Genomic DNA, 131,302 nt, shown 5'->3' with positions numbered 1-131,302 from the left:
AACAGATTCTCTTAATATGTGGGTTTGTACTCGTATGAGGCACCTTTTCCTCGGTTTCATCATTGGTATAGTCACGCTCCTAAGGAGAATGTTACTTTGCTTTCAAAGTATGGCAACTGGTAATAATGACAATTCTTGGACGTTTACAGGACAATAGTTTCTGGTCAGCGCTCTTATTTAGGCTTAAATTGGCCACCCACCTCAAGCGTTTAAGTTCCCAAATACAACCATATCACTCTCAGTTTATTCCCCGACCAAAGCTCAACCTCCATCGCCAATAACATGCTCTCAGTATGCGGAAGACCGGGTCTCCTTAACCTTCCTCCCGAAATTTGGTTGCTCATTGGAGTACAACTCCTTGGTGATCCTGCCAGTCTCAAGAACTTCGCGGAATTAAACCGACATGCGTTCATTCTTATCAATACAATCCTCTATGAAGAAGTTTCTCATCCTGATGCCTTGAATACTCTAGCATTGTCCAAGGACAATCGCGGGCAGATCGCCAAAGCTCCCCACCCTGCGGCGTTCGTAAAACACCTTGAACTTGACTTCGGACTTCCGGAACGTAATGATTGGACGAAATCATTGCTCTTCGAAGAGGCTTTCCGGCAAGCATTTTCGAATATTATCGAACATGCCCGAATGGGCAGAGATAGAAAGACCCCAGCATTAACGACTCTGGCGATCAATTGCTCTGCTACCTTTTTGCAACTCTTCAAAGACATTGACTTTACTCCATTCTCATTCGAGATGATTTCCATCAAGTGCTTGCCTCCACCCGATTCGAAAGAATGTGTTGACGAATGGTGTGGCATTCTGGTAAGTATTCTGATTGACTGTGCCTTGTAAGCACTTGAGCGTTAACTTATCACTCAGGAAAAAATGCTCAAACCCTGCCTTCAACACCTAGTCTTCTTTGTCGGCGACGACGCCACTGGAGAAACCCGTGTGTATTGCTGAGTTTCAAACATATGTATTGAACGAACTCATTATGGTCCAGCACTTTCCGCACACCACAGTTCAACGATTCTTCATCAAATACACTATTCTGCCTTCAACTTACAGGTGCTGGACTTCGCGGTACCCGGGCCCCCAGACGATGAGGCCGACGAAGTTATCGTCTCTACTCTGAATAAGACATTAAGCGAAATTTACTTCCCCAAGCTCTCTTCATTCACAATCAGAATCCATTGGGGCCTCCTCGATGCAGTCGAAGATCTTGATATTGCTCCTTTCCTCCGGCGGCACTCCCTGCTCGTTTATCTTCATTGTGACATGTCCACCGTCGACAGTGGCTACAGTTTGATCAAAGGACCGTTGAGCTCAGACGATCTCCCCAAGCTTGCTGGCTATAGAGGACTTTTGAACGACTATTTGACGCTGTGTGCGGACATGCGAGCTGGTAGATTTTATACCCTTCATTTCAATCACGGCGAATTTCTACAAACAGACATCGAAGAACGACTTATCGAGTGCTTGGAAAATCGAGGCGAAAATCTCGAGGCTCTGGAGTTCGATGGCAGGAGCCGGATGAAGCGTGATCGGTCTTCTAGGTGGCTGGATTTCGCGCTTCCCATCATCACTTACGAGCGTATCTTCAAGGCATGCACAAACCTCATCATGCTGGCATGCAATGTCAACACCGAATCTTTAGAGGTATACATCAGTCTGTGATGCGCTTTCCTTGAAACTACTGATAGATAGCTTTACTTTCAGGCGGGATTTATCAAGCTAATTGGCAGATACCTTCCAAAACTCGAGGCGTTGACTCTGACCTTTGTGGATACACGAGAGGTTTGTAATTATGATGAGATAGAACGAGTGGTGAGGGAACAAATCTGCCATGATCTGCTACTCCACTCAGCAATACCCGCTTATCTGACTGTGAATTGCTTCTACCATTCATCCCGCTCGTCTGTCTTGAAAATGTATGTTCAGGCAACATTCGAAAATGGTGTGTTTGATTTCAGTCGGATAATATATATGTAGATTTCAATAGATTTATTGCAGATTTGTTCTTAGTTTCGGTTACGGGACGTTCTGTATTGCTTTTCCCGGCAGTAACGTCTCACGTCCACCCCTCAGTAATGGAAAATGTGTGTGTACGAGGAGAGGGATCATAATCAAGGATAGATAGTATTTACCCATTCCTTCACGAGTTATTTATTCATGAGTCTTCGAGATATGTATACTGTCTGAATCTACGGTAGAGAAGAGAAGGGAAATCGGAACAGCCGGGTCTGTCTAAGTACATAGCACTGGGCATTCTGGAGCATTGAAGGGAGTTTAGCAAGCCGGGTACCACCATCAGAAATTCGAAACAGGGATTCAAAATGATGGGCGGCATTTGGAAGCTCGGAGCTGGGTCAGAAACTGTCAGGTCTCGTATCATCGATTGATGCGATATATATGCGACGCGCGGGGTTAGAAAAACACATATATAAGAGGAGAGAGATGCCAATGATATTCAGGAATCCTCAGCTTCGCCGGTCGAAGACACCCCTCCCCTCGTCCACGGTTCCTTCACGTTTTATCCGCCTCGAATCTCGCTTGCAATCATGTTCAAAGTGTTATTTGTCTCATCGTTCCTCGCTTTCTTTTTGATTTGCGTCAGCGTACGATCTGCGCCCATTCCTGGCCACTTGCGGAACACTTTCAGGTCCATTCAGGCTCGTGAAGTCTTTACTGGTGGAAAGTTAGCAAAAATTTTCACTCTTGAGTATGCCAATGCTTAACCTTTTCTTTCACACTCAAGTGCGACGTACTTTTTGCAAAACGGAGTTGCGGGGGCATGTGGAACGGTAACGCCATTGATCCCCTCCTGTGGGAATAGGCATTTACATCTTCATAGGTACACTCGGATTCGGATTTCATCGCAGCAATGGACCAAACTCGTTATGGTGATTCCGGCGACGTATCTCCGCTCTGTGGAAAGTATGTCAAGATCACGAACATCTTAAACCAGAAGGTTCATTCCAATCTGTCTAACTTGCCCGATTCCACAAGCTCACGCACTGTAACCTGATTTTCTGTAGACTGTGACAGTGCAAGTTGCTGATGACTGCCCTACATGCAATAATGAGAACTCTATCGACCTGTCCCAAGGTGCTTTCACTCAGATCGCGACCATTGATGAAGGTGAAGTACCTAGTATGTTGTCGTCTTGTGCCTATTGTCAAAATTATAGCTCACCGGTTGCTCCCTTTTCAGTCACCTGGGAATACGTTGACAGCGATGGCAGTAGCAGCACTGATAACAGTAGCTCGGGCGATGACACGGACAATGGCTCGGACTCGGATAATGGCTCGGACGATGGCTCAAACTCGGACTCGGGTTCTGGTTCGAATGATGACTGGTCATCAGATTGAATTCTTACAGTACCAGTGAAACCTTCTCTCGACCGGGGATAGAAATCCGAGGGCGCTGCGCGCCAATGGTGAAGTTACCTGACACGAAAGATAGATAGATAGATACGTGGCTCCGTCTCGGATGGGTCCTCCAAGGAAACAGCCGGGCCTATCCATCTCTCTGCAGCGAGTGCTCATCCCTGCATGGGATGGTAGACTACAGTGAGAATGGAGGGAGTATTGTACATTATCCATGTCATCACTATCATATCAGTCTCCAATACATCATCCAAGATATGATCAAACCCAGTGTTGAGGAAGTGAGACCAGTTGAACAGGATAAGTTTGACATAATATGAGGCCGTAATTGCGCATTCAGTATAATAGAAAGCGAAGATGTTGCGATGGGGAAGGACATCTGGAAGTCGACTAAAGTGCATAACCATTTTCCAGCGCTTACCAGGAGGGCACAACTGCGTGACACCAGGTTTCGAAAGTTCCGGGCCCGGTGTCCCCAAGAGATGAGAACGATGTCGTCCGCATGTGCCAGATGAGGGAAGTGGCTTTATTGGAGTAAAATTTGTAATTACTGCCGTGCTACTGATACAGAAACAAGGATCTTCATCACGTATGAAATTTTTAACGAAAATCAGGCAAGATGAAAACAAATAGATTGGGGACTCTAATTTGGGGGAAGAGGCCACAATACGCCAGAATCTTCCATATCGATACCATCCCGTTCATCTTCCGAACCCTCTTTAGCGGATTTCATAGTCATGTCTCGCCATCGTGGGACCTTGACCCGTAACAGATGCTCGATATCATCCAAGTCTGTACATGCATTCAACGCGACACGTAGTTTCTTGAACCAAGGCCGGCGTGTACTGAACAAACATATTCCTCAAACGTCGTAAGTAGAATTACAGAGAAAGATTTACCATTGGAAATCTATGAAATGGCGGATATGGGTTTGAATAGTTTTCAAAGTTGCTACTCCCGGGTATAGACGGCAGATATCCAAGTATTCGAGAGAGATATCCACAGGATCAGGAAGAGCATCATTCGAAAATAGGCTACACAATAGTTGTTTTATAATTAAACCAGGCCAACCTTCACGCGGTCACAAGTGCTCACCAAGGATTACCCAAAAGTGTTTCTCCAACCATCAAACCGTCAGCGCCAGTGTAATCGAGGTTCTTTGCGAGATCATCAAATACCCGAACGTTACCGTTGCTGACAACGGGAATGGTGAGCCTCTCGGATTCCTTTAGTTTCTTGACCTCGGACAGGTCTGCAGCTCCTTGTCTACGGCGGCGTGATGATACCGTACGCGCATGCAGTGTGATCCAAGAAGATCCTGATGCCTGAAGTCGTTCCGCAAACTCGACAGTTTTAGTGGATGGTTGGCAAAGTCTGATCTTTGTCGAAACGGGAACCATGAACGACTGAGCCATGCAAGATACTGTATTCGACAGCTTAAAAAACAGTGATATATGAAAACAACTTGGAAACGACTTACCGATATTCTCAACGATGGGCCAGTCTTTTTGTCCTAACAAGTATGCTCCGAAATGCTCATCTCTGGCTACTTCTTGAGGACAGCCCAAGTTCAGATCTACTTCCTTTCATGAAATGTTACGGCGGACGAAAACAAGAGAATGATAGAAGCGCACCGATTGCATCGCAAAGGTCTTGAATCTTCCTGCCTGCTTCGACGATCTCCTCTGCATTATTACCACAGAGTTGTACCACTGTAGAGACTGACTCTTCGACGCGATATTGCAAGTCCCTGCGATGGGATTCGAGATATTCTTGGTCGTGGATTAGTCGTTCTGGTGATAGCATTTGTGTGTAAACAGTTGTTGCACCGTATCGGGCAGCGATACGGCGAAATGGAAAGTCTGATTGATTGACCATAGGAGCTGCAATGAATGAAAGATCTGGAGACATGACAGTGCTGTGCTGATTTGGGGTCAGAGCTAGCCTCCCAGATGCAACATCTATGGATTCTATGCTTCTATTCACGCTATCTAGTATGTCGGTGCAGTCTGAGTAAATGGGCGCTATCTGGGCACCGCAGCACGTGCAGCGGCTCCTACATACTTCGTTTCACTGCAATTGTCGTGTACTCAATACTTGCTCAATACACTCAATACATCGGTGACCGAAAACATGCGCCCATTGAAGTTGAAGACTCCAATGAAGAGGCGGTTCGCTGACAGTCCATCGACCGATCTGGTAACTCCGGAAATTCTGTTGAATTACAAAACCGCGCTCCATCAACCAGCTGGTCTTCAAATCCTTCGACAACCCGGAATACGAATCCATTGCTCGACAGTTGGAGAATAATGGCCGACCTCTACACGACAGAAGACAGCACAAAGAACAACACCATCCTCCATCGACGAGACAACCTCATTGCGTATATCGTCGAGACTCCTTCTAGAATTTTACATCACGAACGAAGCACAATTTACAAGGGACCTTACCGGGAACCCATCGGCTTCATAGAATTTCATGAATTTCATGATGATATCGTCGAAATCAGAGGTAGAAGCTTTCTCCCGCATCGAGCGCACGAGACAAGCCACTTTAGGTCAGTCAGACCACACCCCGCACACTCACCTCTGAGTCTCTGAATGCTTATGACCGTGTTCTCGAAAAGTGATTCCAAAGAGTTCATTGCCTCAGATGGGCTGGCGTACAAGTGGAAACACCATAGTCATGGAGTGTGGGAGGTACGCTTCTCGATGCTTAGTGTTTATTCAATGACACGTCTTACGCCGTTACAGCTACTTACACAAGATGGATCGCATACTCTCGTTGCTCGATACGACCGGAAAGCCATTTCTATCTACCCACAGGCGTTGCACATAGCAGACGAAGTGATCGTGACACTGTTCTACATGCGCCAATATAAAAAGAAAGAAGATGATGAGGCAATAGTCAACAACGGAATTATTGCAGGACTCAATAGTTGATGATTCACACATTTACAACATGTTACATACCAGCTTTAGCTTCAGAGCCTCCTTCATCTTGCAATTAATTCTGTCGATCCATTCGTGCTCGACTGAAAACGATGCTCTACAACTTCAAGCGTAACACCGGAAGCTTTATGTAAATTGTTCCCTTTCGATTTGAGTCTCTCCTAGCATTATCCACCACCCCCCTCTTATACCCTTCTTCCCTCCCTCTTAACTCTAGTCATTCCGACATGCCCCAGAAATGATTCAGATGACCAGTCACAGGAGTGCTGCACGCAATGCTGAATAAATATCAAAAGTCTGTCTCAAGGTAGAATACCTTGTTTCCTGTTCGCCGCAGGAGAGTAAAGGCCTATACTGGGAAGGTTTCCAGGAACACCGACAATGTTCAGATGTTGTCGAGAGTACGTATCTATCTATGTAACCACCTCTGACCACATTTCTTTAACTTGCTATACTGTTTTATCCATAGAACGAACAACTTAGTCCGCAGGAGACCATCTATCTGGAGCTACCAAGATCATGTACATAGACCTGTGCACAATGGAATGACATAAACAGGATTAACCGACACCGAATAGCACCGAATCTGGTGTACATATGGCCTGCGTCGCTTTGCGACGGGGCACCAAAACAACTTAATGAGCGACAGGTACCGATATCCTATCGATCAGGTTGAATAATTACCCATACTTCCTGAAATGCTCAGAGATATAAGTACTACACAGGTATTCTTGACTCCACTCCGTTGTTTTTCGTTGTTTTCTGTTGCTCAAATCATGACCGACTTCTACGCGACCGAACACAGCACAAAAGACAATACCATTCTTCATCGATCCGACAACCTCATTGCATATATCATCGAGACTCCTTCCAAGATATTACAGCTCCACCACGAGCGCAGCACGATATTCAAGGGACCTTACCGGGAACCTATTGGCTTCATAGAGTTCCACGGCTTTCATGATAACATCGTGGAGATCAGAGGTAGAAGCTTTCTCCCACAGCGAGCTCGCGAATCGAGCCACTTTAGGTGAGTTAAATCCCATCTCCAAATCTAATCATCTAAATTCTGCAATGTAAGTGAGTCTAAGGAATTCATTGCTTCGGATGGACGGGCGTACAAATGGAAATTCCATAGTCACGAAGTGTGGGAGGTATGCTCTCTAATCCAGCATTGTTCCTGAAAATATGAACCACTGAATTGCGTGCCCTTACACTGTCACAGCTACTCACACAGGATGGAACACATACTCTGGTTGCTCGATATGACAGGAGGAATATATCCATCTACCCACAAGCGTTGCACATAGCGGATGAAGTGATGGTGACACTGTTCTACATGCGCCAGTATAAAAAGAAAAAAGACAATGAGAGGCATAGGGACCATGTCGGGCTCGATTAATTTGCCGAAAACTCTCATTTCGAACCTCTACATAATTTGTTTTCCATCCAGAATCTTGTGAGCCTGCCACCCCTCTCGAAATCCTTGTGACAAGCTTGTGAAAAGAAAACAACGTAGTAGGCGCTAAGTAAGCGCTCGAACAAGCTTTTTAACCCCACGGATGATTATTTGCACCTTGCCTAATTCGAAGATAATACTAAACCATTCCTTAGCCCTGCCACGAAATAGGGACTCAGAGCGTCGTAGAGATCAGGTCGACTCAAAATAAGCATCGCTGATAATAGGCATCGCTGATAGGTATCTTTGAGTGCCGATTAGTACCTGTCTTGTTTATGGAACGAGCTTTTTCAGGTGTATCGGTCCATCCTCTGTCACTTGTCTAAATCTGCATAAACAAGCATAAGCACGTTGCATCGACAGTCAATCAGAAAAGAACGAAGGGTACACCATACCCTGCCGAGTTATTCACTCAATTCATCGCTCGTTACGAGTGGTCATACTCGGTCACAGATTCTAAATAATTGACCTAGCCTCTTTATATCTGTGAACGAGGGCTCTATCAATGGTATCATACATAGTAAATCCCCCAGTCAAACGTTTGCTCTGGGTACCATGCGGTCAATGAGCAATTTATGGTATCCATAATCCTTTGCTATATATACACTAAGCAGGTGAGAATGCGGTTCCGTCTCGAAACTTATGAATAGTAATTGCCTTGAGAATAGGGAAGAACTTATTCCATCAATTGATATGCTCACCTGATATTCACTTGAGGTGGTGGTGCACAACGTCTCAAGGCACAAAAATCCCCTGTTCCCTTCCGATTCTTGCGTACAATGTGGTGCTCTATCATATGGGGCCTGAGAGTCTGTGCATGAAGGTGATATAAGATACCAAGAACATCTCGATATTCCTGGCTCAAATATGCTTTTCAACCGGCGGTATTCGCTTTGGAGTCTGACAACAATACTATCGATCTTTTCAGGTCGTGTCGTTGGACAGAATGTGTCTCAGATATTGAGTATCTTTGAAAGCATCGTCGACTGCGCGACTTGCCTTGTTGCACTGATTCCACTTCAAGCCCTCGCTCATCTAGGAAATGACCCATTTTCGGACACGTTCATCACTGTCTGTGATGTTGCTCAAGTAAAGTCAATCCCTTCTTTTCTCAAATACTATCCCTGACCCCTTTCTACTACAAGCTGGAAGATCCTGATGTCTGTAGTGGACTAATGTCAAGGCTAGGACCAATTATTGCCCATGATCTTCGCAGCATCGACGTTAGTGGACAGACTGCTAATCGTCTCTGTGACGCCCTTTTTGGTTTTTGTGCTTCGAAAACACCTAATCCATTCACGGTGCCCCTCCCCTCTCCGTCTGCAACGGCAGTCACTCCACCGAGCATGCCAACAGTGCGCAAGACACCTTTTCAGGTCGTTCACATAAGTGATGTTCATATTGATAGGGAATACACGGTGCGTTGCAAGCAGCATTACTATCCTTGATTAGAGATCTTAAAAAAATGCAGGTCGGCTCTGAGGCGGATTGCACCAAGGTATCTTGTCTATATTCTTACAGATGCAAATTTCAGCCATTGATCGGGATTTGCAGAACATTTGTTGCAGGGATTTTGCAGACGAGGCGGGGGAGCCGGTCACAGATCCTGCGTTGCCTTTCGGGAACTCGAAGTGCGATTCGCCAGTATCTTTGGCAGACTCGATGCTCGAGGCTGTAAATAGCTTCGATGCTCAATTTGTTATTTTTACTGGAGATGTCGTTGAAGGTAAGTATTTGCTTCTCGCCGCCTTTTTGATTGACTGATCAGTCATACTCCCTACACCTAGGCGCCATTTGGTTGACCACTCAAGAGTAAGTTCCCGCTTCTCTTCTTGCATTCTCTGCTGTTCAGTGTGTATACTCGTTCCAGCGAAGTAACATCCGATCTCATTGACTTCAATGCGGAGATGTTATCAAAAATCACCGCCCCGATATTCCCTGCCATTGGTGTGTAGTATTCTGCTTGCGATTTTCGACGTGTAAAGTAATTCTTGTTTGCAGGAAATCAGTAAGCCGTCTTTCTCATGTTTACACGTGTGCTTAAAGATTGGTTCGAAGCGACTCCACACCAGTGAACTCGTTTCCTCGAAACACTACTGACACCACTCTTGATGTTCAGTGGGTTTTTGATACTCAAAGCGCAGGTTGGGAGGTGAGATGGGCATACCATACTCATGAGATCTTATCGACCGCTGATATCACTGTCCGGAAAGCATTGGATTGGTAACGCGGCTAGTCAACAAGTCGACCACATCTCGGGCAGTTATGCAGCCACTGTGCCCGGTATGAACCTAGTGTATGTGATTTGAAAGTCCAGCAACACATGCTCTCGTGTGGCTGACCTACATTGGTGTAGTATCCTGTCCGTGAACACTCAATACTGGTATAGGCAAAAGTACGCATTGTTCTTCATCAAGAAATGAAAGATACTGAGTATCAGGGTCAAAATTCAGTCTCTGGGTTTATGACAGTGATATTTTCCAGTAGGGATCTTGAGATCAAGATGTGCTATGCTAACATACTTCTTCCAAAGGCCGGACCCTAATGGAATATTCTCTTTCATGGTTGAGCAACTCCAAGCAGCAGAAAATGCTGGTCAGAAGGTTTGGGTCATTGGCCATATACCTCTTGGGAAGGCCGATATTATCGAAGATCAGGTCAGTAGGCATGCAACTGGTTTCCCAGATACCTCATGGATAAATGACAGTCGAACTATTATGACCAAATTTTGCAAAGATACAAAGATATAATTGTAGGACAGTTCTTCGGCCACAGTCACAAAGTGAGTCTAAATCTTGGGAATCTAATCTCGCGAACGTTGCGGTTATCATTCTTTTTAGGATCAGTTCGAAATTGCATACTCGGATTACAGCAACCAAACGGCAGCAAACGCAGTTGGCGTGGGTCTCATAGTACGAACTTATATTCTGTCATTTATCATCGTTCCTGCTAATCCGTTCCTTGATACTACAGTGTCCTGCGCTCACTCCCACCAGTAGGTCTCCCGACTTGATGGGAATTTTGTTTGAATCCACATGAACTTTCAGGCGGAAATCCTGCATTCAAGGTGTATGATGTTGATCCTGATACTCTGGGTATCATGAATATCCGCGTCATCTTTGGTATGTAGATAGATCTTGCAGTCCGTCTGCGTGGAGTGTTTTACTCACATTTCTTGCAGCAAACATGTCGGATCCTTCTTTCCAAACAGATCGTAAATACTTCCCTGTTGCCAATGGATTGAATCCAACTAACTATCACAAGCTACTTGGACGCTCTACTACGATGCACGAGAAACTTACGGCCCTCTCGTCGGGCTCCCAGCCACATCGGAACTCACACCAGCATTCTGGCATAACCTTACTGAGGTATTCGCAGCCAACGATACGGCATTTCAGCTGTTCAACACCTTCCTCAGTCGAGGCGGAGATGTCGTACCCTGTGACGACACCGATAACTGCAAAAACACGACAATCTGTGATCAGAGAGCATTTCGTTCTCAGAATAACTGTGTATGCACAAACTATCTATGTAAATAGATGTGCTGATCAATTTATCGCTATTACAGGATATAGATGAAGGGGTATTTGGCATGATTAGGAAGAGGGATGTTCGAGGTTTACAAAGAGAAGCATCAGATTGTGAGGGTATCGGTATCAGAGAAATCTTTGACGAAATCCGTAATTCGAGAACCTGAACCTCATTCTTGATGTATACAGCCATTCGACGCAGTCCAAAGATCTTCAGCTTTTGGCTGTAAGCTACATCGATCACATACGTCGAAATACTATCCTATTACTACTCCTCGATCGACGACGCCATTCCAGTGATCTGTAGCCAGTCCGTTTCGGCGAAAAGCTTCTTGAGTCCCTTTGATCCTCCTCAAACGATTTCCCTCGTACGATAAGTCTGACCCACCGCCTGTCCCGACCTTAAGATTAGATTGAGGGTCGTTAATCAGCGTATCTTTCGGCCCGATCGAGCTTCTCCCCCCTTTCCAGGTTTAGTTCTTATGGCAACATTGAGCCAATGTAAGGCGCCAGACTTGTACCTCATTCTCTACGTCTCTGTACATCTCCGCCTCTCGATTTTGGGGAAATGCCTCTTGAACCTATCCTGTTGAACGATGGAAACAAGGTAATGATTCCGGAGTTGTAGCCTAAGGCTATAGCCATTTAATTGAAGCTATTACAAGATCCCAGCCATTGCGTATGGCACAGGCTCCAAGATGAAGTACCACGATATTACACAGTACATCGAGCAGGCTATCGAACTGGGGTTCTCGCATATTGATACTGCTGCATGTGTGTATCTCTTCTCGTCCTATCCACCTTCAATATCCTCTTGTCCAAGATTGAATTGCTCATTGCTTTGCTGCATACTCAGTTTATCAAACCGAGAAATACGTTGGGAAAGCTATAAAAGAAAGTGGGCTGGCGCGTTCAGAGCTGTTCATCACGACCAAGTATCCTCGAGATGTGCCGATTCAGAAGAGCGTCAAAGAGAGTTTGGCGAATGTAAGTTTCCTAATACGTTGTACATAAAACAACTGACGTATTCTTCTCGCCCTCCTCGAACCTCAAACTCACTAGCTCGGACTACAATATTTGGACCTATATCTCATTCACCAACCTCTATTCATTCCAGATATTGTCAAAGCATGGAAAGATTTTGAGAAAGTACAACAAGACGGGTTGGCCAAGTACGGTGATGATTTTGTTATCATGCACGATGTTTATCCTGTTGGCTCGTTGCTGTAGGAGCATTGGCATCAGCAATGTTGTCGATGTGCAGCAACTCGAGGACCTTATCAAACACTCCGAAGTGAAGCCTGCAGTGAACCAGGTAGATCCAGTGTACTCTCTACCAGCTCATCCATATCACACTTTCTAGATCGAGTTACATCCATACAATTACTACAAAATGAAACCCGTCATGGATGTATGTGCCAAACATAAAATTGTAGTGGAAGCTTACAGTAGTCTCTCGTACGTTTTCTTTCACCATTCATACACCGTCTTTCCTCTATCTTCATTGTTGTTGCTTATTGCAGACCGATAACTACATACCCTGGCGGGCCCGTTGACGTGCCTCTCAAAGCTGCCGCTCAAAGAATTGGTGCCACACCGACTCAGGTGGTATTTTTGTGGGTCAAAGCGAAGGGTGCGGTTATCGTCACGTACGTTTCTCAAATACTGGTTCCACGTATTTGCTAAATTCTCGTATCTTCGGACGTTCTCAATTTCAGAACCTCTACCACCAAAGCACATATGGAAGAATACCTTGCTGTGTCGGATTTGCGTTAGTTTATATTGTATTCCATTCGTCGACACCCTCTTCTAATCCTCAAAGCAGCTGCTTTGACCAAGGAGGAAGTTGCTGATATCGACGCTGCAGGTGCTAAGGGGCCTCCGTCTGGTATTACAACTAGATTGGCTATAAACACGAAGGAAAAGGCGCTGGGAGCTATGATTGTAATGACATTCTTGGTGTATGGATTGTCTGGATGGGGACGTGTATGTTACTAAATGCCAGTGGTGGTACTATGCGCCTTCACTTAAGCCTGTATTGTATCTATCTAATTAGCTGTGTTATACTCTTCATGCAGGTTCCAAATTTCGGACAAATACATGTACACCCTTTCCCTCATTGTCATTGTTTGCAGCTTGCAGGGAATCGGCAATGGATAGATTCGGTTCGTTCACGGCTGAATGAAGAGACTCATGATTAGGTAATATTCCATTCGTACTATTCACGGCTGAATGCAGGTTGAATGTCTGTCAGAACTCCGGACTCCTTGCTTGCCTTGTTGTCTAACTGCTATATAAGACTCAGGATGGCTTGCAAATCTCAAGAGTTGTTTTTATCAGACAAACTCTACTGCGCATCCTCGTATAATCGATATGGTCTCAAAGATTACAAGTGCGGAACGCGTGAACGTCTTGATCGTGAGTTCATCGTCCCGTCCATTTCGTCGTCTTCCTTCTCAATCATCAATGGGGGTTAAACACAGGTCGGTGCCGGTCCGGTTGGACTTGTTTCTGCGCTCCTCCTCCTTCGCGACGGTCTCTCTGTACGGGTCATCGCGAAGGAAACTAAGCCTAGGACTGGCTGTCGAGGCCCAGGTATTCAAGTGAGTGCTGATCTATCATCTTGCGATGGCTGACTGCTAATCTGACTATGTAACAGCCGCGCACGCTCGAGCTCTATAAATTCCTTGGAGTCCTCGACGATATCCTGGCAGGTTCTGGTCCGCATCAATCCATCCATCAATATACGTCTCCAGATAATGGCGAGCCTCCGGTCATTCTTTGGGATGAATCCAAGAAGAAGGTGGAGGAGAAGGTCGATAAACCTTATGTGAGTAACCAACTTTTCAATTGCTTCCAGTAATCTTATTTCTCCCCTCAAAATTCAACATTAGCTCAGCACCCGTATCATCGCCCAAGTGGATCACGAAGCTATCTTCCGTGCCTGTCTTTTGAGAGACTATGGTTGTCAAGTCGAGTTTGGCACGGAGCTCATTTCGTACGAACAAGGATCCGACACTGTCGAGGCAACTCTTCTCAAAAGTTTAACTCACAAAACCGAAACCGAAACGACCAAATTTGACTGGCTCATAGGTGCAGATGGAGCCCACAGCGTAGTTCGTAAACATTTGGGTTGTTCTTTCTTGGGACAATCAATCAAGAAAGCAGGAGGAATGTTACTGGCTGATATTCATCTGCTGAATGGATGGGGTGACGATGTGAGTGGACGTTCCCTAAGCTCGGAAACTTCAATGGGATACGTAGCTTTGTGTTCTTGACTCTGCGCTCGTGACCCACTGCACAGTTTCGCGTTTCCTTGTTTGTGGTCGGAGGAAATCTTTAAACTGACTTAATAAACAGCATATCAAGGCATGGGGCGCCCTTGCCGAAAAATCACTTCTGATTCGTCCCTATATGTCAGCATTCTCAGCTCAACATTCCACCCCTTCTCAACCCAAAAGCGATACAAGAGTTCAGGTCATGATTGCTAGCCAGGATGTGGAGTACACGACTGAAAATTTCAAATTGAATGGGGTCGTGGGCGATGGAAACACCAAAGGAAGAAGGGATATGTTAGTAGATATGATTCATGAGCTGAGCGGAAGGAAGGACTTGGTATTTGGAGATCTTATTGGGATAGGAGTTTGGCGGTGAGTACTTCTTTTCTTGACATGACTTGGTACCATCCATCCTCTAATTTTCGATGATTGTCTACTGTTAGACCCAATATTCGAATGGTTGACAGTTTCGGAAAAGGGAAAGTGTGGATCGCCGGAGGTTTGCATATCTTCGTTCTACCTCTTCCTCTTGCTGAACTCTCACACAGATGCGGCCCACGTCCACTCTCCCACTGGCGGACAAGGTCTTAACTCCGGTGTTCAAGATGCATTCAACCTTTGTTGGAAGCTTTCCCTTGTTCATAAGGGGAAGTCGACCTCGAACAAACTAATGGCATCATACACAGAAGAGAGAATGAGGGTGGTGAAAGCAATGTTGAATGTCACAACGAGGTTGCTTAGGCAGGCCTTTGGAGTGAACGAGGATAAAACTGTCAACATCGAGGTTAATTCTGCCCAAACCACCATCAGCACCACAACTACCTCCACGAATTCCCCTGACAAGAAACAACCTAGTGGGATCAACAACATCGTTCGCGGCTTCGAGTTGCGTATGTTTGGCATCAACTACCGAGGGAGCTCGATTGTACTTGACGAAGTGGCGCCTCCCGCGGAGGTATTGGACCCATACAAGATGTCCCCAGAGGAACCGGTCAGGGGAGGGGACCGCGCTCCCGAGGCACCTGATTTGAAGATTCTGCATGAAAACTCTTCGGATGGAATAACGAGCTTGTTTGAGATTTTTGATACGACGAAACACACCGCTTTAGTGTTTTTTAAGTCCCCGCTGGCTATTCAAGAGTTCTCTCGAGCATTGGCCAATTACCCAAATGGCACCATGAGGATTGTCGTGATTCATCCGCAGGGATCGACCGAGCGGGTTCTGATCGATGGTAAACAGGAAGGAGATGTTGTGGAAGTCCTGGATACGAAGGGTCATGCGTATGGGTCGTATTTGCGCGGTGTTGACTCTAATGCCGTTGTAGCTTCTGAAGGTGCTGTGAGTCAAGACACCGGGGGGATAGTGATTGTTATCAGACCTGATGGGCACGTAGGCGCCATCGTGAAAGATGTGGCAGGAGTGGACAGGTATCGACGGAAAGTGTTTACATAACAGATCTATTAACATGAAACATCTATGTTTTGGAACTCTTAATATATCCCTGGTAGTATATCGGTTAGTACACGCGCCTGTCATCAGCTTTGTGCGCGCGAAAGCTGGGTTCGACTCCCAGCCAGGGAGTTTTCTCCTGTTCTAAGGGGGGAGTGGAGTATATCTTTTTCTCTTCGAGAGATCTATACAGTCATCTATGGCTCCTTTATACACTCAAATTTTCTTATGCTTCGGAATGACTTATATCACAACTAGAAAGCAATCAGACTACATAGGCACAATGAATTAACTCAATAGATGAACATTCCCCACTAATATGATTTCAGAAAGTGGACTTTTGTGTTGCCAGAACATTATCAGTCCAAAAAGTCGTTATTTCCGCTACCTCTTCAGAGGTTGAAGGGTTTAGTAGACCCAGTTTTTTCAAAATTAGCCATCCCTTGTCATCAGTTTTTAGTCATATCTCTCCTTTTGGTCATTCACTTTTTGAGTTAGTGCGGTACTACTACTGCTGGAGACTACAGGTTGGGCAGATGCATCTACATGCGGCACACCCTACGTGCGCTGCTTTTTCTATCTACAATACAAGTATATTAGCCATCACCAATCAAGGTTTTTTTTTTTTTTGAACTCTTCATTAACTGCAAGTAAGTAAGGCTAGTACTAAGGTGCGGGGAGCTGCAGCGACTACTTAGGCTGCCCCTAGACTCTCCCTTGGCTCCGTTTGTCATTCTCGGTCATGTCAAATCCATCCCTCGCTGCCCCGTTCCGCCGCTCGGTAGTCCGAGATCCACCATTTATTGTTCTTTCTCGCTACACATACCCATTCATTCTAGTCTCTCCTTATTGTCTTTTTCTCTACCCTGCAGGTACTACTTGTATAGCTCCTAGTAGTTAGTCTGGCACTCCGCTCCGATGTGCCGATCCGTAGATATAAATACTGCCTGTACTATACTGTAGTTCCTCAGTTTAATTATCAACTTAGATTATCCTCTTAACATCCTCGACTTGAGACTTCCTCTGTGCTCTTGTCACTCTCTAGTCTTCAGGCTCGTCGCCTCAAAGTACTTCTTACTCTGACCTTAGGACTTATAAGTTCTTTGGTTTGCTCCGACTTGGCTGCTTCTGACTCTTGTCTTCTCTACTCTCGATCTCCGGGGACTAGCGGTGTAACAGCAGTGTTGTTAATAACTTCACTACTGTCCCATTCGACCCTCCGCCCTTAGACACCTTGTGGCCTCTGGCACGGTTACACGGTGTACATGATCTTAACAAGTCATGATTGTATGTCTGTGTGGGATGATGTAGCTATAGGTCATGGGGATGTTGTGATTGGTGTTGTAGTGTAATTATACATGTTCGGCCTTGCAGGCCTCAAGCATAGAGATAGATAGGGAGAAAGAAAGAAGAAAAAGGAAAGGAACATGCTCCACACTTTGCCTGAACTTGAGGGAGAAAGACCATCAGGGTAAACCAAGTCCCCATTGCAGGCATAACTGCGCTGTGGCCTGTATTGGCTCTTACTGGACTTGGGCAGCTGCCAGAGTGCTTCTCCTGCACCCCGAAGCCAAACCCACGCTGTCGAGGAGCGACCTCAATGCACCAATGGTCCCAGGTTTTGTGTGTGCAGGTGGAATGATTGGTTGGTTATTTTTCTGCTGTTTCTAGGTCATCAGAATCTACAACCTCTTCATGCCAGTCTGCTTCAAGGGTGACTTCTGCTCCATCTAGGTTGCAGAAGATGGTGTCAAGTTCCTCCCCAATTCCTAGTGGCACATGAGCAGGTTCTATATTTGTTGTGTGGTGCATGCCTGTTTTAGTGAAGGCTCCACTCTGTTCAAGGAATTTGGTCAGTACTTCAATGGCTTCTTTTGTCCCTAGTATGTCTGGTAAGCATATATCATCTGATACCTTGTGTAGTATGTATTGAAATTCTTCATATCTGCCAAGTTAAAGGGTTCTCTTGTGAGGCCCACCACTTATTGGTCACCATCGGGGTTTTTCCAGCAAGTGCACTGACTATGACTTTCTATGGTTTCCTCCCAATAGGGTCTTCACACTGGTGTACACCCAAACCTGGACTGACAATGCTACTAAGGCCCCATAGAGCTCCCAAATTGGTGCAGGGGGATTCTCACCTGTTGCACTGCTGGACCCTCAGGATTTATCCCAATCAAATGTACAAGGTGTTAACATTTGATGACTCACATACCATCTATGGAACATTGTTCTCTTGTTACAAACCACTATCTCACTATCGTGTTATCAGTCTCACCGCCGTGTTATCAATCCCACCATCGTGTACTATTACTATAGGACTACCAGTAGGATACATCGTATTGTACTTCCTTTCTCTCTCGCTATGTTTAGCTGTAACATGACATCGTCTACCTTGGACTTGTATATAAACCTGTAGTATTCGTCTTGTCGAATAAGCAGTTCTCTCTACTCCTTCATCGTTTGATCTGTGTGATCAACTACAGTGCTGTGTGCACTCTATCTCTTGCTGCCATTGCTGCTGAATATAACGTGATTATATTCCAACAGGTTATGGGCCCTGCCCTAACCTAAATAAACAAGAAATACGGTGCAGACATTGATTTATGTCATTAAGGACTAACCCTCCTCGCAAAGCCGATAACCGTCCAACCAAGCCAACTGCAGCTTGTGCTCATAGGGAGCATATCTTCGATAAAGACGACGTCAAGGATCGGTATCACGATCCCGACGGCAACAAATACAGAGTTTGCAAAGATCAACCTTGTCCGAATAGATACGACAAAATAACAACTGGTTATATCCCCGGCTTTGCTAGACTTATCGACAGAAAGCAAGAAGACCTTATACTTGGACGAGGAGCACCCCCAGAGCAGGTCGCATCATCATCATCCCAGAAACCAGAGGGTATGCCAGAAGCAGCACCAGCTCCAGAACCAGAATATCCTGTATTCCCACCACCACCTAGCCCAGTACTAGACCGACCCTCATCACCAATATCTTCACCACCTCCACCAGATCCAGAAGACCCAGATCCAGGAGCAGAAGTATCAGATCCAGAAAGTGACGACGACGACGACAATATGTCTAAAGTATTCAAAGCCTTTGACAAGGTATCTACGCTTAAAAGTGATGGATCTAACTGGGACACGTGGAAGAATCGAGTGGAGCTAGCCACCCAATCAATTGGATTTTCAGATCACCTCACATCTAATCCAAAAGATAACACTGAAGCATGGGAAGCCAAGAAAGACGACGATGGAAATTTATTAAATGCCATTGTGGGCCGCCTATCAGACCAGATCTATAGGCGATACAAGAATTACGAAAACGTGTTTGATCTATGGAAAAATCTGCTGAGTGATTTTGATTCGAAAAGTGCTCTCACTGAAGCGCACTTACAACAACAGCTTCATTCCATGCACTGCCATGAACCATCAAAGGTTAATGAGCATTTGGATAAATTGTTGGAAATCAGAGACAGTTTGGAGGCGCGGAAAATCACCATTCCCGAGGAAATGTTCAATAACATGATCATTGCTTCCATCCCAAACATATTCAAACCAACAATTAACGCATTGGTAGTGGTTGCAGCAAGGACTTCAGTCCCACTGACCACAAGGGAGCTAGTTTCGACAATACGTGCTGAAGCATCTGGTCATACCCAAGGACAGTCTGGAAAGAAGGAATCTGCAAACTATGCCGGTGGAAATTCCAACCGCGGCAGGGGTGGATTTAACCGAAATCGTGGAAACTTCAGAGGCCAGTCCAGGGGCAGAGGAAATGGTAATAGAGGAGGAGGTCAAAGTCGACCAAACTCGAACAATTCCATGTGCTACAATTGCGGTGGAAAAGGGCATTTCGCTAATAAATGCAGTTCACCGAAGCGACAACAGGCCAACAAAGCCCAAGACAGTTCTCAGAAGAAGGAGAAAACCCAACCGTCTGGAAGCAGCAGTAATAGTTGGAGATCAAAGAATAAAGAAGTGGGATCCTCAGCCACCATTGAGGAAGTACCCGAGTCATCGTGGGCAGCCGTGGAAGTTACCACAACTACGTCACAGGAAATATTTAATTTCTCCGAAATTGCTAGTAGTTACGAGACAGCTTTCGTAGCATCTCACAGCAGCGGAGCAATTCTGTTTGACTCAGGATGCTCATCCCACATGACTTCACTTCAGGACAAACTTCGCAACACGCGGAGTGTCCCTACCCGAATTATCCAGGCAGCTAACGCAGAGACCTTCACATCCAACACTGCCGGAAATCTCCAGATCGATCTTCCAATCAACGAGGATGGAATTTCGAAATCGCTTACACTCCAAAACACTCTCCTATGCCCCAACACACCTAACACACTTGTATCATTGGGTAAACTCGACGATGCAGGATATGTGATGGTAATTAAAGATGGAACTCTTAAAATCATCAATAGACAGGGGGAGACGATTGGAATCGTTCCCAAGACAAATGGTCTCTACCAGATTCCGAGTGCAGAATATGCCTATACCGGTAAGGCAGCCAGGATGGTTTCGCTTTATGAAGCACACTGCATCGCTGGCCACCAGAACTATGCTTATGTCAAACATATGTTCAAATCAAACCAGGTTCATGGGATCAAGTTAGATCCTAAACAGATGGAAGAACCCGAATGCCGAACTTGCATGCTTGCTAAAGCTGCGAGATTTCCAATCTCCAAAATTCGAATATCCCCGAGAGCGGAGAAATTCGGTGATGTATTTCACATGGATGTATGGGGACCAGCTTCTGTGCAGACGCTAAATCATTATGTCTACGCATTGACAGTCATTGACGAAGCCACCAGTTGGTTGGAGGAACCGTTAATGAAGGGCAAAGATGAGGCTTTCGCTCAATACGTAATACTCCAAACTGGTCTCCAAACTCAATATGGCGTAACGGTCAAGAAACTCCACTCTGATCGAGGGGGAGAATTTCTCAGTGGTGAATTCACAGCATACCTGGAACGATTAGGCACTAAACGTAGCCTTACGGTACATGACACTCCGGAACACAACGGCATAGCGGAACGCAGCCACAGGACGCTACTCAATGGAGTACGCAGCCTCATGATATCATCTGGATTACCGAAATGGCTTTGGGGATTCATGATGGGCTACACAGTGTATGTATGGAACAGGACACCAAAGAAGGCAAATGGTATGATTTCTCCATGGGAAAAACGATTTGGCACAATTCCCGACATCTCCAACTTCCACATCTTTGGAAGCACGGTCTATGTTAAACGTGAAAAGGAGCCTGGGAAGCTTGACCCTCAAGCACAGGAAGGACGATGGGTAGGCATTGAGCCAGAGTCCAATGGTTACTTCATCTATTGGCCAGATCGCCACACAGTCTCAACTGAACGTAATGTGCAATTCTCTGATAGGCAGATCCAACCCGTTGAGGGGGAGGATCAGGATTTGGGAAATCTGGAAACATCGATCACCGAGTCGGAACAGCCTATCATACCAGTACCGGAGGAAATTGCCGAACCCATCAACCCAGATATAATCACAGGAAAACGTGTCAGGAAGCCGACCAAGAAAATCCAGGACATCATCAATGGACTTGGAGAGCCAAACCGAGAGCTCAGGCATCTTACAGCATCACTTGGTCAAGTAACAGGTGAAATCATCGCTGACCCCACATCAGTTGCAGAAGCAATGCGACGTCCCGATTGGTCTCAATGGCGGGAAGCCATGAATGAGGAAATCCGGAGATTACAACAGCGCGGAACATATGATATTGTCATTCCACCTGATAATGCCAACATCCTCACATTGAAATGGGTATTCAGGACCAAGCGAGACGAACAAGGAAAAGTCACAGGCCACAGAGCCAGACTAGTGGTACGAGGTTTTAACCAGATACCAGACGTTGACTACTTCCCAGATGAAACGTTCGCATCAGTCACAAAGCTAGCAGCAGCCCGAGCCATTCTCAGCACAGGAGCTGAACAGAACATGTTCATTCACCAGATGGATGTCAAATCGGCATATCTATATGGTAAACTGGACGACAATGAACAAATCTACATGAAGGCACCACCAGGTGTCGACATTGAAGTTAAAGCAGGACAAGTGCTTAAACTCAAGCTCGCCCTCTATGGACTTAAACAAGCTGGTCGCCGTTGGTACATGAGATTCAGGGAGATCATGACATCAGTCGGTCTCACCAGGTCAAATTTCGATCATGCCATATTCTATCGAACTGACCCTTTTTGTATCATATTCATCCACGTCGATGATATGACTATGCTTACCAAGACCATGGCTGTAATGGACACTCTAAAGAAGAAGATCAGGGACCAGATCGAAGTTGTCGATTCTGGAGAGATTCACTGGTTACTGGGGATTGAGATCCGCCGATCTCTACATACACGGTCCATTCATTTATCCCAAAGGGCATATATTGACGCAATCCTATCTCGATATGGATTTGCAGATGTCAAACCCCTTTCCATCCCATTCGATCCACACATACATCTTACCAAGGACCAGATGCCAACTACCGTCGAGGATATCACATACATGCGCGACAAGCCCTACAGAGAAGCTGTTGGCGCCCTACAATACTTATCAGTAGCAACTCGACCCGACATCACTTATGCAGTCGGCATACTGGCAAAGTTTTTGCAGAACCCCGGAATTACTCACTGGAACGCTGTAAAACGTGTTTATGCATATCTCAAATACACCCGAGACCTATGGCTCACATTCGGAGGAACACAAGCAGAAATCGAAGGATACACGGACGCTGACGGAATGTCCCAGGAGGATAGACATGCTATCTCAGGATACGTTTTCATGCTCAACGGAGGAGCAGTGTCATGGTCATCCAAGCGACAAGATACCATCTCATTATCAACCACGGAAGCTGAGTATATTGCTTTGACTCACGCTGCCAAGGAAGCAATTTGGTTTAGGAATCTCTTATCGGAACTATTTGGTCCTATCACAAAACCAATCATTCTCAATGCCGACAACCAATCCGCCATCGCTCTTGCTAAAGATGATCGCTTCCATGCCCGAACCAAACACATTGATATTCGATACCACTTCATCCGATATGTCATTGAAGAAGGAAAGATCCGCCTTGTTTACTGCCCTACAGAGGACATGACTGCAGACATCTTTACAAAGGCGCTTCCATCTCTTAAGGCCAAACACTTCGCTGCGTCCATGGGACTAACAAAGGTTTGAGGGGGAGTGTTAACATTTGATGACTCACATACCATCTATGGAACATTGTTCTCTTGTTACAAACCACTATCTCACTATCGTGTTATCAGTCTCACCGCTGTGTTATCAATCCCACCATCGTGTACTATTACTATAGGACTACCAGTAGGATACATCGTATTGTACTTCCTTTCTCTCTCGCTATGTTTAGCTGTAACATGACATCGTCTACCTTGGACTTGTATATAAACCTGTAGTATTCGTCTTGTCGAATAAGCAGTTCTCTCTACTCCTTCATCGTTTGATCTGTGTGATCAACTACAGTGCTGTGTGCACTCTATCTCTTGCTGCTATTGCTGCTGAATATAACGTGATTATATTCCAACACAAGGGAATCAGCTCAAGCAGAAACTCCACATTACCTATGTTGAGTATGTTCTCAGTTGATAAGGGAAGCAACTAGATATATATCTAAGTACCTGTTGAGTATGTTCTAAGGTACTTTAGTAAAACTAGAAAGAAGGAAAAAATAAGTAATCTCACCTCAGTTGATAAGGGAAGCAACTGAGGGAGTGTAAAATAATGAAAGTTGCACTGACACGCCTAAATTTTGGCTAGACGTCTATGCTGTGAATTGTGACATTTTCACGTATAGATTTGTATCGAGAGGACTGTAATTGAGACCCAGATTGACAGTCAAAGTCAATACTGAATCAGTCTAATAAGTTGAAGGGACCATATACCCATACTACCACAAGTTGGTCAGTTTACCCATCCCCGATACTACCTACGGATAGCAGTCTACCTGTTCGTCAAGCAGGATTATACCAGACTCGGACTACATCCGAAGGATGACCATTCACGTATGACATACCAAGGGTATTCTTATTGGACCTTACACTGGCAGGAGTTTGGAAGAACTTACTCAAGTGACCATGAACCGAGGATTGACTCGAAATGACTTTCTAGAACTCAGGAATTATCAAATACTCCTTCTAGAACGAGATCATGCATTAATCTAAAAGACTGCGATTTAGTCTAATAGACCAATCAAGTTGCATGGTTGAGGAAAATGACTAGAAGAACAATCGAAGTACTGCGAGGCTCCGAAGGCATATCAAATGAATGTCAAAGAGTCCTGACGTAGAAAATATTGAAGAATGCAATTAAATGAATACTATGCGTAACTCCCTTGATTGAGTATAGGCACAATGGGTGTCTATTGAAAGAGAGAAGCAATTAGTTTAATCCAGATGAATCAGATTGATAGGATTAGAATCGAGGAGAGCTGATTTGCCTCCGGACGAGGTGACAAACGATCGAAGTAAGTGTTGAACAGCAATGACAGTTGAGCACCATTCGAGTCATCCTCCAAAACAATTAAATTAAATGAATATTGAAGTACCTACCTATGTTTGGAGGTATACTAGAATCTTGGAACCAATATGGACCAAATAAGGACATGTAGATTCAAATTAAATAGTATCTGACTGAGTGTAGAAGTTTCCTTGCGGTTCCGAACGTTTATTGTATTAAATTAATTGTACTATGCGACTCTATATTCTGTATGTATAAATAGCGATCCGATGTATCTGGAATACAAGTGATTTTGGGACGACGTTGCAGTGCTAATCCGTAAAAAGGAAAGACACACTCCCGCCAGACTAAAACCTCTTCGCTAGCAGCCATTCGGGCCCGGCACTTGTGAGTATAGGAACGTCGTGTTCTGCTCCTTGTGACTGCGAGAAGTCTATCCAGTTGTTGGGTATTCTTCGAACTTAGGATCAGTCGTTGGTCTTAAGGGCAAATCACGCTGTGTGGTTGTGCCAGCACATAGTTCTAGCCCTCTGTAGGGGTCTGTGTGTTTCGGTTTTAATTTACTTTGATTCAAACCCCCAATTCTTGATATACCCAAATCAATACAAACCAAAGCACAAATTGTGCTAAATCTACCTTGATCAAAGGAATATATCGAATCCTTAGAACGATTCAAATTGATTGATCAAAGCTTCGTACTTAGCTCTCAAAGCTTTGCGGAACCTTTGCCAACGCTACCCCTTGCTATTAAATAAATTTGATAGCAGTGAACTCGCATATTGTGTATTAGATTGGTTGGTTGGAGTGCCCATTAGATTCCTTCCTTTCTCTTTCACACAAAAACGAGGCAAGCTCGTTATCTGGAGCCCACCGCGAGGGGTGGTTTTGAAGCTACAATTAGCTTGATAAATTAAATTGAACGTTTGTTTGGATTATATTCGATTATTTGGTAGAAGTGTGTTGATCTTTGTGATACCATTTCTGTGAACTGTCAACATTAGTTCATCAGGAAAACCGCGTACTTCGAAGAATTCGGAGAAAGCAGGAGTATTGACACCGGAAGAATATCGTAAAGCAGGAGTTGTATTTGGGAGATCTACGTTCGGCACATCAGCTCGAACATCCCTATTAAATCCTACGAACGAATCCAGTCGTCCATCCTCTTCTCAAATACCGACAGAAGAATCGCGTGGAAGTTCTGTTTCTAGAGGAACAGGATCATCTATATCTCAAGGAAGACTTACATCTTTGCCAAGGAATTTGAAGAAATCTAGTCTCGATCCGAAAAGGAAGAGAAAAGAAATTAATCCGATTGATATTGAAGAAGATATAATTGAATTGATTGCTCCAGAGTCAATTTCAACATCTTCTACGTCGATTGAATCAACTAGATTGATAGATACGTTAAATCAGACTATCTCTCAAGCAAGTAATACAATTGAACCAGTCAAAATGACTACCAATAATTATGGAATGCCTGCGTTGTCAGCTGAAGCTAAGGCTGAGATTGATAAAGCCAGTGCGAAACTTCCAAGAAAGTATAAGACAGCACCATTATTTGATATAACTGATCCAAGTCAAATGATACCATGGTTCGAAGCTACTGAAAGCATATTTGAACATGGAGGAATTACATCTGACGAGGCTAAAGTGAGATTAGCTTTAGAATGGACGTCTTATAAAACGAGACAAGCATTAAGAGTCTTTGATTCGGTGAAGAAACCGAATTGGGATCAATTTAAAAAGGATCTAAAGAATATGTTTCCGCAATCTGTAGGAGACGAAAGAGGATCTAGATTATTGCTTGAACAATTGGTCCATCAATTTAATCCAATTGATGCAGGTGAACAGGAGAAGATGAGAATCTTCAGACTCCTCTTCGATGCTGAAATGAAAAAGCTGATGGATGAACCGAAAATGATCACAAATAGTGATGCAGTAAGATTGTTCTTGGCACCTATGACTCCTGAAGTAAGGAGAGGCGTGCTAGAAACAGTTGTGAAAGATGTATCAGTTACTTCTATGTCAGATAGACGAAAGGAAGACCCTTTCAAGATTGACGAAGTAATGAATGCGGCTGAGAAGTATATGATTGGGAGTTCATTTGATAACTACTATCAAACACTTTCCATTGCTTCTTCGAGCCCACCAATTAATAACCCTAATTCATTTAGTAGGGGACACATTAATTTACCGTTTGCTGCAGATGTTCCCAAGACAGATAGGAACTATCTTCAAGCATTGAAACCCAAAGTAGAAGACGAATTTAAGGATCTTCTGGGAATTAAATTAGAAAGTTTGATTCCAAGGGAATTGACGGAGGAACAACAGCAAATGGTTGCATTGAATAAAGACCTCATGGAGGCAAACATGAAAGAAATTAGAGCTGTGAAGTCATTACAGTCGCACTTCAAAGAAGGAGCAGACATTATGACACAGTTAACAGCAGTAATGGCACAGATGGCTAAAGAAAATGCTAAAGGAATGATTAATTCAATACCACTGAGTGGTCCCTCGAATCAATCTAATAGATTTGAAAGAAATACGACACCGAGAAGTTCGAATGGAACTCAGTGGGCATGTTTCTTGTGCAAGTCGACAGATCATTTTATGAATGAATGTCCACACTTGCTGGAATTTACGAAAAGAGGTTGGATGATGCCTGAAGGAGGTGACTCGAAGCGTTACAAATTAAGAGACAACGCTAGAATGCCTCGAGACGATCCAAATATACCTCGATACAAGAAAATTGAACAAATGGCGAAAGACTTGGGATGGGATCGTGCTGAATCCTATTTTGCAAACATGGAAGATGACGAAGATGATAAAGTCATGGATCAGCAGATGAATCCTAACGTCAATGTAGCTGTTTGGATGACAAGAATAGAGGAACTATCAGATAGACTTGGGAATTTGGAAGCACACCGAGAAGATGATGTCCGTGTGTTCAACCAAGATAGTTCAAATGGAAAAAAATAAGTACTCCAATGAAGGAGCAGGATTGGTCCATGAGAACTTTAAGATCTAATGCTGTAGCTCCGGAGGAAAGTGAGAAAGCAAAACGAAATCAATTTAATGAAAATACGAAAAGATTAGTATTTGATGGGGTGTATATACTCAAGAAACCAGGTTTAATACCAGGGAAATTGGTTGAAACGACCAATGGAAATCAGAAAACAGTGAGATTTGAGGCTCCAAAGTCCATAGATCGACCTTTGAAGAAGCCTTCAGTCACGATTGAAGATGTTGATGAATCTGATGACGAGGATGCTATTAAATTAATTCCTTCGTCGAGACCAACGAATCAAATGAATAGCAAACATAGACCATATGATCATGTTCAACCTAGGACGTATCGTCCTATTCAAATTAATACACCTACGAAGGTACCAAGAGACCAGACGAATCAAATTGATAGTCATGGATATACTCCAGCCTATAAAATTAGGAATGAAGTCTCGAGACCAGGTGTAGAAGAAGATATAGCAAAGAAGATATTCGATGCTAAAGTTGATTTGAGTACAGAAGAACTAGCAGCTTTATCACCTGCTATCAGAAAGATTATTATGCGCAAGATACGCAATAGGAGAGTCCGTCCAAGGACTAAAACAAATAACTATGTATCAACTTTATCCAAAGATGGAGAAACTGAAATTTTGGACGAACCTTCTAGGGTACAGATGATTGATACATGCATTAGAATTGAAGATCTTTGGCAGGATCAGGCGGATATGTTTGAAGTCCTGACTGAGAGTCGTAATGACATCCCTGTGGGATCTATAGTGCAGAAAGACATTGTGGAAAGTTTTCTACGAGACCTTTCCATTGATGATGAACGAAGGAACATTGCCATAGTCGCTAATCAAAGCGTGGCATATGAAGACCATAGTGATCATCCAGTGGTAGTAGCGAATCAATCAAATGGATTACGTGCTGTTACTCCTGAAATCAATAATAAAGATGAAGAGATTGAAAGTGTTTTGGACCAAGGTTCACAGATTGTTGTGATAGACCGATTGATAGCTATAGGTCTAGGAATTACTTGGGATCCAGAATTCACGATCAGAATGCAAGATGCAAGTGGAAAATTAAACCAAACTCTTGGTTTAGCAAGAAATATTCCATTTAAATTTGGTGAAGTTACGGTGTACTTACAACTACACGTACAGAATAAAGCACCATTTCAAGTGTTATTAGGGAGACCTTTTGACGTCTTGGTGGAAAGTGAAATTAAGACCTTTGGAAACGGAGATTCCGAGATAACAATCAGCGATCCGAACTCACACAAGAGGGTTACTGTAGGAACCTATCCTCGTGGCCAGAAAGGTCGAAACATTCAAATTAATACCTCACGATATAATGAACCAAAGAATGTTACACCTGATAATGAAAAATCGACAGGTGAAAATGATTCAAAGGGAAATTTTCATTCCTCGATGAGTTGAGTAGCGACCAAGGAGAGGATGAATACGCTATAAGCTTCCACTTTGATGAAAAGCAAAACATCGTATTAGATGGATACAAACGATGTGAACAAGAAACGTTCTCTAAGAAAGAGCTTTCTGAAGCATATGTTCTTGCATCTAGAGAACATTTGAAGTCTCAAGATGATCAAGCTGAAGAAATAATTGATTGTTACCTTAATCAAAAGACGATTGGCGATAAACAAGTATTCTGTGTATGGAGAGATGGTGTTTTAGGCGATTTGACGATCAATTGAATACTGACCAATTCAATTTAAATCCTATAAAGTCGTTCTTCCTTCAGAATGGAAGGATCAAGCCTAAACCCGTACGAAAGAAAGTTCAGAAGAGGCGATTTGTTGAACCTATACTACAAAAATTTAGTTTGGGGGAGAATTGCGATAAATCTGCATCCACAGAGGCCACACAGAATCAATGTAATAACGAAAACACCTCTGAAACGGTCAGAGATGATAATTGGAATAAACCTAAAAACTCTCAGAGAACTAGGAAGAGAATGGTTCGATATGAAATACTCAAAAGAGGAACTGAATTGTTCCAAAGATCCCAACCGAGTTTTGAGAAAGTAAGATATGAGTCGAGGCAACGAAAGAAAGGAAAAGCCCAGGACTCGAAGGACAGGAAGGAGAATGTTCAGCCAGACTTAGTGAATGAACCTCCAACAAATAAACTTGAAGAACATATTAAATTGAATCAGCAGGATAGACCTCCTATCAATTTAATAGATGAAACGAATAAACAAGTGGTTAATGAAGCCATAGGAGTCGAGAAACCAATCAACTTGAATACAGAAGAAGTGTTTACGAAGTATAAACCAGTTGACAAGAAGGTTAACCCTATAAAGGCAACGTTACCAGATGAATTTAGAATTGAAAGACACATTCATGGTGATCCGTTATTGGAACTACCTGAATTATCGAAACATCCTAAACCGTTTGTTCCTACGGGAAGATATACGGAAGAGAGGAAAGAGGTTATAGACAAGAACCATCCTGAAGGATTTTTGTGGGAACAAGAAAGAGATCTTATGCACGAAATGATGTGTAAACAGGAAGCAGGTTTTGCTTGGGAACCAAGTGAAGCTGGAACCTTTAAAAATGATTTCTTTCCACCTGTGAAAGTACCTGTAATTCCACATGAACCGTGGGTTGAAAGGAATATACCAATTCCGCCAGGTATCTTCGAGGATGTGTGCAAAATAATTAAAAGTAAAATTGACTCAGGAATATACGAACCATCGAATGCTAGTTATCGTTCGAAATGGTTCTGTGTCATTAAGAAAGATGGCAAGAGTCTACGATTAGTACATAGTTTGGAACCTTTGAATAAGGTTACCATCCAACACTCGGGTGTACCTCCTGCAACTGCAGATCTAGCAAGATCCTTCAGTGGAAGATCTTGTGGAGGAACCTTAGATTTATATGTTGGATATGATGAACGAGAATTAGATCAATTGTCTAGAGACATGATGACGTTTCAAACGCCATATGGACCACATAGGTTAGTAAAACTACCTATGGGGTGGACGAACTCTGTACCTATATTTCACGATGATGTGACATATATTCTACGAGATGAAATACCGCACGTAACAATTCCTTACATTGATGATGTACCTGTAAAAGGACCATCAACTCGATATGAATTACCAGAAGGAGGTTACGAAACCATTCCAGAGAATCCTGGAATTAGACGATTTGTTTGGGAACACTTCCAAAACATGAATAGAGTAATACAACGAATGAAATATGCAGGTGGAACCTTCAGTGGAACCAAAGCATTTCTTTGTTGTGAGGAAACAATTGTCGTAGGACATAGATGTACCTATGAAGGCAGTATGCCAGAAGAACATATTGCTCAAGTAGTCCTAGAATGGCCTTCATGTTGTGATAAGACTGAGGTTCGAGCATTTTTAGGGACTGCAAGTCAATTGAGAATGTTCATTGCGAACTTTGCTAAGAAAGCAGCTCCTTTGACTAAGTTGACAAGTAACGTTCCATTTGAATGGAATGAAAAATATGACAAAGCAATGGACGAATTAAAGGATGGAATCCGAGACTGTCCAGCTTTGCGACCAATTAATTTTGATTGGGATGTTTACTTAGCGGTGGATACCTCTTACAAAGCTGTGGGATGGTATATCTATCAAATTGATCCGACTGAAAAGAAGAAGTTCTTCAATTACTTTGGATCAATGACGTTGAATGAACGTGAAGCACGATTCTCGCAATCTAAGAGAGAATTGTATGGCTTAAAATTAGCATTGGAAGCTAGTTATTATCATGTCTATGGATGTAGACGTTTAACAGTTGAAACTGATGCAAGTTATATTAAAGGCATGTTAGACAATCCTAGTTGTGGTCCTAATGCAACCATAAACCATTGGATTGAGCATGTACGAAACTATCACTTTACATTAATCCATGTAAAAGGTGCAACCCATGGTCCTGATGGATTATCACGAATCACACCTGGTGGATGGCAAACAAAGCATCCAGAAGTAAATCCAGAAGATTATGTTGATGAGGATGGTGGGGAACCAATTAATTTTATTATGGGAAATAAGGAAGCGGAAGAGCCGTATCAATTTGATGACTTCAAAGATCAAATTGACCCTAGAAGTGGTTACTTATACGAAACAGCTCAAGAGGCTGATGATATTGAATTAGATGTACAAGAAGCTCTAGATGAAGAGCGCAGCTACGAGATTCGTAGGAACCACATGTTAGAATCCAAAAACGCAACATGTGAAGTCTTCAGTAGGAATTTGTTCCCTACCTTTGACGAAGAATTTGTACAAAATAATCCGTACCCAGAAGCACATAGATCTTCTGAGGGCAATAGATTAGACGAATTAATTCCTTTGATTGGGAAGTACTTGTCGAACCCATCAGATGAATCCCTGGGTGAAATGTCAAAAGATGAACGGATTAGATTTATTAGATTGATTAAGAAGTTTCAAGTGGACAACCGGGGAAGGTTGTACCATAGGAATACTGATCAACCTGATCAACCACAATTAGTGGTGGAAAAAGAAAAGCGTATGCACATGTTGAATAGTGCACATGATTGTTTAGGACATAAAGGAGTCTTTGCAATGAATGATTTCTTGCAGAAACGATTCTGGTGGCCTGACATATATAAAGATGTGGAATGGTATGTGAGATCATGTAAGGAGTGTCAAAATAGACAGATGAAGCTGTTGAAAGCACCTCCTACTTTGATGCATACACCTTCATTGTTTCAGAAGGTACATGTCGATACAATGATAATGTCGATTCCATCTAATGGATGTAAATACATCATCCATGGAAGGGATTCACTGTCTTCGTGGTCTGAGGCCCGAGCAGTAAAACATGAAAATGCTAGAACTTTAGGAGAATGGTTCTTTGACGATATAATTTGTCGTTGGGGATGTCCTGAAGAAGTGGTGACCGATAATGCAGGTCAAATGAAAAACATGCTAGCTTGGTTAGAAGAGAAGTATGGAATTAAAGGAATAAGAATTTCCGCCTACAACTCTCAAGCTAATGGAAAGATTGAAAGAGCGCATTTGGACATACGCCAGGCTTTAATTAAAGCAACGGGTGGAGATGTATCTAAATGGTTCTACTTTTTGAAAATGATACTATGGGCAGATAGAGTAACACCGAGACGTGGTCTAGGTTGTTCTCCATATTTCCTGGTAACAGGAGCTGAACCATTGCTTCCCTTTGATATAGTGGAATCAACTTGGTTGGTGAATCCACCTAATAGAATCTTAACTAGAGATGAATTAATTGGATATCGTGCTCAAGCTCTGTCGAAACATAACTCATTCATTGAGAAAGTACGACGTAGAGTAGATGCAAATAAAGTTGCAGAGCTACGAAGATTCAAACGAAAATATAGACATACAATTAAAGATTGGGATTTCAAACCAGGTCAATTGGTCCAGGTTAGGAATTCTGGAATTGAAAAGAGTTTGGATAGAAAGATGTATCCAAGATATAGAGGACCTATGGTCGTAATCAGACGAACTAAGGGTGGCTCTTATATCATTGCTGAAATGGATGGAACAGTACTCAAAGAGAAGGTCGGAGCCTTCAGAGTATTGCCGCATTTCACGCGAAATGAATCAATTGAATTGCCAAACAATATTCATGAACTTATTGACTTAACTGCCGAACAATTAGATTTAATGGTAGAAGACGAAGATGAATATTGGATGACACCAGAAAATGATTACATATTCGATGCCATACCGCATCTGAGACTATCAGATACCGACTCTGACGAAGAACTCAGTAAGGAAGAGGATCAATTATTAGATTGAAACTCTGATGATATACTGTTACAAATTAACATCATGAAATGAATGGCTGTCATAAAGTACGCAGCCCCTATCATTTTCCTTTTCTCACCGTCCTGACGCCTTTACTTGTACGATACATCATCCCATCACTGTCAAACCCCCATCGATTACTGATCCACCTGACCCATCTTCTCCTTCTACTGGCTTCCACCACCTTCCTTGTTCCTAAACTGTACAGTATTACATCGTTGTTTCTCGCAGACCAGATTATGTATATATAACCAACCCTCCACAGCCTGGTCCCTTATCTTGACCTCTCTGTCATTATCTGGGACCAGGTATGTGCTTACTTATTATTACCTATGACTACGATACTCAATATATCTCTGTCATTATCTGGGACCAGCCTGCCGCCGTTCTGCTTAGTCGCTCCGCCTTGTTGCCTTGTTCAGTTGCTCCGCCTTGCCGTTCTGCTCAGTCGCTCCGCTTTCCCGCTCCGTTAGTCACTCCGCCTCTGCCGCTTCGTGACATTAGGTCAAGATCCATTACTGCACTGACAGCCTACCGATAAGGTTGTCCTTGCAGGGTCTATAGACACCACGTCTTCCCCAGTTCCGCCCGACTCTGAAACACCTGTTGCCAGTATAGACTGCTCCGCACTCCCGCACGCACTTGACCCCAGAGACCAAGCTCACGCCCATAACAACGACGATACTTGGCGTGATTGCCAGTCCCAACCTTGCCCCAACGCCCTTTCGAACTCAATCCGAGAGCCACTCACTGTGAGCAATATAACCTTCCTGCCGATTCCTCAGCCCCGATTGCCTACTCCCATCATGTCGACTCCTATCCCGCCTGCCCCAAACACCTCTGCGGAGGATCTCATGACTCAGCTCATCAGACAAGTAGCTAACCTTGCTACAGCTATGGAGGAACGCTCATCCTCTAAGTCAAGCATGAACAAACCCGAGGTTTTCAAGGGTAAAGATGGCGCTGAAGCCCGTCGCTTCATGGCTCAGTTCCAGAATTGGGCGTCAGAACAACCGGATCTCGCCAAAAGCCAAGTAAAGCTCATCAAGTCCGCCTTGGGCTTCTTCACAGAAAGTGCCGGAGATTGGGCAACTCCCCATCTGCTACATTTCAATGCGGAAAATCCCCCTTTCGGAGGAAATTGGGAGGCGTTTCTGAAGGAATTTAGCCAACGGTTTGAACCAATGGACCCAGGTATGGAAGCCCGTAGCGAGATCAAGAATCTCAGGCAAAGTAAAGGACAGACAGTTGCGGAATTTGCTCAGAAGTTCAAGGATATCGGAGATCGGACTGAAATGTCTGATATTGACTTGCGGGAACGTTTCTTCACTGCATTACTCCCAGAGATCCGACAACACCTCATCACCGTAAACATTGCCCAAGGAATTGCTCCGACTCTGAAGGAGGCAATCAAACGGGCCATATCAGTGGATGTCTACTTGCACGATCCCACCATGACTGGCCGGAACTCTGGATACCCTCCCACGCATACCGCTCATACTACCCCTACCGACCCCACGCTATGGACATTGATGCAACCCACACCAGTAATGGGAATACTAGGGAGGCATTCCTAGCTCGCATGCGAGGACGATGCTTCGGCTGCGGTGCCCAAGGTCATGTCAAGCAAAACTGCCCACACCGAGAAACCACCTGCCGCTACTGTGGACGCCGAGGACATCTGGAAGCAGTCTGCCAAGACAAATTCATGGGACTCGGACGAGACCGAGGCCGACGCCAGCAACCTCGACGCCAACAGATATCCGCTACGGGACCTGCGCCATTCTCCCTATTCCCAAACGAATCCGTCCAAATCGCGTCCTCGACCCCAACATCTGCTCCTGCACCTGTAGCTGCTACTCCGAGCCCTCCTAACCAGGACTTTTCCAATCAGATTGGTCAAATAAGGGAATTACTTGATCGTGCTAACGCTATGTCCTCCTCGTCCTCTGGCTTTCAACAGGGTTTTTAAAGAGGGTACCCGCTTCGGCTGCACCGAGAGTACCCCGTAATCAGTTTGTTATGTTCGCTACTTCTTCGTATGACTCGCACCCATCATGTACAATATCGTCGATCCGGGAATTAAACTCCACTTCCCCACATTTCCAAATTCATGCGAGACTAAGAGGAAGGAATCATAGTATAACAACTGCAGCCATGGTAGACTGTGGAGCTACCGCCCTGTTTTTAAACCAAGACTTTGCCACCCGGAACCACGTAAGATGTGCACCCCTCCATAAACCAATCGACGTTTTTAATATCGATGGAACACCTAACCGAGCTGGACGGATAACCCATTTTGCACGTCTAGCACTCACAGTGGATAATCAAGAGCGATGGATGGACTTTCTGATCACCAACCTAGGGGGTGAAGACATCATCCTTGGACTCCCCTGGCTACGAAAGGTAAACCCGGAGATTGATTGGGAGAAAGGACAACTCTCAGTAAAGCCTCCTCGAGTAACGATAGAAGAAGTCCCAGACGAGGAGATCTTGTACTCTCATCTAGCCGCCACTCACACAGAAAGCCCGATCCTCGAACTCCCGGAACCGGAATCTCCCGCAGAAAACCCCCACATTGAGGTGCCACCAGAAGCGACCCCTGAACAGAGCGAATCAGTAGCAGTTGAAGAACTACCAATACACCGAATTCGAGCCAATCATAAAACTCGCCGCGCATGGGTAAAAGCAGGAATTCTAGAGGAACAGACGGAGGAAGTCTGGTGCGCCGCAGGATTCACTTACTCCCAGCAGCTAGCAGAGGAAGCCAACCGAGACAAACCCGTTAAAACCTTCGAAGAAATGGTCCCTGAGCAGTATCGTGATTTCAAGAAGGTTTTCTCAGAATCCGCTTCCGAACGATTACCTGCCCACCAACCTTGGGACCATGCAATTGATCTCGTACCTGGAGCACCGGCAACCATGCGTACCAAGATTTATCCCATGTCCCTAAACGAGCAGGAGGAGTTGGATCGTTTCCTAGAAGAAAACCTACGGAAAGGCTATATCGTCCCCTCAAAATCACCAATCTCATCACCGGTCTTCTTCGTAAAGAAGAAGGATGGGAAACTCCGTTTTGTACAAGATTACCGGAAACTGAACGAGTACACTGTGAAGAACCGATACCCTCTCCCATTAGTTGCTGACATCATTAGCCGACTTCAGGGAGCAAGATACTTCACGAAGTTTGATGTCCGCTGGGGTTATAATAACATACGGATTAAGAAGGGGCATGAATGGAAAGGCGCGTTCGCAACAACCCGAGGCTTGTTCGAGCCTAAGGTCATGTTCTTTGGTCTCACAAATTCCCCTGCCACGTTCCAAGCACTTATGAATGCTATATTTGCTGATCTCATTGCAGCCGGCAAGGTGGCAGTCTACCTAGATGACATCCTTATCTTCAGTAACGATCTCGAGGAACACCGACGAATGGTACGGGAAGTATTAACTCGGTTAGAAAAGCACAACCTCTACCTACGACCCGAAAAATGCGAATTTGAACAACAACAGATTGAATACCTCGGACTCATCATCTCAGAAGGGGAGGTGAGAATGGATCCGGTAAAAGTAGCGGCTGTTCGCGACTGGCCAGTCCCTACTAATCTTCGGGAACTACGAGGGTTCTTGGGATTTGCAAACTTCTACCGACGCTTTATCCGGAACTTCGCCAAAATAGCACGACCTTTGAACGACCTGACGAAGAAAGACACCAGCTTTACCTGGACCGACACTCGACAGAACGCATTCGACACCCTTCGAGAAGCCTTCATCTCCGCACCGATCCTTGCTCTATGGACACCAGACAGGCCTACTCGAATTGAGGTAGACGCATCAGGCTTTGCCACGGGAGGTGCCCTTATGCAGAAGCAAGACGACGGCCAATGGCATCCGGTAGCCTTCAGATCGGCATCCATGCAGCCAGCGGAACGGAACTACGAAATCTACGATCGAGAGATGCTTGCTATCATTGAAGCACTGAAGGATTGGAGGAACTTTCTAGAAGGACTCCCTCAACCATTCGACATCATTACGGACCACTCGAACCTCGAATTCTGGCGCACTGCACAAGACCTCACCCGCCGACAAGCCCGATGGGCCCTCTATCTGTCACGGTTTGACTTTCATATGATCCACCGCCCTGGCAGAGTAAACACCCAAGCTGATGCTCTCTCCCGCATGGCAGTTCATCATGTATCGGACAGTGATGATAACCGGCAACAGACAGTCCTTAAACCTGGCCACTTCGTAAAAATTGCAGCTTCAATCCTACAGAACCCCTTAGAGGATCGTATCCGGAAAGCCTCAGAATGGGAAGCACAGGTATTGGAGGGTCTCAAAACAGTCAAAGAGCACGGACTACAGCGCTTGGCCAATGGGATAGCCGAATGGGAAGAGGACAATGGGTTGGTCTACTACCGAGGTCGAGTATACGTACCAGCAAACGACGACCTACGCACTGAGGTACTCCGTCAATGCCATGACCATCCAACTGCAGGACACCCCGGACTACATGGGACACTCGACTTGGTCAGTACTCATTTCTGGTGGCCCACATTGCGCTCTTTTGTGGAAAAATACGTTGAAGGATGCGAGGTTTGTGCCCGTAAGAAGATCCAGCAACACCCACGGGCAGTAACTCAACCATTAGATGTACCATCCGGTCTATGGGAAGAGGTAGGGGTTGACCTGATAACACAGCTACCTAACTCCCAAGGCTACGATGCTGTCTTGGTTTGCACAGACCTGTATGGAAAACAAATTCACGCTATTCCTTGCACCAGCTCCATCACAGCCGAAGGCGTTGCCGATATTTACTACCGAGAGATCTTCCGTCTCCATGGTCTTCCTCTTCACTTTAAATCCGACCGCGGACCCCAGTTTGCAGCTAAACTCATGCGATCCCTTCTCGCTAGGCTAGGAATTAAATCAGATCTAACCTCCGGATACCGTCCTCAGTCCAATGGCCAAACCGAACGAGCAAATCAGGAAGTAGAGAAATACATCCGCCTCTATGTGGGACGACGACAAGATGACTGGGCAGAGCACCTTCCCATGGCGGAGTTCGTGATTAACTCACGGACTCATTCTGCTCTAGGCATGTCCCCGTTCGAGCTAACCTATGGCTATCTTCCCCTGTTCAATATCCCAGTGGGCCAACGCAGCGGTATTCCAGCTGTGGATGACCGTATACGGATTCTCCGAGAAGCGCGACAAGATGCCGGGGCTGCCTTACACCTAGGAAAGAAACAACAGAAGGAGGGATACGAACGCGGGAAGCGGAAAGCTCATCAATTTAAAGTTGGAGACCTAGTCTGGCTCAGTGCAGAGGACATTAACCTTCAGCTTTCCAGTGAAAAGTTAGGAGATCGACAGCTTGGCCCTTATCGCATTCTGGAGAAAATTGGCCCTTTAGACTACCGCCTTGACCTTCCCCTATCCCTAGATCGCCTCCATCCTGTCTTCCATGTTGATAAACTATACCCCTGGAAAGGTAACTCCATAAATGGCGAAATACCAACACCACCAGAGCCGGTATACTTAGAGGATGAAGATGAACCGGAATACGAAGTAGAGGAGATCTTAGACAGCCGGGTTCGATGGAAGAAGTTGGAATATTTGGTTAAGTGGAAAGGTTACGACGCAGGGCACAACTCTTGGGAACCCGCAGCCAACCTCAGTCGAGCACCAAAAATTGTTCGGGCCTTTCATAAAAAACACCCAACAGCGGCAAAGCCTTGACCATCGAGGGCAATGGTCATAAGGAGGGGGGTAATGTCATAAAGTACGCAGCCCCTATCATTTTCCTTTTCTCACCGTCTCGACGCCTTTACTTGTACGATACATCATCCCATCACTGTCAAACCCCCATCGATTACTGATCCACCTGACCCATCTTCTCCTTCTACTGGCTTCCACCACCTTCCTTGTTCCTAAACTGTACAGTATTACATCGTTGTTTCTCGCAGACCGGATTATGTATATATAACCAACCCTCCACAGCCTGGTCCCTTATCTTGACCTCTCTGTCATTATCTGGGACCAGGTATGTGCTTACTTATTATTACCTATGACTACGATACTCAATATATCTCTGTCATTATCTGGGACCAGCCTGCCGCCGTTCTGCTTAGTCGCTCCGCCTTGTTGCCTTGTTCAGTTGCTCCGCCTTGCCGTTCTGCTCAGTCGCTCCGCTTTCCCGCTCCGTTAGTCACTCCGCCTCTGCCGCTTCGTGACAATGGCGATGGTAAGATGATGCATCTACTATACAGCTGTGATGGCGTAAAGACAGTAGGCATGAAATGAATGAATACGAATAGAAGAAACCATGTAAAGACAGTGGGTCAACACGAACAACTGTTTTTATGATATTTATGGGTTTTAAACGAATGCATCTAAATGATGATGTATCAGTTTAAATGAAAATCAATTAGATGGAATACAGACCTAGGCAGAGACGTGTCCTTTGTCTTCCATCATAGGAGTAACACCACGAGTGAATGGAGTAGTGGCTCGTTCGACGGTCTTAAGGACTGGAACAGCATTCTCTGTAGGAGCGACGACGGTGTCCTCAGAACCAGTGGTGGGAATACTCTGAGCAGTAGCGAAACTTGCGTCAGAAGCAGAAGAGTCTGAACCAGAATCTTGGCGACTTTTCAAAATGCTGCAGGCTTCATCCGCAATTACCTTGGCAATACGTGCACGAGTTGCATAAGTCTTGACCAGGTTTGCGTTAAATTCGAATTCAGCTGCCTGAAAGTTGAGTGTAGCAGCAATGAATTTGGTACTTTGCGACTCAAGAGGAGCTGGCGGGGTATCGAGATTAGAAGATACGACTTGAGCAAGAGCATGATTGATATGCTTGCTATGGGTCACTAAATCATGAAATAAGAATCCATTTGAAACGGATTTGAATTAAATTGATTCACCTTTATCTTCAGCGAGGCAGGACATACAGTTAGAAGAAACATGACTGTCTGTGTGGCAATGAACCTTGCTGAGACGAGGAGAAACCTCGTTCACAACAGACTTTTCATCCTTATTGGAACCTTTGTTGGAACCGATGGTGGGATAGGGAGTGCTGCGACGATTCTACGACATGGAATGAGTCGTGGATACAGAACATGATAACATTTTAACTCACCTTGATAAAAGAGAGAGTAGGCTTCTGTTTGAAACTGCGTTCAGTTCCAGACACCAACTCATCCTCGGAGGCTGAGTTCATCTGAACGAAATTGATAAATCAAATTAATTGAGATTAGATCTGAGAATTTACCTCGACATCAGAGTCGAAACGAACAGATCTAGGTTCACGTTTGACGTCACGAGAGGAAGCAAATCTAATAGCTTTCTTCTTGGACTTCCTGATAAAATGAGGATTATCGGCACGAGTAGATGCCTCGTGATCCGAATGAACAGAACGAGCACGATCGAGGAGGCGATTCCTGACGAAAGTGTTCTGAAAAGACTATTAATGTAAATAGTCATGAATGAAATTGGTACATACACGAGCATCATTGGCAAAAGCCATGAACTTAAGATGTTGTTCGAAATGAGAATCACTGACGATGTCAGGAAATAGTTTGTGCCCGAGACACAAAGTATCGATAATGCTCTGACGAGCAGTCAAGTTAGAGACCTGTCTAACGTGACTACGAAGGGTCACAGGCTTTTCCTGAGAATAAACGATTTAAATTGATACGTATCAATTAAATTGAATGAAGAATACATACCAAGAGATCATGAAGATACTCGGTAGACCGACGAAGGACAGAAATTGTTGCCTTGTCGGGATTGTTCGTCTTCTTGCCTTTGTACGAAGCAAGTAGCTGCTGCAAAGCACCCAAGTGGGGCTCAGCAACTCGAGCAATGTCAAGATCCTTCTTGTGATGGATAGGCATGCTAGGATGAACGATAATAGATGTTGATGGAACTTTGTATAGAATGAGAGCTCGACTGAGTTCGACTAATGCAAGTCGACTTGGAACGAATGGCATATTGATAGTCAATTGGCCTGAGCTTTTATACCGAAACAGTGAAATCAAGCTCCTGACCAAATTAGGACAACTGAGGACAGTTGGATTCTTTAGTTTGGGGGAGGAGGATATCGATTTGATTGAAAATTTACAAAATTTCAATTAGACTAATAGTTTTGCAATTAGATTGAATGGTATTACGAACGCAGTGACCCAGAATTGATCAAAGCGATCATACAGAAGGTCAAAATAAGCGGAATGAGTAAAGAAACTGCGCTCAGAACCTGAAAGTGGAGTTGAAAATACCTCCCGACGTTGTTATGATCAATGGCAAACGGAGATCGACTTGAGCACTCAGGACAATGAAGACAGTAAAGTCTTGCGGTCCTGATCTCGCATGAAAATTCATGCCAGGATCCGGAATGGAGTCTTACTTTGAACCCCTATTCAAAGGTGGAACTCAGAATTGGCTCGATAATTCGCAAGCACTCATTCAGATCAAAACATGAATTGAGTAAACAATGTATGGAGAGAAGAGAAAATATATCTACTCATTCAAATTAATAAGAATGAACAAGTGCAGCTCTTCAATCAAAGTAAATGGGACAAACAAAGTATTTGTCTAGAACTTAGTCTCACTCATTCAAATTAAATATGAAAATGAGCATGAAAGCTCGTAAATTGATATATACAGGATAGCAATAGCTATCCACAACAAAGAGTAATAGGTAAATCTACCTACAAGAAATACAAAAAACAAGAATAATACAAGATATAATTAGATTAATTAATCTAATTAGAACAAAATGGTCGCGATTGACCGATGGTCCTGAAAAGGTCCATAATGAGATTTTTGGGTCTGAAGACCTGTAAAAACGACATGACCGCGAGTGGTCAGCTATGATGAGATATTGGGCATGAGAGCCCGTCTGTCCGTGCATGACTAAATGTAAAATAAAAAAAATGAACGCCCCGAAGACCCCAAGATCCAAGCTTTGAAAGCCTGAGCAAACTCAGATCCCCTTTTCAGGAGCTAGAGTCGACTCAGTCAAACTTTCAATCTGGGGAAGGTCCAATTCAGTTTGAATCGGACTTCCCTCAGATAGGCTTGCAAGATCTTCGACCCCTGAAGCCTTCTCAACTACAGTATTTGGAAGGAAGCCTTGAGGGTCAAGGGCCTCCGAAACCTCGACAGCAGCTTCTGGGGGCTGAGAGGTGTCTACCAGATGTCCGTCCACGGTTACTGTTGCAGAGGTAGCGCCAGAATGGATGCTACGGAGTAGATCGATCCATTCGGCGGGCGTTCGGTTGTCAAACTTCAACCCATTCAGATTGAATGGGCTGGACCATTGAAAAAGGGTGGCCAGGAGAGTCCAATCTTCAACGGAAATAGATTCACGTTGAGGCTCGGCAGCCTTAAGGGCCTCGAGGACGACAATTGGATCTTGACCAGCCTGTTGTAGATCCAGGAAAGACCGAAGGAAGGACTGACGAGCCTGATTGAATAAGGCACCTAGCCCGTCCAGCTGCATACGAAGTTCCTGTGTACGTCGGAGGGAGCTCGTCAAGTCTGCATGAATAAAATTAAAAGGAAAGAATTAATAAATAAATCATAAGAAAAACAACTTACTGAGAGTGCTGCTTGTGGTGGCAACATGAAGCGCATTGAGTGCGTTCATAGCCAGGTCCACGTCCAGCGAGCACATACACTTGAGGCTCCGAGAGGAGCATGACTCGCATTTGAGCCCTGGCAAGCGAGAAGCATTCGGATTGAACTCTCCTCGGGACAAGGCAGAAACACAAGCTTGAGCCGGAATTGAAGGCTACAAAACACAATTAAATTGATTAAATGAATATAAAAGAATAAAGATCTTACATCACGAATGGAACGATTAATTTGCAGTAAATCCTGCATCGTAAAGCTGGCCTTTTGGGTAGTCAAAATAACACCTAAATCGAGGAACTCGGGGTTCACATCGAATATAGGGTTTTGACGCTGCAAAGGCGCGCTATTCTATTCAAATTAATACAAATGAATTAGATTAAATAAGATAAGAATAAGTTGGAAACTCACTCGGGCGTGTTCAATCCGTTTGAAAGGAGTAAAGCCTTCCACCGAGTCTCCTGGCAATTTCAGACGACCCTGCTCATTGATGAGCAGGGCGGGACGGAAATTTGATGCTTTGGGAGGGGCGGGGGCGGATTTCGAAGATTTAAGACGTTTTGAGGGTGGAGGTACCACCTCCTCCTCTGTATCGGACTCTTCGACATCCAAGACCTCCATCTGACGTGCTTTTCCTTTTGCGGCCTGACGAAGGCGAGGGGGGAGACGAACACGTTTGATTTGATAAGAGGGTGTCGCCGATTCTTCTGACTCAGGGGACGCCCGGGATTCCTCTACCACTTTGACAGTGGTTTTGGACCGAGCTGTTGCTTTGGGTGTAGGAAGAGGCTTCTCCACCTTCTTCTTTGAAGAAGAAGCTTTGGGAGTATCAGAAAGATCTTCCTTGCGAGGAGTTTTAGTAGCGGAGCGACGATCCACTGGAAAACAAAAAAAGGATAAATTAAATAGAATTGAAGTGATAAAAAAAATGATACGCACGAATTGATGAGGCATCAGCCATAAGGCTAGCCAATTCCCATTTGTGTTTATTCTGTTTAGGAGGACCCACTGAATGATGATCTCCCGAAGGAGAAGGGGAATCCTCTACAGGAGAAAGATTGCGAGGATGAGGACCTTTTGTTGACGAACGAATTGATATAAAGGGATCTAGGTCCTTGGGAGGCACCAGACGCATCATGGCACTTCCCTCGCGGAAACGTAAACAGAAAGGAATAGGAATTGCCGGAAATCGTTCGAATTTCAAGGAATCCTATAAAACTGAATTAGGAGAAAAGGATATTAAAGGCTGAATGGCACACTTACCAAAACCTGAGATCGATGATTGGGGGGAATGCCCCATTGTTGTTCTAAATTATCACGAAGGAACACGGGAAGACCTTGGGATAAAAATGTAGCAGTCGCAAGGACGTGCTCCGCGAATAAAGGGCAATTGGCCCAACCAATCCAGAAATCATGAATATAAATCTAGATGGAAGGCATTTTAGTTGGATTGAAATAAGAGAGGAAATCCGTTTACGCACTAAAAACGGAGCAGCCTCCTCGAATACATCGTAAACCTCCGATGACTCTGTTGGAGGCGAATCGTCCATTAAAACTTGCAACGTTTGGACTGCCATTTGGGCAGAACAGAACAAGTCTAGGCCAGAGGCCACAGACAATGGAAGTAAACTCTCGGGAGGAAAGCAAAAAGGGACCAAAGAACGAGGATACGAGAAAGCAGGAAGAGAACTAGGACCACTGTAATCGGGAGAGTTTGTGGAATCAATTACTGGAGGGGAATAATCGCCTTGTTGAAGTCGTTGAAACACAGCGCTTTCGAAGAAAAGAGGCAGAGTAGATTTAAACGAGAGACCCGCAAGCAACACTTGGGCCTCCATTAGAGAGCATGGTAGATGCGTGGAAGAGGCCGAAGCTCGAGTTTGACTCGAGGTCGAAGCCATTTTGACGAACAAGATGAAAGAAAGGAATAAAGAGGGAAAATGGACTTCAACGAAAAATTTCATTGAACCCCGTGCCCCGAACCAAATAAAGGTACACACTGAATCAGTGTGTACGTCAAAGCAGTTCTCCGTGAAATGGAAGCTCGTTCTGTGACTAGATGATAAAAGATTGTGAATTAAAAATTCGAAATGTGATAGGAATACCGAAAAAGTATTCAATTCAAATTGAGCGCTAAACTGTTACGATTCGTAGCAGGTGTGTGAATAAATTGATAAGATGAGCGCTAGAAACCCATTTGAGGGCATCCAAATTGATTGGAGAGCACGGAGAAGTAGAGATCCAAACCCAGTGAATTACATTAAAAGGAGATATGGTCTTGTCGAATCAATCTAATAACAGATTGGGTATCCTTTCCCTATACAAAACTACAAATGACCGAGGACGGTCAAATTCTTTAGTTTGGGGGGGATGACACGCCTAAATTTTGGCTAGACGTCTATGCTGTGAATTGTGACATTTTCACGTATAGATTTGTATCGAGAGGACTGTAATTGAGACCCAGATTGACAGTCAAAGTCAATACTGAATCAGTCTAATAAGTTGAAGGGACCATATACCCATACTACCACAAGTTGGTCAGTTTACCCATCCCCGATACTACCTACGGATAGCAGTCTACCTGTTCGTCAAGCAGGATTATACCAGACTCGGACTACATCCGAAGGATGACCATTCACGTATGACATACCAAGGGTATTCTTATTGGACCTTACACTGGCAGGAGTTTGGAAGAACTTACTCAAGTGACCATGAACCGAGGATTGACTCGAAATGACTTTCTAGAACTCAGGAATTATCAAATACTCCTTCTAGAACGAGATCATGCATTAATCTAAAAGACTGCGGTTTAGTCTAATAGACCAATCGAGTTGCATGGTTGAGGAAAATGACTAGAAGAACAATCGAAGTACTGCGAGGCTCCGAAGGCATATCAAATGAATGTCAAAGAGTCCTGACGTAGAAAATATTGAAGAATGCAATTAAATGAATACTATGCGTAACTCCCTTGATTGAGTATAGGCACAATGGGTGTCTATTGAAAGAGAGAAGCAATTAGTTTAATCCAGATGAATCAGATTGATAGGATTAGAATCGAGGAGAGCTGATTTGCCTCCGGACGAGGTGACAAACGATCGAAGTAAGTGTTGAACAGCAATGACAGTTGAGCACCATTCGAGTCATCCTCCAAAACAATTAAATTAAATGAATATTGAAGTACCTACCTATGTTTGGAGGTATACTAGAATCTTGGAACCAATATGGACCAAATAAGGACATGTAGATTCAAATTAAATAGTATCTGACTGAGTGTAGAAGTTTCCTTGCGGTTCCGAACGTTTATTGTATTAAATTAATTGTACTATGCGACTCTATATTCTGTATATATAAATAGTGATCCGATGTATCTGGAATACGAGTGATTTTGGGACGACGTTGCAGTGCTAATCCGTAAAAAGGAAAGACACACTCCCGCCAGACTAAAACCTCTTCGCTAGCAGCCATTCGGGCCCGGCACTTGTGAGTATAGGAACGTCGTGTTCTGCTCCTTGTGACTGCGAGAAGTCTATCCAGTTGTTGGGTATTCTTCGAACTTAGGATCAGTCGTTGGTCTTAAGGGCAAATCACGCTGTGTGGTTGTGCCAGCACATAGTTCTAGCCCTCCGTAGGGGTCTGTGTGTTTCGGTTTTAATTTACTTTGATTCAAACCCCCAATTCTTGATATACCCAAATCAATACAAACCAAAGCACAAATTGTGCTAAATCTACCTTGATCAAAGGAATATATCGAATCCTTAGAACGATTCAAATTGATTGATCAAAGCTTCTTACTTAGCTCTCAAAGCTTTGCGGAACCTTTGCCAACGCTACCCCTTGCTATTAAATAAATTTGATAGCAGTGAACTCGCATATTGTGTATTAGATTGGTTGGTTGGAGTGCCCATTAGATTCCTTCCTTTCTCTTTCACACAAAAACGAGGCAAGCTCGTTAGCACAGACCAAAGCTGAGCATATGAAGTATTAGTCCAACACCCCCCCTACTGTGTATGCTGCAGGTTGAGCATTTTAACCATTTGGGTATGCGTAGTCCCCGAAAGTGGTTTTGTAGTAATGTCTGCAACATTCCCACCACTACGGATTTGAACTACTTTTACACTACCATCTTTAACCTTTTCCCTGATATAATGTTCTCGCATATCGATGTGTTTGATGAGTGAATGATTTCTTGGCTCCTCGGACAAAGACACTGAACCAAAGTTGTCGCCATAGATAAAAGTGGGACCGTCAAGTGGGAGGTCAATTTCTTTTGGCAAGCTTTCAAGAGACCGATATATTCAGCTTCCACTGTAGATAGTGCGACAGAGCCTTGTCTCTTTGATGCCCAGGAGACAGGAGCACCCCCCATGAAAAATATATAACCAGCAGTAGATCGCCGAGTAACTAGGCATGAAGCCCAATCACTGTCCAAGTATCCCAGAGGTGCAAGGCCAAGGCCGAGGCGATCATCCCCAGACTTAGGCGCACGATAGGTGATGGAGTAATCAACCATTCCGTGGATGTAGCCTGCAAGCCATTCACAAGCATTCCAATGAGTGATACCTGGGTTCAGCTGGAAGCGGGCGAGGAAATTCGAAGCAAATACGATATCAGGCCTTGTCAAGCAAGCTCCCCATAGCACAGATCCAATGAATGAACGGTACGGTTTATTTGACATGAATTTTTGGTCAACTTCGGGGATTGGGTTCGGAGATTCAGTGATCTTTGCCTTGGGATCTAATGGCGTGCGACGGATACGAACATTCTCCAACCCGAAGTGTTCCAGCATATGCTCGAAGTATGATTTTTGGGATATCGTGATGGATTTGGAGCTTGGGTCTTGAAAAATGGTCATTCCCAAGAGAATGCCTGAATTAACTTCGCTTGACTCCCATCTCTTTCCTAAGTCTACAATAGCTCTCTTTCTACCATTTTTGGATGAGGAGGCACTGTTCACATCATCGCCATATGTAGTCGAAAGGGTGTACTCATTGCCGATTCAACGGTATCGTACACAAGGATCGGCTCTTGAAGCGATATACCCGTCCTCCTCACATCCTTTGCCTAAGGTGTCCTGCCAGTCGTGGCTACCCTGCATTGTTCCATAAATTGACTTGTTGAGTTTACACACCTTGTGTTCTTCACCTTCCTTGACAAAGCCTTCAGGCTGCTTCATATACACGTCGTGGTTGATAGGAGAGTTCAAGAAAGCAGCCTTGAAGTCTACTTGGAACATAAAAAGGCCGAGGACTGCAATAATCGCGAGGACTATGCGGACGGATTCCATACGTGCAACCACACCATAGGTTTTGTCATAATCGACGCCTTCAATCTGAGTGAAACCTTGTGCAACGTATCGAGCTTTTCGTTTCGCAACCTTGCCATCTTTCGACCATTTGATTGCATAAACCCACCTCCCACCTGTGACATTTGCATTCGGCAGCAGGTCCACTAACGTCCAGCAGTTTTTCTCTATCAGGGTGTCATATTCAGCTTGCATAGGGGCCCTCCAAAGTTCGGGATGATGCATAGCCTGTTTGTATGTGTTCGGGACCCACTTATCACTCGACTCGGCGGCAAAAGCAAACAGACTATGTGCCACCATTGCCAGAGGATTTTCGTCGAGTTCGTCTATACCACCAGTGTCTTGAGTCCACGCGAGGTTCCGTTCGAAAGGAGACCGCTCCCTTTCAGCCGATTCCTCAAATTGGATTTGGCGAGCTGATGGTTGTCGTATACGAGCACTACGTCTTGGACCAGTCTCTGGATCTGGAGTTGGTATCGGTAAGGGTTGAGGGAGCGCTTGATTTGCGAAAAGTTCTGCCAGTCCTTCGTAATTGGGAGTAGAAGGTATAGTAGATATTGAGGGAATGGATGCGGTTGAATTATCAATTTGATTTTCGTTAGCCGGAGGACCAGGCACGGCATCTGGAGCCGAACCGACGCTGACATCAACAAACACTTCACCATCAACCTCATCTGGTACTGCGGGTGCAGATCTGCGAGGATCTCCTTCCTCAAATTCGACGCTGCGAGATTCGTGAAAAGTTCTGGTCTGAGGCAGCCAGATCCTATACCCCCTTCTGCCAATATACCCAACAAATCGTCCCTCAACAGCTCTAACACCGAGTTTCCCATCTGTCTGGATTGCGTCGAGTGTTGCCCAGCATTTGCAACCGAAAGGTCAGAGATGGGACACGTCATGACGCTTCTTTGTGTATATCTCAATTGGTATCTCGTCTGGAAAACGAGACAAGGGAATAAACATGTTTATGTAGCAAAAGATGAGTGCTGCTTCAGCCCACATCGAAGGAGGAAATCCGGCATCAACTAGAAAGGTCCTGACCCCATCTAGCACAGTTCTATTGGCTCTTTCAGCTACTCCATTGGCTGAGGAGGATCTCGGTGGAATCATCTCAATAACTATGCCATGTTCTCAACAGTAATCCCGGAACCACCCATTATCGAACTCTCCACCACCATCTATCCGGAATATCAAGACTTTGAGACCCGTTTGACACTCCGCCATCGTACGCCAATCATGAATTGCTGTTAGAACTGTCTCTTTCCGCTTATTCGTTAGAAAAGTCGGAGCTTTGACGGATGAATGCCCGTCCGTTGCAAGAAACATCCATGTAGCGCCACCAATACTCTGGGTTCGAGTTGGACCGAAAAGATCGAGATGGATACATTCAAGAACTTTGGTTTCGTGTGTAAGTTTTTCATCAAATGGTCGGTGAGTTGATTTCCCTAAGATGCATGGTTCGCATTTACCAGCTACTTTCTTAGAAGTAATTTGCAAGCCGTTGACCAGATTGTGCCTATGCATCAGGAGTATTCGATCAATAGCTGGGTGTCCAAGTCTGCGATGCCATGTATGAATATTGACAGGCTTATTAAGTGATCTAGCAAAGTTTGCAAATGAGGGTGTGAAGTGAGCTTGTACTTCATACATTATGCCCTTTCCTTCGCCCTGCATAATGATGCTTCCATTCGCGGTTCGTATGGTGAGCAACCCTCTACCCCACTCTCCTTTCATTCCTTTGGCATCCAACGTTTGCAACGAGATTAGGTTGTGATGAAAGGATGGAGTGTGATACACGTCGTTTAATCGGCATCTTCTCCTTATTCCGTCAACCGCTGTCTCGAATTCCACAGTACCTTTCCCATGGATCTCGAATTCTCCTGCCTTTCCGGCAATCGCTGACTTCCCTGCCTTTCCGTACAGATTCTCATACTTAATGAAATCATCCCTTCGAACCCAGAAATGATCACTTGCAGCTGAGTCTAGGAAAGTTTGAGGTATTCGTGGTTTCAAGGCAGCATATAATAAAGTATTTTTATTGTGAGCTGAACAAGCAGTACATCCGTCAACGTCTGAAGATTGGTGGAGAACCAAAGAATTTAATATGTCTATGTTGTGTGTAACCTCTTTATTTGCACCATACCCTGTTGATACTGACATACAGTTTCTGCAGGTATGGGCATTAGGGAGTTGGATAGACGAAATGGGTGTTGAGAGTGACATACACAAGTCGAAGAGTTCCATGATAGTATGATTTCCACCGTCGCTAGCATAGTTCGTGGTCTGGGTGACTGCGGTTTCGGCTTTCTTAGGTCCTCCCCCTTCATTACCACCACTGGGTGCCCAACATTTCTCAATCGTATGAGTGCGACGTTGACGAGGAGGGCAGTCAGGATTCGTACACGTAGGGTGATCCTTCTTGGGAGCAGACGCAGTATTTGCCGAGTGGAAAGAGGCCATCTCCTGAGCTATGAGAGCTCGAACCTGACTACACTGTCGGGCGTCCTCCTCATCCTCCTTCTTATTGTCATATACTTGACGAAGGTGAATAAACACATCATTGCTCGAGATTCCCTTGACATTAATTAGGAGATCTCTCCACGATTTAGGCATGGATGCGATTACGATAAGGTGAAATTGGGAGTCAAGACAGGAACCACCTAAGTTTCGAAGCTCCTTTAGGTGGTTCTTCATCGTCTTTTTGTGCTCCTCAATAGTCGTAATGCTGGGGTCAAATCGAGCAGACCGGAGTTTAGTATCGGCCTGATGTACACGCATCTCATCCCATCTCTCATATTTCTTCTTCAATTCAGTCCAGATATGGTATGCAGGTTTTTCACGTTCGACGCCTAGCCCAACGGGATCGACAATGTTAAGATAAATTATGCTGGCAGCCATCCTGTCATGTTGACACCATTCGTGCGGGAAAGGAGTTGGACTATATGCAGGTGTCGATGTGGATGCAGGAGGGTACAGTGTAGATGTGGAGACATAGCCACTAATAGGAGGCCGAATCATAGAACCATTGGGATATCCTTCAAGCTCCCGAACTTCAATATGTGCGAGGACTTGGTCTTTAAAGACTTGCCATGTATTCTCGCCGAACAATTGGGATGATTCGGGGAAGCGCGGGATCGACAGCGAGCTAGCTGTGGAGGACATAGCTTCGAAGATAAGAATTCACTGTGATAGATACATTAGCTTTGTCTCTTAAGCTCGGTAACGAGCTTGCCTCGTTTTTGTGTGAAAGAGAAAGGAAGGAATCTAATAGGCACTCCAACCAACCAATCTAATACACAATATGCGAGTTCACTGCTATCAAATTTATTTAATAGCAAGGGGTAGCGTTGGCAAAGGTTCCGCAAAGCTTTGAGAGCTAAGTAAGAAGCTTTGATCAATCAATTTGAATCGTTCTAAGGATTTGGTATATTCCTTTGATCAAGGTAGATTCAGCACGATTTATGCTTTGATTGTATTGATATGGGTATATCAAGAATTGGGGGTTTGAATCAAAGTAAATTAAGACCGAAACACACAGACCCCTACGGAGGGCTAGAACTATGTGCTGGCACAACCACACAGCGTGATTTGCCCTTAAGACCAACGACTGATCCTAAGTTCGAAGAATACCCAACAACTGGATAGACTTCTCGCAGTCACAAGGAGCAGAACACGACGTTCCTATACTCACAAGTGCTGGGCCTGAATGGCTGCTAGCGAAGAGGTTTCAGTCTGGCGGGAGTGTGTCTTTCCTTTTTACGGATTAGCACTGCAACGTCGTCCCAAAATCACTCGTATTCCAGATACATCGGATCGCTATTTATACATACAGAATATAGAGTCGCACAGTACAATTAATTTAATACAATAAACGTTCGGAACCGCAAGGAAACTTTTACAATCGGTCAGATTCCATTTAATTTGAATCTACATGTCCTTATTTGGTCCATAATGGTTCCAAGATTCTAGTATACCTCCAAACATAGGTAGGTACTTCAATGTTCATTTAATTTAATTGTTTTGGAGAATGACTCAAATGGTGTTCAGCTGTCACTGCTGTTCAACACTTTACTTCGATGGTTTGTCACCTTGTCTGGAGGCAAATCAGCTCTCCTCGATTCTAATCCTATCAATCTGATTCATCTGGATTAAACTAATTGCTTCTCTCTTTCAATAGACACCCATTGTGCCTATACTCTATCAAGGGAGTTACACATAGTATTCATTTAATTGCATTCTTCAATATTTTCTATGTCAGGACTCTTTGACATTCATTTGATATGTCTTCGGAGCCTCGTAGTACTTTGATCGCTCTTCTAGTCATTTTCCTCAACCATGCAACCTGATTGGTCTATTAGATAAGCCAGGCTGAGGTTCAGTTCGAATTAGATGGATGAGTGAATGTAAAGTTGGGTAATACTTGCAAAGAGGTTTGGCTGGGCTTTAGCCCCGCGCGGGTGGGCAAATTGAAAATATAACAGATGAATGTGTGAGATCAAGAATGCGCGGGGATTAAAGCAGTAGCATACGGCTGGGGAAAATAAGTCGGTGCGGGTGGGTGGGTAGCGAGGATTATGTGTAAATTACAATTGGCGGTGGGAGTCGGAAGTACGAAGATAGGCGCCAAACTGGCGCTGGCCGACTCACACCACCCGGCTGACTTATCCTCTGATAAGCCTCCTCTAGTGACTTATCTCGGAACTAAATCACAGTCTTTTAGATTAATGCATGATCTCGTTCTAGAAGGAGTATTTGATAATTCCTGAGTTCTAGAAAGTCATCTCGAGTCAATCCTCGGCTCATGGTCACTTGAGTAAGTTCTTCCAAACTCCTGCCAGTGTAAGGTCCAATAAGAATACCCTTGGTATGTCATATGTGAATGGTCATCCTTCAGATGTAGTCCGAGTCTGGTATAATCCTGCTTGACAAACAGGTAGACTGCTATCTGAAGGTAGTATCGGGGATGGGTAAACTAACCAACTTGTGGTAGTATGGGTATATGGTCCCTTCAACTTATTAGACTGATTCAGTATTGACTTTGACTGTCAATCTGGGTCTCAATTACAGTCCTCTCAATACAAATCTATACATGAAAATGTCACAATTCACAGCATAGACATCTAGCCAAAATTTAGGCGTGTCATCGGTTGAGCTTGAGTCTCATAATCTGTTGAGTATGTTCTCAGTTGATAAGGGAAGCAACTAGATATATATCTAAGTACCTGTTGAGTATGTTCTAAGGTACTTTAGTAAAACTAGAAAGAAGGAAAAAATAAGTAATCTCACCTCAGTTGATAAGGGAAGCAACTGAGGGAGTGTAAAATAATGTGTCAAGTATATATGGTGATCGAGAGATGAATAGGAGTAAAAAAGAATCGGTGGCCGAGAAGAGAAGAGGAATCGGTGGCCGAGAAGAGAAAGTCGCACAGACCAAAGCTGAGCATACGAAGTATTAGTCCAACAACCTAGAGTTTCCACCAATGGAGGATTTAGTCCTCTCAGGCCAGCAAATGGAGACTGTCCACTGCTGCCACGGCCCAGAGTTGGTATATGCCACCACAGCAAGCAAGCTGAAGCTCTCCCAGTCCTCTTTCCCATTCCAAGACAAGTGCTTTGCTGATGCCAGCTGGCGCGGATCCGCACCTTGCCCTGATCTCCGCCTTACCCACTTAAAGATTGTTAAAATACTTCAAATTATACATCTATCTTCGCCTTTATCCACTATTTTACCATATTTCTGTTTCAATGTAGCTACATATACTCTTCGGAGACATTCACCCCAATGGACAAAGTATTTTTAGGCATAAATCTCAAAACTCCGAGGCCAAAAACTTTTGAATTTCAGTCTTCCGATGTGTTTGTATAAAGGACCTCGGGTGTATAAAGGACCCATAGATGGCTGTATCTGCTCGACTAAAGGAACCGATCAAACGAATACTGCGTCACAGCTATGAAGCTGCAAGCCCAAGCATGACTATACATCGTAGCATTAATTTGCGCAAAAGTTGGCAGCAAGTATTATAGAAACTATTTAAGATAGAAAGCAAGCAGAGCGCAAGACACGGGCATGATTAGCCTCGTTCTCTACATATATTAGTACAGTGCCCTTCAACCTTTCGATGCCATGCCCCATTGGTAGGAACACTTTTCATCCTCTTCGCGCTCGCCACATCGCCCGTCAGAATTTTACGCTTCCACTCCTCCATCTCCACCCTAGTCTGCGGAAGACCTTTTCCATCCGTTTGAAGAACGAGCAATGATTTGACCAAGTCGATGTCGTACATCAGGTCCTCGCGACTCAGGGCTCGAGCGATAGTGTCCATTGCTTTATCAAATTCACCCAAACCTTGATATCCTCTTGCTTGGCGTATGTATCTAGTAAGCCTTCATTAGTGAATAGGTGGGTCGCAGAGGTTATGTGACTTACGATTTGCTATACGAAGGATCGCTATCCTCTGCTTTTATCGCATCTTCTACGCATCTTCGCAGATCCATCAAACTTCCGGGTAGCAGCCACACATTAGCCCGATTTGCGTAGCATATAGCCAGAAACCTCCTCGCCATTTCTCTTTCTGATTTATCCAGATTTTGCTCCAGAAGGTCTTTGACGCAGTTTCCAGCTTCATGGAATGCATCTGCGGCTTTAAGCCCATCCTTTGAGTGATACGCCGCATTCCCGTCGTCCTTCAGGCGATTCGCTCGCTCCATGCCATTTCTAAAAATGAGTCTGAGTTGAGTGTTCTGTTCGCAAGTGTGCTCTGCATTATCAATCTTGTAAGAGAAAGGAGATGGGAACACAGAGAAAAACTTTTGAAGCTGGCTATGAAAAGGGGCTATTTCGACTGGGAGGTGAATTTCTTGCGGTATGCATGAACTATGAGGAGGGAACGGATAGAATATGCAGGCCTTGATGAATCTGCGTCGTCAACGATTAGTAGAATGCAGACGACAGCGATACATATACTAGTACAAGCCTACATGATAATGTTGTCCGCTGTCAACTTTCCCATGAAGGTGTTCGCTAATCGATACACGTTCTCCTTCCCGACATCCAATGGATTCCAGCAGAAGAATGTGTGGCGAGAGAATGCCCCCGGGATTTCACTGGCAACAGAGTTTCCAGCGATATCAAAATGACCATCATATCTTATTTTCATGACCCAACGCGAACCAGGAACAATTGTATTGCTCATGGTGCCGATGTCCCAGTTTTGGGGATGTGAGGGGTTCGATTGACATTCAGATGATTTAAGAAGAGTAAGGGTTGATTGACCAGGAGAAGTGGCAGCAGAGTTCATCGGTGATCTACTATAGCTATTGGAAGAGATTTCGCGTTAGAGTTCGTTTGATACAGACATAAGATCATAGACCGACCGCGTATAAGGTATCTGTTGAGACGCGTTCTCCTGATGAAGACAGAGTAAGTTACGCGTCGAGTGAATCTTGGATGCTTGGCGTACCATCGAAATTACATTTGGAATACTACTACGGGTTGGTGCGAACATGGAAAAATTAAAAATCTAAATTACTTATAATCAGCACGATGTCTAACACGGTAGTCACTACTCTTTTAAGCACAACTGATTATCAGAGCCAGTCGTACTTACATCAACAAGAACCAATTGACGGGGCTTTCGGAATCTTGAGGAAGAATGAGTACTTATGAGAAGCGGTTTTATTTGGTTGACTTGAGTGACGAGTCAAGCTAGTCAAGAGCCTCGTGAGGTAAGACGGGAATTGCCGTTGCGGCGCAAAGCCGGTCAAAGCTGTTCTATGCATCCTACTAATTCAATCACTCACTACTGTACACGGTACATACATAGCTGCAGCACAATAAGAAAGCAATGGGTCCGTTGAAGGTCCTATCATTCAGGTTTTATTTATATTATCAGACATCAGCTCTTACACGCCTCTTCACAACTAATGGCATCTGGAGTCCCTGATCCAATTTCCCTCTCAGCATGGGTGCGTTCATGGATCGTAATGGCACCGTTTGAATATCCAAGCCGCCTGGAGGAAGCTCGAATTCGAATTGTGTCAGGAGACAAACAAGAATGGCTTGCATCTCAATCACACTAAAAAGCACAGATAAGTGATGCTTCTAAATTGAAGCAAGAATGGGCGCGTACGCAAAACGCCAACTACAAGGAAGATCAGTTCAACCTATTATACACCGAGAACTCATCGAGCCACGTACCCGATACATGCGCGAACCCCGGAACCTAAAAGCCAAAGGAAAAGGAAAATATAAATTGATGTAGAGAAGAAAAAAGTTGCAACGGATGTTCTTACCAAACGACATCCTAAGGGTAGATAGGTTAACTTCGGCATAGCGGGATGTATGAAAGCACGCACACGTTCCCAAATACTCCAATCATCGACTGCTGTTTCTTCGACTCTGATGAAGGATCTAAATAGCGCGACGGATTCCACTGATCGGCGTCCGGACCCCATACGCTTGACGATCTGAGCAGTATACGGGGAACACAGAGTTCAGATGGAAGATAATATTGCAACCAGGTACCAACCGATTGTATGCAGCGATCGCGATATGCACTCGCTGACCCTTCATCACAGGTATCTTCTTCAAAACCTCTCCAGAAGTCGATATGACTGGTTGCGCCAGTGGGACTACGTCATCCAAATCAGCTTCGCGTGTCGTGAACTGTACTCCGGGGTGGAGTCGGAGTCCTTCCTAGCATGTGGGAATGAAGAATAAGACACCCTGGCGGAAGATTCGGGAAGGATGATTCTGACTTTAATGCAAGCGTTCAAAAAGGGCATCGTATCGTAATCGTTTGACGTTAAGACAGCATTGTCGCCTCTTTTGACCCACACTGCATCGATTTCTGCCCTTAACTTCTGCTGATCCTCGATTTTCCGACTCAACTCGTATCTGTTTGGGTTAATCAGTAGATATTTCGTGGTGTCGAGCTTGTCGTCTCACATTATCCACGTCAATGTACAGGCAGTTATCTCAAATCCGGCAAAAATCATGGTCCTTAACCTCGATCAATCCCCACTTGAAGATTGAATGGAAATAAGAAGACTAACGAGACTTGTGAAAGCACCTCGTCATCATCCAATCGTTTCTTGGGATCCTCTGCTGCTTTTGATCGAACTATCATTTGCAACAATAGTGAATACGGAGAAACCTTGGTTTATGCGAGAACTCACGAAGCATATTCAGCATATCCTTCTTCCCTTCAGCTCCCTTGAGGTAATCGTGATTCTCCTGTGCGATTTTTTCACCATTAGCCACGAGATTCAAGCTGTTTTCTTCTAGCAATTCTCTCGCAGCTCCTTTGGCCGCATCTACATAAGCCTTAAATCGAATATCTTCTTCCGTCACGTAAATTCCTTCGAAATATTCGACTACAGAGTCTGGTAAAGCTCGTTTCCATGCTCTCAAGAAAAGTGTGAACTTGGATGGTCGTTGAGAGCTGGCACTGTTGATTTAACGATTAATCTCGGGCACCGAAAGCGGATCAGATAGGACACTTACAACATGGTTTGTAAAGCTACACGAAGATCGCTGGACTTGTCATCGAGTGATCCGAATTGGAAGTCGAAAGAACCTACAAAGACGAAAGTTAGTCCATAAGTTTCCGAAAAGAGGAAGGATAACTTACTTTCACCAAGAACATCTAGTGTCACCTTTGGCAACCAATGAGAGATATCGATAATTTGAGAATCAGCAAATCGTTCTCGCCACCGAAGGGCGAGCTATCCGAAAAATCATCGGTCAAGAGTGCGTCAGTCAACCGGACGCGTCAGATATTCACCTTGTCCGAATACATTTGGAACAATGGAAGGAGCATCCGTAACTGAGATTCTGAAAATGCCGGACTAAGTGCTTTCTTATGACGTTGATGTACGGCTCCTGTCAACATCGATGAAGATGATTTAGCTTTTCATGCAGAAGAGAAGAGGTAATGCGATGAATACCGGGAAATTTGCTAACCTTGTGCCCAAGTAAGTCCCCTTCCACTAATTTGTTTGATGAACCTGACCGCGTCTCTGGTCTTCGGGTAACGATAGCCACCGGTATTGAGGATATGGTGTAGAGCCTCGGCATCCGATACCATCAGGATATCTTCCTAATTTTTGGAGATGAGAAAAGAAGACGAAGAAGGTGTGTTGTCAGCGTGTAAGGCAAGCAAGACCATATGGCTGACTGAACGTACCCCGCAACATCCAGCACTACGAAACACAGTACCGTAGTCTCGAAACCATTTGAACTCCAGGTCTCCTACTTCTGCTTGATTCGCTAGTTCGTATTCATGGCCTGACCGATTTCCGTTAGGAAATTGTTTTACATGCCAGCCGATGAAGAACGTACCCAAAAGCCATGAGGATACAGGTGGTCCTTGGATGAACCTTAATGACTTCCGGCGGCGCAAAAGCGAGAGCAGTAAGTATGCAATGGCCGACAGAGGCACCAACAGAGCAGGATTCATAGTGACGGTGGTATCAGGGTTTTATTCCAGTAAAAGTCGTGTATTATATAGGCGTGGCTCTATGAGGTCACCTGCTGGGACGTGAAAGAACATATTAAAGTGCCAGTTTAGCTTGAAGGGAAAGCAGCCCTGTGTAGAGTATGAGACTGGGAAACCTTAAGTGACAACCGGAACGGCATCGGGATGCTAAGACTAAGCTTAGCTTAGGAAATTATCCCGCGAAAGCATTGTAGTCCAAATTCGATTCATGAATGTCGATGACTTGGATACGATTATTGTGGAGAGCCTTGTTGAACGTGCAGATAAGTAGGTGCAGAATCTACAGATAGTAATACCAGTTCAAGCAATTGGGAAGATGTTATCAGACCCTGAGACTCTCGAAATTTCCCACCGCTTCTTCAATGCCACTCCCATCATCATTTCACTTTGAAGTATCAAATACACCTTTTGTCCGTGAACCGGATTCGAATCCTGAAGCGGAATCTCGCCCTTCTTCTTCTTCCGCACTACTGAGGCGCTCCGTATCTTTTAAGCTTTCTGAAACCGAAACACAGAAATCAAAGTTACAGGAAAATCCACCGCATCCTGCATCACCGGTTTCAATCTCTGCAGCCGGAGACACGTCGGTTGAAGAGGATACAGACGAAGCAAATGAGGAAACAAGCAGTAATAATATTCCACAGCAGAATAGCGAAGCTAAATCAGGTTCATGTTGGAGGAGCATGTCGGCTTTCAAACCGATATTAGTTCTGGAAAATAGCGGGAGCGTTGCGAGAGATCATCTAGCTTTAGAGAGAACATTTCTGGCATACGTGAGGACAAGCTTAGCCATAGCATCAACGGGTGTTGGTATGTCTTTTTCTCTGTTACGACAAGTCTAGTCGACCAACACAACAGCAGCTCTCGTTCAACTTTTCACTGTTTCTTCAAATTCCACAAGCAATATCCAGTCATATGCGCAGCCTCTAGGAAGTACGAGTGTCTGTCTTGGTATAGTAGTGCTTCTCATCGGTTTGTATCAGGCCGCTCTAGTTCCCGGAGATCCAAGCATCTCATAATATATCTCATTTAGGGCTCATACGATACTTTACCGTTCAAACTGCCCTTACCCAAGGGAAATTCCCTGTTTCTCGACTGATGATAGGCGGAATTGTTCTAATTCTGCTTGCGATCGTCACTACGGTATTCGTGGTTCTTATTGCTGGACGCCGGTGATTCATCTGTTCTTGCACTTTGACCACTCTTATTTCTATAGATCCTGATAGGCTAGAGGAGACCGTGTCCTGCTCAACTTGAAAATACTCTATGTGGCAGCGTTCAAGCATGTCTCTCTAGTCACGGTCGTGCGTTGAATGCGGACTTTCCATGGATTTGCATGTAGTACCTATACGTAGGGACCGCAGTTATGAAGTCATACACTTTCAGGCGTAAGAGAAATCATGTTCCGCAGGGAGCCTATGTATTCAAGAATAAGCAAGTAGTAAAGAATAAGTATGTGTATATGCAGGCAAACCGAGAGGACCTGGATATCAGTGCTTTGAAGTGGTTCCCGTGATCTATATGCATGAGTCATACATTTTTACAATCACTTGTTCAACTTCTCTTCCCAAACTCCTACGTTGGGAAGTACATGGGAGTTTTGGGATTAACGCCTTTCATTCAGAAAACTTGGTAGCGTTTTCCTTTTTGTTTACTGCACCCACTACTAAACAGCGTAGTCCAGAAGTTATCAAACGCCTTCCAGACCGTCTGCAGGGGTTTTCTGGTAAGAAAATCGTATTGTAGGCGCCATTCAATCCAGAAAGATCGTTGTTAATATCTTTCGAATTCTTTCAACCGACAGAGACGGAACGCTTCTCACTCAACGATTTCATTTTGCCCAAATACCTCATCCTCGCAGGCATGTACTCGGCTGGTATAGATTAATCAAGGAACTAGAACAATATAGCGTTGAGGCGATCTGTGTATTCGATGGAAAGGGTCGGAATCTTGCGAAAGCCCAAGAGGTACGTTGCACCGTTGTATGTCACGTCGAGTTTGGTCTCATTAAACCTCCAAGGCTTTGCGAAGGAAAAATGCTCAACGACTCGCAGCTGCCCGCGCTGTAATTGAGAATGAACGATTGTCGCGTCTCAACCGGATCTCAAGTGCAGTACGCAATATTGCAAAGTTTTCACTTCCGCAGAAAGTCCAAGTTTCTAGCGCGCTGGAACAGTTAGCTCTTAAACATTCGGACAAATCGGAATCGGGAAAGAAGGGTATCTTGTCTTTAATCAAAAAGTCAACAATGGAAGATGTCGATTTAGAAAATCTCTCCTGGATCGATTCCGAGTCATGGACAGTTGGAAATCCTGCGGAAAATGATTTCATGCAATTACTGGAACTGAGGCCTACTAGACATAGGCATGCGTCATATGGCACGACATCCGTAGAGGTGGAAGAGGCACTTCGTACAGAGTCTTCGGTCGTGGCTGGTTTTCCTTCCATGGCGTCCTCTGAACAGTTTTCGGAATTACCCCCAGAATCATCATCTCGATCGAAACCCTTCGTGGAAGACAACATAATCCCCTCTAGCTCCAAAACTTCGACCGTAGACGACATCTTGTCGACCTTGACACCACTGTTCCTTGAATACCAGGATAGCCTCGTCAAAGTAGCTTCCAATCCCATGCATGCTGCGAAAGCATCTATTTCACATCCAGATACTGACATCTCCACGGACTCCGACGACGCAGTAGTGAACGGGGCCGAACTCGAAGCGGGTGCGGCGCAAGAAGTCTACGAGATGTCCAAGAGGCAATGCCAGCTGACACTTCAAGAGGGAGAATTCTGGGATAGCCTCACATCAACACTTGGCTCAGAGCCTCAACTCGCGCCGGTGGAGCTACACTCGCACTATGAAGGTGAAGCTCACCGTAAGATGCTGCAGGAGCTCACCCACAAAAGTAATTTAATTTCGGAGTCGTATCGAATTAGTACACATCCTCCAACTAGTCAAACATATGCGGAGTCCAAAGAAATATTACAGGCGATGGGTGTTCCGTGCATTGATTGTGACGGTCCCTTCGAAGCTGAGGCTCTCGCATCTTCCTTGGTATTGAACGGATATGCGGACTACGTTGCTAGTGAGGATACGGTAAATTTCTCAAACAACTTTGCTTTGGGTGCCTTCTGAACTTCGTATCTCTTCCAGGATGTCATCATCTACGAAGCGCCCCTCATTCGCAACATCACTAGTCGTCACCAACCCCTCCTCGTTATCTCCGGCGCCGAACTACGCACAATGCTCAACCTCACTCGATCCATGTTTGTAGACTTTGCACTTCTCTTGGGAACTGATTTTTCCCAACGTATTCATCAAGTGGGACCTACACGCGCTCTTGATTTTATCCGTGCACATGGGTCGATTGAAAAGGTTATTGAGGCGGAGACGCGCTTCAAGCCGAAGGTGTCCAGGGAAGATTACTTGAAGCAGGTGAATATGGCGAGGAAGGTTTTCCAGACGTTACCTCCTATACCCGAGGACGCGGTAGTGAAGTCGAGAGATGGGTTTGGAGAGGGGATTTCGAGTAGAAGTGATGCGGGGCAGGTCTTGTTTATAATGGGAAAGTATGGGCTTTCTAGAGAAATTGATTGTGATTCGGAGGATGCACTTAGAGGTAACTATTTTGATGATAACCCTAGTCAATTGTAATCGATAATCATCCAGGGAATGATACATTACCATAGAAAAATGAAAGAGGACAGTCTGTGGTGTATGACTTATCATTTGTGATTCATCTCCTACATAAGCAGTATGTACACGGATAAAAAAGGAAAGGAAAGCCTAGAACGAAGACCTGTTGCTGATACTTGGGCCCACAAATCGGTTTTGGACGATCTATGTTCCGTGCTGGGTGGAACATACAGGATAAACCAAATGCTTTACGGACGTGGTCTCCGAGCCGAGTACGATGCGTGGAGAGATGCAAGGAATACTAGATGGGGCTGGGAGGACATCAAGCCATACATATACACAATACTGAGGGTATGTACTACCATGACACAATTTAGCGCATACGAAGCTTCGACGGTTCTTTGTTCATGGCTTTGGCAATCTTAGTGTCATAGATTCCTCTGCATTTCCGTAAGTTCTTGGAACCCATTTAGGAGCTCCCATTGTGGCAGTCGCGGAAAACTTGAAGTGGGCGGATATGATTTTTGCAAGACGCGGTACGATATAGAGAGGTTACGATAATCTTCCTTGTCCTAGTCTTTCCTACACCGCGTATATGATTACTCTAGAATACGTCTACTTACCTTGGACAGGTCGACGTTACGAACGTTGAGAAAATTGCAATTCCAGATCAGGAATTCTTTCTCGTTCTTTCGGAGATGCCAGTAACGAAGAAGACATTCAAGTTCATGCAAGCTTTGACTGAACACGCTAGTATTAGGGTTTAATCTTGACGGTAAGGATTTTCTGAAGGTGATGCGTAGGAGGCTGAGCATAACAAAATAATATCAGCATAAGATTAGAGTGCTGTTCGCCAAGTTCTGCGCACCTAATAAGACCTGATACCGCATCCACATTAGTCAACCACAAGAAGGTTGGTAGCGATACCTAGGCCTGCGATTGCTGTCTTTCTAGTTGGCCCTCGAGTCAGCCTAGCTTAGCGCTGCTTAGTGTATAGTGTTTCGAACAGCAGACCCTCAAAACAAACAGATAAATTTGTGAAGGATGGAAATCTGATCAAGATCAGAACTGCAATCGTATCGTATTCGGAGCCAGAATTTGTTTCGACGAAGGCAGATATAAAGAGAAGGTATTGAAGGTGGTGGTACACTTGATGAACAGATAACCCTGAGAAAAGTAATAGCTCTTCCTCCGAAAAGAATCTTCGGAATGTCCAAAGCAACGAAAACGCTGGAATGTTATACGGGGAACAACGGGGAACAGGGGAGGGCAATATGGTCAGCAACTCAACTCACCTACCTATAAGACTTGGGAGATCACCGGCTGAGTGTCGCCGAGTCCCGGTACACAACTCTTGAACTTCGACTACAACATGCAAACACCCTCAGCATTCAACAGAGACTACATTGCAATTGCAGATCATGGATTGCAAGTATATTTATCCATTGTCGAGCAAGAATTCACTTGAGGTTTCATAACAGGATTGGGAACCTCCACACTGCTGCGTTGGTCAGCATCGATGGATCTAGTGAGTCGCGCAAAATCGGACATAGTATCAGCTGGTATGCTAATTCGGAGTCATGTAGTTGAAAGTTATTGCGTTCCCGATTTCGATTCACCTTCGGTGTTTGCGAGAATCCTCGACAAGGTATGCTCCATTCTCTCGCCATATTTCTCTCGTCGACCCGGAAGACGCGATTATAGGACAAAGGCGGTCATTTTTCCATAACACCCACCGTCGCTTTTTCGACGAAGCAGAATTACCTTCCTAGCTCGAATGTACTGTATGCATCAGTCACGCGGAAGGCCTGCTTTTCTCATTGTCATTCCAGATTCTACAAACCAAATTTTTGAACGAGAAAGGCGTAGTCAGTGTCACAGGTAGTCTGCTCTTTGTTTCCGCCCGACACGGTCTCATCGCCGAATTACTCTATCAGATTTCTTGCCTCGCCAAGCTCGAGGAACCGCAGCTAGCAATAAACCCTTACTTCATTGGCTGGTTCGGCGAGTCGAGGTTCGCTTCATGGGATGTACCATACCATCCCTTTATATAATACGTTGGTCTCCAGGTCATCAGGGGAAGAATGCCTATCCTTGTGCAATGCGCCCCGGCCTTCAACTATGCTCGCTCGAGCCACACAACAACTATAGTAGAAGATAGCTCCTCATCCGTATCCCAACAACAGAAAGCTGTCTTCGTGTCTGACGCACTCACCCTTGACCTCCGTTGTGTCACGGATAGTCTCTTGGTTCGTCTTTGAAGCATCTTTGTTCGTCTGCTGTCTCCTATACAATTAATATGGTCATAGGAGAACGTTCAACCGCCAGAGGTCAACTTCCAGCTGCTGGACCTTTCGACCAAGGGTCACAAAGGACCTGCAGTCTCAGCGGAAATGACTCTCCATGAAGGTCAAGTTGTCACATTTGTGTTGCGTAGCCCTCCTACCGAAGAAGTGGAACAAGAAGCTGATCCCTTAGCTGCCGGAATCAACACAACCAAGTCTCGTCCCTCCAATGATCCCTATATGACGAAGGCAAGCCTGTATAAATGTATAGGTTACTTGCACACTCATGCCATGTTTAGGACCTTGTCAATGGGCTCTTATTTGTACGTACTGAATCACTTGAATCTGATCTTTTCGCTTCATTCACAACATATCCATCCAGTCAACTAACAAATATTGGAATGACTGGATTCGTAATAGCCACTATTCAGGCTCATGGAAGGAAGCTGTCCATCGCAGCGCTTTAGCGTTGAAGCTTCTAATATATGAGCCTACTGGAGCAGTTGTGGCGAGCCCGACATTCAGTCTTCCGGAGTACATCGGCGGGACGAGAAACTGGTCAGCTAAGATTTTTTCATTTTCTTGATGAATCTCATGAAAAATGACGTCTTTCTGTAGGGATTACCGAGCGTCGTGGATACGTGATTCGTCGTTCACGTTATATGCACTTGTTCGGCTCGGTTTCACTCATGAAGCAAATGGTAATACCTAGTCAAAAAGTTCCCATGGATATCTAATTAATATCGACAGCATACATGGAATTCATCTTTGAACGCTTGAGAAACAAGAACTCCGACGGGAGCATCCAAATTATGTATACAATTCATGGTAAGTCTTCCTCTCTACACTGAAACTGCATTGACTAGTCTGTTGTCGCGACCTTTAGGCAAAAAAGACTTAGAAGAAATAGAATTGACACATCTAGATGGGCATAAAGGATCTAAACCTGTTCGGTACGCTCATGGTTCTTGCTCAATTAAGAGTATTTTCTTTTTTCTCACTGGGACTACTCGTCGTGCACTTTTCCAGGATTGGAAATGGAGCCGCGGACCACTTACAACTTGTCAGCCCGGTGACATTTGCTCTTCTAATAAACACCAATCTCATTGCGGATGCGTGTAGGATATTTATGGTGAACTGTGAGCACATTTATCAAACGACATACAACGGTACGAATATTACTTGTAGTTCAACTTATATGGCATACTGATTTATGGTGTTCAAACTGATAGAAACTGCGTAAACAATCATTTGCGGTACATTTGAACTGCAGGATGGACTGTATCTATCTTGGACAAAAGGTATGTTACAGTAGAGTCCATATATGTATGCCAATGACCCTTTGCAGTTCGGCAGACCATTGGTGCGAATTTCTTGTAAATGTTGCTTTCGATACTTTGATCAATGAGATGGTTCCAGGCTTACGACGACTGGCGAGTGTTACACTAACATCCTTGTGAAGAAATCGTTGATTTCAATGTTTCGAATAGGGTGCTTGTACGAGAGTTGTGAGTTTCCGGTATTTTCATATATGTCACCATCGGACTAACACTTATTTGTAGAGTTGACTGTGAGTATGATGTTGCTACGCAAATTAAGCTTCATGCAATTTCTGTGCCGGTGCAAAGATGTGGTGGCCAATTGGAGGCAGCCTGATCTGTCCATCTGGGAAGTCCGGAATAAAAAAAGGCAGTTTACTGTACGTGCAAGTTTTCTTCTCAATCTGCGGACTTGAATGTTTAATGTGCAATGATCGTTTGTAGTACTCGAAGGTATGTACCAATGTGTTGTGCAGAATTTTGCCCTCAGTTTATTTTATGTAGGTTATGCTATGGTGAGCAAGATGAAACTAGTAGTTGTCTAGTAAGCTTATCATGGCTGCGGTAGGGTTGCCATTGATCGAGGTGCGTTCCCAGTCTTCCTCCCTCACAAGTAAAGGATTTGATATGGGTTGACATCATGCCTTTTACCATAGGCCTCCGTATTGCTGACAAACGCTCTCTCCCATGTCCCAAACGCAATGAATGGCTTGCCACTCGTGATGAGATCTATGAAGAAATCATGGCTAAGGCTTGGAACAAAGAACACCAGCACTTTGGGCAAAGCTATGAAGAAGCAGGCATTTTGGATTCGGCTGTGTTAATTATGCCTTTGGTGTTTTTCATGCAGGCCGTGAGTAGGAATTTACAGAGTTATTGAATGGTTTTCATTCTGATCATTTTTAATACCATTCAGTCGGATCCGAGGTTCACTAATACCTTGAAGCAAATTCTGAAAACTCCAGAAAGAGGAGGACTGACGTCGAATGTGATTCAATTTTTACTGCTGGTGTTCTGTCTCAGAATCCTAATGAATTTATAGAATCTCGTATTCCGTTATGATGTGCACAAAGCAGATGACGGCGTTGGCGGCGAGGAAGGCACATTTGGTCTTTGCACACTGTGGTAATTAGATCTTGAATCTCGTACAGTCTGATATTCTATCTCGTGTCAGGTGTGTAGAAGCTCTAACGCGCGCAGGGAAATATGATCGTGGCATGCTTCACAAGGCCGTTTCCATGTTTGAGGTGCGACCATGTATGATTTTGTGTATTGTTCACAAAAATAACCTTCAACTATTTGCAGGACTTCCTCTTATATCTCAATCACGTTGGCCTCTGCACTGAAGAGATCTCTGAAGCAGGAGAAGGGTAAGAGTCTGGCCTTCATCCTCAATAGTGGCAATAAAATCTTCTCAATTTTGGTTAGGCTCGGAAACGCCGTGCAGGGATTCACGTAAGTGGACAAGAAATCAAAAGGTGTAAAACTGAAGCAGTCCACTTTCTCACTGTAGCCATGTCACCTTAATATCTGCAGCCTATAACCTCTCAAGGACTTTGGGATATGCATAGATGATGTGAGTACTGTCCCATATACCCAACTGGACAGTAAATAACTAGCTGAACCTTGAGGTTTGGGGGTTGCAACTGAATGGGATAGTAATGTCTACCTGTTCAAACTCTGGCATGTTTGAACTTGCTTTCATGGGACCCATAAACAAAAACAACTGGGTCTGTCTTGAGGCCATAATTGTGTAAGTCCATGCATAATAAGAATAACCACCACTATCCTAGTATTCACCAAATAGACTATGTCAATCCATCCCTAACTTTCTTGATATATACAACTCCAATTCTTGTAAGTATTCAGGATAAGTTATCACAAATTCTGTGTCATGAAATTTGGAATGGCCTTTATGCCAACAAAATAGCCTTGCTGGATGTTCTTGAATCTCATAAACCACCAAGTATTCCCTTGTCACATATAAAAGTCAATAAGAACAAGTCAATCCATGAACAATCTACACTCAACTTGTAGTTTCTGTTCAATTTCTGAGTTATCTATTGGACAGTTGATATTGACTGTGAAGGAAATTGAGGGAAGGGAGAGATTGATGCCAATTATGCTTAGACCAATCTACATTACATGCATTCAGCAAAGAAATCAGGTAATGTGACTTGACATACTCCAATCTTTATAGTGAGCGGAATTGGTGACTTCGGTCCTGAAGGAATGATACCACATTTATTTGCTAGGTCAAGGACAACATTCAAATCATTCCCATCAGCACTTTCATCAGTTAGATTGAGGCTGATATTAATAGGGAAGGTGAAGTTGGTGATCTCATTGGATTTGATAATGAGATTGGTCAGGTTTCCTTTAGCAACAAGAGTGTTATCCACGTCAGGATAAAGAACCTGAATTGATTTAAGACTGTCATTATATGCTTTAAACAATATACCTACCTCAGCTGACAATGACTTGAAGTCTACAGCAAAAAAATCTGGGTTGTTAACTCTGATAAATATTGTGAAGGTGAGTCATGAACTATATCAAATGTGCATTTAAATATGATACATACGTGATATTCAGCTCAAGGGGAACAGTTAGTGTTGTGTCAAGATTGATCTAAATACTCTGTTATTTGAGAAATATGGCAGCAAAAAAGGTCCTCGGGTGCTGACCTGCTGGTTTGGGTCCAGACCTGGATTGGTGAAAGACAGAGCGGGAGGGCGAAGCCACTACATTATAGTCAGTACCGCAATCGCATGCCAATAGTATAAAGTGATACCCACTAATGCAAGACCGAGAATTATAGCAACAACAAGATATATGGTGACAAATAATGAGCAGAAGAAGAACCGCCCCAAGCACCATAAACCTCCACCCTATGTAAATAACCAAACACCTCGGTATAAATTGAGAAACTAACTTTGTGACTACATACCTTAGTCCACTTGCCACGATTTCTCTTTCGATACGCCTGAGCTCCAGCTCCAGTCCTATGACATGTGGTTAGACCAACACCAGTGTAAAACTCAGTAGTACTTACCAATCATCTCGGGGAGAATCAAAATGATCAAAAGTACTTTTTGGTTCATTCAGTCGTGGGTTATCTCGATAAGGCTGCTCCTCGTATCCCTGTCGCTGACGGGAGGAAATGAATGGGTATGAGGATGACGAACCCTGGTAAAGTGGCCTATCCACTTGCAGGCCTTGGTTGGGTTGGGGAGGATAATAAGCCATCAGGTGAAGTTGAATGAATCGAACGAAGGTTGAAAGAAGAAGGAACGCGAATAACAAAAGGAAAGGCTTTTGAATTCAACGCAAGGAAATATATGTACGTAGAAGAAGTGGGATGTTCATGCCAGAGTATGTGGACGAGAGAGGAAAACAGAGCGCTGGCCCATCATTGATAATTTGTTTTCCCTTGGCGCATACTCATTTGATCCGGCCAGGCCGTTTGATCCTGTTTCGGCTCAACGAAATTCAAATTTCGATTCTCACCTCTGTGTGGAGTTGACGTCTGGTGATTGAATATTAAATTCTTCTTTCCTTTCTTACCGAGGCCTTGTTAGCTCGTCGGCATAGCAATTTGGTGAATAGGGAAATAGTACCAGAGCTTTGAACGACGGCCATGGAGCAGCACGGAGCTCACATCAACCATTGTGCGCTATAGAAGTCAAATGTCTTCAACCCAGTAACCTGATTACTCTTAGTTTACGAGTCTACCTCCGCTTTTTTGCCCAGGGCTTGCCGCATACGACGCAGGTCATGTAGCGTTGACGAAGCGTCGATTTAGATTCATTTGATGTTGTTTGACATCAACAACTACGCAAAGTAGATGTCATTCAGTGGTTCAGGTAGCACCGGTTGGTGTTCCAGCTGTCGGCGAGGACGAAAACCATCATCACTCGGGACGGTAGTTCCGCTATAAGAGTACTCAGTATTCAGTCATAAACAAAATCAAGAGTTTTGTGTTTCCTATAGAGTATGCGGATTGAACACTGCAGGAACATCATCCTGAGACCATGCCCGACTTGGACTCAGAACTACTATGGTACATAATGGAAAGCCCGCTCAGAAAATCTCAACTTTTGCCTGTGAGCAATTGCTCGGTAATATTTGTCCAAATCGCCACAGGATTGTTCACACTTTGAGTTAGTTAGTCCGATATACGGTCAAGCGGTAGAAGCACATACAGGTTAGGGGTGAGTAAAAGGTTGAGCGTTGCTAGGTGAGGTTGCCACTCTGTACACAGGACAATGTAAGTGGAGACAAAACTTACAGACGTACATGGCTCATACCTTCAGGCTGTGTGGGGTCTTTTATACCGAAGCCTAATCGCCAAGTTACCCCTTGCACTCCATTCACCAGCCTGGGATCTAGTTAGGTATCTATTTTCCAGATTTTCTTTATACTCACAGATCGGGCGGAGCCAAAGTATTATTCTTCAATTTCGCGGTCTATCGTAGGAAACAAGAAAGTTAGTAAACACGCCAGACAAGCTATCCATTCAGATGCTTATACCTTGACCTCAGTATCTAGTTCAGAAAATACCGTCGACTGACCACCGACAGTCCCACAGTATGCCTGCTGAACGTCACTCTTCCCTCCGATAACCACAGTTTTCACGCCTTCTTCTTTTGCCATGGTAATCTAAAGACTCGTAAAGGTGAGAAATCGGTTCGTCTAATACGGCAACTCACACTGAAAAGAGAGCAGGAACTGGCACATCTGGATCATTGGCACAATGAGACCATGAAATCTGCACGCCAAATATGCATACCTGCCATTCGAAACGATGACTACATTCGATGCAGAGAAGAGAGCTTCATCTGGGGGGGTTGAAGTGAAACCGTTTGGTTGACATTCTTGACCGAGTCTATAGAAACAGTCACTTTGTGATACAAGCCGGAAGCTTTAACAGCATACCGCTGCGAAAATGCGTCTGCGTGCCCGTTTATCGTGAGATTGACAGGAGGTAATAGCCAGTCATCGTCTGCTGCAAATCCGACATTGCTTGCATTGTCCCAGTTGAGAGGATTGTATAGAAGGTCCTGATCGGGGTCAACATTACTTTGGATGATTTGCTGGACAATCAAACGAGCCAGCGGGCCGTCTCGCGCTTTCGTATCCAACCCAGCTTGAGGAACAGTCGTATTTTTGGGACCAACGATCTAGGGAATTCACTGAAGGCATAGACATTGTCTAGGTGGAGTGCACGTACGATGCGATGAAGGAACTACAAATCCGAGGAGCAATCAGATATGAACAAAGCATCTAAAACACTATGAAAGCAGTCTACCTCGGCTGCGCAAATGAACCCGCCCCCATTATTTGACTGCCAGGAAGGGAATTCAGGCTATGATCTGAAAGTACAGAATAAGACTCACAACGTCAACAATGAGTTGGGTTGCGCCTAGACTTTTGAGGTTAACCAAACCCTCTAACATTCCACTCATCATCGCGTCAATCGTGTCGCCCCCAAACGAGCCGAGGGCAAATATGCCCGTGATATTATCCGGCAACATATAAAATTGCCCAGAGCCAAAACCACCACTGACCACAGGAACGCTCGGAATTAGACTCGGAGGAAGAGCCACGTCAGAAAGCGGTATGGTATCGAGCATCACGTTGACACGCTCCTTGGTGAAGGTCTTCGAAGTAGGCGGCTGTTGTTGAAACCTCATGACAGTTTCGCTGAGAGGTGCAGCAGAATCGCCTGTTTCATTTAGATCGACACCGTTGGTTCCAAGAATCGCAAGGCAGTTGTTGGCGCGATATGACGCAGAATCAGTGAATTTGACAGTATCAGGGTTGATTCGCGCGCGGTAAGGTAACTAATGAACAAGTTCGATAAGCTTTAGAAATTGATAAATTAGATTACGCACTTGGATAGCATCAGTAGTACTCTCGTTCACTCGTTGCACGACCAAATTGACGGAATCATTGAGAGGCAACGACTGCTGTGCAAAGTCACCCATTATGTATGTCCAGCCATTGTCGCCAAATTGATAACTCGAGAAAAAGCTGGATGGTAACAGTGAAATGATTGTGCCACCATAGGAGATTCGAAACATACGAGTTTTGGCGTGTTCCTAGAGGTTGGAAACTTCCTGTGATGAGCGCATTTGTGTCAACAGCCACAAAAGAATCTTGGCCTTCTATAGACAAGACTTTAGCGCCGTCCAGCTGTTGTAGATTTTAGGACCATCCAATAAAGTATAGAGGCAATTGCTCACAGACTGTAGTTGGATAGCCGGGGGCAGAGCATCTTGCCAAACGGTGATCTCGTCAGGAAACTCCGCGGATGCGGCTGCAAATGCTTCGGGAGCGATATGGACATTTTGTGCGCCAGTAGAGTCAGTCAGGAGCGCTAGTGGTATCGGCAGGAAATTCAGAAATAGAGCTATTTATGACGCTGTGTTGAGCACTAGCCGAGATACATATAAGTATTGCAGTCACCCACAGTCCTTGAATCAAGATAGAATGAGCATACTACATCCCATAGTCAACCCAGAAACCCACATAGCAAGAATTTATCCATACGCAATGACCGTCATTGAGCCTTTTCAACGTCCGCGAAAGATCCAGGTGAAGGTCGTAGTCTGAAGGGTACGATTGAGTGCTGATCCGTGCAAGGTCTTTCAGTAAATCCTCGTGAACGAATTCGGTGAACGGCTCTGGTGCTGATATCTCGTAATTAACGGACGTATGAAAGGCAAGAGTTTTGTTTATTACGTCGACAATCTAGACAAAACGAAAGAAAACAGACTATCATTCCTATAAGGAATCATAAACAGCGTCTCGTACGTTTTCCTTGATGACAGGATCGACTGCAAATGAAGTATAACAAGCTCTCAAGTCCTCGGGGGAAACCCATTTCTGCCCCCCAATTTTTGCACAAGGATCATTGGTCTGCCTAGGTATTTCAGCTGCAAAGGATAAAGCTGCAGTGAACAGAGAGAGAAGCACGATGAGTGTAGTCATTATTGGATCTCAATCAGCTCACCAATACTGATCCATATATATAATCATTGAGGCATTGAATAATATCAGCTGCTCAGGAAGAATACAATGAATGCCGTATTCGTGCGATTCGCAAGACTTTCGAGGGTTGAAGCGCGTGCACGAAGATGTATAAGCGCATGGTGAAGAAGGTTGATAGGGCTAGTTTTCCCGACTATGAGTCTGAAGAACGACAGCCTCCATGATTCAGAGATAGGCCTGACCCGTACGGGAATGAGTGTGGAGGCAGAGCGCCAGGCTCGAAAAGATAAATGCTTGCCATTGCTTGGCAATGCCATGGCGTCACGGACATGTGCTTTTCACATGGCCTAAGCGACGCGACTGGAAATCTCAAAAGTGTACAAGCTTACAACTTTGGACGCGACCAACACCGTATTTTTGAACTATATACTATTACTACCAACACCACATACCTAAAGGCATTGTACACTACACAATTATCGAGCAAGAATATAGGTAATCTGGGACTTGAAGGCTCAAAAGAGCTCGAAAGACAAATAACGACTAGAACACTTCTGGACGACATCAAGGTTTTGGGGCAAATAAGCGAAATATGAATGAAGAGGTGATTGCATGGATTAGATGATTGCAAGAAAAAAGAACACAAGTGGAGCAATCAACCAAAAAACTAACCAACGAAAGATCTTAACGCAGAGTCCTCAAGGATAACAAAGATAGCGACCGGAGATGATGTAGGTTAATATTACAGGTAGAAACGTCGTCTCATATCCTGAAAGTAGAACAATTTACTTGAGTTGATGCCATTCCGACATTGATATCAAAGGTCAAACATACCAAGGGTTTCCGACTGGATAACTGAACATTCAGATTAGCATATATTGATAGGAATCAACTTGTCAAGGTTGGTTCACCTGAGGATCTTGAAAATCATTCAAGTTCAACCCATCTGTATCGCCCTCGTCCGGATATTTGCATTTTTCTGGATGCTTTTTCCTGTAGCGCACAACTTTATCCTTATATTGCTTGGTTTGGGTATGAGCTTTCATAGCAGCATCATGAAGTTTGTGACTGATGACGGGCATATATATAGTAAGCAACGTGAAAGGCGAAACGAGCTGGGGGCCGACTCACCTAATTGTAACCATCAGGTCACCCATTGTGGGATGGGGATCCTGCTCTATACGAATCACGACATAAGTAAGATATTGGATGACAGAGAAACTGCACGCACTGAGGATTTCAACCAGCCGCTGAGTCATTGAATTTCCTTCGCTGTCCTCCCAAGCTTCTTGACTGTCCTTACAGGAGGCTAATGAGATCTATGGAAAAATGAGATATAAAGACTGCTATGTAGAGGTCAGCGCACAATTTCTGGTGACCCTGGAGACTTCGGCGACTTCGGCGAAGTAGGCGACGAGTTATGGTGACACCATCCATTACAGAACTGTTGAACAGGAGACTCGCATTGAAGACCCTCTTGATCCGTGTCGCCCTCAGCAGCAGCAGCTTCCGCCCGTTTGATGTCCAGCCAAGGAACAAACTGCGACTTGATCGTCTTCGACCGCTTCATGACTTGTTGTCCAGTAGTAGGGCTATTTTTCCATGTGGAACTCCTCCGAATAGCGTTGATGCCCTTAGTTGCGTTAATGTCTAGCTTTGTTAAGGCGCGCGCCAGCTTCTTGTGGGTTGAAGGAGACGCAGGAGATGTTACAGGACTAATGGGGGTAGCGGGCATTTCTCGGGAAGCTCGGCGTCGGCGTTCAGGAGAAAGCGGACTCAAAGGATGGTTGAGAATTGTTGTTTTACGCTGCTTGACACGATCGCCGCTGATTCGTTTGTGCTGGTAGACAATGAGGGCATTGTGACGTTGAACTTTGAAGGAATGAGAAGGGCTTGAAGGAACATATTGTGAAAGAGACGCACCCTTGTTCCTTATTGGATCACTTTTCCTTCTACCTTTTGACATCCAAGGGACCCAAACCCGATTGCACCGATAATGCTCGAGGTCGAGCAGGGAACCGGAGTGACACGAGTCGAGAATGGCCTGGAAAACAGTGATCAGTAGAGAATCAATGCAAATGCAACGGACCACATACTACGAGTTGAGATCCTTGTGGAAGTTGATCTACAAGAATACCATGCAGCTCCTATGGGATGAAGATTATCAAGACGCGCATCGGCTCATAGATTGTAACATACGTCGTCTTTGATGAGGTTTTGCACGCCGTCCGAGTCGCAGGGCACAAGGCCTAAAAGAAAGATCATCAGGCAATCAGAAAGATGTATGTACTATGACACTGCTCTTACATTCATCCTTGCCATCTTCTTCAGTATGATCCTGGTTTTCCGTTTGAACAACATGCCCCGAGTCTGAGGTGCGAAAGATTGAGGGACACCACACGAGGATTATGCAACAAAACCTACAATGAAAAAAGAAGCGATCACCACGACGAGCATCAGCGACAAGCTTTCTCAGTTCAGTGCGCTGGAGAAATCACGTCAAAAGAGGAACTCAGAAATAGGATTACACCATAACCCACAATGTTGGCTCTAGTCGGTTGAAGTTGTTTGGGATCGTCGACGTCAATGAGGGTGACAATGTCATTCGGATTGTAATGATAATGTTCTGGTGCAGAAAATTTGATTAGAACCGAAGGATCGCGAGATTGGGATAGCGCACCAATAAGTAAGGTCCTCATCGAGTGAACATCCCTATGCGGCATAGTCAACCGACTTCTCCTGCCTCCACCGTCCTGCTCCATCAAGGTGTTGTTTATCCCAATCAAAAGCGCCTTCTTCGCGTTGGACTGTCCAACCACAAGCTCTGCGGGTTTCTCGGACAAGTGAATGTTACGGGTCCGTCGAGGCATAATGAGAGGGGGGAATGAGAACGTCCAAAGTAAGGGGGACTCTGTAGATTAGAGTTTTATGTAACTCTAGCCCTGACACTAGGCTGTGAGAGATGTTCCAAGCCTAAACAAAAAATAATACATACCTTTGGTATGCAGATAAAGCGCCTCTGCGTGAGGACGCTGTCAGAGGCTGTCCAAACTATGTATTAGATTGCGGTAGATTGCAGTAGAGTGTATGATAGATTAAATTCTTGGGCCAAGTTTGGCCGAATGTGTTATACAGTAAAGGAGCGAGAATGAACACTGGCCAGATAAGAGACAAGGTGAAGTTGTATTTGAACCTCTGTTAACTTCGAGGACATCGGTGGTAAATATAAGCAGTAGGAAAAATATAGGCGCGCGAACCCCACACCGATGCTTCTTTCCGAATCCAAAACTGATTCCGAGCGTCTGCTAATCCAGCATTGTAACTCGATTGAATAGATATATCAGAATTTAATCTGGCTGTTGCTGTAGGCTACGTTCAAGAAAATTGAGATATACACCTTTTCCAAAGTGCTATGTTGGAGGTGAAGCAATATGGGCGGTGCTACGGTGCATATGCCTGCTGAGCTTTTGGCGCTTGAGCATATCAAAGAGGGTCTGAATGTTTTCAGTTGTTCATGACAGACAGAATCGAGGGCACGGCTTTTGTACAAGGAAGCGTTGTCCTCTGACCAGCTTATACGTAGAGAACAGAAATAACCCGACCACAGGCAACATGAGGCCCTCTCGTGAAAATCAGCAGAAATCAGCAGTGCGTTCTAGGCAAATTGTTCGGAGGGAAAGCATTGCCTTTGAGAGATCGACATGAAACTTGGAAGCCACAATATAATCTTATCAATGACTTATCAATGAACCTACAAAGGACGAATATTCACAGGATATTCAGCTGAGCCCACCCGAACGGTGTGAACTGAACATAAACTTCGTCCAATCGCTTGATGAAAAACGTAGTCCATGCAGAGCAGGTCATACTTTTCCTTACGAAAGGAATCGATGTCTGGTAGAAGGGTCTGAGATTCGATGAGGATTTGACTATAGTGTAGCGAATGTATATGCTTGACGAAGCTGAGCATAAGAGTATGTATGCAATGAAAAAAGGATCGAAAATTATGAAGTGTATCCAATTCGGACAGCCTCCCATTCTGAATAAAAATTATATCTTGAACCCCCCTGTAAGACCCATAACATTGTCCGGATCGACAATAGCTTTTATGCTTTGCATCTTTGCAACGTTATCGCCATACAACCTATCCAACGGTGTATCGTATATCGCATAGTTGGGATAGATAGGAGCAGTATCCACACCGACTTGACCCTCTGCGAGTGCGACTGCCGTGATCTGATTAGCGCTCTGCTTAATAGCACTATGGAACGAGTCATCGGCGATTTCCAGGCCCCAGGCATAATATAAGTTGAGGGGGAGGTACGCCGTTGAGCGAGAGGGAGGATACACCGACGCAGAATCACTGTGCGTGAAGATCGTGGACATGAAGGGCTCGATGTCGTAAGAAATGAAGGAGCCACTCTCCCAGCTCAGTTTTGATCCCCAGAACTATTTACAGACGGTCATAATTGGAAATGCACGTAGATTTCATTGAAAAACGACATACCACCGTTTCGTTGATGATAGCATCGAGCACAGTTGGTGTTAATTCCAGTAGAGGTGCAGAGTTAAATATAGCTCTATGCGGGTCATCTAGATCAGCATGAAAGCATCGATAAATCGCATTGACGGTCAGTACCTAGTTCCAGCGGTAGCATTGGAGGGAGAAGCTTGCACAAGGGAGACAAAGTCTCTAGTTGATACGTCCTTGGTGAAGTACGGTATCGCTAAGAAGTCGTCGAAGATACCGTCAGGTGGGGTTGGGCCATCATAGAATAGCAGTTGCGAAATTCCAGGCTTGTCCAGATTTAATCAAACAATCTGTCAACATAATGATACATAATTAAATACCTGACCGAGGAGGAAGTTTGCCGTCGTGATAATTGCAGCCTTGGGGTCAGTCACATTGGACGCAAACGTGTAAGTCGCATTAATGACTTTAGGTATCTGGTCCTCTGTAAACGTGATCAAGCCACCCTAGTGTACATGAACATGTGAGTAGAGACCCAGTTATCGATAACATCAGAAAATGCACAAACCCAAACCTGTGTTTGAGGGAATGTTTGAAGAGTGAATCGTGTGACAATTCCCTGGATGAATAGTGAGTTCCGAAGCCAAAAATGGAAGGTGTCGTTTGTACTTACAAAATTGTTGAATCCTCCCTACATTAAATCCATATGATAAATCATCGGGGTTCAAACATTCAGGGTCTAGTTAACGTACTTTCAATGCAAAGAAGAGGTCTGAGTCCGAGTCCTGAGTAACATTCGCCACGGTTCCGTCAGGCTTCACAAGTTCAAAGGCAGTCACAGTGTCCACTGTTAGTCCGTATTGATTGGTTTTCCAAGAATAACCTTTTGACGTGTGATTAGCAGATTCAAAAAAAAAAAAAAAAAGAACGGGCAGGTTACCTCCGCCAAGCGTGAAACCAGCAACCCCAACTCCGGTGACACGTCCACCAACTACGTTGACGTCGTAAGGAGCGAGAGCAGCGTATACATCGTCCCAGATCAGTCCTGCACCAATTGTAGCAGTGCTCGATGCCGCGTCATATACCACTTCTGAGAAACGATACATAGCAATTTGTACGCCAGTAGTCGACGAAAAATTAGGGTTGGAAGCATGTCCTCCGCCTTTGACCTGTAGTACCCAAAATCAAGCAACAGGAATACGACTTTAGAAAGGTAATACTCACCCCAAACGGAGTGGTTGTGTTGCCCAGTATTTGAAGCTAGATACAATGAGTCAAAAATTTTAAATACGTTGATCAATGCCCACAATGATTCCAACGTCCGCCGCTGATCCTGGTTCGACGCTACATGCAGCGACGGCAGAGCTAGAGGAAGCCCAGTGACTGATATCTTTATCGTATAATAATTCGACTGAAAGCATTCCACGTTATTTCGACGACGATTGTCTAAATCTAAGGCGACTTACGAGGATAGTACACGTCCGATGCAGAGGAAATTGCACTAGCAATTTGTTTGCAGACATCAGTCACGGACCTCTTTACTGGGTTCGGGGATGAGAGAACTTGAACGAAAATTGAGGTGAGGACAGGAAAAAGAAGGATCCTCATGTTGAGCAAAGGAATGACAAGGTGAAGGAAGATCCTGGAGGGAAACGGAAGAAAATAGACTGATATTTTAATGAAACATTATTGTTCCTCAATGACCGCGCCGGCTAATTTTTTCCTTTCCTGACATATCGTCCCTACCTTGATTTTCAAAAAATCATTTATTCTGTCATGGCATGTATTCAGTTATCAAGGATGTTGTTGACCTAAAGAGTAAAAAGTTTTTCCATGGTTCTTTTTTCCCTTCTAGCCTCGGGTTCATAGAGTTCGGACGAGGTTCAGACCATTTCAAAGGAAATACCATAGGTAGCCAGGACGTCCGTTTCGTCAATTACCTCCAGTGGAAAAGAAAGGGAAGGGATAGATTAGGGATTACGACGATACATTCGACGGCCATGATGATGCAACAGCATTGAAGCTTGATATTGAAGCCTCAGTTTTCAGCTGAGAATTTGGACCTGGGCCATTTACGGTGGGGGAAAGTTCGCAGTTTTTGAGATTTCGCAAGGGGTTAATGACAGCGGATTTTTCGGTTTGACATAAAACTTGGGTATCCGAAGAGCAAGCATGCGGAACAGAAGCTGGTATGTGGGATAGAAGCTGAATAGAAGGTAACCCCAGGGTGCGCCAGGGTAATCACTTAACTCGGATACCTGCGGCGACAGCGTCGACCAATCAACCCCGAGGACCAATGACTCGGATCGCTTTGAAAAATCCAATTTGTCTTGTTCATTTTGCATTCAGACGCTCCGGACCTCTCAGGCCAATGCCAAAACACTTGATGAACGTTTCCCGAATCATAAACGAATAGTTTTAATAAACCAATTGAGCGTCCATGCGAAAGTTTGTTGTTGTAAAGCGAGCATGATATCTTCATGTTCGACTATGTATACGATGTAAGTGCAGATTGTGTAGATTATGTAAGACCTAAAGGGCGCGGTTAGTAGAAAAAAACCTTAATCAGCGATCAGCGCTCATAATGCCAATCAGCGCCAATCCCAGTCTGGTTTACAGTCGTCTTTCTAAAGTTTTTCCAATTCTCTATCCATATTTCAGTCCCCAACCCAGCGCTTGTCGTTTTACAATCACATCTGCTGCGCTTTCTTTCTTTGGTCTGTGTCCCAGTGACTCAATTCTAGTACATTCTAGTCAGCGCCGCCATTTACGGACTGCTCCAACTCGTTTGTTACCTATAAAGTGCAGGTAATCTTGCTGATCAACAACCATGTCTGGTCCTTATGTTTACACCCCACACTCTCCATACGCTACTGCGCCTTCGGGCTATATGATCTCCAATCATCAGACACCTCAAAACTCTCCCTTCATTCCTAATGCTACTTTATACCCTGCCTCCCCGTACAGCAACCCGGCTTCTATTGGGGGATCCCCTCAGATTCCTGCTCTCTCATTGGTACCGCCAGGGAGCCCTAACACTGTACCATTCCCGTACGAGCCTGCTTGGAATCAAAACATGTATGCGGCCCCTGTGCGACAGCGTAGACCTTCTTATCATGGAGATTTTATCCCACCTACGTCTCCTTTCCTTTCGGATGGCTATCGTCCCGACTCTGATCCATACTTTCGCGAACGTCGACGTTCATTTGGAGGTAGTTACTATCAACCCGGATGGGCTTCATCTACCTATATGGGTGCGATCGCGCCCCCGGCTTCACCCTCGGGCTTCATGCTTCATCCATGGCTCAACGCTGATGTTTGGAAGGGTGATTTTGTCTTGGACTTGACTTCCAGGGACTTCCGACCTTTACAAATCAATCCTGCAGGCCAAGCTCGGCCATGTCCCGTAGAATACTTGAATCAGTCTGCCACTCATCCACCCATTACTCGACTCCGCATAGTTTCGGATCTCCTCCCAGAGTGGCCCATTGACATCGCGTACAGGCAACAGTATGTTGGTGGACTATCCTCTTCAATCTCTGCAGCTTGGACCCCGGGTTTCGGTATCGATACCACTGGCACGCAAGCCCCCATCACATTTCTCGATGTTTTGATAAACGTTCACCGATCCTTGCACCAGAGAATCACTCACGACGACTTTAATCGTTTGTCCCTGTCTCAAGAAAGGGCAGTGACTAAGGCATACTACCGACGTTGTCGGGCGGCAGGTTCATTTGAAACAGCAGAACGGGGGCAAGGCGTTAAAAGAGTTGATTATCTTTTGGATCGTAAGTGGTTTCGCGGGTGCATTCTTGATTGGGATGCGGGAGTGTTTCGGTTAGTTGTTGCTTGAACAGCGAACAAATCGTTCGGCCTAAATATCATGTAGTGAGTATATTTTGTTTGATAATGCGATAAACCTATACCCCAAATGTTTAGCTGTACTTTATAGTCTACGTTGCCTGTATCGAGTTATGCAATTATGTTTCAAATCGAGGTTATCCCCACACATATCGCGTTAGCATTTCAATGAAGAGTATGTACAACGCCTTTGATTCATTATCCGCATTCTCATTCAAAGATCAAAGCTAAGTCGTTGAGGCTGATGTCTTCATGGCTACGATACAGCCATTGAATCAGCAACGATCTGTCGTTTAACCACTAGACGCAGAGAGTCCACTCCTTCAAGATATTCTAAAAAGGCTCTTCGTCGAATGCAAGTGGGATAGAAAGAAAAATCGGAGGGGTTTTGCGGGTGAAACGGGTACAGGAATCATAAAGTAAACCGGCTGAAGCAGTGTTTGTGAATTCGTGAAGAGCGGAGATCAATCTACTAGGTCAATAATAGTACTGCTGTTTATGGCGAACACAAACCTGCCATGACATGTATTGCTTTAATCTTGAGACTAACGACGCTGTGGTCTCCTTGGTTTCATCCCGGTGAGATATTCGGTGCGTCGTATATAAGGCAGCAGGCATACTGCTAAAGTCCTCATCGACTGTGCTGGACATTAGCTCGACTTAAGCTCAACCTTTTTGACAAAGTATCTTTTCAACCATGCGTTTTATTGTTGCAGCTGTATTCGGATATATGGTTATCATGGCCTCTGCTAGGCCCCTCCCCTCTGCTTTGAATAGCGAGGAACTTTGGGAACGAGATAGCTCGACTTGTGATGGCGCAGCCATGAAAAGTATGTCTGTATTTCATCTCTGGCAGTGTACTTCGGGGGGCTTACGCGTTGGATGCATCCAGCTTGTGCCATTGATTTGGTTCCCACTGTGGCGGCTTGTGCTCTTGCTGCAGCTCAGGGAGAACTCGGTAAGTCGGGCAATGAAATTTTCTGACAACACCGCACCCAAGTTAATTTTGCTCAAAGACGTAATCAACGATGCAGCCTGTATTGGTGCAGCAATACAACTTGGGGCGGACTTTGTAAGTACCGTGTCATCGATACGGTCTTCCTAGTAATCTGATCACGGATTTATGCAGCCATCTTCTTGCACGGCCTGTGTAGAGAAATTTGGGAAGGGAGCGGAATCTGAGGCCGAGAAGATAGTCTCGAAGCTTTCACACATTCACTTGTGATCATTGAATTCGCCGGCTGGTTTTCGATGTAGAAATGCCTCCTATCTTATCATTATAACCCCTATTTATCTATGTTAATCCGCTACATCATGGTGGAAAAGACTTCAATCGAAGATATAAGGCCTTACGCGAGCTACAAATACTCTCTTCCTGACATACCTCCATGCCAAGGTAAGTTACATAGTCCTTGGTACACACTTTATACCCGCGTTCACCGCAGAGTTCTCAGCCGGCTGCATCCAAAAGACTGACCTTGTACTCGAATCACAAGACGGAATTATCTTTGGTGCACACAGTGAAAATCTGGCTGCATTCAGTGATGCTTTTCCCGTCGTTGGGTCGGGAATAGTTGCCAATGGAGTTGTACGAATGGATGAAAGAGCAGATGTGCTGCTAATGCTCCTTCAGCTTACCCATAGGCAGCGTTGGATAAGGTCAGATAAAATACCATTTGGCCTTTTGCAAAGGCTAGCAGAGGCGAGCGAAAAGTTCTTTATCCCCGCCATAATGGAGGTAAGTTAAGCGAGTAGAACAAGTTTTTGGTCTAAAGAACATTAAAATCAGATGTGTCGCATTCAGATGCAGTAAGCATTTCTCATATCTATTTGGGACGCTGAGAGTAGGGTTAACAGTGTCATAGAGCCGCCGCTTTCAAACACCCATTGGAGGTTTTCATGTATGCCTGTAAACATGGGTATGATGATACCCGTGATGCAGCGGCTCCAGGAACCCTCGACCTTCCATTTGAAAGTACCTTACGCATACTCAGAAGATACCCTTCAATATGCACCTCCTGGGTTTGTGAAAACACACACTTTTTTGAAATCATGTATGACTTCATTTACCCCAGATTTCGTTTCGCTATCGATATGTGGAGGCATCTGTGCAACTCTACAGTCATGACCCAGATTTTGAACATTGCAAGCAGTGTTTCTACTGGAAAACCTTCTGGCGCCGATCCGTTCTGTCGTTGATTACAAAACCACTCTCAGAAACATTATTCATGCAATCATGGCGGGACGAATTTCGTTGCAGCCTTAAATATTGCAAGGAATGCAGCGGGATGCTGCCGATGATACGCCAATGGATTCGAACAGAGTTAGCAAAATCGAACATACCCTCGTTTACAGATGCAATCAATGCAATGTAAAAATCTAAACACTTGTAGTTCTATTCATAGAAGCCACAATCAAAAATATGTACGCACTGTATCATTTGCTGGAGAGGCCGAAGAAAGTTCAAATTGTATACTGGTGAACCACAACTAGGCGGAGATGGTGACATTTATGGGCCGCCATGCAATGATATTTAATGATACTTTTGAGAATGTACAGGGAAACAGACCACCCAAGCAAATTCTACACAGAAAGCAGTTCATGATTTACCAGGGGGCAGGCAGACCCGACGCTGAAGCACCAATCTCAGTCAACTCTGTGAGAGGATCTAATGAACCTTTGTACTGCGGTTGGAAGGTGGCATTAGTGTAAGGACATTGGACTGAGGGAGATCCTTTGTAAATAGCTGTAAAGCTTGCTGCACAGATTTCGAATGACGTGAATTCGTCATAGGATATCTCGACAGCATTTCGAGGGTTACGTTCACCTGCTGCGACACGTTGGCGGGCCTACATGGGAATTGAGCTACAATGAAAACGAGATGACAAAAGCACGGCATACCGTAGCAGCAATTTTGGCATCAGGTTTTAGCTCTAGCAATCTCTTTGCAAAGCGAGCAGCATGCGCCGAGTTGTTTGCCTTACCGAACACGGTTATGGCACTACGGAGGGCAATTTGCAGATGGACTGGTTGCAGCTGACAGTGAGTGAAATATGCGGCAAGTTCGAGATTTCTTTCGAGATTGTCAGGTTCTTCTTGAGCCACCCGTCGCCGTTCTAGCTCAATTGAAACCCCAAGCAGGTATTCACGAGTGGAGGTTACCATATCTCTCCACTATAATAACATTGTCAGTGAAGCTACGGAAGATCGCACCATAGTGTTAGGGTCACCCACCTGCTTAGCCTCCTCATCAGAAGTGAGAACAACGACCAGAAGTGCTCTCAAAACAGAGCGGAATGTAGCTTGGGCATTGACGAGCCTGTTACCAGCCACATCCCGAGCACCATCTGCGAACTCTGACCGGATAGATTGTAGAGATCTTGCCGCCACTGGCAAAACTCTACTAAGAGACGATTCCGAAGGATTGCGACGGATATGAAGCTGGAGGGGAGGTAAAGAAGCAACAGGGGAGATATATGTATGGGATGAGCGGTAAATTGAAAGGAATAAGGGTTTAAGTGGTTCGAAGTTGACAACTCCAAGCTGGCGGTTTAAAAGCTGGCAGACAATTAGCTGACAGGATGATGCGAAAATATAGTCAAACCCACCTGCATGGCGGTATCGAAAGACCCAGCAGCAACATGATCCGCGGCAAGGGGAGAGTTCTTCACCCAATGCTCAATTTCGCTGATGCCTGGTGTAGCACCTGCTCCAAGTTCTTCTTCCTCTTCATCGACCTCCTCATGCACTTCATGGGAAGCAGAGAACTCAGCGCCTGCATCGAGTTCCCATCCGCCCTCTTCAGGATCGATCTCTTCATGGACCTCCTCATCCTTAGCCCAGTCATCCAACGCCGCCAATGAACCTGCGGCAGCGTCTCCGTTGACATATGTGGGCTCAATTCCGTTCTCAAGACTTCCGCTAGCAAGAGCACGGTCGAAAAAGTTTTCACCGGTGGAAAGGCTTGGCCAGATAAAGTCTGTGGTGGGATTTATCACGGGCGGGGGTTTGCGGCTGGACTTCCCAAATGAAGGGACGTCATCAACATCAGCGGGAGATAGACCGGCAGCCTCAAGAATCTCTTCTGCGAGCTCTTCTAGTCCGTGGCTTTTTGCCGTGAGATACGCCAATGGATCTATACAGAGCAATCAGATACAGGAAGGAAATTGTTAGAAGACCCTACTCACACATGCCAACATCCCTTAACACCGATATACGACTCATGACATCTCCAGCATATAGCGCATTGTGGAACCTCGACATGGGATTGCCCCGGGCATCAGCAATCTTTTGCATCTTTGAAAGCTTGTCTGTACTTCCAGTAGCAAGGTACAAGAAAGAAAGCTTGTCGAAATTTTTAGTCTTCTGGTATGCCTTCTCCACAATCTGTTTATATGATCAGTCGCGCACAAAATATCATCTCAGGAGAAATTCCTCGACCTTATGATTACCCTGCTTGAGGGCCTGCTGAGCTAGGCGTTCCCAACAATCCGGTCGGTCGATTGACTCCGCTGTTTCGAGCGCCACATCTAGGTTTCCACATTCAATAGCAAGCTCGAACCGTGTATTTATGTCTTGTACGAAATGCAGGGCAATCTGAGGACAAAGAACATCAGCATTTATCATTCGACTGTGACATATTCAGCAAACCTCCGGGTAACCTTTCTGTTGAAGGTAAGCGATTATACTTTGTCCAAGAAGAGTCGAAGTTTTGATGATGTATAGCATTTCTTCATAGTTATTCTTCAACAATGCAAGCTTGAATCGATATTCGGTAGGATCAAACGTGATGGTGCGTGGACGAGCAGAGCGGTCAAGGCAATGGATAGTTTTGCCTTTAACACGGGTAAGGTACACAGGGTTATCGAGCGTGCATATAACGCCATGGTCGCTGTACGAAGAGGATTCACATCTGGAAAGGCAAAGACGAGAGCAGATAGGCTCACCCTTGGTAAAGACAATATTTGACGTGGTTGAGAGTGGAATAGATGAAGACTCCGGCGTCATCCCATGCACCAGACTTGATTCTGATCGTTTCATGAATGAGGCTGTGCTGCGAAAAGTTCCTGTTCGCAATGGTTATCGCTGAAAGAATGTCATCACAGCACAGGAATTCTTGAAGATATATGCGACGTACTGTGCTTGCTCATTAAAGCGACAAGACTGCTGTCGGCATTCCACATGACATACTTCACAGGCGGACTGTTGATTTCTGCTAACGTCTTCTGCTGTTGGATATCGTACAAAACGACTGTAGCGGTCGAGCTCAGAATCAAGCAAGCGGTTCCACCGTAAAAAATCTCATTCGTCTGTACAGGAGGCTTGATGGTTTTGACCACCGAATTCGACGTGTCTCGGACCTCAATGAGCTGAACACAGTAAATATTGAATATATTATCAAAGGACCGAAACAGACTTACTTGTGTGGTCTTGTTCAAGACAGCAAATCGATTCCTGGCCACAAAAATTGCGCTCATACCAGAGCCTCTTTTCCCATCCACACTTGAATCTTTCAACTCTCCGCCTTGAGCTGAAGACGGTTTAGGCAACGTGGTCAGCTCGTACATCCCGTTATCACTAGAAATGGTGACAATGACAGCATTCTCCGCAGGGTTGAAGCTGAGGGTCCGTGGAGGTACATATGGGCTCCCAAATTTGCGGACGCTGAGTAGACCGAGGTCGGAGGCAGTTTCGAAGTCGTAGGAGCGGACGTATTTGTCGCGGATGTAATAGAGGGTGTTCTGGTGGACAGCGAATGCGGGCCTTTCGCGTTCAAGTTTGAAGACAATAAGACCACTATCGTGTCCAGCAGCGAACAAGTTGAGATTTGGATGCGCAGCTAGGTCCCAGAAACGATCATGCTCCCTTCGGAAAGTTTGGATGGCAGTGCGTTTAGCCAGATCCCAGACTCGAACTGTTTTGTCCTCGCCGCAAGATACTATCAATTCATGTTTTGGATGGAAAATAGCCGCAGAGACGTTGTTGAAGTGGCCGCGACAAGAATCAACCTCCCAGGCCTTAGTCTCGCTCATCCTCCAAATCTTGATCGTCCGGTCATCTGCAGCAGAAAGAATAAGGGGCAACGTTGGATGGAATGTTGCATAGTTTACACCGCGATCATGGCCCTCAAGGACGTATTTCACAGTGGAGAATGTGTCGAATGTTTCGAAATTGCCGGGACCAGAATTGGGAGAACCTTTGCGAAGACCAGAAATATCCCACACACGAACAGTTTGATCCATGGAAGCAGAGACGACAAGATCATCCTTGGGATGGAAGAAAGCAGACATCACATAATGCGAATGGCCTGTAAGAACTGCAATGCAGTTTCTTGACGTGCTGTTCCATATACGAATGGTCTGGTCATCCGAACATGAAATCTAGTACGGCTGTTTGATCATTCGTCATATAGTAATGAGAGATGAGACGCACAATCCAAGGCATTTCATGATGAAATTGGGTCGTTCGGAGATAGTCAAGGTGACCATGCAACGTGAATAAACATCTTCGGTTTTGTGGTCGTATATCTTTGATGATACCAACCAGTTAGATACAGCTGAACAGAAAGCGCGTCACGTACCCCAGACTTTAATTTTGTAGTCGTCACCTCCTGATACCAATAATGCGCGACTGGGGTGAAAATGTACGGCTCGAACGGGACCTAGAAGTGCTCATTAGTATGCATTGGAAATCTTTCCAAAGTAACGTGCCTTCATGCTCTTCGAAACGATCTACCAGCACCCCCATGCGATAGTTCCAAAGTTGAATGCTGCCATTATGGAGGCCCGCGGCCAGCAAAGGTTGAGTAGGATGGAAAGCAAGTCCTGTATCGCAAAATATCAGTACAGGGCCAATAGGCGATTTTTCGCTTGAGAGCCCACCCTTTACGCGGTTACTTTTGGACTCGAACTTGGTGAGCATCACCGACATGGTCGGCAACTTATAAGGAGGTCGCGAAAAGATATGCGAGGGACTTAATGTGTAGACGTGGAATGGATGTGACACCAATATGTCACTCAATCTCTTTACCTGTCACACTTAGGCGCCGGTGAGTGCAACAGTTTGTCGAAGGCTGCTGCTCGGCAACTTGAACTTCAAGGTGCTACGACGTACCGGTACAAGCTCATGCTTGTTGCCAAAATACAAGGCCACCTGCAAGCTACTCCGAGTCGGGATGCACCATAACCAGCTAGCCGACTACGTTCCTATTTCTTTATGTTCGCTCACAACTTCAAATTTTCGACCAACAACAAATCTCACCAACTTGTGCAAAAATGTGATATAATAGTGCGGTTTTTGCCCTTTGGCTGGTAGGAAAAAATCAGTAAATAGTCTCCTTGGGCACTTTGAGGAGATTTGTCAAAAGGAGCGCAAAGGTATTCAGATTCTCAATCTATAAGGAAAATAGCAGGAGGGAGCAGGAGTCCACTAAATAACCTCAGTTCAGTACCCCCTTCTTCAAGTTTAATACTGAACTCTCGTATGCGCCGATCGACGATTATTATCCTATAGAACTTTGTTACGAATCCTGGTTGGACGTTCAGTTTGCACTGAAGATGCTTCGTCCAATACTACGGCATGTGAAATTTTATGGCTGGCTGTAGCGCTCATTGGCTCTCCCTGGGTCAATTACCAGAGTCAAAATTTCCCAAAGCAGTACAAAAGGTATTCAGACTCTCACTCTACAAGGGAGATAACAGGAACTCAATCAAGAACCCTAATGATTAGTATGCCCTCCTGCGATGCTGAGCCCTCGTAAGAGCCGTTTGCACGTTCAAGATTGGAGATCTTACGTCCATATACGATACGTGCAAACTTATGGCTTCCTGCGCTAACATGTAGCGCTCCCTGGGCCAGCTCATTACCTCTCGGATTCATACGCCTTCACGACCCCCTTCGATCTAATTTCATCATAATCTATGCATGTCCATTCTCCTTGGAGCTGCAATAACCACGATGGAGAATAGGATCTCCCAAGAGTACGTTACCTCATGCTACGCGGAATCCTCCATTGACTCCGGGTCGGCATAGGTCCGCATTCTTGAAGCAGCTGAAACCTTCCGATTCAACAGCATCGTCCATGCATCTTCTAAATCGTTAACCTTCTGGGTTGGTCCGTCAAAATGAGACTGAGAGCCCTGGAATTTGGAGATCTTCGTGCTATTTCAAAAGCTGTATCCAGAATCTCTGTAGCTCTACACCGGGCCCGGGTCTATACACATTGTCAGTTTGTTGCTCTACGCCAAGTTTATTTGAGTCGAGGCGTCAAGTTGCAAAATCTCAACTCCTCATTTGGGCCGACTTTACGTCGATGCTGTTCAGACTGGAAGATGCGAGATGGAACTTGCTACGCCGCTTACTCGGAATCAGGGTTGTAAAGACGACATCGATTATCGATGGTTATCTCCAGGTTATCTCGCCGAATGCATTAAAGGTTATTCAATTTAGACTATCCTCGGACCTCCTCTAACTTTGGGACGAGGGCTCACTGGACAGTTTGAATTCAATGCCGATTGCGGCCCAGAGTCGCAATACCAGAGTCCTGCTTCCAGCTCTTCCACGAAAACGCCTCATAGTCAAGCTGCCTGATTTCATCGATCCATTTGTCATACATAAATGCCACACTTAAAGGTGTGCAAGAAAATAGTTAGTGAGCGCTCAGCAACCTGCATCTGTTGATCCTTGCTTTATGAGGATAATAGAAATTACTCGGTGAAAATACTATATTATACGAGGTAATCGAAACCTGCAGCTGAGATACACATAAAATTTATGAACGCCTTGGTCATACAAAAAAAACCAACGAACGGGTAGCGCCGTAGAATTTACTTGGGTTTTGGTTTGGAAGGACCTGAGACAGGAGGTTTGACACGTCCGCGAGGTTGTTGTCTAAATGAACAGTCAGAATACAAGATGAATTATCGATTCGCGAAAGACTAACTCAGGTCGCACAGGTTTTATATCATCGTCCCAATCCTTCTCGTCCACTTCTGTTCCTATTTCCTCCTTCTTATCCGGACCCTCACTAATATCTGCCCCAGATCGCTGACCTTCGACTGCTACCTGTGTTTTTGTACCAGGTTCCTTCTGCACGGGAGTTGAGTCATCATTTGCGGTACTTTCGAGGGTATAAGCATTGGATCCGGCCTTCAGCTCCTCCGCAGTATCATCCAATAATGAGGGATTCTCTCTGAGCATTTGAGTTAGTCTGAGTAATGGCATGAATAACGCGTTGTCATACTTCTTAGAAACGTCTGAGGCTGTCGTCATGAGCGTGAGTTAAGAAAAGACCTCCGTGTTATGTACCAACCAGATAAACCCTCTATGCAAACAGCCTTTAGACAGCTTTAGACATTGCCCAGAACTGCCTGCGGCTCGGAGGCTTCGCTTCGCCGAATATACAAAATTCAAAGGCGCTTATGTGAGCGCCTAAAATTTGGCATGTAACTTTACAATCAGTCTGTAATATCGTTCGTTCCAGACGGCGACTGATATAGATAGCCCACAACTATCTTCTCAATTTTCTCTGATTGTCTCCATCTTCAAATGTTACTTCAAGCGCTGTACTATCGAAATTATGGCATTGCTTGTACCGCTTGTATATGTAGTGGCACACGGTTACCGGCGGGCTCAATCACAATGGGTGCCATGTCAGGCAGAAGCTGTGCCACATGGTCATATATTAACAGCAAACTACAGCTAAACTCCCGGATTTACCACGTACTCTCTTGCATATTTTAACAACAAACCTACAACTAAACTAGTTGTATCCTCCCGGATTTACCACGTACTCTTTTGCAAAACCATGGACGGACTTGCGCTTTCTGAAAAGGCCATCGGCCACCATGATGACAGTCCACGGGTAAATCTTCGCCCTATAACTGCTCTGGCCACAGGACGTTATGAAAAATGCACATAGTGAGCGTCAATTTGGCAGATTTTTTTTGATATTCCCGCCTTACAACTTTTCAGTGCAACTCCCCGTAGTGTGGTTCTTGTTCCCGGCTTCCAAAACCCAATGTATGTTACCCTGCCCTCCAGTTCTTTGTCGAATTCACTAACCATCATTGATAGACCACATTACCTACCGCCTCAATGGACTGCACACATTCATCCTGAAGGTCAACTTTATTTTCATCGGAACTCGGCCCTTCGGGTCACGACAGACGCGCATATCTATACTCCGGAGATCCTGGACAACGTACTTTTCTGGGTCAAACTCATAGAAGCCATTCTCGAAGAAAAGAATATCCCGATCTTGCCGACCATCGAGCTCTTCATCCTGATTGAAGAAACCGGTTGCGCGTACTACTTCATCGACCATGCATCACGATCTCAATTCTGGTTGGACTCAATACAGAGTGAGGACTTGGGAATTCCAGATGTTGTATCTCCATCTCATCTCAGTGAGTTTTTTCTCTTCCACTCAATGTGATGAAATCTGATGTCCCCTTTTGCAAGGTCTTTACCTTGAATACCTCTATTGGACGCACATCGAGCACTTTCCCATGCATCTTGGTGGCCTTCCTGTCAAAGTCGTGGAGGATCTTCTATGCGTGCTGTCACACGGCTTGACAGGTATGCCCTTTGAGATTTGGTTCACCGATTACACCTTTAGACGCGTTTTCCCGTTTGTTTTAGATCAAATGACATCGCAAACATCCACTTTCTTCTACACTCAGAAGGAATGTGCTCAGTTCATTAAAATCCTCAAATTAGCTCGAGAGAATACCGCCGATGGACATCAAGTTTGTGTCATCGGTAAGTTCTTCGGATAACCTTACACCTTGCCTTACTGATCTGCGCTTTTACAGCAAGGCTTTGGAGACAAGTTTGTGAGCCATTCGGCTGTTTGATTTTGACGTCTTTTCTGATTTTGAACTCAGGTGACAACAGATTCGTAACACACTATGGGCAGGAGACCAGTCGGCTTGGCCGAGATCAAGCTATCTTATATGATCCTCCCCAATCCTCAAGCCGGATCTCAGCTGTAGCACGATTCATTACGTTCACCATGTCCGATGCATATCTGGCTAAACTCAACGACCTGTTCGTCGACCGATTGGTGTACTTTAGTCAATGGCAGCCTTTCATTAGGCGGTGTCTACAAGGCTGGAGAAGATCCTTCTGGAGTGTGAGCAGTCATCAGCGTGTCTCCGATGATAAGTACTTATCGGAATCTCGTCTCCTTTCTTTCAGGCGTTTGCGATCATAATGTGCGCTTTACCAAATAGCAACTTGTTTCATTACTTACAGCTATACAACAGGCTTCATGGATTCCTGTTCTTTGTCCCATGCGAGCCCCTGTTGGCCATCGCCTCTGCTTCCCTCGCTTGCACGAGTTTGTTCACTTCGGTGGTATTGGTACATCGTTATGATCGACTGGAAACTGACGATGCTTGTGCGCACGATGTTGTAAGCTGGACTCATTTTTACACTCCTCCACTCACTGACTGAATCATTTCAGCATGAGCATCTCACCGCTCTCTATTCAACGAAATACGGTTTCCAATTCGTAGCCTTGTCATATGCAATACCAAGTTCTCTCCAGCTATGGGCTCTCATCTTCCTTGCCCTCAATGCTATGGTGGTCCTCAGCGGCATGGTTGGAACATGTTGTGCTGTTGGTTCTGGGCTGTTTGTGGCCGTCGTATTGATTTGGTTCTTGCAAACCACCTCGGAAAGCTCACTGAATTTCATCCCGCAAGCTCTTCGAAGGGAAAAACTCGAACATGATATGGTTTGAAGGATCATAAACTATCTTTTTATTTGGAAGTACTGTTCCTTCTGGAAATTTGGACAATATTTTGTCAATGTGATTGGATAGTGGGTTTTTCTCGTTTTCTATGAGGAGTCTTCAAAGTAACCGTCTGTAATTTTAGCCGTTGTATCTACAATGTACTGGTCGTTTCTCTTACAGTATTGTATCATAGACAGGCACGTATATCCAAACAAGGGGAATGAGTGTAAGATGGATTGTTGTGTATATATCTCAGACGAGACATTATGCATCAGCGTTTCAGCCTCGAGAAACTAATTGTGAAATCGGGCCCTAAAGTGCGCTAATTAGGAGCTTCCGGGGTCCTGATAAATTGGCCGTTTCGAGCATCTCCTGGGTTTATCGTTTGTCTATGTTCTCTACATTTCAGCTATATGTACTTCACCCAGTGCATAGAGTAAATAAGTGCTCCTGTTGGTCGTTGCTTCGACACACCACTCTCGGATCCAACCTACCAGCTCGGCAAGTTCCGGTAACTTTCTCGATGTTTTCGATTCCTACTCGCATCCGTTTTCAACCATAACGCATCGAAGGAGGTCGAAGGTCCCTACTCTTGCAAAATGACAAGTTTAAAAGTTGCACGCCGCTGCACCCTAGATCCTTCACTGGCAAGAGACCAGGTCATTGCCGAGGGTTCGCTAGCTCCTTGAGCCAGCTGACCACTACTTGCCCCTGCCCTTGATTTATAAAAAGTATCGTGAATGACATCTCCAATTATCATTTTTCTCCCATTAAAATGACTCTGAACCTTGAAGGATTTCCTTTGCCTACTCTGGACCATCTAGGAGTGTCGTCTATATCACCAAGCGATCATATTGACGCGAAAGCGATTGCCTCAGATTGGTTCAACCAGTTTGCAACGTGCTTAAAGGACAACGATGTCGAAGGGACGCTCGGCTTATTCAACAATGAATCGTACTGGCGCGATATCTTAGCCTTTACCTGGGACTTCCGTACCTTCATCGGTACCAACAACATCAAACAGTTTCTTAAAGATCGTTTATCGATTTCTCAACCAAAGGCATTCAAACTCCGTGACGAATTGCTTGGGGTCCAACAACCTTATCCTGATCTCATATGGATATCATTCATGTTCGACTTCGAAGTTGGAGATACAGGGATCGCATCTGGTATTGGACGTCTAGTTCCTCAAATCGACGGTAGCTGGAAGGCGAACTGCATTTTCACTAATCTCGAAGATTTGAAGGGATTTCCAGAGAAAGTCGGCTCTTTACGCAATCTAGAGCCGAATCATGGATTGTGGGAGGCTTTGAGACGGCGTGAAACTGCATTTGAGGACAAGGAACCTACTGCTTTGATCATAGGAGGTGGTCAAGGTGGTATGGAAATCGCCGCTAGACTGAAGATGCTTGATGTGTCAGCCTTGGTAGTGGAAAAGAACGCCCGAATCGGAGACAGCTGGCGTAATCGGTATAAGGCATTGTGCCTTCACGATCCTGTCTGTAAGTCCTTCGTTCATAATGGACTAATGTTGCTCTCATGTTTTGTTTTAGGGTATGACCACATGCCATACCTTCCGTACGCAATTAGTTGCTCAGGAAATGCACCCTCGTTCTGAAATATCTCCAATCAGCTTTCCACCTAACTGGCCAGCATATTCACCTGCTGCAAAAGTATGTCCTACTTATGTCTCAAGAGTCCCTCTTATCACTGATTTCACAAGCTTGCTGGGTGGTTGGAATACTACGCCGAGGCAATGGAACTCAACGTTTGGACCTCATGTGAAGTTACGAAAGCTGACCGGGACGAAGCCAATGACAGTTGGGCTGTTACTGTACACTTTTCTGATGGAAGGGATCATAACTTCAAGGGCATTAAACATCTCATCTTTGCCACTGGCCTCAACGGCAACCAGCCGAATGTCCCTTCATATCCTGGCATGGTAAGGCCTATTCTTACCGAGTTTAAGTTGCTGATATCAGGTTCAAGGATTCTTTCAAAGGCCAAATCCTTCATTCGAGCCAACATAATTTGGCTTCCGATCATTTAGGAAAGCGAGTCGTGGTCATCGGGGCGTGCACATCTGGTATAGTTGAATGAGTAACTGTTGGTGACGAACCACACTTATGCCAATTCAGGCCATGACATTGCCTCTGATTACTACCTCAACGGAATTGGTAAGTTATATATGATCGATACCCAAGCACTGTCCTTCATGCGTGCCCTTCAGATGTTACGATGTACCAACGCAGTTCCACATACATCATGAGCACAAAAGCTGGATGGGAGGTTCTTTTCTCGAGTACGTCGCTCATTATATTCTGATTAGCCACTTAGTAAAGTCGCTCACGATGTCCTTCAGATCTCTATTCTGAAGGTGCTTTGCCTACAGATCTTGCTGACAGAGTCAATGCGTCATTCCCTTTGGGCTTTATGATGAACGGGTTCGCGCAGCGAGCGACTGAAGCAATTGCGGAGAAAGACAAGTGTGTTTTCTATTTCTCCACAATGTTTTTCTGAAGAGACGAGCTTCGTGTAGGGAAATCCTCGACGGTCTCCGCAAACGTGGTTTCAAGTTGAACACAGGTATAAATGGTACAGGGTTCGGAATGTTAGGTGAGTCGCAAGTTTTCCATCTCCTTCGAAGAAATCGCCTAATTGAATGAGCTTGAAGCTTGGAGCAAGGCTTCAGGCTATTATCTAGGTTCGCGGAAATTCTTTTGTGCCGCATAAAACAATATAACGGCCTTGATAGATGTCGGGGCTAGCCAAATGATCATAGATGGAAAGATTAAATTGAAGAACGATAGTTTGTTGCAGTCGTTCACAGAAACGGGGCTCAAGTTTAAAGATGATAGTGAGATCCCTGCAGATGTTGTAATCTTTGCAACTGGGTGAGTTATGTCTAGTCTGCTCTGTATATTTATTTGAACGTACCTTTCTAGATTTGGAGATGCACGCAATCTCATTCGCAAAATTTGTGGCGACGATGTTGCGACCAAATGCAGTCCCGTGTGGGGTCTTACCGACGAGGGAGAGATTCGTGGATCATGGAAAGATATGGGTATTCCCGGCCTATGGTATGCCATGGGTATGATGATTTTCATTTTCATCCTCTATCCAGTCAGCGTACTCATATGGAGGATAGGGAATTTGGCTATGGATCGGTTCCATTCAAAACATCTCGCCCTTCGTAAGTTCCCCCCCTCGCCCTATGAGTATATTTGTGGATGCTGATTGTCTTCCCCCGCAGAGATCAAGGCAATGGAAGAGAAGAAATTTGGTCCTCGTTACTCTCGAGTCGGATAGTGAAGCCATTGGTTAGAATCAGAGCTTATCAGTAGAGGTATTAGGCCATGACATCGATAATACTGAACTATCTCTGATTTCATGTATCATACCTCAAACCTATCATATTACCTTACTCAGTCTATCATACTACTTTGCTCAAACTTTTCTGTTTAAAATGTGGAAAGTCTATTACGATTATAACGATGTTTGGTAAGACATATCGCAAGGATGAGTCGATTTCCTCTTGGCATCTACGCAGAGAAAAGGGTACAATAGGGCACAATGCCATGTTTGTCAAATTGAATCCCAAGCACGAATGTGGGATTTTTCTTGCAGCGTTTGAGAGGGAACTTCATGATTTCACCCTAGCCTAGGCTCAATCCCTTCAGAATATTTGCCCGTCATAAACGCACATTTTTGCCTCGCAGTGTAAATGTATAGGATGGCGCTGTAGCTGTGGGAACATCCGCCTCGTGTTTTCCATTTACAGTAGCAGAGTACCTTGTGGACGTGCGCCATCATGCATTTTTCTGCGATCAGACTGATGTTCAAAACTCGACGCTCAGCCCTAAACCTCCATGAACCTCCTCCAGAGAATCATCCAGCTCTTCCGGAAACTCTATAACAGTCAACCAGCGCAATTGGCTCTTAGATCCGTCCTTGCTCTTTACACATTCCTTGTGCGCCAGGGCAGAAAACGGACTTTGAAGAAGAGAAAGCTCAGCGCGCGCCCTGACTTTGATGAAAAGAATGTTGCCAGTGAACCACCTCCTTCATCCATACCCGCAATCTCTGCCACGATATGTGCTAGCCGTACGCCTGCCAAGGATACCTTATACCCTTACCCATTCAGCGGTACCAATGCCTCAGTGTCATCGCAGGATGTCAGTGCTTCTTCTGTGCACACCGACGTGAATACACAACGGTCTTACCGGCGGTCGCTGGGTATTTCTCATCCCCATCAAACGAGACATTTGGATCCCAGGAGTCGCTCGAATCCTCACATAGATATTCCGGCAATTTCTGGACAACACGCTCATCTCAGTGGGTCGGCTCCGCGCCTATCTTCACGACCTAATAGTGCTTATGGAGGCTCCCGTCCTACTAGTTTCCATGGTCAATTATCTGTATCTCGACCTATCAGTCCTTATACAAGTAGGCATGGTTCTGGGTCTGAAATTTCACTTCCTAGTATCACCATCGATCGGGGTCCTGACGAGGCCGGATTTGATACAGTCCCCATGCAAACGTCCCCCATCCAGGAAGAAGTTCCGTTCACAATATCTGAAACTAGCGAGCTGAAACGACTTTCAGAAGTACATGAGAGATTTCACCCCATACCACCCGAAAATCATCCTCGATATGAACGGTCAATTTATGTGTGAGATGCTTCTTCCCTGAGTCCTCAAGTCTAACCATGACACGACAATATCTTTCAGTCCAGATGAAAGTGCAACTTATATCCTTGAACCAATGACAACGTCCTTTGAACTGTACGCCGACCAAAGTGTGGATAATCTTATTCTTCTCATGTTGGAGGTGACAGCGGAAAAGCAATCCCAATGGGATGGGAAAAGATGATTCATCCGGAGGGCGCTTGTTACTACGTCTATCAAAACGGGGTGAGTCTCACTAAACTATTTTGTATCACTATTGATTGACTGTGCGAAGAGGTACTACACAGATGCTAATATCATGGATAGTCTTACCAAGGATCGTATCATGGTCTGCATAAGCGACTTCGACGATTTTATACGTTCTCGTGGTATTCAATTATCATCGCGGGCGAACACCGTTCTCAACCTACGGATAGACGAAGGCAGGACAGATAAATATACTTGTGAATATTACATTGCGAATCACGCCACTCGCTCTGTCTTTTGGTTGGATACCGTCGATGCCGATTCTTTCTCTGTTTGGTGGGAAGTAAAAGGAGTGACTTCCTCAACCCATATCGGTAAGATCTTTTCCCTAGCTCAATGCTTGACCTTACGCATTTCTATAGAACACGCTGTTGCCTCACTATACTGGTATCATTGTCATCTGTATCCACACTCCTACAATCTCAGCGTTGAGGCGGTGGATGAATTGCGTGATATTCTTTTGCACTGTATCGGTGGTCGGTTCTTAATCCTCTCTCATCACGGAGCCTGTCGTCAACTTGCTTTCTTCACAGATACAATCACCTCTTCTACTAGTACTGTCCCATATAATATATCCGATTTGAAAGATATGATGCTCCTCCTGAATAATATACGCAGTGAGCTAGCTGGATCTGCTCACAATATCTCAATCTCTTATCTCTGTTCTATCAGAGAACCCTGCTACTGGTGGTGGTGTCTCTGCATATAGTACGTATCTTCATGTATCCACCGAGTACGCAAGATACTCATGTAATCTGCAGGCCGCATAATGTACATATTCAGTGAGTACGACTTTGAATCTTTGAATCACGTCGTGACACACTCCCCAAGCGCGATTACGATTTCTTCACTTTTACGGCGAACCCGGTGCTCGGCTTGATCGCGATCAGTCGGTCCATTATAAGGCCCACCATCACCACCGTCGTCCTTGGTGGATGAGAAGTTTGTCTCCCGCCCTATTTTCGGTACCAGATTTGTATTATGGAATACTGTCAAATCTGTGGGTGGATGGCCTTGTTCACGAAGCTGCATGGGCCGATTTCGTTGGAAAGATGAACGAAGAATGGCAGCAACTCATCCTCTTCGTGTGTCTTCCTTCAGGTCCGTTGCGATACTCAAAACCCATCTCTCATTTTTTCTACTAGAATACTGTGCTCCTGAATGCGAATGTTGCATTCCTGGCTATTCAATCCATAGACAATTCAAGCGACTCACCTGGTCGTTCGCCAGCTCAGATCGCAAGTTTTTTGTCTATTGTTGCCAGTTTTGGGAGCATCATCCTTGGCCTCGTACTTGCGCGCAAGCATAGAGCTAAAGCCAAAGACACTGCTGAAGATGCTGTACGTTTCACATCTAATCAGACATGCGGCCAAAACCTAATCATTGATAATCAGGCGAAATTTCTCAACTCATGGGAGCGCAATCGGCTTGGAGTAGCGTCACTTGCTATCCTATACAGTGTGCCATACGCCCTGTTACTATGGGGGTACGTACGCGCAGCCACCTTTCATAGTCGCCTTTGTGTATACTGATTCTATCACGGTCCCTGTCAACAGTGTGCTTTGTTTCCTTGTCGCCTTCTCCTTTATGTGCTATAGCAACTCTGATGCTCTAGTCCTATCCATCATGAGCAGTTCGTGGTTTGTCGTCGCCATCCTCGTTTTTTGGTGTGTCACAGCCCTCGCCTCATGGGATCGCCGTTCAAACGATCAACCATCATTCTGGTCGTACGTCCATGAGCTATTGTCCTACCTGTTGTTTGGCCTGTGGTGGCTCATCGACGGAGCTGTCATAATGGTGAAGCAAGGTTGGCAGTTTTTACATACCCGACCGACAGCGGTCCAAGAAGCAGAGCAGCGACCAATCGAGTTGCAAAATGTTCGGAAGGGTTCAATGGGGACGGTAGTCGAGTTGTGGAGAAAATCGTCTCTTTTCAGCGGAACCGACAGGAAAAATACTAGTGACACTCAAGCAACTGCTGTGGAAGTATAACATCCAATCTTCAATTTATTTTTATGTGTACCTGCTATGTAGTTCACTTGTGTATCTGCTTATGGGACTCTGTGTATCTATGAGTAATCCCCCCTTCCTTTCCTTCTTTCAACTTCCTTCCTCCCCCCGATGACGAAGAATTGCTCTGGGCCTTTTGGTGCTGTAAGCGCTGTGGATATTAAGAACAGAGAAGACTACAAATCTTCTTCCCCCGTTCTCTACGTCCATTTTCACTTAATGTCGTCATTTATTCGGGGGCTTGTGCCTAACGGCTCTCCGTATAAAGGCTGGAGAGAATTGCAGTCGATGATTGTTTCTGCTTACAATACATATTAGCATCAGGGCATGAGATACTCAAGCAACTGCTCTCACACTGGCAGTACAAATGAAAGCAAATAATCGCTAGCAGCATTGATATTTGAGGGTTCTTATATTCGCGTACCATGATACAATTATTTGACAATCCCATCTCTCAATCTACATTGCCGGGCTTCAATATCTTGTCCGTCTTCCACCCCATCTTTGTCTACTTCCTCCTCCTCCACCGTCCCGGGCTCCACCACCTCGACTCCAGGTATCATACCCTCTGTCCCCACCGCCACTTCTCTCCCTTTCCCCGCCTCCACTGTACCATTCATCTGAGCCTGGACCTGCGCCCGTACCCGATCCATATATTGCCTCTTCTTGAGGTGGTAAAGGGCCATTCACACGAATGGAATTTGTGCCACTTGCAGAACCGAAGCCAGAATCCCCAATTCCTGGGATACTGTAGTCATCATCTCCACCGGATCCACTATAGCCACCAGCGAAACCTCTGTCGCCACTGTCATACCCATTTTGGTTAGACAAATTGCCATTGCTATACGATGCGCCTGTTCCACCATTGTCGTTGATTCCCCCTTCGTACCCGTCGTCCCAACCGCCTGCTGTTCCGGCCCCACCAAACCCAGGCACTGCCATATCTTCATCCTCCCAACCTCCATCTGCGCCATCTACAGCAGCGGGAGGTTTCTCTCCGAAAGCGCTAAACACTGCATCACTATCTCCAGGACGTTCTCTGGACCAGAACCTGGTTGTGTGGTCGTTGGAGGCGGAGACGAGCAGATGCCCCAGAGGGTGAAAAGCGAGAGACCAGACGTTGGAATCATGCGCTTCAGCAAGGGTGGCGCGAGGTAATGCTGTAGGTGTCGGTGGAAGTGTCAGATGAGCAGGGAGGTCGGAGAGCTTGGATTTTGCAGTAGGAGGTGGGATAAATGGTGTCGAGGAAGAGGATTCTTCGGAGGAGAGGTCCCAATGAATGATAGAACCTTCTGAACCACCAGATACGAGGATTGGATGTACTGGATGCCACGCAACAGCTAGTGTGAAATAAAATATTAGACATATGATCACGACTCGATGGGAGATGTGCAAACTCACAGCACACCTCTTTTTTGTGACCCTTGAGTACCCGGTACTCTTTCATCGCCCGGATGTCGAATACACGAACTGTTTGGTCACGAGAAGCGCTGGCTACAAGGTTACCGTTAGGAGACCATGCCAATGCTTGGATGGTGTTTTTATGTTGGTGACTGAAAGCCAACATCAACGACGAGACCTTACATAAGAGCGAAGGTAACCGTACAGAGTGCTCAGAACGGTGCCCGTTCGAGGATCCCAAAATTTGATTTGATTGTCTTTACTTCCTGAGACAAGAAGGCCTTTACTTGGATGCCATTGTACACATTTTACGTCCCATCCGTGACCTGGAGCGGTTAACGGTATAAATCTCGAGAAGATTCTTCCAATAGGTAGGAAGAGCACACCTGTCAATACACTTTCTACCCTGCTCTCCTGGAATGACCAAATTCTAACACTCGAATCATCACTTGCAGTCGCAAATCTTCGGTCATCTGGACTGAAACTAATCCCTCTGATAGCTTCTCGCGAATTGGAGCCCTGCCAGGCAGTAAGGTTGTTCATGTTGGGCTCGAAGTACTTGATGACGCCTGTCTTGTCCGCAGACGCGAGATACGCGCCTGAATGAGTAAATGCAAGCGTACAAATAGCTGTATCGTGCGCTTGGAGAATCGTCTCAAAGTTAAACGTTAGCCCATTCCACAGTGTGAATTCGCCAGAAGTTGAGCCAGTGAGGATTCTTCGGCCTTCTGGGGTCCACTATTTGAGGCGCAGATTTGTGAGCAAAACGTAGAGAAAGTCAGACGGTACGATTCAGACATACTGTGACGACATTCACTGGACACCGTATTTTGTTCGTCGAAGTATGAACAAATTTCGTACACAAGGAGGTTGAAGCATTTTCTGGATATGCTTTTGGGGGTAAAAGCTGGATTCATGTTGGATTACAGCAGAAAAACGAACGGTGATGTACGTACATTAATGATTGAAGGAGGACAAGGTCTCATCTGATGGGTATATAGTGGATTTGGACGCAGTTTCCGTAGCTAACAAGAGAATTAGTGTTTACAGCGAATGGCTTGACCGAACCGAAGCACGAACCATAGCCCATCTACCCATCCCACCATTAAAGTCCACAGTCCGCCTCGGCCTCGTTTTTTTAACAAGCTTTCCGTCCATGAACTGCCTCGCATGAGCGAGTTCCTGCTCTTGCGCCCTAGCATCATCTACAGGCGGAGGCTGAGGTGGATCCAGATATTTCTTCGGAGTCCATTCAATGTGCGGTATTGAGTGTTCTTGTGGGAGTACTTTTGTCGGTAACAAGATAGGCAACGACTGTAGCTCTGTTTTCGGCATATTATGGTATGATAAGGTTTCAGGTATTCACAGTATCATTTGTAAGAACAGACAAAAAATCGCAAAAAATGAAATTCGACTGGGGAATGTGGAATACTGGGATCTGACTGGGATGGTGGATTAAAAAGGAAGGCGCGTCAAAGTTCACACCCTTCCAGTTTAGGATCAGCGGAACAGCTTTGACCACTGTCGACTCTACAGTCTCTACTCCTCTTATACAATTATAATGAATGCCAACTGCATTCTGATACGACTCATTTGATATTCAAAATTCGCCACCAAGGTCTTCATCATCCAGATCACCCTCCTGGATTTCCTTTGCCAACTCTTTCTCTCGTTCCCGTGCTCCTTCCGCGTCCGCAAGTTCTTTTCGGTGAGCATTTAGAGGATAACGCATAGCCTACGGATTATGATCAGCAACAAATTGACGATACAATACTACCCGGAAGCCCACCTTGACACTCTGGTTGTGTAGTTCTAAACAATAACCAATTCGCCTGGAAAATGTCTCTGCAACATCGGCACCGTACCCTCTCTTGACACCACCGGCACCACCACAAGCCATCCACCCTTTCTCATGGACCAACCGACCGTCAATGACACCATCGCGGATGGATTTTCCGACAATGTACTCGGCGTCTTCCTCCGAATCCAGGTGCAGTTTTACGCAGATATCTTTAAGTGAGATGAGCGAGTACGAGAGCGAAAGTCGACGAATACCGGTTTTGATCACGTTTTGTCGTAGTCGAGTGATCAGAGTGTGTGTTTTGTCGGCTTGGAATAGGGCAGCATGTTTGAGAACTGTTTGTTGGAATTGTGAAAGGGAACCTGTACGGACAGCTGGAAAGGGAAAAAAGGTCAACATATGAGATGCGGACGGTCGAGATAACTCCGCACCTTTCACAATCTCGAAATATCCCTTCAGCGGTTTCTCCAATACAGGATGTCTAAAGATACTCCGATCTGGAATATCACCCATCAACAATTCTACGACCACAAAAAGCTTGTGTACAGCTTGGTAAAAGCCAGGTGCTACAGTTGCTGGAGGAGCGCGACGGATGGCTTGTTGCAGATTCGTATGGGCATCGCTGTAGTTGAGCTGCACGGTCTTTATCCGGCCAAGGTAATAGTGGTACCGCGCATATTGTGGATTACCAGCGGATACGGGGAACGTCGTTTTAGATACTAACTTGTCAGCTTGATCGTACAAACTGTAAGCTAAGTATGAGCGAAGCAGACGGTTGATCAAAGAAGCTTGGGTATCATCGTCGTGTCTGAGGGCTGCAGTTCGTTGTGCGGCCAAGAACATTCTAAGGGATAAAAGATATCAGTTGAGAGTAGTATCATCTCTGATAATTACTCACGGACGAGCCTCTGATATATCACCAGCTAACTCAAAAGCGCGTTCAACAGCAAACCAGACCTTGGCGGCGATAGAGTCCAGGCTTCTGCGATTTAGAGCTTGCATCTTCTTGACCGTCTCGACCGAAAGTTCCTTCGCTTTCGAAACGCCTTCCGTTGACTTGAGCAGCTGATTGATGATAAGCAGACGCAGGTAAATGTCGACTTCTGGAACAGGCTCGGGGGTTACTGGTGCGGCGGGTTTGGCGGTTGTCGCGGAAGTGGGGGCAGAATCGACTTGCATTTCGACATCTTCAGACGTTGTAGGAAGCCACGAGACAAGGGTGGATTTTGTTGTCGATTCTACGGGGAAATGGTATATCCTGCACTTACTTGGATTCAATAACCGAAAATGTACCTTTGGGGTATGCTTCCTCTATAGCATTACGGATGATCGTTTCATCTAATCTCTTCACCAGTGTCGTCAGTGTTCTAAGCACCCTATGAGTGAACCTAGGCTCCAATGTCGAAACAGCCCTGTCGATGAGCACAAAGTTGCTCTTGATCTCAGCCAACGGTGTGGGAGGCTCCTTCTTCACTTCCTCCTCTTTATTTTCCTGCTTCTTCTCGTCTTTCTTCTCGTCCTTGTCTGTGGATTTCATTTCGACGTTGGATGTTGGAGATCTGACAGAGAAACTGAAGGTTTATACATGAGACGCGCGTCGTGACGCGTATACCGTAGCCCTAACCCTAACTCAGACCAATCACCTTCTCCTCATCCCTTCATTGAATTTGATGTCTAAACCATCTTTATTCCGAACGATTTGGCGTAATCTTTGGCACCCAGTATGTGATTTCACCTTTTTGTATATTTCATGCTCGCTTTACCAAAACCTCAGACTGGTTTTGTTGGCAGAGATTTAGAAGGTTCGCGTCTGTTCTTTCGTTCCTCAGGGTTCCGTGACTCCTCTTCTCGCAGGAAACTCCTATTATGAAAAGTCGAATCCACTGAAAAGCGCAGGTAAGGTTATCCCTCACCAAGATTTCTAGTCTAGGTTTTGAATAAAAACAGGCTATGCGAGATCCAAACGTTCGATGAAATATAGAAACCCAGATGATATGTGGAAGTACATAGGCGGCTCGAACAGGCTACCTAGTGCGTTCAGGCATACTCTCCCATTACTGCCACTCATTTGATCAATCACAGTTCAATGGTCTGCCTGGTTAGCTCACACACGCCCTAATCCACCGTCTATCCAAGTGCGTGCCTGAATGTCACTTCCTCATATTCTTCCGTTCTAATCGATACAACGTGATACAGGAGCTTCAGATGGACCTCATAAGGCAACGACGCGTTCAACACAACGCTGCACTTATAGAAGCCAGTTTTCAACAAGAACGAGCCCAGCTTCGAATACAGGATGGGGTTTTTTCGGAAATACTTTCGACTTCTTCCGATCTTCAACCAAGCCATGTTCAAGATATATCATCAATATCCGCTAGCGATTCTGCTTCATCACCTTCCATGCCTTCTGTGCCTGAAGCACCACCTGTATCCCCACCAGAATCAACATCCAATACGGACCCAGGAACTAGTCCAGGCGTTCAACGGCTAGGGAGTTCCTTACCCAAGACCGGTTCGGACGAGTATCAACCTGAGTCTTGGACACCAAAACTTCGAATCAGACAAGGGTAGCAGTCATTGACAGAATGCTTGTCAGTAGTTTATTTAAGAACATAATCTGTTTAAAAATCCTCCCCGAATATGCCATTATCCTAACGTACACAGCAGTACAACATGATTCAAAAGTACGATACAGGGTATATACATATCTCCTTCACCTCAAAAGTCAAATAAAAACCAGACCTCGAAATGCTACACATGTACATGTGCGTGTTTGTCTGCTTCGTGCAACATACAGACCAGCGTAAAACCAATCTCGCCAATGTCCACTATTCGATCTCGTTCAAGCTCAAGATAAGCTGGTCGTTTTGGACCAAACAACCCCCTGGATTTTCGAGGATAGAATCTCCCTACTTCCTTCTTGTCATCCAGTTTTAGCCTAAACTGGATTTCGAAGAATAATGAGCAAAGGACACTGATATTAGTCACGAAAGGAAATCTTTCTTACATCAACCCATGTATATGCACAACCGCTCGACGCGATGAATCTACGCTTCTTTCTTCATTTATTTAATCCTTAGTATCAGCAAACTGGCCTTGTGATGAACGGATTTAGAAAAACGCACCCGTATCCATGTTGTTGCAAATACTCTGACATATTCCGCTCTTCCTCCATCCCTCGCAGACGCACCTTCGGTATGCGCTCACTAAACGTGTAAAAATCCATTTCGCCGACCCTCTCGACTCTCTGATGATGGAGGATGGGCCCTTCACCTGATTTGGGTTTGGGTCTCCCGCTCATTATCAGAATCGAATCATTTATCGTCATCACCTCGTCCATTGTGACCACATCAACTATCGTGGTATTCGCTGTAAACTCTTTGAGAGGTAGTTCTGTGTAGACCTTTATTGCGACCCGTCCGTCTGGGTTCAGTGTAAACTCGGTATTATAGGGATCTTTCATTGTTTGTGAAAAGTGAAGCATTGACGACGAACCCATAGGGTCAAAAAGGTGGTAGATCGTCTGTTGTAGAAATACAATGATGACGTGAACGACGAGAAGAGGATATGAGCCAAGTTATGGATGTGAGCAAGTTTTGATGACTGGAATAAAGCTAGAGCTATCTACGAACCTTTTACTACCTTTTGGGAATGGTCTAGATGGGAATTGTCGATTGTATTTACATTCCTTTCTTTCTTTTCAGCGTTCTGTCAGTCGGAAATTAGAATTCATCTTCTGCACCGCTCCTGACCTGCCGCAACGTAATTCTCAATTGTTGGCCTTGGGTTCCAGGGTCGACATTTGTAGAGAACCGTAGTTAGCGACATTGCGGGATGAGCTGGACAGGTGATCAGAAAAACCAAGAGCAATTTCATTCCAGAAAATCTTCAAGCTTCTGAAAGCTTTTCATTTTGAATCATCATCGTCACTCAACGTTTTCTATAAATCTCAACCTGATCTGAACGATGTATGTATACATTGAGAGAGAGAAATGGACTGAAAAACAGAAAGAGAGAAATATTAAGTTATGTAATTGAATCGAGACAGATATGCAACGCAACGAACAAAATGAACTCGGGAAAAAAATGTGTGAACTATGGTACGTAGGTTAGTAAATCTGCAAGTCGTATACTGAAGAAGAGAAACAATATGTGAATAGCAACAGGTGAACTGAACGATACGATAGAAACAGAGGAACATGGTGATGCAAGTTGGTGAAATTGATCTAGAGATAACACCCTTTGTATGGAGAGCCACCAACAACAAAACAGAAATAACAGTTACAAGATTTTGAGTTCCAATACCCTTACCGAAAATACCTTACTTAACACCAGTAACACTTTGATTGAATGTCGATTCACCCATATAGACACGTCGTCTGATTTTGTTCATTTAATGGTCGTTGGTGGAGGATCCGATTCCGGTCGATGAAGTTGTGGCCTTTCAGACACATCGGTGGACATCGAATGAGCTCTTGACGCAGAGCCATCTTTTCTCACCACAGACGTCGGTAAGTCTGGATAATTAGCATCCGTGATGCCACCTGATTCATCGCTGCTTGCGCTTGTCGGACTCGCATAGCTCGTATGCCCCCCAATCACCTGCTCACGTTCCACCGAATGCTTTCGACTCTGTTCCTCCTCCATAGCTTTTAATTCTTGTTCCTTATCCACCTCCTTATCCTTCTCGTCCTTCAAAATTTCACCTTCCACGCTATTGGCACCTAATCCACCAAAATAAGATTGTATAGGTGGGAAGTACCCTTGCCCCAGTGTAACGTTGTCAAAGTACCCCCCGGGCTCTGTACCACCCCTGCTTCCCATTTCTGCGCCAACGCTTCCCGGAAGACCTGGGCTGTGTTGAGGATGGAAGAAAAATCCTCCCGGCGAACCTTGAACGACGTGCACGGGTGCACCAACAGCGGGATTAATGTATGGATTCGGACCTGCACCTGGCCGACCCCAAAATGTTCCCGGAGACATCGCTAGTCCAGGAGAAAAAGGGGTGAGTTGATGATGAGCGAGTGGATGCGGGTGCCCAAAAGACGGGCGGTGGCCTGGAATAGGGGGTTGGAAGTATGGATTGACGAAAGAGGAACGAGAGGCTTTATGTCCCTCTGTGGTTGAAGACGATGACGAGGATTGATCGTTGACATCCTCGGATTGAGATTCCCCGTGAAATACTTCCTGCCCGGATGAATTTGGAGGATGGTACGAGTAGGTTGGGGTGATAACATCGGACATGCGACTCATTAATGGATGGTGGCCCGAATCGGACATCCGGGGCACCTCCATATGAGGCGACGGGAGAGGCATTGGTGGAAGAAACGTAAACGGAGGCATGGAAGGAGTTATTGGTGGAAGACCGTGAGGTGTCATCGGAACGGCGTGCGGGTGGTGCAACGGTGACATGCCTGAGTAATATGGCGACATGGGGACACCCATAGGTGACATGTTGTGCACGGGAAGGGAAAAAGAAGCGGGTGGTATGCTGATTGTCCCAGGATGATGAGGATGCGAGTGATGGGATGTTGTTGAGGGTGGCTTGGGAGGGGATTGTGATTGACCCTGCGGGGATTTCGATGTTGAGTGCTCAGATGAAGGAGAGGTTCGGGATGAGTTTGAAGTTGCTACTGAAGTCGAAGGCTTGACCGATTCTGAACTTGAACCCGATTGTGACGAACAATCGCTTATATGAGTCGACATTAAGGAGTTTGTGGATCGGTCTACTTCAGATAATAGAGGAGGCCGTGAAGGATGCCCCGGGTGCTCAACCTTTTGTGCGCTTGGCTGGGGTTGATGAATGTGAGAATGTGTGTGATGAGGGTGTGGAATCGACATTTGTAGCTGCGGTGGAAAAACATCATATGGTGAACTGGGTGCAGAGACAGGTCCGTAATCAAGCATATACCCAGAGGGCATCACAATATAATTCGAATTTTTTCCAGAAAGCTGAAAAGGAGAGGACGATGCTTGAAGGGCGGAAAGAGCAGGGGAAGCGGGAGTTGTCATTGGTTGAGTAGACTGAGAGAATTTGTCGAAATGCACTTTGAGCACACGACCGTTGTACTCATACCTAAATAAAACATTAACCCCGTGGACGTTGGTTAAGACAATCGAAGCTTACCCGTTGAACATCTTTACGGCACGTTCGGAGTCGTAGTCGTTTGCAAATACAACGGTACCAAATCCTCGTGAGCGACCATCTTGTCCAAGAGCGACATCCGCTCGTACTATAGTTCCTGCTTGCCGGAACAAATCCTTCAAATCCTGCCATTGACAATGAAAAGGGAGCTGCAAGGAGAACGCAGTCAGTATACTCATAGGATGATTGCCGGTCAACATGAAATCAAAGAAGGTGGGTTTACACAGGAATGTCCGTAAGTTACTCCACGAAACAATTCACTCACATTCCCAACGAAGAGATTCCGGCCGGCATTGCCTGACGACGAGCTTGGCCTGTCGAACCCGAACAAATTGTAGTCAAAATCAGTAAAGCCACCCAATGACGAACTCGGAACTTGAGGCGAAGCAAAGGTGCCAGGAGATGAGACGGTACTAAAAGGAGTGGGATTTGGGTTGAGACTGTCGAAATCTGGGGGCAGTCGGTCAGGCCGGACTTCTAATATTCGCGTTTGCCATGAGTAGCCATTAAACATATCGATAGCTCGACCAGCGTCTTCCGCCGTTGCAAGAAGGACTGTGCCATGGCCTCTGGACCGATTGTCAGGACCCAGCGATACATCTGCACGGAGTACGGTCCCCGCCTTCCTGAATAGATCCTTGAGATCCTGCCATCGCACTCGGTATGGGAGCTGAGGTAGCCTTAGCGGAGATGATGATCAATAGGGACATTATACGACGCACATTTCCTACAAACAGCTGTGTCCGGGTGTCCTTGAGAGGGCCAGCTCTTCCGTCCGGTGATGAACGAGAAGATGTGGCCATTAGGATGACTGCTTCTATATCATCGTTCGTCGGAGGCGCAAGCGGAATAGGAGAAGCGGTAGAAACAGACGGAGACCTGGAATCCTGTGAAACAAAGGATTTCAGTGTATGCCACTGATTACAAGCGGAAAACTTACACGAAAATCCATTACCAAAAGATAGGAAGCCCTATCAGGGCGACAGATACAAGAAAACGATGTCCGGTTGGAGAAAGAGCGGTGTGGCAGAAAAGAGATGTCGGAGAAGAAAAGAGAAATGAACAAGCGAGCACCCGATTGTGGAGACAAAACTCAGCCACGGGTCAAATGTGTAGCTCCACATTCGAGAATCTCTTTTTCAATTTGACTTCTGATCGCCATCATTGGCCTTCGACCTTGCTCAACGTCCACGACGTTCTGCTCGACCTTTGGCTCATTGAAGCCGATATTGACCAGCATGCATTGTGAATCCCTTCTTGAGTCCATTGGGCTATTAGTTTTATTCTAATCTGACGTCATTTGCATAGGAAACTCCCGAGATGATATAAAATTTGCTTGTTACATTAATTTTTTTCCAACTGGTTGGGGCTGGTAACTGGTTGGCAGCCTCGTTTTTGTTCTATGTAATTGACAGTAATGTACTTTCATTGAGTCGGACATTGACTATGTTTTGGCGAGTTTCAGCGAATTTCTCCAATTTCACCGGCGGTACACCTAATTAGAATCATCATCCTCGGACCGAGTACATATACGTTTCGATCATTAGGCCGAGGCCAAGTCTAGACCAAGTTGCATGATCTTGCGACCTGCATGGGAGAACCACTGGGAGAACTCTGGAGAACTCCGAAAAGTTACTCAACCTCTCAAACTCATGGGTTCAAATATTTTCGATGATGTCTATTCCGTGAATGAAATCACTTCGGGTTATAGATCAAACAAGCATCATATGTATATAATATTCTTCCCAGCATGTGTCCTTTCAAAGACCCGCTAGTTTCTTGAGTGTAGAGAACTCATCCTTTCCAGTTGCTCTACACAGAGCATGGAATTTTGAGGTAGAGTCGTTGAGTAGGACCTGCGGCCTGCAGAAATGTTGTCAGAATTTCTCATCACACTCCGCTATACATAAACCATCTTACTTTTCAAATTCCACGATACGTCCTTGATCTAATAACATGATCTGTACAAACGAGCAAGAATTAGCCAAACTCCACTCCAAGAGAATCTGTACTTACCCTGTCGTAATCAATGACTGTTCTTAGTCGGTGAGCGATAGTAAGAATGGTGCTATCAGCGAATTCTCTGTGGAAAAGATTTTAACAAAAGAATCTTAAAAGATCAGATAACTCACTGTCTTATAGTCTTGCCGATCAGCTCATCCGTGGCATAATCGACACTAGCAGTTGCCTTGAAGGAGTGAACTTTGATCAGCGAGGGTTGAAATAAAAGTATATTATCATTATCCTACCTCGTCCATGACTAAAACTTTCGACCGTTTTAATATTGCACGCGCCATGCATAGTAACTGTTTCTCTCTAAAGTCATCACTATTAGCTTAGTTACAGGGGAGAAGGAGGTGTTAAAGCGAACCCCGTTGAGAAATTTTCACCACCTTCTGACACGGCAGAATCAAGGTTTCTAAAGATGTTGGCGTTCACAGTGGCTACGTCCTCATCGGGAATATCAGAGGCTGGGATTAAATGAACACGGCGCAAAGCTTCGAACTGTAATGGAAAAAGAGATGAAAATTTAGTTCAATACCAGTGGCAGTAAAGTGGATGGAAACTTACAATTTCTACATCTTCATATTCATCAAATACATCCAATGTTGAGCGTAATGTGCCGGAGAGAATAGTTGGATCCTCTGCGTAAAGTATAAGCGAATCAAGGTCTTGGATATACTTATCGATGCAAAAACCTACGAGGAATGATGGTGAGTTTGGACCGAAGGTCTGTAAGTCCAACGTTTGCAATGTCAATGTCATCCACTAATATCCGTCCCTCGGTTGCTTCGACGAATCGGAAAAACGACAACGCCAAGGTACTCTTCCCACTCCCTGTCCGACCAAGAATTCCGACCTTTTCTCCAGGACGAATATCAAAGTTTAGCTTGTGCAAAACATTGGGTAATTCAGGCTATATGATATAAACATTCGTAAGAGGTAGAATAAAATGGGAATGGAATGTGCGTACAGCATAGCGTATCACCAGATCTTCACACTTGATCGCACCGGTAGCGGGCCACGACGCAGGAGGACGGGGTTCGATAAACTCGGGTGCTTCACGTTTTAATTCGGAAAATTCTTTAACACGCTCAAGGGCCACCTGGAAAAAGGATGCTAAACGTTGATTGGACAGCGCTACAGTTGATATAACTTACCATAGATTGCTCCAATCCAACAAATCTTCGAACCTGTGAAACCAATGTAAATCAAAAGAGCAAACTTGGGGCCCCAATTCTCACCATGAAGAGTAAATCGTTCGTGACTGTATTCGCAAACGCAATGGAGAATCCGGCAAAGGAAGCGCTGATGGCAGGGTTGAAAACAGCGATGCAAGCAATCGCTCCCAGAATACACGAAGACAAAACGTTGAACCTGATGGACAACCACCTGTTGACTGTAGAACAATATCAGATCAGCGTGCACAAAAGACAGACTCAGGAGACGTACCGCCCCACATCCAATAGTACGGGTTGGCATTCTGCATGGATCGTTAGGAGCGAAAGAGAATGAGACCTGGTATTGAGCTCACAGTGTCCAAACAACGGAGCATGTCCCGAAGGAACTTTGATGACGCCCCAAAAGCACGAATGATAGTCGCTCCAGCAATGGTTTCCCCATTGATCGAGTAAAGTGGCGACCTGGTGACAGAATCTGTTCAAAGGTTAGAGTTAAGATTCTGTGTCAGAACCTATTCTTCAAAGCACCTAATCTCCTCATATCGCGGGATGTTTGACCGTATACTTTCGCAACTGGAACATTATCATACATATGTCAGCCGAAACTGCTATCATAATGCTCTACTCACCATTCCAATACACGACACCTAGAATTAATGCAGCAAACACAAACGGGGGTCCTCCAACGACACTGACACTAATCAATGTAGCGACTGCCGATAGGGCATATTGTATCGAACGTCCAAAATTGTCGGAAAGATTGCTATCAATGCCTTCGAAATCTTTACCAAAACGGTTCAGCAGCCGCCCACGAGATATGGTATCGTGAAATCTCATATTTGCGAAGAGCACGGTCTCCAAAAGTCCTGATAGGAAATCTTAGAACAAACGTTTATGGGTCAGTAGTATAAACGAACGTTTGTATAGAACGGTAGAGGCGTGGATGGACCCGCTGTCTAAAAAGGATATAGTAAGCTTGGATAATTTGGAGAAGAATGGAACATACAAAGCACAATCCAGCGGGTGGTGGTGATGATTAAACCTAAAAATCGCACAACTCGGTAAATGGTTGTTCGAGACGAACAAAAAAAAACAAACCTAAAAATGTGACCTAGGAAGATCGTTTAGTTCGAACAGAGACCAGTCCACAACACTTACTAAGGCATAGATACCGATATAATAAGTCGGACTTTTTTGATGGTCTCCGTCAGAAATTGAACCAGACCATACTCTATAGAGTAGAGTGGTCAGAAGTAATAAGGAAAAGAAGGAAACACACTTGCTTCAGCCATCCGTTTTCTGCCACAGGGCTAAGTGCTGCAATGATATAGGCTACTGCAAATAGGATCCAATACCAATACGATCCACATGCACGAACGTAAGTAAGCCAAACAGTTTTACTGACACGCCCGACAGCTCTCATTTCTTCTTCAACCAATTTCCTCGCAGGTTTTTTGTCCATTTTTACTGTCGCAGGGGTAGGAGCGATAGTTGTCGTCTCAGAACTTGGATCACTGTCAGAACTTTGCGAACTTGGGACGGGGATTTCCTCGATGGCTTGTTCCTCCTTTTCGTCACCTGTCTCATTGATTGTTGACTGCATCAGGGTATGGATAACACCAGATGTTTGGAATGCTTCCCGAGTGCCCTCGAATTGAACGCGTCCGTTATCAAGTGCGACGATGTAGTTGGCACTAGGTGCGCAGAGTTGGACATGGTGTGAGACCAGGATAACAGTACGACCTTTCATGAGTTCTCCTTTGAGACACTCGTGGTAGAGATGATGTGCAGTATGGGCGTCAACTTTCAAAAAAAAGGTTGTGAGCGGGATTCATATGAGGAAAAAAAGATGGAACATACCAGCAGAGAGAACATCATCAAGCAACAGTATGGATGCCCGAGAGTAGACTGCACGGGCCAGGGAGACTGCAACATTATCATGAGTAACGTCTAAATAGGGGAAAGTCGCCGCAGCAGACCTCGAGCTTTTTGACCTCCAGACAGGTTAACCTGATGTCCAATGGCCATGGTAAGCGGGTGCATTGTGAAAAACAGAAAGGGACTGACGCCACGTTCTCCGATCTCTGACTCATCTCCATCCTCTAAGATATCCATATCTGTCACTAAAGCGCAAACCTACACATACTCACGAATTGCTGATAAGTAGTAAAATATAACATACCTCCAAAGTCTTGCGATAGCGTTCCTCATTGTAAGGCAAATTGAACAAAATATTGTCTAGCGATAGTTAGCAACCATACCAACAAAATAACCAAAGCATACCTTTGATGGAAGCATTTCGGAGCCAAGCAGATTGGGGAACGTACGCGCATACCCCTTGGATAATCCAGTCTTCTCCTGTACCAATCGTATTGAACATTGTCATGATATTTGGCGGGGAGCGTGGGCAAAACATTTGACCAGTCAATATATCAGCTTCGCCCAACAAGGCTGTACGATGAATCAAGGTTTAGTGACGTTGGTCACATTGAACGAAGTAGAACGTACCAAGTAACAAAAGTGTCTTTCCAGACCCTAACTTCCCACACACAAGCGAGAGCTCCCCAGTGGGAAATCTCAAGTTCAAATCAATGAGAACGAATTTTTGCCTAGGTGTCGAGGCAACAGAAGGAGGTATGCTCGAGTCACCTCCACTTCTATCCTGTGGCCAGGTAACAGTGCAAGATCGGAAGGCGATATGTTGAGGTTGCTCGCTAAGAGGCGGCACTGGTGTGATTTCTGCAGTGTTGAGGTACTTTTCTATACGGCGCATGGAGACGAGACCCTACAGGAAGGTGCATTCAATTCATGAATCGAATCATATATCCAAATATAACCCTACTTGGAGCATGTTGATGAATGTTTCGGGAAGAGCGTTCAAAGCAAACTTGAGCTCGCTGAATACCATGATCTACTATATGCTAAGTTTAGTCTCACAAATACGATGCCCTTGGAACTCACGGAGGTAAAGGCAATTGAAGGAGTCAGATCCTCTCCTCTCACGACTGTAAAATGCCAGAACGACACCAATGTCACTAGAATCGGTGTGGCGTTCCTATATAATCAAGATGGTTGGCGTTCATCTTAAAAGACAATCCGCATAAGGAATCGTACCAGATAGCATTAAAGCAGGTCTGCCATAATTCAGGAGATGAGCATTAATTCTATGCCAGTGGTCGAAAGCATACCTCGATGATATAGTTGAGCCTTTGGTACCTGAGCTCCCTGTCCCGTATTTTCATCACACGAGCTTCAAAGCTTCGTTCCCAGGCCATAAATTTCAACATTCTGATGCCACCCAAGATCTTACACACAGATATCAGTACAAGGATAATTAGACAGAAAGAAAGGGGACCTCGTTCATCAAAGCAATACGTTCATCACGAGCCTTCATCAAATTATCTTGGGCGCCCACGACGACCTTTCCAGCAAAATGATTCAATGGTAAAAAGAGACATGTTACAGCCAGCCCAAAAAAGCAAGAGACACCTAATTCCACATCAATTTGGTTCTGGTCAGTTGTACATAAGGAAGTTCGAGAAAACTCACCAAGCAATCTGTACAAAAAAATCGTACCGACGACGAGCTCTATCGGCGAATCAACCAGAGCAAAAAAATGCCATGCAAATTCGCTGAGCCTGTCGGTATCCGTTGTCATGAGCGTCATAATCTGTGCCTTGCTTGTGAAATCATCGTCTTCGTCACTTTTATTTTCAGAGGCTTTTCGATCCTGGTCTTTATCTTTTTTTGGAGGTGTGGATGACACTGAGTCTTTACGAATGAGTGTTTTAGCAAATAGGATGGTGCTGAGTTGAATACGGAAACGAGTTTGCAAGGTGGTTGTTGATATTGACCAGAGTTGAGCAGAAGCTAAAAGGGAATGGATGTAAGGGCTCAAGTGTTGGGCATCAATATCTCTTGGAGCACGCACTAAAGAACCCTATTATGTTCGATAAGAACATTCCTACCACATACACCCATCCCCAGCCTCTGTCCTTCCTCTCTGGATCCATTTCCAAGTAGGCGATAAGCATACGACTGAACATTGCTGGCGCATAAAACAATATTGCCGACGCCACAGCAATCCAGAATTGAATAGCTATAATCCCCAGGTTGTACCTGAAGAGAGTGTATCCAACATTCCAACCCGATCCTATTCTCGGCCTCCAGGACCCAATCTTCAGTTTATAGCGTTGCATTGCTTTTTTCATTTCGAAATAATTGACCGTTGCGCGCATGTTCGCTGGAACGATAGGCAAATCTGCGATCTCAAGGCTTTCAGAGGTGTTTCCGAGCATAACAACCTTGGTTGAGTATGTAAAATAGAGGTAACCCCAGCATGAAGCACCATAGACACCAGTAACATTCTCCTTTTCCGTATTGGTCCTTGCAGAAACGGTCTTTTCGGAATAGATGGAGTCGTAAGGAAAGTGCAGTGATGGTCCGCGGGGTGTTGTAAACGCAATGAAGCAAGCCACGACGTACAGTGATACAGAGGCGTACCATATTCTGGTTGACTGTGAGATTGCCTCTTCAGAGTACTCGAAGGCAGTTAAGGGAGGTGTGTTTGGAAGTATCGCAGAAACACCAAGGGCAACAGAAGCGACGGTGAGTAACACAGTGAGATGAACAATGGACTGGGAGTTGAGCTCGACATTGTCCTGTCGGACAGAGCGTGCGGAGAGAATTGTAAGGTACGCCGCAAAGCAAATGTTGATCAGACGTTCTGCCAGTTCACCATGCCCGCCAGACACAGACAGGCCTAATTGCACTGATTGCAGAACCAAGATGACGACCAACAAAAAACATAATATGCCTTTTCTGATACGCAACTAGGGTATCATCGTTGAGCGCAAACTTTGCGTTTTCGAGTAAGAAAAGACTTTCCAAAACGCACCTTTTTCCAAAAAATTTCCTCGTCAATTGGATATCCTTCCAAAAAGTCCTCAGTGGTGGTTACATCGAATGCATCTGGCAGTGACTGTTCGGACTCAGTGGCATTAACAGGCAAATGAATCTTCCCGTCTTTCTGACGGTTGATTACAAGATGAAACAGACTAGCAGCGATGAGTACTGCAAAAGCAAGAGCAATTTCTAGCTGGAATTTAGCCATGCTACTGCAACTCTAGCCACTTTGAGAGCGTGTAGTTATAGGAGAGAAAAAAAACCGTCTTGAGTCAATGACTGGCCAATATTTAATGATGAAGGGACCGAAAGCTCTTATCTATCTTCGTAGTAATTCAGAAAGAAGCCGTTAGTATGTAATTGGACATCTCCACATGCAGCTTTATCGGTATAGCGGTCCGCGAGGTTTGGCCCTTCATTCGACGAAGGCAGATTGTAGAACGCTCGATCTCTTATATTTCTGATGCAAATCCCAAGTATGATTGAACATTTTTTGTAAATGCCCAACGTCCCATGGTTAGGGTTAAGCCTGAAATAGTCAGAACAGAATTCCGAAGTACTCAGAGGAGTCCACACGTGATAGTGTCCTCTCATTTATTAAATTATTTCCGTTACTCTATTTCTCTCTTCAAACCCTCTTTGTAATGGCATCTTTCCTACGAAAATTTTCCACTACTGCTAGCGCAGCCGGGGCGAGGTCAGTCCTCCTGTTAAGCCCTACATAAACTTGTTGACCTGAATACTGTAAAACTCTAGGTCAAACGTCTTCGTGAGTGACTCGGCGAATTCCTGAGCAAAATAAAATGTTCAGCTTCAATAGTTCGACGTTGCCATTAAAGGCCAACACGCTGGGCGTATTGTTTTCAAGCTTTACGATGACATAGTACCTAAAACTGCGAAGAACTTTCGTGAACTTGCAACAGGTCAAAACGGCTTCGGTTACGCTGGCAGTTCTTTCCACCGCGTCATTCCTTCGGTAAGATGCGGTTGTACTATGAAGTTTTTATGACCAATGCGCTCATTGTTTTTGTTTAGTTCATGTTACAAGGCGGAGACTTCACAAACCACAACGGCACAGGAGGAAAGTCAATATATGGGGCTAAATTCCCTGGTATGTGTCTTTGTATTTTTTCCACAGTCGCCGCGGATTCAAACTTGAAATAGATGAAAACTTCAGCATCAAGCATACCCGACCTGGTCTTCTTTCCATGGCCAACGCCGGACCCAACACTAATGGTTCGCAGGTCAGTTCATGTGCTGACTCTTCTAGTCCCTCGCTAAATATACTCATGCTCCGTGATATCATCATATACAGTTCTTCATAACCACTGTTGTCACGAATTGGGTGTGTTTACTTCAACACCTTCCGGTAAACGCTCACTGATTTCGACCTGACTCTATAGTTAGACGGAAAGCACGTTGTCTTTGGAGAGGTTGTCGAAGGAATGGATGTTGTTAACAAAATTGAAAGTGAAGGCTCGCCAAGTGGGACGCCACGCTCCAAAGTTACGATTACGGAGTCTGGTATTGTGTAATTCCTCCTATACCTTCTACGTGAACTTGGTGTGCAAAAAGTAGATTTTTTTCGGGTTATATCCAATTAATACACCCTCATCTCTGCATGCGATTATAACACGAGTGCAAAAGAGACGACGGTTTTGGAAATCTGTAAGATATCCCTGCTGCAGAATGTTGGATGCTGTATTTATCCTACCTGCCGTGACTTTGAGATGAACTTCGAGGACGCAATATGCATATGTATTAGCTTCTCTTCACAGCGGCATGATGACGATAAATTGCTATCTTGGTTCGGTGCTCCCGGGTACTCCAATCCTTCTTAACAGCGAACGACTCGCGTATCGAAATCTTGAAAGGACGAACTTGTCCGTTGTATTGAAGTTGTCTCGTCTTCATCGTACCCTCAAGTTACATGGGTTCCAACTATCAAGGTCCTTGGAGTACATGTACAGAAGCTTTTGTGTGGTCGCTAAGCATGAACTAGGATTTGCTTCATGAAGATCATCCTTTACTGGGTCGTGACGACGTTTTGGACTATTGATATATATAATCAATATCGTATGCAGCATCAGTACTTTTGATTTTCTGGTTTATACCTATGTACCAGTGGTAAAAATTGAAAATATCTGCACTCCTAGGAAGAAATTCAATAGTTTTTCTGAGAGGCAGGATGATATTGCTTATCCGCCGGCACGTGCGTATCACGTTCTGGCGTTTCTGTTTAATTGTTGATTGCACTTCCCTTTGGTACGTATCAAGGTCGCTATCGATAGCATCTTAGTTCCTGCCAATAACATTGGCAATGCCTCCTCGACGCTCATCCCGCTCACGGACCTCGTCAGGACCTGCCTTGGTTGAGTCCACCCCTGTGAAGCGCAAAAGGAGTCAACAGCCTGTGAACAATTTCGAGGAGAAAGAAAATCTTCGAAAGCCACCTTCTAGTTCTCGAAGAGACTCTTCAAGTCATCTCGGCAACGCTGTGTCAATACAGTCCAAGCCTTCTACGCGTCGGGAGCCGGCAGAACCAATTGTAGAAGAGGAAGAAGTGTCCGAGACAGACCAGGAGGAAGATGAAGATGAGGTTCAGCCCCCAAGGAAAAAGAAGAGGCCGTCGTTGGAGAAAAGTGACGAAGAAGAAGAAGGAGATAAAGACACAGAAGCAGGGAGGCCGAAAAGAACTTTACAGACTGCTAAGCGAGGTCGAGCCTCCCGTGCGCCTGCGCTTGTTCAACCTCGCTCTGGTCGCCTTCAGAAGCCGGTGGCAATATCGTCTGATGAAGAGGAATATGCTGGCAAGGTGCCTAATCCTGAGGAGGAGGACTCCGAGCTCGAGGAACAGAACCAGAAACAGAAACCGAAACCGAAATCCCGACAGACAGCCAAACGAGGACGGCCCTCCCGTGCCACTCAACCTCGCTCTGCTCGCGGTCACAAGCTGGTGCCCATGTCAGATGACGATGGAAAGGCTGATGTCCAGACAGAGAAGGGTTTGGAGTCGGATGTTGAGGAATATGAGATGCCCAAGAGACGCGTTTCTATGTCCCCAAAGAAAACCAGCTCTCGTACTAATCATCGGTTATCGAAAGAACATTCCATGGACGAGGATGAAGGGGAAACAAAGCCGACAGGTGTAGATGAAGAAGACGAGGAATTGGAGGAAGAAAAATCGCTTTTGATTGACTATCCACCTTCTTTGCCACCTGCATCACAGTCTCAAGCCAAAGTTGTCCTTGAAGAGCCGAAGGGCCCTCAATCTCGACTAGTCATCCACAAACTTGCTCTCGTCAACTTTAAAAGCTATGCCGGTCGACAAGAGATAGGCCCCTTTCATAAGGTACGGAGAATTTAGGAGCGCAGACTATACTCTAATCGTCCTCTAGTCGTTTTCTTCAATCGTAGGAGCGAACGGGTCAGGGAAGTCTAATACCATCGATGCGCTTCTTTTTGTGTTCGGATATCGTGCCGCAAAAATGCGACAAGGCAAATTGTCCGAACTAATCCACAACTCTGCTCGCTATTCAGATCTTGACCATTGCACTGTCGAGGTGTATTTTCGCGACATAATTGACCTGGTAGGCTTCTCGTCTATCTCGGGAACGTAATATTTGACGTGATTACAGCCTGGTCCTGACACTTTTGAAATCGTTCCCGGTTCCAATCTCACCGTAGCACGCAATGCGTACAGAGATAACACGAGTACTTACACTATCAATGGACGTAGTAGCTCTTACAAGGAGGTTCAGAGCCTTTTAAAGGGGCGAGGAATTGATTTGGATCATAAGCGATTTTTAATTTTGCAGGTTCGTATTCTACGATTGGGGTCGGGGAAATACGACTATCTTATGTTGATGTTTTAGGGCGAGGTCGAGTCCATCGCTCAGATGAAGCCCAAAGGCGGAGAGCACGACGAAGGGCTGCTTGAATACCTGGAAGATATCATTGGGACCTCTAAGTATAAAGAGCCCATCGAGACTGCCTTCGTAGACCTGGAAAATCTCCAAGAGAGCCGTCAAGAGAAGCTGAATCGCCTACGTCTTGTTGAAAAAGAGAAGAACGCTCTGGAAGATAAAAAGAAAGAGGCCGAGGAGTATCTAAGGCTCCAGAACGAACTGGTTCGAGCGCAGTCCAAGCTCTACCAGTGGTACATTTGGCAGACCCTCAACAGCGAGAACAAAATTCGTGCATTAATGGTCAGTCCTCATTTTGTCTCGTCGAGACTTTTACTCAAATTCCAAACATGTACAGGAGAAAGCCGAAGAAGAGCTAGAGGAAGAAAAAGCAAAGAATAAGGATGATATCGAGCACTTGGAGCAACTTCAGGCTGATTACAAGGCTTTCGAGAAGGGTTACAAAGTATGAGCTTTCTAAGAGCATCAATGCTCTGTTTGCTCATTCTCTTCTCAGGAGATTCAAAAACTGGTTACGGAAGCCGTCCAGTCCTTGTCCGAACATGAAAAGCAAGAGATTGGTTTGTCTGAAAAGAGGAAGCATGCCGCAGGGAAAGCCAAAAAACTGAAGAAAAGTGTGGGTGATGTAAGTAACAGTTTGTCTTGCTTCACTTTAAGCTCGATCTCACTATGTACCCAAGGCTCGCACTGCTCTAAATACCGCACAACATACGATTGAAGATAGTGAAGAGAAACTGGAGAAGGAGAAGAGGAAGTTGGACGATTACGAAGAGTCTCTGGGTGTAGAGGAGAAGATTTTGGAGGAAGTTCAGGACAGCCTTCGAGGTAGATTTTCTTTCCGTCGCTTGCCCCTCTGCGCGTTCTAAATCACTACATTTGTAGACAAAACCCAGAAATTTTATGACCAGAAAGAATCCCTACAGAAGGACCTTCAGCCTTGGACTGCCAAGATCAATGCTAAACAGAAAGAAATTGACGTTGCCCGTGGTGAACGTGACGCATTGGTCAAAAAGGTCGAATCCATCCAAACAGCTTTGCATGAAGCCGAGACACATCTGGAGAAAGTTAATTCTGACCAGGAGGAGAAGGTCAAGTTGCTTTCTGAGGCTAAAAGTGAAAAGGCAGAGTTAAACGACAAAAAGGAGGCAGCGACAGAAAGACTGAACGTGCGTACGCTGTTTTTCCGTACGTGGTCAGACTGATCGTCTATGGGCAATTGTAGAAAGCGCAAGAAGTTGAACAAGCCTGCAGAACGAAAGCATCGTCATCGCATCAGCGAGTGCTAGAAGCGAAAGCTTCACAGGCTGAGACTAGATCTCAAGGCAAGGTACTTGAAAGCCTTACCCGCATGCAAGACACTGGACGTATTACCGGCTTCCATGTATGTCAATGCCATCTTGCAATATTCATTCTTGCTAATGAACTTCGCAGGGTCGTCTCGGAAGCCTTGGTACCATTCCAGAGAAATACGATGTCGCCATTACCACTGCCTGCCCAAGCTTGAACAACATGGTTGTCGATACCGTAAAACAGGGCCAGGCATGCCTTGAGTACCTACGCTCTAACAATATCGGCCGAGCGACCTTCATGGTCCTCGAAAAAATCAGTTATCATCCATCAACGCTTTCAACGCCAAACACTCCAGAAAACGTTCCGAGACTTTTCGACCTTATCACCCCGAAAGACCCGAAGTTCGCAGAGGTCTTTTACAAAGCTGTCGGAGACACGTTGGTCGCGACAGACATGGACCAGGCTAATCGCATAGCATTTGGGGAAAGGCGGACAAAGGTTGTCACATTGGCCGGGCAGGTCATCGAGACTTCTGGTGCTATGTCCGGAGGTGGAGGAGCGCCTGCAAAGGGTGGGATGAGCTCAAAATTGGCTAAAGATTCTGTCAGTCCTCGGCAGTTGCAGGAACTTGAGCAAAATCGGGAAGAGGCTCAGGCGAAACTCGAGGAGGCAATTGCGGCCGTGCGTAGTGCTGAGGCGGAATACGAGAAGCTTAATCGTTCAGGTCCAGAGATCGACCTTCGCTATGAGAAGCTAGGTCTTGATATTCAGCAAGGGAAATCTCGAATTGAGGAAGCAGAGAAACGTCTGAAAAATCTGAGGTAATTCCTGATCTTGTGTTCACGATGTTTCCGGAACTGACAGAATTATGCCCCGAAGGACACATTCGAAACCGGATAAGAACGACATCGCTCGGATCAAGAATCTTGAAGACAACCTCGCCCGATTCGAGGTCGAGATCGCTGACTTGAAAGAGAAAGCAAGTGAAATCGAGGCATCTCTACAAGAAGTCGAGGACAAGATCATGAAGATCGGAGGGTCCAAACTCATGGCCCAGAAATCCAAAGTCGAAGGACTCAGGAATCATATCAATCTCACAAATGACGCCATCACCAACGCTGAGGTCACCAAAGCCAAAGCGGAAAAGGACGTTGACAAACATAGACATACCGTCGATACCGATGCCGCTGCACTCGAACAACTGGAAACAGAGCTGGCGGAACTTGATGGCCAACTGAAAGAATTGCAAGGCTTTGTGAAAACTGTAAAGGCAAAAGTGGAGGCTGCTGAGGCCGCTGAAGAAAGCAAAAGAGAAGCATTGGCCGAACGAAAAGCTCAGCTCGAAGAAAAGGCTGAGGCAGTAGAAGCATTCCGTCAGACCGAGGTTCGTCTCCAATGGACGAACTCATAATGGTCTATCTGACGTTCGCCTATAGATCAAACTTCAGAAGACTATCGACGGTCATCGAAAAGATATTGAACAAATTTCTTCACAAGTCGAGCGCTTTCGACAACTGCATGATGCCCTATCATTAGAAGATATCGAGTGAGTGGGTCTCTCCCTCGATCCCATGTCGTTGTTCATCCCTTCTCGTATAGTGATGATGATGAGGAGGAAGGGGACGATGAAGGGGAAGAAGAAGGGACGGCGGAACATCCAGGTGAAAATGAACCTCAGAAAAACAAAAATGAAGAAGAAGAGGTCAATGTCAAAGTAACTCTAGCCGACACCTTCAAGGAGGAAGAGGTCCCGAACAAACTTCATGAGTACAAGACTGCGGAACTACAGAAGTTCAAGGAGCGGGATATGATGGTCGACGTGCAAGCTCTAGAAGGTGCGTGATTTGTGCTCTTCCTTATCAATTTCTCACATTCGACATTATCCTTACTAGATCAAATCAAACGAGCGAAGCCCAACTTGAATGTACTCAAAGAGTATAAGCGTCGGGAAGCAGAGTTCCTCAGTCGACACGATGATCTTGAGAAAGTTGTGGCTTTGCGTGACGCTCAGAAAAAGAAATATGAGGATCTTCGCAAGCAGCGCCTGGAGGAATTTATGGCTGGCTTCAGTACTATTTCGCTCAAACTCAAGGAAATGTATCAGGTGAATTGTGCAGTTATTGTTGACAATCCGAATACTGACAGGATCGGCCTATAGATGATCACCCAAGGTGGAAATGCCGAACTCGAATTGGTTGATAGCATGGATCCTTTTGCGGAAGGAATTATCTTCAGTGTGATGCCTCCGAAGAAGAGCTGGAAGAATATCTCAAATTTATCCGGTGGAGAAAAGGTAGGATACCTACTTACAAGTTTCAAGTGGGCAATGTCCTAATTTATACCATCAGACTTTAAGCTCTCTTGCGCTAGTTTTCGCCTTACACGTCTTTAAGGCGAGTCCTATGTCCTGATTTGCAAATCTGAATCGTAGACTCAATGCTCTCTTCAGCCCACGCCTCTCTATTTCATGGATGAGATAGACGCCGCTCTTGACTTCAGAAACGTATCAATCATCGCAAATTACATCAAAGATAGAACAAAAAATGCACAATTTATCATTATTTCACTTCGGTGTGTTGCGTTCTCGGGATGTTGACTCTATTTTTCTGACACGGGGGCTTCTAGAAATGACATGTTTGAACTCAGTCATCGTCTCATCGGGATATACAAAACTGCGAATGTTACCCAGAGCATCTCAATCGACAATCATGCTTTGACTGCTCGTCCTCCGAGTTCCATATCTATAGCTGCATCTACTACTACCAGTCCTTCAAAATCGAACTAGGAGTAGAATGTATATCTCTCAGTGACTTTCTTTCAACTACGTTGCAGCCATTGTACTTTTTTGTATCCGTACATACATTTCTTGAATCACCTTGCTTGGCAGTTTTCGTTCCATATCGCAAATATACCACGACATGGCTTCCTTCTCGGTCCGGCTTGTCCCCCCATCTGCTCGTTGCTCTGATTATCCCATCCTTCTCAATGTCCAACCCCCTCATCCGAATGTCACTGTAAAAATGGTGTTTGTTTATGTTCTGTTTTCTACATTAATTTTGTGCTATGGAGCCATGTACTTGTTGAAAATGCTAAGAAATTGTACCAAAAGTGCGTAGAGTTCGACGTTTGTTGGGTTTTCAATGATGAATTCATGCTCCCCCCGCAGGACATGAACACTCCGAGGGTAAATTGTTGGTCTCGCAAGCTGAATGAGGGATTTGAGGAGCTGAAGGCTATTAAACACTCTTTCGCAATTACCCTATCTCAGTGTCCGCATTTCCACTATCATACAAACTCCAACCCTGCTAGTGAGAGAATTGAATGCCTTGAAAGTCCAGACCTTGAAACAAATTTAGACACATGGTAGATACAGTGACGCGCAAATCAAATCCACACCCCCCGATTTGGAAGGCCTTATGTCACCAGCCCAGAACCGTGTATCACTCGTAAATCTGTTGTTCCGCTGCTCAGAATTATTGAATTTTGAGGGTTTGAGGACCTTATATTGCCACAAGCAACTATTTATAGTGTGTAGCATACAAAAATGTACATAAAAACAGTTAAATCACAAAATTTCCAAATCGGGGGGTGTGGATTTGATTTGCGCGTCACTGTAACTTGATGAATTTGGACAGATTTCAATAAAAGTATTGAATAAGATTGTATCCAGATCCTTTTTCAACAGAGTATGGCTTCCTTGGCTCAGTTGGCTAGAGCGCGAGTCTCATACTACTGTATGCGGAGCATCAATCCCACAATCTCTAATACAAGGCTATGTGTAATAGTATAAAAGGCCATCGAAATCAGAACCCATGTGCAAAAGCGAGCGTTGTTCAAACATTCTAATATTCACCTTTAAGACTCGGACTGTATTGATATCATGAATGTCAGGAGTATGTATCAAATCCAGGCAGAGAAATGAAACACGTACCGATGATGGAGCAGTCCAAAGTTGAACAGGACCACGTTCACCATTAGCAATGACAGAGTACTTCCCAGTGCAAGCGCATCACTTTGCATTCTTGTTATCTTGCGTCCTTTGCAGGTGTTTGTTGATGTCGTTGACCTCACCAGAGCACCTGAGACACCAGAAGCCCTCTGATTTCTTCCTCCTCTTATATTTGACGGCTTCCATGTCAGGTGAGGGAAGGAGAAGACGTTTAACCCTGTAATGTTTACCTGTACTGGCCAGCAGTATACGATGAAATTTGATCAGATGAATTATGAGTTCTTGTTTGGTGAAACGGTGGTGACCACAGGAGGGGACAGAACAAAGGTTTTCAGATTCAGAAAAATGCGGCCAATGAATGTGATTAAAATGCTCCATGAAGCAGAATACGTTGCTGAATCTAATGCATGGACAATGAGAAATAAACAAATGGGGGATAAAAGGTGAACTAACTGATGCATTCGTGTATACATAGGCAATTCCTTGTCAAATACACATGTTGGGCAGAAACTGGGAACAAGAGTGATGCTGTCAGAGAAATGCCCATGGAATTCAGGCAATACCCCGTCAAATCCTGACCCAGGAGCATATTCAATGTATTTTTTGGTTTCAGTGATCCCGATAGGCAAGAGAGAGATGCTGTCATGAAGTACATAGCCCCTATCATTTTCCTTTTCTCATCGTCTCGACGCCCTTACTTGTACGATTACATCACTGTCAAATCCCATCAATTACTGATTCACCTGACCCCCATCATTGATTACTGATCCACCTGTTACCCTTCTCCTTCTACTGGCTTCCGCCACCTTCCTTGTTCCTAAACTGTACAGTATTTCTGCTCCGCTAGTCACTCTGCCTCTGCTGCTTTGTGACAGACGCTAGCACCCTCTGAAGGCCGTAAACTGAATGGGTCAAATAGAACCTCGTAATGGGCTAGATGGTGATTATTGAACACTTGACGGTCACCTAGGATGTCATATAGCCTAAAAAGGCAGGTAAGACTTCGAACAAGCCATGTATTAATATGATTTGTACCATATTCCATAGATCATACAAAACTCCACGAAGATGCTTTGATCTAGGTTGAGACCATGAATCTCAGCAAAATGTTCTCTCCAATTCTTGATGTCCTCTACACTGCAAGAGACCCCCGAGGCAATTTGCTATTTACAGCAGCAACTCAACTTATTTTGTGTAGCACTCTTGATATGAGTCTAAAATGCAATAAATAGTCAGAAGAATCAATAGATGAGAGCAAACGATGCCGACCATAAACAGATGGCTTATAAACTCTGAGCGGTAATCGAACTTTTCGAGACATTTTCCATATCAGCATTCTTGGGAGGTAAAATTTGCTTCAATTTGAGTGGTAGCCTTCTCAAAAAGAATCCTTCTGGTGCAGGAATGGACATGTTCACCAGGTTTGGTCTTTTTCAATGTACTGTTAATACATCAATAAATAAACATAGATGGCAATGGAAGTTCATACGTAAGGTCTTCTGAGCAATGAGGACATCTGTTTTCATTATCAGGTCTTTCACCGGGATAGAATTTTTGATAGATTATCTGTTCCGGCTGCGCGATAAGAACATTGATCAGTGTACAACAATTGGTAACAGGATTGCCACTATCGAAATCCTTGACCAGGCTTAAGAATGAAGATTCAATCCTATATTGCTTGTCATCTAATCCACCAGCACTCATGCCCAACACAGGCTTGGTCTAATGTAGAGACAATTTCAATAGAGTTTATATGTTAGTATTATGGATTACGCACCGGATTGACCATTTGGCGGACGGCAGCTTTGTCAAAGAATTTTTGATGAGCTTGTTTGATATGCAGATCTGATTGACGCAAGTACATAAAACAATAGGCATTTGAGGCTTTGGCTGCAATTTGACACAACTCAATGATTTGTTTTTTGACTTCTTTAGATTGCTCATTAGCTAACAATCACTGAATCTTGTTTGTGGCCTGAGTAGATTGGATCAAGTATTGTAAGCTATCCAAAGTAAAAGTTCATATCTCATCCTTTTCGTTTTGTAGCTTGACAAGTTCCGGCTCATTCAATAGTTTCGCCCTCTCCTCCAAAGACAGATGTTGAGGTGCGTTAGAATCTCGACCTGACAAGGCAGCGACAGCTGTCTAAAGGTTTTGTCAGGGAAGGGGTTTTTGACCAAACATAAAATTGATGCCTACACAAAAGAGTGTTATTCTGTTTTCATCCTGGCTTCTACAATTAGTAACAGCGGATAGGTCAGCGGTCATGGTTTTTGACTTGTATTTATTCTAAGATTTCTGTCAGTCTTTAATCAAGAGATGAAATAGATCTACTTGCAAAGTAAACTTTGGAGTTTGGGTCATGCAACATTAACGTCTTTCTCGCCATTTCCCCAAGATCTACATCTGCCTTGTTTCCCTGAGACACACAGAAGTCATATGGAGTAATGGGTTCTAGATGTGATAAGATGCCAGCACACAAAAGAGAGAGCAGTTAAACCTACCTAGGAATCCTGCAGCAATAGAAAGTGACTTCAGACAATGAAGTAATCCATCATAGGGGAATGCCTCAGTCTTCGATATCTTGCCACCTCCTCCCTTTTCCTCCTTTCGCAATACAGGAAGAGTTAGCACTTCATTTTGAAGAAAAATCTTGACTCGCGTGATAGGTGGTTTTTCAGGGCAAAGGAGACTCTCAATAGAGTGGAAATGAGCAAAGACCGAATCATGGAATGTGAGACCTAGAAGAGGCAGAACAATACATGTCATATGATGCTCCTTGCGAAGTTCGAGGGTGAACAGCAGTTTTTGATATCTGTCACAAAGTGGCAGAGGCGGAGTGACTAAGCAAGGCAGTGAGGCAAAGTGACTGGTCCCAGATAATGACAGAGATATATTGAGTATCGTAGTCATAGGTAATTGTCACGAAGCGGCAGAGGCGGAGTGACTAGCGGAGCAGGAAGCGGGGTGACTAAGCCAGGCAGTGAGGCGGAGCGACTAAGCAGGTCAATGAGGCGGAGCGACTAAGCGGAGCGGAGGCGAACTGGTCCCAGATAATGACAGAGATATATTGAGTATCGTAGTCATAGGTAATAATAAGTAAGCACATACCTGGTCCCAGATAATGACAGAGAGGTCAAGATAAGGGACCAGGCTGTGGAGGGTTGGCTATATATACATAATCCGGTCTGCGAGAAACAACGATGTAATACTGTACAGTTTAGGAACAAGGAAGGTGGCGGAAGCCAGTAGAAGGAGAAGATGGGTCAGGTGGATCAGTAATCGATGGATCAGTAATCGATGGGGGTTTGACAGTGATGGGATGATGTATCGTACAAGTAAAGGCGTCGAGACGGTGAGAAAAGGAAAATGATAGGGGCTGCGTACTTTATGACATTACCCCCCTCCTTATGACCATTGCCCTCGATGGTCAAGGCTTTGCCGCTGTTGGGTGTTTTTTATGAAAGGCCCGAACAATTTTTGGTGCTCGACTGAGGTTGGCTGCGGGTTCCCAAGAGTTGTGCCCTGCGTCGTAACCTTTCCACTTAACCAAATATTCCAACTTCTTCCATCGAACCCGGCTGTCTAAGATCTCCTCTACTTCGTATTCCGGTTCATCTTCATCCTCTAAATATACCGGCTCTGGTGGTGTTGGTATTTCGCCATTAATGGAGTTACCTTTCCAGGGGTATAGTTTATCAACATGGAAAACGGGATGGAGGCGATCTAGGGATAGGGGAAGGTCAAGGCGGTAGTCTAAAGGGCCAATTTTCTCCAGAATGCGATAAGGGCCAAGCTGTCGATCTCCTAACTTCTCACTGGAAAGCTGAAGGTTAATGTCCTCTGCACTGAGCCAGACTAGGTCTCCAACTTTGAATTGATGAGCTTTCCGCTTTCCGCGTTCGTATCCCTCCTTCTGTTGTTTCTTTCCTAGGTGTAAGGCAGCCCCGGCATCTTGTCGCGCTTCTCGGAGAATCCGTATACGGTCATCCACAGCTGGAATACCGCTGCGTTGGCCTACTGGGATATTGAACAGGGGAAGATAGCCGTAGGTTAGCTCGAACGGGGACATGCCTAGAGCAGAATGAGTTCGTGAGTTAATCACAAACTCCGCCATGGGAAGGTGCTCTGCCCAGTCGTCTTGTCGTCGTCCCACATAGAGGCGGATGTATTTCTCTACCTCCTGATTTGCTCGTTCGGTTTGGCCATTGGACTGAGGACGGTATCCGGAGGTTAGATCTGATTTAATTCCTAGCCTGGCGAGAAGGGATCGCATGAGTTTAGCTGCAAACTGGGGTCCGCGGTCGGATTTAAAGTGAAGAGGAAGACCATGGAGACGGAAGATTTCTCGGTAGTAAATATCGGCAACACCTTCGGCTGTGATGGAGCTGGTGCAAGGAATAGCGTGAATTTGTTTTCCATACAGGTCTGTGCAAACCAAGACAGCATCGTAGCCTTGGGAGTTAGGTAGCTGTGTTATCAGGTCAACCCCTACCTCTTCCCATAGACCGGATGGTACATCTAATGGTTGAGTTACGGCCCGTGGGTGTCGCTGGATCTTCTTACGGGCACAAACCTCGCATCCCTCAACGTATTTTTCCACAAAAGAGCGCAACGTAGGCCACCAGAAATGG

The 131,302-nt window shown here is 45.0% G+C and overlaps 34 protein-coding genes and 1 non-coding gene across 35 annotated transcripts; 20 read left to right on the top strand and 15 right to left on the bottom strand.

Moving 5' to 3' along the window:
* Positions 1-173: 173 nt before the first annotated feature.
* On the top strand, positions 174-2,208 carry C8R40DRAFT_788416 (uncharacterized protein). The gene is made up of 5 exons (XM_046236215.1): positions 174-819; positions 877-946; positions 1,001-1,656; positions 1,717-1,954; positions 2,011-2,208. Exons 1-5 carry the CDS (start codon positions 283-285, stop codon positions 2,121-2,123), a joined length of 1,614 nt encoding a protein of 537 aa, XP_046089860.1. The 5' UTR covers positions 174-282; the 3' UTR covers positions 2,124-2,208.
* C8R40DRAFT_1219746 (RlpA-like double-psi beta-barrel-protein domain-containing protein-containing protein) lies at positions 2,146-3,368 on the top strand (the record flags this gene model as incomplete). Its single annotated transcript, XM_046233253.1, has 4 exons — positions 2,146-2,695; positions 2,756-2,801; positions 2,852-2,968; positions 3,036-3,368. The coding sequence occupies exons 1-4, from the start codon at positions 2,559-2,561 to the stop codon at positions 3,366-3,368; spliced, it is 633 nt and encodes a 210-aa protein (XP_046089859.1). The 5' UTR covers positions 2,146-2,558.
* Positions 3,369-3,882: 514 nt separating this feature from the next.
* C8R40DRAFT_1091132 (FMN-linked oxidoreductase) lies at positions 3,883-5,412 on the bottom strand. The gene is made up of 5 exons (XM_046227500.1): positions 5,021-5,412; positions 4,867-4,962; positions 4,482-4,809; positions 4,286-4,420; positions 3,883-4,231 (listed from the first exon to the last, which is right to left on the bottom strand). Exons 1-5 carry the CDS (start codon positions 5,295-5,297, stop codon positions 4,030-4,032), a joined length of 1,038 nt encoding a protein of 345 aa, XP_046089858.1. The 5' UTR covers positions 5,298-5,412; the 3' UTR covers positions 3,883-4,029.
* On the top strand, positions 5,373-6,702 carry C8R40DRAFT_789549 (uncharacterized protein). The gene is made up of 3 exons (XM_046236219.1): positions 5,373-5,943; positions 6,013-6,085; positions 6,140-6,702. Exons 1-3 carry the CDS (start codon positions 5,696-5,698, stop codon positions 6,326-6,328), a joined length of 510 nt encoding a protein of 169 aa, XP_046089857.1. The 5' UTR covers positions 5,373-5,695; the 3' UTR covers positions 6,329-6,702.
* Positions 6,655-7,869, top strand: C8R40DRAFT_788621 (uncharacterized protein). Its single transcript, XM_046236216.1, has 4 exons — positions 6,655-6,738; positions 6,807-7,367; positions 7,419-7,491; positions 7,563-7,869. The coding sequence occupies exons 2-4, from the start codon at positions 7,036-7,038 to the stop codon at positions 7,737-7,739; spliced, it is 582 nt and encodes a 193-aa protein (XP_046089856.1). The 5' UTR covers positions 6,655-6,738; positions 6,807-7,035; the 3' UTR covers positions 7,740-7,869.
* Positions 7,870-8,663: 794 nt separating this feature from the next.
* On the top strand, positions 8,664-11,493 carry C8R40DRAFT_1038025 (sphingomyelin phosphodiesterase; the record flags this gene model as incomplete). The annotated part of the gene is made up of 17 exons (XM_046223722.1): positions 8,664-8,885; positions 8,942-9,214; positions 9,268-9,294; positions 9,351-9,526; positions 9,649-9,747; positions 9,855-9,948; positions 10,010-10,092; positions 10,153-10,191; positions 10,250-10,279; positions 10,330-10,453; positions 10,504-10,578; positions 10,637-10,708; positions 10,770-10,791; positions 10,844-10,918; positions 10,978-11,010; positions 11,061-11,308; positions 11,365-11,493. 17 exons carry the CDS (start codon positions 8,664-8,666, stop codon positions 11,491-11,493), a joined length of 1,821 nt encoding a protein of 606 aa, XP_046089855.1.
* A 401-nt stretch (positions 11,494-11,894) lies between these two features.
* On the top strand, positions 11,895-13,324 carry C8R40DRAFT_1159181 (Aldo/keto reductase; the record flags this gene model as incomplete). The annotated part of the gene is made up of 9 exons (XM_046229844.1): positions 11,895-11,933; positions 11,992-12,100; positions 12,183-12,313; positions 12,389-12,498; positions 12,557-12,641; positions 12,690-12,784; positions 12,850-12,975; positions 13,045-13,097; positions 13,152-13,324. 9 exons carry the CDS (start codon positions 11,895-11,897, stop codon positions 13,322-13,324), a joined length of 921 nt encoding a protein of 306 aa, XP_046089854.1.
* Positions 13,325-13,602: 278 nt separating this feature from the next.
* C8R40DRAFT_788805 (FAD binding domain-containing protein) lies at positions 13,603-16,186 on the top strand. The gene is made up of 7 exons (XM_046236217.1): positions 13,603-13,744; positions 13,810-13,929; positions 13,986-14,156; positions 14,221-14,544; positions 14,687-14,976; positions 15,048-15,103; positions 15,153-16,186. Exons 1-7 carry the CDS (start codon positions 13,700-13,702, stop codon positions 16,055-16,057), a joined length of 1,911 nt encoding a protein of 636 aa, XP_046089853.1. The 5' UTR covers positions 13,603-13,699; the 3' UTR covers positions 16,058-16,186.
* C8R40DRAFT_t59 lies at positions 16,104-16,186 on the top strand. Its single transcript has one exon. It is a non-coding gene; the product is annotated as a tRNA-Asp (tRNA).
* Positions 16,187-54,390: 38,204 nt separating this feature from the next.
* C8R40DRAFT_1167483 (uncharacterized protein) lies at positions 54,391-55,617 on the bottom strand (the record flags this gene model as incomplete). Its single annotated transcript, XM_046231020.1, has 3 exons — positions 54,391-54,694; positions 54,747-55,235; positions 55,298-55,617. 3 exons carry the CDS (start codon positions 55,615-55,617, stop codon positions 54,391-54,393), a joined length of 1,113 nt encoding a protein of 370 aa, XP_046089852.1.
* Positions 55,618-56,067: 450 nt separating this feature from the next.
* On the bottom strand, positions 56,068-59,148 carry C8R40DRAFT_1091093 (cytochrome P450). Its single transcript, XM_046227499.1, has 16 exons — positions 58,662-59,148; positions 58,507-58,607; positions 58,284-58,419; positions 58,105-58,202; positions 57,952-58,045; positions 57,825-57,897; positions 57,497-57,768; positions 57,374-57,440; positions 57,267-57,320; positions 57,077-57,215; positions 56,848-57,014; positions 56,675-56,785; positions 56,612-56,622; positions 56,517-56,541; positions 56,449-56,460; positions 56,068-56,394 (listed from the first exon to the last, which is right to left on the bottom strand). Exons 1-16 carry the CDS (start codon positions 58,777-58,779, stop codon positions 56,208-56,210), a joined length of 1,665 nt encoding a protein of 554 aa, XP_046089851.1. The 5' UTR covers positions 58,780-59,148; the 3' UTR covers positions 56,068-56,207.
* Positions 59,149-59,156: 8 nt separating this feature from the next.
* Positions 59,157-60,382, top strand: C8R40DRAFT_1091090 (uncharacterized protein). The gene is made up of 3 exons (XM_046227498.1): positions 59,157-59,628; positions 59,680-59,790; positions 59,852-60,382. The coding sequence occupies exons 1-3, from the start codon at positions 59,181-59,183 to the stop codon at positions 59,992-59,994; spliced, it is 702 nt and encodes a 233-aa protein (XP_046089850.1). The 5' UTR covers positions 59,157-59,180; the 3' UTR covers positions 59,995-60,382.
* A 27-nt stretch (positions 60,383-60,409) lies between these two features.
* C8R40DRAFT_1038222 (PIN domain-like protein) lies at positions 60,410-62,473 on the top strand (the record flags this gene model as incomplete). Its single annotated transcript, XM_046223737.1, has 7 exons — positions 60,410-60,450; positions 60,498-60,560; positions 60,623-60,785; positions 60,839-60,948; positions 61,183-61,915; positions 61,973-62,328; positions 62,356-62,473. The coding sequence occupies 7 exons, from the start codon at positions 60,410-60,412 to the stop codon at positions 62,471-62,473; spliced, it is 1,584 nt and encodes a 527-aa protein (XP_046089849.1).
* A 1,455-nt stretch (positions 62,474-63,928) lies between these two features.
* Positions 63,929-67,630, top strand: C8R40DRAFT_1038073 (glycoside hydrolase family 15 protein; the record flags this gene model as incomplete). Its single annotated transcript, XM_046223727.1, is given in 24 exon segments — positions 63,929-63,983; positions 64,042-64,103; positions 64,160-64,234; positions 64,288-64,336; positions 64,393-64,469; positions 64,525-64,704; positions 64,765-64,997; positions 65,012-65,033; positions 65,123-65,298; positions 65,359-65,441; positions 65,491-65,568; positions 65,627-65,693; positions 65,770-65,803; positions 65,863-65,879; positions 66,014-66,041; positions 66,089-66,103; positions 66,305-66,443; positions 66,674-66,912; positions 66,976-67,047; positions 67,102-67,184; positions 67,234-67,306; positions 67,365-67,429; positions 67,488-67,514; positions 67,573-67,630. Coding segments are annotated over 24 exon segments (2,007 nt in total), but the record flags the coding sequence as incomplete, so codon positions are not given.
* A 307-nt stretch (positions 67,631-67,937) lies between these two features.
* On the bottom strand, positions 67,938-69,305 carry C8R40DRAFT_1067142 (uncharacterized protein; the record flags this gene model as incomplete). Its single annotated transcript, XM_046225863.1, has 9 exons — positions 67,938-68,032; positions 68,084-68,195; positions 68,246-68,476; positions 68,525-68,576; positions 68,641-68,687; positions 68,744-68,800; positions 68,855-68,947; positions 69,007-69,061; positions 69,112-69,305. 9 exons carry the CDS (start codon positions 69,303-69,305, stop codon positions 67,938-67,940), a joined length of 936 nt encoding a protein of 311 aa, XP_046089847.1.
* An 844-nt stretch (positions 69,306-70,149) lies between these two features.
* On the bottom strand, positions 70,150-73,052 carry C8R40DRAFT_1038103 (uncharacterized protein; the record flags this gene model as incomplete). Its single annotated transcript, XM_046223729.1, has 16 exons — positions 70,150-70,213; positions 70,262-70,310; positions 70,367-70,437; positions 70,485-70,525; positions 70,590-70,718; positions 70,769-70,796; positions 70,849-70,944; positions 70,995-71,239; positions 71,290-71,304; positions 71,368-71,403; positions 71,456-71,902; positions 71,954-72,092; positions 72,145-72,254; positions 72,305-72,471; positions 72,587-72,812; positions 72,876-73,052. The coding sequence occupies 16 exons, from the start codon at positions 73,050-73,052 to the stop codon at positions 70,150-70,152; spliced, it is 2,040 nt and encodes a 679-aa protein (XP_046089846.1).
* An 817-nt stretch (positions 73,053-73,869) lies between these two features.
* C8R40DRAFT_1067140 (peptidase C14, caspase domain-containing protein) lies at positions 73,870-75,922 on the bottom strand (the record flags this gene model as incomplete). Its single annotated transcript, XM_046225862.1, has 12 exons — positions 73,870-73,899; positions 73,964-74,120; positions 74,184-74,229; positions 74,284-74,371; positions 74,419-74,924; positions 74,976-75,096; positions 75,149-75,199; positions 75,252-75,301; positions 75,360-75,422; positions 75,477-75,537; positions 75,593-75,678; positions 75,733-75,922. The coding sequence occupies 12 exons, from the start codon at positions 75,920-75,922 to the stop codon at positions 73,870-73,872; spliced, it is 1,449 nt and encodes a 482-aa protein (XP_046089845.1).
* Positions 75,923-77,102: 1,180 nt separating this feature from the next.
* On the bottom strand, positions 77,103-79,131 carry C8R40DRAFT_1037974 (FAD-binding domain-containing protein; the record flags this gene model as incomplete). The annotated part of the gene is made up of 11 exons (XM_046223717.1): positions 77,103-77,501; positions 77,560-77,632; positions 77,692-77,849; positions 77,904-78,029; positions 78,092-78,142; positions 78,197-78,214; positions 78,276-78,406; positions 78,464-78,692; positions 78,748-78,783; positions 78,831-78,934; positions 78,990-79,131. 11 exons carry the CDS (start codon positions 79,129-79,131, stop codon positions 77,103-77,105), a joined length of 1,467 nt encoding a protein of 488 aa, XP_046089844.1.
* Positions 79,132-80,353: 1,222 nt separating this feature from the next.
* On the top strand, positions 80,354-81,376 carry C8R40DRAFT_1037642 (uncharacterized protein; the record flags this gene model as incomplete). The annotated part of the gene is made up of 1 exon (XM_046223685.1): positions 80,354-81,376. The coding sequence occupies one exon, from the start codon at positions 80,354-80,356 to the stop codon at positions 81,374-81,376; it is 1,023 nt and encodes a 340-aa protein (XP_046089843.1).
* A 705-nt stretch (positions 81,377-82,081) lies between these two features.
* C8R40DRAFT_1167475 (uncharacterized protein) lies at positions 82,082-82,609 on the top strand (the record flags this gene model as incomplete). Its single annotated transcript, XM_046231019.1, has 4 exons — positions 82,082-82,214; positions 82,277-82,342; positions 82,401-82,456; positions 82,514-82,609. 4 exons carry the CDS (start codon positions 82,082-82,084, stop codon positions 82,607-82,609), a joined length of 351 nt encoding a protein of 116 aa, XP_046089842.1.
* A 282-nt stretch (positions 82,610-82,891) lies between these two features.
* On the top strand, positions 82,892-83,583 carry C8R40DRAFT_1038348 (uncharacterized protein; the record flags this gene model as incomplete). The annotated part of the gene is made up of 2 exons (XM_046223749.1): positions 82,892-83,122; positions 83,242-83,583. Coding segments are annotated over 2 exons (573 nt in total), but the record flags the coding sequence as incomplete, so codon positions are not given.
* Positions 83,584-83,990: 407 nt separating this feature from the next.
* Positions 83,991-88,314, bottom strand: C8R40DRAFT_1159173 (coatomer subunit alpha-2; the record flags this gene model as incomplete). Its single annotated transcript, XM_046229843.1, has 14 exons — positions 83,991-84,233; positions 84,286-84,558; positions 84,619-84,942; positions 84,993-85,519; positions 85,572-85,770; positions 85,825-85,980; positions 86,035-86,275; positions 86,331-86,469; positions 86,522-86,753; positions 86,805-87,764; positions 87,817-87,911; positions 87,965-88,045; positions 88,095-88,208; positions 88,266-88,314. 14 exons carry the CDS (start codon positions 88,312-88,314, stop codon positions 83,991-83,993), a joined length of 3,633 nt encoding a protein of 1,210 aa, XP_046089840.1.
* Positions 88,315-89,896: 1,582 nt separating this feature from the next.
* Positions 89,897-90,779, bottom strand: C8R40DRAFT_787003 (uncharacterized protein). The gene is made up of 5 exons (XM_046236214.1): positions 90,626-90,779; positions 90,532-90,574; positions 90,337-90,468; positions 90,193-90,273; positions 89,897-90,136 (listed from the first exon to the last, which is right to left on the bottom strand). The coding sequence occupies exons 1-5, from the start codon at positions 90,652-90,654 to the stop codon at positions 90,032-90,034; spliced, it is 390 nt and encodes a 129-aa protein (XP_046089839.1). The 5' UTR covers positions 90,655-90,779; the 3' UTR covers positions 89,897-90,031.
* A 321-nt stretch (positions 90,780-91,100) lies between these two features.
* C8R40DRAFT_1091016 (uncharacterized protein) lies at positions 91,101-93,436 on the top strand. Its single transcript, XM_046227497.1, has 10 exons — positions 91,101-91,302; positions 91,357-91,404; positions 91,459-91,790; positions 91,846-91,962; positions 92,026-92,145; positions 92,199-92,219; positions 92,271-92,518; positions 92,584-92,600; positions 92,652-92,799; positions 92,852-93,436. Exons 1-10 carry the CDS (start codon positions 91,190-91,192, stop codon positions 93,128-93,130), a joined length of 1,443 nt encoding a protein of 480 aa, XP_046089838.1. The 5' UTR covers positions 91,101-91,189; the 3' UTR covers positions 93,131-93,436.
* A 415-nt stretch (positions 93,437-93,851) lies between these two features.
* C8R40DRAFT_1091012 (uncharacterized protein) lies at positions 93,852-96,591 on the top strand. Its single transcript, XM_046227496.1, has 14 exons — positions 93,852-94,626; positions 94,678-94,702; positions 94,758-94,797; positions 94,848-95,066; positions 95,114-95,210; positions 95,263-95,301; positions 95,355-95,426; positions 95,487-95,610; positions 95,664-95,740; positions 95,799-95,828; positions 95,880-96,018; positions 96,070-96,215; positions 96,273-96,317; positions 96,378-96,591. Exons 1-14 carry the CDS (start codon positions 93,900-93,902, stop codon positions 96,431-96,433), a joined length of 1,836 nt encoding a protein of 611 aa, XP_046089837.1. The 5' UTR covers positions 93,852-93,899; the 3' UTR covers positions 96,434-96,591.
* A 934-nt stretch (positions 96,592-97,525) lies between these two features.
* On the top strand, positions 97,526-100,296 carry C8R40DRAFT_786655 (uncharacterized protein). Its single transcript, XM_046236213.1, has 12 exons — positions 97,526-97,796; positions 97,855-97,908; positions 97,962-98,037; positions 98,087-98,372; positions 98,421-98,534; positions 98,592-98,675; positions 98,731-98,766; positions 98,820-98,840; positions 98,890-99,143; positions 99,204-99,398; positions 99,453-99,544; positions 99,615-100,296. Exons 1-12 carry the CDS (start codon positions 97,657-97,659, stop codon positions 100,048-100,050), a joined length of 1,788 nt encoding a protein of 595 aa, XP_046089836.1. The 5' UTR covers positions 97,526-97,656; the 3' UTR covers positions 100,051-100,296.
* A 246-nt stretch (positions 100,297-100,542) lies between these two features.
* Positions 100,543-102,804, bottom strand: C8R40DRAFT_1037916 (WD40-repeat-containing domain protein; the record flags this gene model as incomplete). The annotated part of the gene is made up of 7 exons (XM_046223709.1): positions 100,543-101,408; positions 101,470-101,621; positions 101,675-101,795; positions 101,856-102,207; positions 102,272-102,376; positions 102,426-102,494; positions 102,550-102,804. 7 exons carry the CDS (start codon positions 102,802-102,804, stop codon positions 100,543-100,545), a joined length of 1,920 nt encoding a protein of 639 aa, XP_046089835.1.
* A 140-nt stretch (positions 102,805-102,944) lies between these two features.
* Positions 102,945-104,860, bottom strand: C8R40DRAFT_1246902 (PCI domain-containing protein). The gene is made up of 5 exons (XM_046233640.1): positions 104,564-104,860; positions 104,169-104,508; positions 103,702-104,114; positions 103,259-103,644; positions 102,945-103,204 (listed from the first exon to the last, which is right to left on the bottom strand). The coding sequence occupies exons 1-5, from the start codon at positions 104,805-104,807 to the stop codon at positions 103,070-103,072; spliced, it is 1,518 nt and encodes a 505-aa protein (XP_046089834.1). The 5' UTR covers positions 104,808-104,860; the 3' UTR covers positions 102,945-103,069.
* Positions 104,861-104,895: 35 nt separating this feature from the next.
* Positions 104,896-105,930, top strand: C8R40DRAFT_785774 (uncharacterized protein). Its single transcript, XM_046236211.1, has 6 exons — positions 104,896-104,991; positions 105,045-105,072; positions 105,125-105,166; positions 105,218-105,301; positions 105,353-105,405; positions 105,467-105,930. The coding sequence occupies exons 1-6, from the start codon at positions 104,941-104,943 to the stop codon at positions 105,839-105,841; spliced, it is 633 nt and encodes a 210-aa protein (XP_046089833.1). The 5' UTR covers positions 104,896-104,940; the 3' UTR covers positions 105,842-105,930.
* A 91-nt stretch (positions 105,931-106,021) lies between these two features.
* C8R40DRAFT_1167465 (uncharacterized protein) lies at positions 106,022-106,733 on the bottom strand (the record flags this gene model as incomplete). Its single annotated transcript, XM_046231018.1, has 3 exons — positions 106,022-106,213; positions 106,278-106,329; positions 106,396-106,733. The coding sequence occupies 3 exons, from the start codon at positions 106,731-106,733 to the stop codon at positions 106,022-106,024; spliced, it is 582 nt and encodes a 193-aa protein (XP_046089832.1).
* Positions 106,734-109,303: 2,570 nt separating this feature from the next.
* Positions 109,304-110,085, bottom strand: C8R40DRAFT_1009106 (uncharacterized protein; the record flags this gene model as incomplete). The annotated part of the gene is made up of 3 exons (XM_046222835.1): positions 109,304-109,346; positions 109,398-109,564; positions 109,681-110,085. Coding segments are annotated over 3 exons (615 nt in total), but the record flags the coding sequence as incomplete, so codon positions are not given.
* Positions 110,086-111,090: 1,005 nt separating this feature from the next.
* C8R40DRAFT_1090990 (ATP-binding cassette transporter) lies at positions 111,091-117,956 on the bottom strand. The gene is made up of 34 exons (XM_046227495.1): positions 117,495-117,956; positions 116,529-117,429; positions 116,147-116,467; positions 115,953-116,086; positions 115,786-115,902; positions 115,712-115,731; positions 115,559-115,652; positions 115,440-115,508; positions 115,106-115,382; positions 114,881-115,048; positions 114,780-114,835; positions 114,665-114,733; positions 114,577-114,607; positions 114,458-114,523; positions 113,881-114,400; positions 113,756-113,828; positions 113,696-113,708; positions 113,604-113,639; positions 113,515-113,553; positions 113,227-113,463; positions 113,126-113,170; positions 112,951-113,072; positions 112,869-112,899; positions 112,661-112,815; positions 112,577-112,609; positions 112,390-112,521; positions 112,119-112,332; positions 111,987-112,060; positions 111,787-111,920; positions 111,665-111,731; positions 111,548-111,603; positions 111,432-111,498; positions 111,336-111,376; positions 111,091-111,278 (listed from the first exon to the last, which is right to left on the bottom strand). Exons 1-34 carry the CDS (start codon positions 117,708-117,710, stop codon positions 111,176-111,178), a joined length of 4,731 nt encoding a protein of 1,576 aa, XP_046089830.1. The 5' UTR covers positions 117,711-117,956; the 3' UTR covers positions 111,091-111,175.
* A 156-nt stretch (positions 117,957-118,112) lies between these two features.
* C8R40DRAFT_785233 (cyclophilin-like domain-containing protein) lies at positions 118,113-119,204 on the top strand. Its single transcript, XM_046236210.1, has 7 exons — positions 118,113-118,199; positions 118,259-118,265; positions 118,323-118,478; positions 118,538-118,613; positions 118,667-118,746; positions 118,818-118,847; positions 118,906-119,204. The coding sequence occupies exons 1-7, from the start codon at positions 118,147-118,149 to the stop codon at positions 119,035-119,037; spliced, it is 534 nt and encodes a 177-aa protein (XP_046089829.1). The 5' UTR covers positions 118,113-118,146; the 3' UTR covers positions 119,038-119,204.
* Positions 119,205-120,614: 1,410 nt separating this feature from the next.
* C8R40DRAFT_1038202 (RecF/RecN/SMC) lies at positions 120,615-125,503 on the top strand (the record flags this gene model as incomplete). The annotated part of the gene is made up of 18 exons (XM_046223734.1): positions 120,615-120,854; positions 120,901-121,092; positions 121,141-121,320; positions 121,378-121,710; positions 121,766-121,873; positions 121,925-122,053; positions 122,109-122,253; positions 122,311-122,594; positions 122,651-122,809; positions 122,860-123,539; positions 123,598-124,102; positions 124,155-124,264; positions 124,318-124,553; positions 124,611-124,822; positions 124,877-125,011; positions 125,067-125,102; positions 125,150-125,289; positions 125,344-125,503. The coding sequence occupies 18 exons, from the start codon at positions 120,615-120,617 to the stop codon at positions 125,501-125,503; spliced, it is 3,984 nt and encodes a 1,327-aa protein (XP_046089828.1).
* A 3,184-nt stretch (positions 125,504-128,687) lies between these two features.
* Positions 128,688-129,581, bottom strand: C8R40DRAFT_1167460 (uncharacterized protein; the record flags this gene model as incomplete). The annotated part of the gene is made up of 4 exons (XM_046231017.1): positions 128,688-128,813; positions 128,868-128,957; positions 129,016-129,122; positions 129,173-129,581. 4 exons carry the CDS (start codon positions 129,579-129,581, stop codon positions 128,688-128,690), a joined length of 732 nt encoding a protein of 243 aa, XP_046089827.1.
* Positions 129,582-131,302: the final 1,721 nt, after the last annotated feature.

This window comes from Lentinula edodes (assembly GCF_021015755.1).
Source record: "Lentinula edodes strain Le(Bin) 0899 ss11 chromosome Unknown C8R40scaffold_6, whole genome shotgun sequence".
NCBI lineage: Eukaryota > Fungi > Basidiomycota > Agaricomycetes > Agaricales > Omphalotaceae > Lentinula > Lentinula edodes.
This window is presented reverse-complemented; position numbering and strand designations above follow the sequence as displayed.

Excerpts from the sequence above, each read along its gene's own strand:
- C8R40DRAFT_1091132 (XM_046227500.1), bottom strand. The coding sequence starts at position 5,297 with ATGTCTCCAGATCTTTCATTCATTGCAGCTCCTATGGTCAATCAATCA. Across the intron at positions 4,810-4,866 it reads GCCCATCGTTGAGAATATCG|TATCTTGCATGGCTCAGTCG; the intron begins GTAAGTCGTTTC and ends TGTCGAATACAG. Across the intron at positions 4,421-4,481 it reads ACACTTTTGGGTAATCCTTG|CCTATTTTCGAATGATGCTC; the intron begins GTGAGCACTTGT and ends ACTATTGTGTAG.
- C8R40DRAFT_1091090 (XM_046227498.1), top strand. The coding sequence starts at position 59,181 with ATGCCACTCCCATCATCATTTCACTTTGAAGTATCAAATACACCTTTT. Across the intron at positions 59,629-59,679 it reads CATAGCATCAACGGGTGTTG|CTCTCGTTCAACTTTTCACT; the intron begins GTATGTCTTTTT and ends ACACAACAGCAG. Across the intron at positions 59,791-59,851 it reads TATAGTAGTGCTTCTCATCG|GGCTCATACGATACTTTACC; the intron begins GTTTGTATCAGG and ends TATCTCATTTAG.
- C8R40DRAFT_787003 (XM_046236214.1), bottom strand. The coding sequence starts at position 90,654 with ATGACGACAGCCTCAGACGTTTCTAAGAA. Across the intron at positions 90,469-90,531 it reads ATACTGCGGAGGAGCTGAAG|GAACCTGGTACAAAAACACA; the intron begins GCCGGATCCAAT and ends CCCGTGCAGAAG. Across the intron at positions 90,274-90,336 it reads GGGACGATGATATAAAACCT|ACAACAACCTCGCGGACGTG; the intron begins GTGCGACCTGAG and ends CTGTTCATTTAG.
- C8R40DRAFT_785233 (XM_046236210.1), top strand. The coding sequence starts at position 118,147 with ATGGCATCTTTCCTACGAAAATTTTCCACTACTGCTAGCGCAGCCGGG. Across the intron at positions 118,479-118,537 it reads TCCACCGCGTCATTCCTTCG|TTCATGTTACAAGGCGGAGA; the intron begins GTAAGATGCGGT and ends GTTTTTGTTTAG. Across the intron at positions 118,747-118,817 it reads CCAACACTAATGGTTCGCAG|TTCTTCATAACCACTGTTGT; the intron begins GTCAGTTCATGT and ends CATCATATACAG.
- C8R40DRAFT_1091016 (XM_046227497.1), top strand. The coding sequence starts at position 91,190 with ATGGACGGACTTGCGCTTTCTGAAAAGGCCATCGGCCACCATGATGAC. Across the intron at positions 91,405-91,458 it reads CCCGGCTTCCAAAACCCAAT|ACCACATTACCTACCGCCTC; the intron begins GTATGTTACCCT and ends CATCATTGATAG. Across the intron at positions 92,146-92,198 it reads ACATCAAGTTTGTGTCATCG|CAAGGCTTTGGAGACAAGTT; the intron begins GTAAGTTCTTCG and ends GCGCTTTTACAG.
- C8R40DRAFT_1090990 (XM_046227495.1), bottom strand. The coding sequence starts at position 117,710 with ATGGCTAAATTCCAGCTAGAAATTGCTCTTGCTTTTGCAGTACTCATC. Across the intron at positions 113,073-113,125 it reads CCGCGATATGAGGAGATTAG|ATTCTGTCACCAGGTCGCCA; the intron begins GTGCTTTGAAGA and ends ACCTTTGAACAG. Across the intron at positions 112,816-112,868 it reads GTACTATTGGATGTGGGGCG|TCAACAGGTGGTTGTCCATC; the intron begins GTACGTCTCCTG and ends ATTGTTCTACAG.
- C8R40DRAFT_789549 (XM_046236219.1), top strand. The coding sequence starts at position 5,696 with ATGGCCGACCTCTACACGACAGAAGACAGCACAAAGAACAACACCATC. Across the intron at positions 5,944-6,012 it reads CACGAGACAAGCCACTTTAG|TGATTCCAAAGAGTTCATTG; the intron begins GTCAGTCAGACC and ends GTTCTCGAAAAG. Across the intron at positions 6,086-6,139 it reads ATAGTCATGGAGTGTGGGAG|CTACTTACACAAGATGGATC; the intron begins GTACGCTTCTCG and ends ACGCCGTTACAG.
- C8R40DRAFT_785774 (XM_046236211.1), top strand. The coding sequence starts at position 104,941 with ATGTCTAAACCATCTTTATTCCGAACGATTTGGCGTAATCTTTGGCAC. Across the intron at positions 105,302-105,352 it reads CGGCTCGAACAGGCTACCTA|TTCAATGGTCTGCCTGGTTA; the intron begins GTGCGTTCAGGC and ends GATCAATCACAG. Across the intron at positions 105,406-105,466 it reads CTAATCCACCGTCTATCCAA|GAGCTTCAGATGGACCTCAT; the intron begins GTGCGTGCCTGA and ends AACGTGATACAG.
- C8R40DRAFT_1091012 (XM_046227496.1), top strand. The coding sequence starts at position 93,900 with ATGACTCTGAACCTTGAAGGATTTCCTTTGCCTACTCTGGACCATCTA. Across the intron at positions 94,703-94,757 it reads GACCACATGCCATACCTTCC|CTTTCCACCTAACTGGCCAG; the intron begins GTACGCAATTAG and ends ATCTCCAATCAG. Across the intron at positions 96,019-96,069 it reads GTTGTAATCTTTGCAACTGG|ATTTGGAGATGCACGCAATC; the intron begins GTGAGTTATGTC and ends GTACCTTTCTAG.
- C8R40DRAFT_788416 (XM_046236215.1), top strand. The coding sequence starts at position 283 with ATGCTCTCAGTATGCGGAAGACCGGGTCTCCTTAACCTTCCTCCCGAA. Across the intron at positions 820-876 it reads ACGAATGGTGTGGCATTCTG|GAAAAAATGCTCAAACCCTG; the intron begins GTAAGTATTCTG and ends CTTATCACTCAG. Across the intron at positions 1,657-1,716 it reads TCAACACCGAATCTTTAGAG|GCGGGATTTATCAAGCTAAT; the intron begins GTATACATCAGT and ends CTTTACTTTCAG.
- C8R40DRAFT_786655 (XM_046236213.1), top strand. The coding sequence starts at position 97,657 with ATGCAAACGTCCCCCATCCAGGAAGAAGTTCCGTTCACAATATCTGAA. Across the intron at positions 98,535-98,591 it reads TCTTTTGCACTGTATCGGTG|ATACAATCACCTCTTCTACT; the intron begins GTCGGTTCTTAA and ends CTTTCTTCACAG. Across the intron at positions 98,841-98,889 it reads CCGCATAATGTACATATTCA|CGCGATTACGATTTCTTCAC; the intron begins GTGAGTACGACT and ends ACACTCCCCAAG.
- C8R40DRAFT_1091093 (XM_046227499.1), bottom strand. The coding sequence starts at position 58,779 with ATGAATCCTGCTCTGTTGGTGCCTCTGTCGGCCATTGCATACTTACTG. Across the intron at positions 58,203-58,283 it reads GGGACTTACTTGGGCACAAG|GAGCCGTACATCAACGTCAT; the intron begins GTTAGCAAATTT and ends CGATGTTGACAG. Across the intron at positions 57,898-57,951 it reads ACTAGATGTTCTTGGTGAAA|GTTCTTTCGACTTCCAATTC; the intron begins GTAAGTTATCCT and ends TCGTCTTTGTAG.
- C8R40DRAFT_788805 (XM_046236217.1), top strand. The coding sequence starts at position 13,700 with ATGGTCTCAAAGATTACAAGTGCGGAACGCGTGAACGTCTTGATC. Across the intron at positions 13,745-13,809 it reads AACGCGTGAACGTCTTGATC|GTCGGTGCCGGTCCGGTTGG; the intron begins GTGAGTTCATCG and ends GGTTAAACACAG. Across the intron at positions 14,545-14,686 it reads TGAATGGATGGGGTGACGAT|CATATCAAGGCATGGGGCGC; the intron begins GTGAGTGGACGT and ends CTTAATAAACAG.
- C8R40DRAFT_1246902 (XM_046233640.1), bottom strand. The coding sequence starts at position 104,807 with ATGAAATCCACAGACAAGGACGAGAAGAAAGACGAGAAGAAGCAGGAA. Across the intron at positions 103,645-103,701 it reads ATATTTCGAGATTGTGAAAG|CTGTCCGTACAGGTTCCCTT; the intron begins GTGCGGAGTTAT and ends TTCCCTTTCCAG. Across the intron at positions 103,205-103,258 it reads TACACAACCAGAGTGTCAAG|GCTATGCGTTATCCTCTAAA; the intron begins GTGGGCTTCCGG and ends CATAATCCGTAG.
- C8R40DRAFT_788621 (XM_046236216.1), top strand. The coding sequence starts at position 7,036 with ATGCTCAGAGATATAAGTACTACACAGGTATTCTTGACTCCACTCCGT. Across the intron at positions 7,368-7,418 it reads CGCGAATCGAGCCACTTTAG|TGAGTCTAAGGAATTCATTG; the intron begins GTGAGTTAAATC and ends CTGCAATGTAAG. Across the intron at positions 7,492-7,562 it reads ATAGTCACGAAGTGTGGGAG|CTACTCACACAGGATGGAAC; the intron begins GTATGCTCTCTA and ends ACACTGTCACAG.